At 43.8% G+C, this 121896-nt stretch overlaps 24 protein-coding genes and 1 long non-coding RNA gene across 55 annotated transcripts; 12 read left to right on the top strand and 13 right to left on the bottom strand.

The window, feature by feature from the left end:
* Nucleotides 1-5925: 5925 nt before the first annotated feature.
* On the top strand, nucleotides 5926-7304 carry LOC117194985 (golgin subfamily A member 6-like protein 10). 2 transcript variants are annotated; one of them, XM_033399467.1, is made up of 6 exons: nucleotides 5926-6101; nucleotides 6161-6240; nucleotides 6331-6448; nucleotides 6534-6736; nucleotides 6840-7062; nucleotides 7128-7304. In XM_033399467.1, the coding sequence occupies exons 1-4, from the start codon at nucleotides 6078-6080 to the stop codon at nucleotides 6720-6722; spliced, it is 411 nt and encodes a 136-aa protein (XP_033255358.1). In that variant the 5' UTR covers nucleotides 5926-6077; the 3' UTR covers nucleotides 6723-6736; nucleotides 6840-7062; nucleotides 7128-7304. The 2 variants fall into 2 exon arrangements, 1 of the variants encoding a protein (XP_033255358.1); XR_004474952.1 differs by lacking the exons at nucleotides 5926-6101; nucleotides 6161-6240; nucleotides 6331-6448; nucleotides 6534-6736 and adding an exon at nucleotides 6763-6787.
* Nucleotides 7305-7384: 80 nt separating this feature from the next.
* LOC117194971 lies at nucleotides 7385-9077 on the bottom strand. Of its 2 annotated transcripts, none has more exons than XM_033399447.1 (4): nucleotides 8437-9077; nucleotides 8217-8364; nucleotides 7937-8135; nucleotides 7385-7881 (listed from the first exon to the last, which is right to left on the bottom strand). In XM_033399447.1, the coding sequence occupies exons 1-4, from the start codon at nucleotides 8870-8872 to the stop codon at nucleotides 7669-7671; spliced, it is 996 nt and encodes a 331-aa protein (XP_033255338.1). In that variant the 5' UTR covers nucleotides 8873-9077; the 3' UTR covers nucleotides 7385-7668. The 2 variants fall into 2 exon arrangements, with proteins under 2 accessions (XP_033255338.1, XP_033255346.1); XM_033399455.1 differs by having other exon boundaries at nucleotides 7385-7878; nucleotides 8437-9067.
* Nucleotides 9078-13923: 4846 nt separating this feature from the next.
* Nucleotides 13924-15302, top strand: LOC117195060 (golgin subfamily A member 6-like protein 10). The gene is made up of 6 exons (XM_033399725.1): nucleotides 13924-14099; nucleotides 14159-14238; nucleotides 14329-14446; nucleotides 14532-14734; nucleotides 14838-15060; nucleotides 15126-15302. The coding sequence occupies exons 1-4, from the start codon at nucleotides 14076-14078 to the stop codon at nucleotides 14718-14720; spliced, it is 411 nt and encodes a 136-aa protein (XP_033255616.1). The 5' UTR covers nucleotides 13924-14075; the 3' UTR covers nucleotides 14721-14734; nucleotides 14838-15060; nucleotides 15126-15302.
* An 80-nt stretch (nucleotides 15303-15382) lies between these two features.
* LOC117195058 lies at nucleotides 15383-16799 on the bottom strand. Its single transcript, XM_033399713.1, has 4 exons — nucleotides 16435-16799; nucleotides 16215-16362; nucleotides 15935-16133; nucleotides 15383-15879 (listed from the first exon to the last, which is right to left on the bottom strand). Exons 1-4 carry the CDS (start codon nucleotides 16667-16669, stop codon nucleotides 15667-15669), a joined length of 795 nt encoding a protein of 264 aa, XP_033255604.1. The 5' UTR covers nucleotides 16670-16799; the 3' UTR covers nucleotides 15383-15666.
* A 5111-nt stretch (nucleotides 16800-21910) lies between these two features.
* Nucleotides 21911-23289, top strand: LOC108164986 (golgin subfamily A member 6-like protein 10). 2 transcript variants are annotated; one of them, XM_033398096.1, is made up of 6 exons: nucleotides 21911-22086; nucleotides 22146-22225; nucleotides 22316-22433; nucleotides 22519-22772; nucleotides 22825-23047; nucleotides 23113-23289. In XM_033398096.1, the coding sequence occupies exons 1-4, from the start codon at nucleotides 22063-22065 to the stop codon at nucleotides 22705-22707; spliced, it is 411 nt and encodes a 136-aa protein (XP_033253987.1). In that variant the 5' UTR covers nucleotides 21911-22062; the 3' UTR covers nucleotides 22708-22772; nucleotides 22825-23047; nucleotides 23113-23289. The 2 variants fall into 2 exon arrangements, with proteins under 2 accessions (XP_033253987.1, XP_017156501.2); XM_017301012.2 differs by having other exon boundaries at nucleotides 22519-22721.
* Nucleotides 23290-23369: 80 nt separating this feature from the next.
* On the bottom strand, nucleotides 23370-29180 carry LOC117193361. 3 transcript variants are annotated; one of them, XM_033398078.1, is made up of 5 exons: nucleotides 29078-29180; nucleotides 24422-24934; nucleotides 24202-24349; nucleotides 23922-24120; nucleotides 23370-23866 (listed from the first exon to the last, which is right to left on the bottom strand). In XM_033398078.1, the coding sequence occupies exons 2-5, from the start codon at nucleotides 24855-24857 to the stop codon at nucleotides 23654-23656; spliced, it is 996 nt and encodes a 331-aa protein (XP_033253969.1). In that variant the 5' UTR covers nucleotides 24858-24934; nucleotides 29078-29180; the 3' UTR covers nucleotides 23370-23653. The 3 variants fall into 3 exon arrangements, with proteins under 3 accessions (XP_033253969.1, XP_033253980.1, XP_033253975.1); XM_033398089.1 differs by having other exon boundaries at nucleotides 23370-23863; nucleotides 29078-29177; XM_033398084.1 differs by lacking the exon at nucleotides 29078-29180 and having other exon boundaries at nucleotides 24422-25050.
* Nucleotides 29181-31055: 1875 nt separating this feature from the next.
* Nucleotides 31056-31687, bottom strand: LOC108151272. Its single transcript, XM_017279801.2, has one exon. It carries the CDS (start codon nucleotides 31654-31656, stop codon nucleotides 31279-31281), a length of 378 nt encoding a protein of 125 aa, XP_017135290.1. The 5' UTR covers nucleotides 31657-31687; the 3' UTR covers nucleotides 31056-31278.
* A 13699-nt stretch (nucleotides 31688-45386) lies between these two features.
* On the top strand, nucleotides 45387-50428 carry LOC108154625 (chromatin modification-related protein eaf-1). Its single transcript, XM_033396310.1, has 5 exons — nucleotides 45387-45506; nucleotides 46489-46663; nucleotides 46872-47008; nucleotides 47095-48115; nucleotides 48964-50428. Exons 1-5 carry the CDS (start codon nucleotides 45492-45494, stop codon nucleotides 49794-49796), a joined length of 2181 nt encoding a protein of 726 aa, XP_033252201.1. The 5' UTR covers nucleotides 45387-45491; the 3' UTR covers nucleotides 49797-50428.
* Nucleotides 50429-52122: 1694 nt separating this feature from the next.
* LOC108154542 (putative odorant receptor 19b) lies at nucleotides 52123-53574 on the bottom strand. Its single transcript, XM_017284876.2, has 3 exons — nucleotides 52841-53574; nucleotides 52411-52771; nucleotides 52123-52325 (listed from the first exon to the last, which is right to left on the bottom strand). The coding sequence occupies exons 1-3, from the start codon at nucleotides 53572-53574 to the stop codon at nucleotides 52260-52262; spliced, it is 1161 nt and encodes a 386-aa protein (XP_017140365.1). The 3' UTR covers nucleotides 52123-52259.
* Nucleotides 53575-57340: 3766 nt separating this feature from the next.
* On the top strand, nucleotides 57341-63806 carry LOC108165010 (neurogenic locus notch homolog protein 3). Of its 3 annotated transcripts, none has more exons than XM_017301045.2 (6): nucleotides 57341-57454; nucleotides 59226-59412; nucleotides 59775-60010; nucleotides 60114-60195; nucleotides 62537-63150; nucleotides 63387-63806. In XM_017301045.2, the coding sequence occupies exons 1-6, from the start codon at nucleotides 57452-57454 to the stop codon at nucleotides 63594-63596; spliced, it is 1332 nt and encodes a 443-aa protein (XP_017156534.1). In that variant the 5' UTR covers nucleotides 57341-57451; the 3' UTR covers nucleotides 63597-63806. The 3 variants fall into 3 exon arrangements, with proteins under 3 accessions (XP_017156534.1, XP_017156535.1, XP_033247532.1); XM_017301046.2 differs by having other exon boundaries at nucleotides 59226-59301; XM_033391641.1 differs by lacking the exon at nucleotides 57341-57454 and adding an exon at nucleotides 57662-57751.
* A 1732-nt stretch (nucleotides 63807-65538) lies between these two features.
* LOC108164566 (ras-related protein Rab-35) lies at nucleotides 65539-68286 on the bottom strand. The gene is made up of 3 exons (XM_017300383.2): nucleotides 67250-68286; nucleotides 66225-66524; nucleotides 65539-66139 (listed from the first exon to the last, which is right to left on the bottom strand). Exons 1-3 carry the CDS (start codon nucleotides 67299-67301, stop codon nucleotides 65889-65891), a joined length of 603 nt encoding a protein of 200 aa, XP_017155872.1. The 5' UTR covers nucleotides 67302-68286; the 3' UTR covers nucleotides 65539-65888.
* Nucleotides 68287-68710: 424 nt separating this feature from the next.
* Nucleotides 68711-76663, bottom strand: LOC108155061 (PHD finger protein 7). 2 transcript variants are annotated; one of them, XM_033391626.1, is made up of 4 exons: nucleotides 76376-76663; nucleotides 75822-76318; nucleotides 75513-75745; nucleotides 68711-69520 (listed from the first exon to the last, which is right to left on the bottom strand). In XM_033391626.1, the coding sequence occupies exons 1-4, from the start codon at nucleotides 76472-76474 to the stop codon at nucleotides 68922-68924; spliced, it is 1428 nt and encodes a 475-aa protein (XP_033247517.1). In that variant the 5' UTR covers nucleotides 76475-76663; the 3' UTR covers nucleotides 68711-68921. The 2 variants fall into 2 exon arrangements, with proteins under 2 accessions (XP_033247517.1, XP_017141140.2); XM_017285651.2 differs by lacking the exons at nucleotides 75513-75745; nucleotides 75822-76318; nucleotides 76376-76663 and adding exons at nucleotides 69830-70326; nucleotides 70384-70671 and having other exon boundaries at nucleotides 68711-69753.
* LOC117188180 (delta(3,5)-Delta(2,4)-dienoyl-CoA isomerase, mitochondrial-like) lies at nucleotides 71368-72752 on the top strand. Its single transcript, XM_033391653.1, has 4 exons — nucleotides 71368-71478; nucleotides 71623-71806; nucleotides 71890-72514; nucleotides 72597-72752. Exons 1-4 carry the CDS (start codon nucleotides 71427-71429, stop codon nucleotides 72693-72695), a joined length of 960 nt encoding a protein of 319 aa, XP_033247544.1. The 5' UTR covers nucleotides 71368-71426; the 3' UTR covers nucleotides 72696-72752.
* LOC117188174 (xaa-Pro aminopeptidase 3-like) lies at nucleotides 72705-74634 on the bottom strand. Its single transcript, XM_033391620.1, has 2 exons — nucleotides 74232-74634; nucleotides 72705-74168 (listed from the first exon to the last, which is right to left on the bottom strand). Exons 1-2 carry the CDS (start codon nucleotides 74583-74585, stop codon nucleotides 72894-72896), a joined length of 1629 nt encoding a protein of 542 aa, XP_033247511.1. The 5' UTR covers nucleotides 74586-74634; the 3' UTR covers nucleotides 72705-72893.
* Nucleotides 76664-77338: 675 nt separating the features above from the next.
* Nucleotides 77339-78745, top strand: LOC108155039 (delta(3,5)-Delta(2,4)-dienoyl-CoA isomerase, mitochondrial). Its single transcript, XM_017285610.2, has 4 exons — nucleotides 77339-77470; nucleotides 77615-77798; nucleotides 77882-78506; nucleotides 78590-78745. The coding sequence occupies exons 1-4, from the start codon at nucleotides 77419-77421 to the stop codon at nucleotides 78686-78688; spliced, it is 960 nt and encodes a 319-aa protein (XP_017141099.1). The 5' UTR covers nucleotides 77339-77418; the 3' UTR covers nucleotides 78689-78745.
* Nucleotides 78698-80651, bottom strand: LOC108155019 (xaa-Pro aminopeptidase 3). Its single transcript, XM_017285575.2, has 2 exons — nucleotides 80225-80651; nucleotides 78698-80161 (listed from the first exon to the last, which is right to left on the bottom strand). Exons 1-2 carry the CDS (start codon nucleotides 80576-80578, stop codon nucleotides 78887-78889), a joined length of 1629 nt encoding a protein of 542 aa, XP_017141064.1. The 5' UTR covers nucleotides 80579-80651; the 3' UTR covers nucleotides 78698-78886.
* A 3617-nt stretch (nucleotides 80652-84268) lies between these two features.
* LOC108155046 (TIP41-like protein) lies at nucleotides 84269-85650 on the top strand. Of its 2 annotated transcripts, none has more exons than XM_017285631.2 (4): nucleotides 84269-84551; nucleotides 84616-84950; nucleotides 85037-85256; nucleotides 85325-85650. In XM_017285631.2, exons 1-4 carry the CDS (start codon nucleotides 84540-84542, stop codon nucleotides 85571-85573), a joined length of 816 nt encoding a protein of 271 aa, XP_017141120.1. In that variant the 5' UTR covers nucleotides 84269-84539; the 3' UTR covers nucleotides 85574-85650. The 2 variants fall into 2 exon arrangements, with proteins under 2 accessions (XP_017141120.1, XP_017141111.1); XM_017285622.2 differs by having other exon boundaries at nucleotides 84270-84551; nucleotides 84613-84950.
* A 437-nt stretch (nucleotides 85651-86087) lies between these two features.
* Nucleotides 86088-87684, bottom strand: LOC108155028 (annexin B10). Of its 2 annotated transcripts, XM_017285587.2 has the most exons (5): nucleotides 87507-87684; nucleotides 86682-87393; nucleotides 86434-86615; nucleotides 86312-86314; nucleotides 86088-86253 (listed from the first exon to the last, which is right to left on the bottom strand). In XM_017285587.2, exons 1-5 carry the CDS (start codon nucleotides 87516-87518, stop codon nucleotides 86197-86199), a joined length of 966 nt encoding a protein of 321 aa, XP_017141076.1. In that variant the 5' UTR covers nucleotides 87519-87684; the 3' UTR covers nucleotides 86088-86196. The 2 variants fall into 2 exon arrangements, with proteins under 2 accessions (XP_017141076.1, XP_017141086.1); XM_017285597.2 differs by lacking the exon at nucleotides 86312-86314.
* A 350-nt stretch (nucleotides 87685-88034) lies between these two features.
* On the bottom strand, nucleotides 88035-96254 carry LOC108154946 (cytoplasmic dynein 1 intermediate chain). 21 transcript variants are annotated; one of them, XM_033391570.1, is made up of 10 exons: nucleotides 96140-96254; nucleotides 95440-95714; nucleotides 95210-95356; nucleotides 94985-95112; nucleotides 94431-94463; nucleotides 93882-93902; nucleotides 92176-92223; nucleotides 90267-90443; nucleotides 89281-90203; nucleotides 88035-89188 (listed from the first exon to the last, which is right to left on the bottom strand). In XM_033391570.1, exons 2-10 carry the CDS (start codon nucleotides 95592-95594, stop codon nucleotides 88835-88837), a joined length of 1986 nt encoding a protein of 661 aa, XP_033247461.1. In that variant the 5' UTR covers nucleotides 95595-95714; nucleotides 96140-96254; the 3' UTR covers nucleotides 88035-88834. The 21 variants fall into 21 exon arrangements, with proteins under 21 accessions (XP_033247461.1, XP_033247458.1, XP_033247454.1 ...); XM_033391567.1 differs by having other exon boundaries at nucleotides 90267-90419; nucleotides 94431-94493; XM_033391563.1 differs by having other exon boundaries at nucleotides 90267-90422; nucleotides 94431-94493.
* Nucleotides 96255-98855: 2601 nt separating this feature from the next.
* LOC108165073 (protein obstructor-E) lies at nucleotides 98856-102143 on the top strand. Its single transcript, XM_017301123.2, has 4 exons — nucleotides 98856-99053; nucleotides 100052-100255; nucleotides 100314-100517; nucleotides 100611-102143. The coding sequence occupies exons 1-4, from the start codon at nucleotides 99002-99004 to the stop codon at nucleotides 100865-100867; spliced, it is 717 nt and encodes a 238-aa protein (XP_017156612.1). The 5' UTR covers nucleotides 98856-99001; the 3' UTR covers nucleotides 100868-102143.
* A 1111-nt stretch (nucleotides 102144-103254) lies between these two features.
* On the top strand, nucleotides 103255-106377 carry LOC108164528 (protein obstructor-E). The gene is made up of 4 exons (XM_017300320.2): nucleotides 103255-103539; nucleotides 105235-105450; nucleotides 105528-105722; nucleotides 105801-106377. The coding sequence occupies exons 1-4, from the start codon at nucleotides 103488-103490 to the stop codon at nucleotides 106028-106030; spliced, it is 693 nt and encodes a 230-aa protein (XP_017155809.1). The 5' UTR covers nucleotides 103255-103487; the 3' UTR covers nucleotides 106031-106377.
* Nucleotides 106378-106562: 185 nt separating this feature from the next.
* LOC108164527 lies at nucleotides 106563-109083 on the bottom strand. The gene is made up of 2 exons (XM_017300319.2): nucleotides 108959-109083; nucleotides 106563-108898 (listed from the first exon to the last, which is right to left on the bottom strand). The coding sequence occupies exon 2, from the start codon at nucleotides 108893-108895 to the stop codon at nucleotides 106730-106732; it is 2166 nt and encodes a 721-aa protein (XP_017155808.1). The 5' UTR covers nucleotides 108896-108898; nucleotides 108959-109083; the 3' UTR covers nucleotides 106563-106729.
* A 1221-nt stretch (nucleotides 109084-110304) lies between these two features.
* Nucleotides 110305-113099, top strand: LOC108164509 (ras-related protein Rab-10). Its single transcript, XM_017300292.2, has 4 exons — nucleotides 110305-110735; nucleotides 111377-111576; nucleotides 111680-111769; nucleotides 111983-113099. The coding sequence occupies exons 1-4, from the start codon at nucleotides 110609-110611 to the stop codon at nucleotides 112178-112180; spliced, it is 615 nt and encodes a 204-aa protein (XP_017155781.1). The 5' UTR covers nucleotides 110305-110608; the 3' UTR covers nucleotides 112181-113099.
* Nucleotides 113100-113696: 597 nt separating this feature from the next.
* On the bottom strand, nucleotides 113697-115950 carry LOC108164503 (N-acetylglucosamine-6-phosphate deacetylase). The gene is made up of 4 exons (XM_017300284.2): nucleotides 115611-115950; nucleotides 115012-115280; nucleotides 114422-114962; nucleotides 113697-114364 (listed from the first exon to the last, which is right to left on the bottom strand). The coding sequence occupies exons 1-4, from the start codon at nucleotides 115840-115842 to the stop codon at nucleotides 114183-114185; spliced, it is 1224 nt and encodes a 407-aa protein (XP_017155773.1). The 5' UTR covers nucleotides 115843-115950; the 3' UTR covers nucleotides 113697-114182.
* Nucleotides 115951-119901: 3951 nt separating this feature from the next.
* Nucleotides 119902-121293, top strand: LOC117193840. The gene is made up of 3 exons (XR_004474713.1): nucleotides 119902-120071; nucleotides 120151-120328; nucleotides 120400-121293. It is a non-coding gene; the product is annotated as an uncharacterized LOC117193840 (long non-coding RNA).
* Nucleotides 121294-121896: the final 603 nt, after the last annotated feature.

Raw genomic sequence — 121896 nt, forward strand, 5'->3', positions numbered from 1 at the left:
GTCATACGCAGGGTATCGCACGCGAAAAAAAATAATAATAAGATAAGGTATCGACGCGAGCACGTATAGGAAAGGACCAGTATAGGAACCCCCCCATACTACCGATCATACAGCCGGAGCCAGCGCGTGCATTAGTCCTGCCCGATACACCCCCGACCAGCTCGAGTGGCACCGCCACACACAACAATCGTTGTATGTGATATGCTACAGTGTATTGGAAAACGTAATTTTGTCGTAAATAATGCCGGAACGCGTTTACGAACACTAATTTTCTCTCTCTTGGCAGCAAATTAAGCGAAGCTTGAGCAAAGGTTGTACAACTAATAGAAAGATCATAAAACGAAGCGGCAAAAAGTCCGGGCTTAGGCATTCACATATTGCAGTAGGCTTACGGCAGGTATGTACCAATGGCTTGAGGCACCAGTAAAGGTGCGAGGGTATACATCATATACATGTAGGAAACGAAGGAAAGAGAGAGACACGAAGCGGTCGTGTTTTCGTCGTGTCGTCGGGATAGAGCAGTAATCGGCTCTGAGAGAGCCGATAGCAAGAGAGAGAGATTAGTCAGTTGTCAGTTCAGCCACGCATCAGACGTACACGCATATAATTAGTCACAAACATACTTGTAAAACTTGGAGCTGTTATAATTTTAAGTCCAACATACTTATCAAATAAATGTTACTCGTTGCCATCAAGCAACTTAAACTACTACAAATTGGGGGCTCGTCCGAAAATAAGCCCAAGACAACAACATTTGCAAGTGAGATTTGTGCGTGTATTTGGAAATTTTGGCGAACAAGAGGCTAGAGCTACAAGGAGACAAGCGGCACAGAGACGACAATCTGAGCGCGTTCGTTCCAAAGAGAGCAGAAGCGACAAAACGACGGCAGACGGCAGCAAACACAGCAAGAATCAAAACCTTCGTTGTTGTTGTTGTGCATTGCGTCTGAGAGGCTAGAGCTACAAGGAGACAAGCGGCACAGAGACGACAATCTGAGTGCGTTCGTTCCAAAGGAAGCAGAAGCGACAAAACGACGGCAGCAAACAGCAAGAATCAAAGAACATTGATTGTTGTTGTGTTGCACTGCGTCGGACGGAGACTACAACTACAAGAAAAGACAAGCAGCAGTTCATTTTGTAACAGCAGAAGCAGCGACGATTCGGGAAGCGACAACGAGTTATCGGCGAACGGCGAGAGCAAGGCAAGGCAACAAAGAGAGGACGGCAACAGCGACATCGACAGGCAAGCGAGATCTGGATGTGGTGGTGTGTGTGCGTCAAATTTGGAGTCTGGAAAGTTCTGCGCAGAAGCGAGAGTTAACAAGGGTAAACCCATAGTAAGGTGAGCGTTAACAGAGAAGCGATCGTTAACAGTGACGACTTTAAAGGCGTTTTCGAAATCGATGTTAACTGGAAAATTGTTAACAGGCCAGCAGTAATAAGGTTGTTTAAGTTGATTTAATTACATTTTCTTAGATATAAGCTAATATCAATTATTTTGTATTTAAATCGTCACGATGCAAGTTGAAGAGATAATGACACTGAGAGTCGCAGATTTGCGAGAGAAGTTAAGAGAGCTTGCGTTGCAGACGACGGGACGAAAGCGCGATTTGCAAGATAGACTATTAATACATCACGGCTTTCCAGTTGAGGATGAAGAAGAGTCAGAGGATGAGTCCGTAGTAACAGCAGTGGATGATACCGTAGCAGTTCAACCAGGTACGCGACAGGCAGAGTATAAATCTTGGTTTACGCTAAAAGACGTGGAAGGTAGTGTGTCACAATTTTCTGGTTCTAATAACCCCGACATCAATCAATGGATAGAGGAATTAGAAGAATGCGCAGCTACTGTTCAATGGAGTCAATTACAATTATTCATTTATGCCAAGCAGTTGTTAGTTGGTGCAGCAAAATCTTTCGTTCGTAGTTTGCGTGATATTCGTAACTGGAATTCGTTGAAGGCAGCTCTGTTGGATGAGTTTAGTGTTAAACTGTCGTCCGTAGAAGTACATAGAATGTTGCAAAAGCGCCAGCAGAAAAAAGGAGAGTCGTTGCATGAGTTTTTGTATGCGTTAATGGAGATAGCCAAGCCAATTAAACTAGATGATGACAGTTTAATCGAATATTTTGTGGATGGTATACCAGACGCTAGGGCAAGTAAGGCAATGCTGTACCAAGCTAGAAACTTAAAGGAGCTTAAATTTCAGATCGATGTTTACCAGAAAGCTAGAGGCGGATCCAAGCCGATGAGTAAGAATTGGCCGCTGAGTAATAAAAGTGAGAGTTCGGTGAAAGGGTCGATGGCAGAGAATTTTAGGAAATGTTTTAAGTGTGGAGACAAATCGCATTTGAGGAAAGATTGTCCCAAAAATGATTTTTGTTGTTTCAAATGTGGCCAACCAGGACACCGTGCTGCAAGCTGTAATGTCAAGGTCGAAACCAGACAAGAAAAGAGATCGAATACGAACATTATTCGAGATAAGGAAGTCGTCAATAAGCCGTCAGGTATTTTCACTCCATCAGGTTTGGAATTAAAGGATATTAAGTACGCGAATTTGGTATTCCAAGGTTTGATTGATACTGGAGCAGATTTGTGTTTAATTCGCAGGAGGGTATTTTTGAAATTTGGAAATCTTGAACTGATCGGCCAGGAGAAATGTTTAACAGGTATTGGAGATAGTCAAGTTGTAACTTTTGGTAGCTTTTCGATACCAGTGAAAATCGATGAGATTGGAATGGAGGTAGAATTTCATGTCATTCCAGACGAGGATATTGGTTTTGAAGCCATTTTAGGAAGGACTATTCTGGATCATGTGGACATGCAAGTTTCTAAGACAGGAACAAGATTTGTTCGTAGAGTTTGTGGCGAGGATAAAGATAAGAAACTTGATCAGGTAGCATCGTCCTCATGCGTGGAATTGTTTAATGAATATAAAGGCATTTGCATGTCAAGTATTGACGAAGTTGAGAAGGAGTTTTCAATTGATGTTGGTCATCTCAGTGAAGTACATGCTAGAGAGGTTAGGGGTATGGTAGGAAAGTACCAACCTCAGAGAAATGTAGATGCGCCGATAAAAATGAAAATTGTATTAGTGGATGAGATAGCAGTTTTCCAGCATCCGAGACGATTACCGTTGTGTGAACAGGAAATCGTGGACAAGCAAGTGGAAGAGTGGCTGGCTCAGAAGATTATAAAGCCAAGTACATCGGAGTATGCATCACCAGTAGTGTTGGTACCGAAAAAGAACGGTAGCAAGAGACTATGCTGTGATTACCGAAAGCTGAATGAGAAAATGGTTCGCGATAACTTTCCAATGTCACATATGGATACAGTGTTGGAGAAACTGCAGGGTGCAAAGTATTTCACCACGTTGGATTTAACGAATGGTTTTTTCCATGTGCCTGTAGAAGTCGAGTCTCAAAAATATACGTCTTTTGTGACTCAGAATGGTCAGTTCGAATTTTTATATGTACCATTTGGAATTTCAAATTCTCCAGCGGTGTTTACCAGATTTATAATGGCTGTGTTGAGAGATTTGGTAAAGAATAATGAAGCAGCAGTCTATATGGATGACGTTATTATTTGTAGTCAAGATATAGAAGAGGGTTTGTTAAAGTTGAGAAAAGTACTGAAGATAGCGGAAATGAATGGGCTACGTATAAATTGGAGAAAGTGTCAGCTGTTACGACAAAAGGTTAATTTTCTGGGGTATATAATAGAAAAGAACACGATAAGACCAAGTGATGAGAAGACGAGGGCAGTCGAAAAGTTCCCAGTGCCAGTTGATAAAAAAACAGTGCAGCGTTTCATAGGATTGACTTCTTATTTCCGAAAGTTTATTGAGGGTTATGCTGTTATTGCAAAACCATTGACAGATCTGCTGCGGAAGGATGTTAAATTTGAATTTAAGGAGATACATCAGGTTGCGTTTGAACAACTAAAGGTAGCATTGATTAGTAGACCTGTTTTAGAAATGTACAACCCGAAGTTGGAGACAGAAATCCATACTGATGCATCAAAATGGGGGTATGGAGCCGTGTTACTGCAAAAGAGTTTGGAAGACAGCCAATTCCATCCAGTTCAATATATGAGCCGTAGGACTAAGCCATGTGAAGAGAAATATCCTGCTTATGACCTTGAGGTTCTGGCAATTATCGAAGCTTTAGCGAAATGGCGTGTATACGTTTTGGGTATAAAGTTCAAAATTGTCACAGATTGTAATGCATTTACAATGACGATCAAAAAGAAAGACGTTCCTTTGAGAGTAGCACGTTGGGCCATGCACCTACAAGATTTTAATTATGTTATAGAACATCGCTCAGGAACGAAGATGAGGCACGTTGACGCGTTGAGTCGTGTATCTTGTTTTATGGTGACCGAAAGTATAGCTCATCGTTTGAAAGAAGCTCAGCTAACCGACGATTGGGTTAAGGCTGTTAAAAGTATTGTGGAGAACAAGGAATATGAGGATTATTATATTCAGAATCAGATTTTGTTTAAGGATCCGGATAAGGAGCTCATCGTAGTACCAGCTCAGTTGGAAAATGAGATTATATCAATAGCACATAAGCAAGGACATTTTTCAGTTAAAAAGACACAAGATATCATTGAAAAGTCGTATTATATTCCGAAGTTAAAAGACAAAGTATGGCGCGTAATAAATAGTTGTGTCGAGTGTATCATTGTCAATGAAAAGACAGGAAAACGTGAGGGTTATTTGCAACCAATAGACAAGGGTGATAGGCCGTTACAAACGTATCACATTGATCACGTTGGACCAATGGAAATGACTAAAAAACAGTACAATTATATACTGGTTGTCGTTGATGGATTTTCTAAGTTTGTTTGGTTATATTCTACACGTAGTACAGGTGTTGAAGAGGTCGTTAAGTGTTTGGAAATTCAGGGGACTAGTTTTGGTAATCCGAACAGAATAGTGACGGATAGGGGTGCAGCGTTTATGTCCAATTTGTTTCGTGAATATTGTGAGAGAGAGAAAATACAGCATTTAATGATTGCCACAGGCGTTCCACGTGGGAATGGTCAAGTCGAAAGGATGCACAAGATAGTGGTGCCTATGTTGTCGAAATTGTGTCAGGGTAATTCCGGTAGTTGGTATAAGCATCTAGGAAAAGTACAGCAAATGATCAACAGTGTTGAGCCGCGAAGTACCAAGGTAACACCTTTCAAGATATTGACTGGGCTAGACATGCGTATAGGAATGGATCCAAAAATAAAAGAAATATTGGAAGAATCACTTATCGAAGAGTTGAACAAGGACCGCGAAAAAATTAGAAAGGAAGTAGTTGAAAACATTGCACGGTTACAGCAGGAAAACAAGAAGAGTTTTGACTTAAAAAGGAAACTAGATAGACAGTATGAGGTTAATGAGCTAGTAGCTATCAAGCGTACTCAGTATGGTACTGGATTAAAGCTAAAAGGAAAGTATCTAGGGCCGTATAAGGTGGTTAGGGTAAAGAATCATGGAAGGTACGAAGTCGAGAAGATTGGGGATACTGAGGGTCCCTATAAGACCTCTACAGTTTCAGAATATATGAAACCTTGGCTAGACCCATCCGAGGCGAATGGTCCGTCAGGACAGCCGAATGTAGGAAACGAAGGAAAGAGAGAGACACGAAGCGGTCGTGTTTTCGTCGTGTCGTCGGGATAGAGCAGTAATCGGCTCTGAGAGAGCCGATAGCAAGAGAGAGAGATTAGTCAGTTGTCAGTTCAGCCACGCATCAGACGTACACGCATATAATTAGTCACAAACATACTTGTAAAACTTGGAGCTGTTATAAATTTAAGTCCAACATACTTATCAAATAAATGTTACTCGTTGCCATCAAGCAACTTAAACTACTACATACATATGTACATGTAATTTCAATATCACTAAGTTATCTTGACTTGTCCTTGAACAGCAATCAGGAGCTGAATCAGCTATTGAAGGAGTCGGATGGTGCGCTGGTCTGGACACGGAAGGAACTCGCGAAGAGCAGCGAGCATGTAGGTCACCTGGAGGCGGAGCTGCATAAGGGACGGGAGCTCATAAACCAGCAACAGAAGCGCCTAGATGTCTTGGACATCCAACACGCTGGTGTGTAGAAAGATCAGACGATAGGTGATTTGAGGCTTAAGGTACAGAATCTCCTGCAGCTTATTGACCTGCACCACGAGCAAGAGCAAAATTCTCTGAGGCTGCGTACGAGGAACAATGAGCTGGAAACGATGATCAGGTGAGGCCCCACCGAGCTTTGAAAATTTTAGTAACTTTTGCGCCAGAGTTAAGTGCCTGCATACGAGTATTTTCATTGCAAAATCCCCAGTGAGCTGCAGGAGAAGTTGAAGCTCACAGAAATCCAGCTGGACGCCAATGACCAAAGGGAGGAGCAGTTGCACTCGGATCTGGAAATCGTGAAGATGGAGCTGTTCCGGTCCGAGCAGGTCCGTTGTCGATACGTTGTGGACACGAAACGACACGATGTCTGATACGATACGCCGCCTACGGCAATAATCTTACTCGTTGCAGGTGACGAACCAGCTCTGCTCGAAGGAGGAGCATCTAGGCCGCGTTTTTGAAAAACTAAATCGCCAGGAGGAGAAGCTCAGGCGCCTGGAGGAGCTTACAGACGTGAGCTCAAATGACAATGCTCGCCTCTTAAAGTTGCGGGATAGGCAGCACGAGAAGAACATCCAAATGGACTGGGAGATTTCTTAACTAAAAGACACCATGTAGGTACCGGAGCAGTCAGACAGCCCACTATAAGTGGCTTCCTAGAGTTGGTAGGAAAGAAATTGTAATACTATTTCAAACGATTTCAAATTCCGATTTCAGTAAGGAACTGAGAGATTATATTTTCAACAATACACAGCCAGCGGCTGAAGTTCTTGGCTTCCAAGCTGGCGGCTACTCCATGCATCCAGAATATCTGAATTTACAGCCGCAGGCGGAGACGCAGGGAAATTTCGGAATCCACTGTTACATACCTCGAGCCGCTGAACGGTCATTTTGTCCATCAGCACGATTTGAGCAACCATCAGCCACAGCAGCGCCACCAGTAAGCAGACCACCGATAGCGATTCCTGCAGAAATCAGCGTCATATCAATCACATCTCCTTATAGTTTTTCCACCATCGGCTACCAGGACCACTGAGCACTGAGATCACCATTAGCATCACCAGCGTTATCCGCCACCGGAAGCAGACCAGACAATACGAAAAACACTCTGAACACTCATCGGCAAAATTTATTGTGAACTTTTTAGTCAATACTGTAGAATAAATTCGCGTTGTACTTATACTTTTACATTATACTTATTGGCTGAGAATGTGGGCCTGGTAATTGAATAATTGGCAGCTTGAGGGCCGAGTGGCAGTAATTACTGCTTGTTTGATGAATTAATGATACTCCCAAGAATGAATAGCTCTTCGAGAGCCTATGCATACTAAGGTTTTTCAAGGGTTTACTTCTTTTTTTTATGGTATTTGAATTTTCATACATTTCAATAGCCAAAACAAAAAAATACATGGTTCATTCACATTTCAAATTTTTAAAAATTACAGCAACAAAAATTCACTCCAAGTGCTAAATTTGCTCAATAGCAAAAAGAGAAAATTAATTTATATAAATTTGTAATTTGTTATTCCATATCGTAATGGACAATCTACAAATGATTGATAAAATCGATGAATTGCTGGTCGAAATTCCCTGGAGGCTCAATCGACGTAAGGCGATTTTCAAATAAAATCGAGTCTTTCCGCATATTGAATCTCAATTCCTGGTGAGGATTGTCCTTGTTGCCCATCTTAAGGCTGATCTCCTCGAGAATCTTATGCAGTTTCTGGAGGCGATCGTGTATGTTGAATTGGCTCTCCTGCTAGGAAAGGGAAAGACCATCACGGGCATGAATCTTCAATCGGCAGGCTACTCACACTCATCACTTTGGCACAGGACACCACTTCTATTGGTCGACACACGAGGCCACGCTCATTGGAGTTGGCGATGGCAAGCTGATCGATGCCTGCCAAATAGCTCTGCATGAGCCATAAGGGCGCAGAATTATTCCGGCGGCTCACTTTGTCAACCCTCAGCGAAGCCAGCTGGCATTTCTTTAGCACCTCCGGATCGTTTCTATGGAACACATACAAGCACGATATATGTAATTATGTATACACATACATATTTATGTATATGCAACAGAGGATGACGTACAGATCGCCAAGTGGTTCCTTGTTCGACACGCCACTAACTTCTGCCGAGTAGAGCAGGCGAAAGCTTCCCAGTTTGGCCGAGAACATTCCATACACTTGCTTCCGCTCATCCACTGGGGCATCGGTGTTCGGCAGCGCGCCCGGAGAACCTGGTCGGTCAATATTGTGACGGTTATTAGCGATTATCAACGATGATGCTGATGCTGGGTGCAGCTACTTACGGGTGAAAACGTACTGGCGTGCCTTTAAGGTATAGGTTTTAGCCAAGTATGGAACTGTGTACCGCTCATCGTGATCTTCCCATAATGACCGCACATAGATGCAGCCCTTGAAGCGACAGGCTGCAAAGTTCGTTTGTTTACCGTAAGTCCCATCGCCCATGAATTTCAGCATTGTTCCGCGATTGAGAAAGAAGTCCATCTGTTCGAGCACCTGGCGCGGCTTCGGCAGATGCATCACATGGTGCTGGACCAGGCCGAAGGCGCGTAGAAAGTTTCCATTTCGAGGGATGTACTGACTATAGCCCTTGTTTAGGTCCAGCGGATATTCACTAGGGCTCGGCTGGCGATAGTACAGAATCTGGGGGTTTCCCCTCAAACTCTTCGTATCAGGGTCGTACTCCAACAAATTCTCCAGTTTTAGGTCCACCAGATCCATTTTGTTCGTTTGCGGTTCGGTTTTAAGAAATAAGCTTTATCTTCTCGATATCAAAAACAAGCCGCGTCGAAATTATACTGAAAATAAAGCGTGTCTTGGCTAGAAACAGCTGACTGTGTGTATTCTCTTGGCAGCAAATGTTGCGAAGCTTGTACAGCTAATAGCAAAATCATAAAACAAAGCGGCAAAAAGTCCGAGTTTTGGCATTTACATATGCATATAAGTACTACAACTACAAGAAAAGACAAGCAGCAGTTCATTTTGTAACAGCAGAAGCAGCGACGATTCGGGAAGCGACAACGAGTTATCGGCGAACGGCGAGAGCAAGGCAAGGCAACAAAGAGAGGACGGCAACAGCGACATCGACAGGCAAGCGAGATCTGGATGTGGTGGTGTGTGTGCGTCAAATTTGGAGTCTGGAAAGTTCTGCGCAGAAGCGAGAGTTAACAAGGGTAAACCCATAGTAAGGTGAGCGTTAACAGAGAAGCGATCGTTAACAGTGACGACTTTAAAGGCGTTTTCGAAATCGATGTTAACTGGAAAATTGTTAACAGGCCAGCAGTAATAAGGTTGTTTAAGTTGATTTAATTACATTTTCTTAGATATAAGCTAATATCAATTATTTTGTATTTAAATCGTCACGATGCAAGTTGAAGAGATAATGACACTGAGAGTCGCAGATTTGCGAGAGAAGTTAAGAGAGCTTGCGTTGCAGACGACGGGACGAAAGCGCGATTTGCAAGATAGACTATTAATACATCACGGCTTTCCAGTTGAGGATGAAGAAGAGTCAGAGGATGAGTCCGTAGTAACAGCAGTGGATGATACCGTAGCAGTTCAACCAGGTACGCGACAGGCAGAGTATAAATCTTGGTTTACGCTAAAAGACGTGGAAGGTAGTGTGTCACAATTTTCTGGTTCTAATAACCCCGACATCAATCAATGGATAGAGGAATTAGAAGAATGCGCAGCTACTGTTCAATGGAGTCAATTACAATTATTCATTTATGCCAAGCAGTTGTTAGTTGGTGCAGCAAAATCTTTCGTTCGTAGTTTGCGTGATATTCGTAACTGGAATTCGTTGAAGGCAGCTCTGTTGGATGAGTTTAGTGTTAAACTGTCGTCCGTAGAAGTACATAGAATGTTGCAAAAGCGCCAGCAGAAAAAAGGAGAGTCGTTGCATGAGTTTTTGTATGCGTTAATGGAGATAGCCAAGCCAATTAAACTAGATGATGACAGTTTAATCGAATATTTTGTGGATGGTATACCAGACGCTAGGGCAAGTAAGGCAATGCTGTACCAAGCTAGAAACTTAAAGGAGCTTAAATTTCAGATCGATGTTTACCAGAAAGCTAGAGGCGGATCCAAGCCGATGAGTAAGAATTGGCCGCTGAGTAATAAAAGTGAGAGTTCGGTGAAAGGGTCGATGGCAGAGAATTTTAGGAAATGTTTTAAGTGTGGGGACAAATCGCATTTGAGGAAAGATTGTCCCAAAAATGATTTTTGTTGTTTCAAATGTGGCCAACCAGGACACCGTGCTGCAAGCTGTAATGTCAAGGTCGAAACCAGACAAGAAAAGAGATCGAATACGAACATTATTCGAGATAAGGAAGTCGTCAATAAGCCGTCAGGTATTTTCACTCCATCAGGTTTGGAATTAAAGGATATTAAGTACGCGAATTTGGTATTCCAAGGTTTGATTGATACTGGAGCAGATTTGTGTTTAATTCGCAGGAGGGTATTTTTGAAATTTGGAAATCTTGAACTGATCGGCCAGGAGAAATGTTTAACAGGTATTGGAGATAGTCAAGTTGTAACTTTTGGTAGCTTTTCGATACCAGTGAAAATCGATGAGATTGGAATGGAGGTAGAATTTCATGTCATTCCAGACGAGGATATTGGTTTTGAAGCCATTTTAGGAAGGACTATTCTGGATCATGTGGACATGCAAGTTTCTAAGACAGGAACAAGATTTGTTCGTAGAGTTTGTGGCGAGGATAAAGATAAGAAACTTGATCAGGTAGCATCGTCCTCATGCGTGGAATTGTTTAATGAATATAAAGGCATTTGCATGTCAAGTATTGACGAAGTTGAGAAGGAGTTTTCAATTGATGTTGGTCATCTCAGTGAAGTACATGCTAGAGAGGTTAGGGGTATGGTAGGAAAGTACCAACCTCAGAGAAATGTAGATGCGCCGATAAAAATGAAAATTGTATTAGTGGATGAGATAGCAGTTTTCCAGCATCCGAGACGATTACCGTTGTGTGAACAGGAAATCGTGGACAAGCAAGTGGAAGAGTGGCTGGCTCAGAAGATTATAAAGCCAAGTACATCGGAGTATGCATCACCAGTAGTGTTGGTACCGAAAAAGAACGGTAGCAAGAGACTATGCTGTGATTACCGAAAGCTGAATGAGAAAATGGTTCGCGATAACTTTCCAATGTCACATATGGATACAGTGTTGGAGAAACTGCAGGGTGCAAAGTATTTCACCACGTTGGATTTAACGAATGGTTTTTTCCATGTGCCTGTAGAAGTCGAGTCTCAAAAATATACGTCTTTTGTGACTCAGAATGGTCAGTTCGAATTTTTATATGTACCATTTGGAATTTCAAATTCTCCAGCGGTGTTTACCAGATTTATAATGGCTGTGTTGAGAGATTTGGTAAAGAATAATGAAGCAGCAGTCTATATGGATGACGTTATTATTTGTAGTCAAGATATAGAAGAGGGTTTGTTAAAGTTGAGAAAAGTACTGAAGATAGCGGAAATGAATGGGCTACGTATAAATTGGAGAAAGTGTCAGCTGTTACGACAAAAGGTTAATTTTCTGGGGTATATAATAGAAAAGAACACGATAAGACCAAGTGATGAGAAGACGAGGGCAGTCGAAAAGTTCCCAGTGCCAGTTGATAAAAAAACAGTGCAGCGTTTCATAGGATTGACTTCTTATTTCCGAAAGTTTATTGAGGGTTATGCTGTTATTGCAAAACCATTGACAGATCTGCTGCGGAAGGATGTTAAATTTGAATTTAAGGAGATACATCAGGTTGCGTTTGAACAACTAAAGGTAGCATTGATTAGTAGACCTGTTTTAGAAATGTACAACCCGAAGTTGGAGACAGAAATCCATACTGATGCATCAAAATGGGGGTATGGAGCCGTGTTACTGCAAAAGAGTTTGGAAGACAGCCAATTCCATCCAGTTCAATATATGAGCCGTAGGACTAAGCCATGTGAAGAGAAATATCCTGCTTATGACCTTGAGGTTCTGGCAATTATCGAAGCTTTAGCGAAATGGCGTGTATACGTTTTGGGTATAAAGTTCAAAATTGTCACAGATTGTAATGCATTTACAATGACGATCAAAAAGAAAGACGTTCCTTTGAGAGTAGCACGTTGGGCCATGCACCTACAAGATTTTAATTATGTTATAGAACATCGCTCAGGAACGAAGATGAGGCACGTTGACGCGTTGAGTCGTGTATCTTGTTTTATGGTGACCGAAAGTATAGCTCATCGTTTGAAAGAAGCTCAGCTAACCGACGATTGGGTTAAGGCTGTTAAAAGTATTGTGGAGAACAAGGAATATGAGGATTATTATATTCAGAATCAGATTTTGTTTAAGGATCCGGATAAGGAGCTCATCGTAGTACCAGCTCAGTTGGAAAATGAGATTATATCAATAGCACATAAGCAAGGACATTTTTCAGTTAAAAAGACACAAGATATCATTGAAAAGTCGTATTATATTCCGAAGTTAAAAGACAAAGTATGGCGCGTAATAAATAGTTGTGTCGAGTGTATCATTGTCAATGAAAAGACAGGAAAACGTGAGGGTTATTTGCAACCAATAGACAAGGGTGATAGGCCGTTACAAACGTATCACATTGATCACGTTGGACCAATGGAAATGACTAAAAAACAGTACAATTATATACTGGTTGTCGTTGATGGATTTTCTAAGTTTGTTTGGTTATATTCTACACGTAGTACAGGTGTTGAAGAGGTCGTTAAGTGTTTGGAAATTCAGGGGACTAGTTTTGGTAATCCGAACAGAATAGTGACGGATAGGGGTGCAGCGTTTATGTCCAATTTGTTTCGTGAATATTGTGAGAGAGAGAAAATACAGCATTTAATGATTGCCACAGGCGTTCCACGTGGGAATGGTCAAGTCGAAAGGATGCACAAGATAGTGGTGCCTATGTTGTCGAAATTGTGTCAGGGTAATTCCGGTAGTTGGTATAAGCATCTAGGAAAAGTACAGCAAATGATCAACAGTGTTGAGCCGCGAAGTACCAAGGTAACACCTTTCAAGATATTGACTGGGCTAGACATGCGTATAGGAATGGATCCAAAAATAAAAGAAATATTGGAAGAATCACTTATCGAAGAGTTGAACAAGGACCGCGAAAAAATTAGAAAGGAAGTAGTTGAAAACATTGCACGGTTACAGCAGGAAAACAAGAAGAGTTTTGACTTAAAAAGGAAACTAGATAGACAGTATGAGGTTAATGAGCTAGTAGCTATCAAGCGTACTCAGTATGGTACTGGATTAAAGCTAAAAGGAAAGTATCTAGGGCCGTATAAGGTGGTTAGGGTAAAGAATCATGGAAGGTACGAAGTCGAGAAGATTGGGGATACTGAGGGTCCCTATAAGACCTCTACAGTTTCAGAATATATGAAACCTTGGCTAGACCCATCCGAGGCGAATGGTCCGTCAGGACAGCCGAATGTAGGAAACGAAGGAAAGAGAGAGACACGAAGCGGTCGTGTTTTCGTCGTGTCGTCGGGATAGAGCAGTAATCGGCTCTGAGAGAGCCGATAGCAAGAGAGAGAGATTAGTCAGTTGTCAGTTCAGCCACGCATCAGACGTACACGCATATAATTAGTCACAAACATACTTGTAAAACTTGGAGCTGTTATAAATTTAAGTCCAACATACTTATCAAATAAATGTTACTCGTTGCCATCAAGCAACTTAAACTACTACATACATATGTACATGTAATTTCAATATCACTAAGTTATCTTGACTTGTCCTTGAACAGCAATCAGGAGCTGAATCAGCTATTGAAGGAGTCGGATGGTGCGCTGGTCTGGACACGGAAGGAACTCGCGAAGAGCAGCGAGCATGTAGGTCACCTGGAGGCGGAGCTGCATAAGGGACGGGAGCTCATAAACCAGCAACAGAAGCGCCTAGATGTCTTGGACATCCAACACGCTGGTGTGTAGAAAGATCAGACGATAGGTGATTTGAGGCTTAAGGTACAGAATCTCCTGCAGCTTATTGACCTGCACCACGAGCAAGAGCAAAATTCTCTGAGGCTGCGTACGAGGAACAATGAGCTGGAAACGATGATCAGGTGAGGCCCCACCGAGCTTTGAAAATTTTAGTAACTTTTGCGCCAGAGTTAAGTGCCTGCATACGAGTATTTTCATTGCAAAATCCCCAGTGAGCTGCAGGAGAAGTTGAAGCTCACAGAAATCCAGCTGGACGCCAATGACCAAAGGGAGGAGCAGTTGCACTCGGATCTGGAAATCGTGAAGATGGAGCTGTTCCGGTCCGAGCAGGTCCGTTGTCGATACGTTGTGGACACGAAACGACACGATGTCTGATACGATACGCCGCCTACGGCAATAATCTTACTCGTTGCAGGTGACGAACCAGCTCTGCTCGAAGGAGGAGCATCTAGGCCGCGTTTTTGAAAAACTAAATCGCCAGGAGGAGAAGCTCAGGCGCCTGGAGGAGCTTACAGACGTGAGCTCAAATGACAATGCTCGCCTCTTAAAGTTGCGGGATAGGCAGCACGAGAAGAACATCCAAATGGACTGGGAGATTTCTTAACTAAAAGACACCATGTAGGTACCGGAGCAGTCAGACAGCCCACTATAAGTGGCTTCCTAGAGTTGGTAGGAAAGAAATTGTAATACTATTTCAAACGATTTCAAATTCCGATTTCAGTAAGGAACTGAGAGATTATATTTTCAACAATACACAGCCAGCGGCTGAAGTTCTTGGCTTCCAAGCTGGCGGCTACTCCATGCATCCAGAATATCTGAATTTACAGCCGCAGGCGGAGACGCAGGGAAATTTCGGAATCCACTGTTACATACCTCGAGCCGCTGAACGGTCATTTTGTCCATCAGCACGATTTGAGCAACCATCAGCCACAGCAGCGCCACCAGTAAGCAGACCACCGATAGCGATTCCTGCAGAAATCAGCGTCATATCAATCACATCTCCTTATAGTTTTTCCACCATCGGCTACCAGGACCACTGAGCACTGAGATCACCATTAGCATCACCAGCGTTATCCGCCACCGGAAGCAGACCAGACAATACGAAAAACACTCTGAACACTCATCGGCAAAATTTATTGTGAACTTTTTAGTCAATACTGTAGAATAAATTCGCGTTGTACTTATACTTTTACATTATACTTATTGGCTGAGAATGTGGGCCTGGTAATTGAATAATTGGCAGCTTGAGGGCCGAGTGGCAGTAATTACTGCTTGTTTGATGAATTAATGATACTCCCAAGAATGAATAGCTCTTCGAGAGCCTATGCATACTAAGGTTTTTCAAGGGTTTACTTCTTTTTTTTATGGTATTTGAATTTTCATACATTTCAATAGCCAAAACAAAAAAATACATGGTTCATTCACATTTCAAATTTTTAAAAATTACAGCAACAAAAATTCACTCCAAGTGCTAAATTTGCTCAATAGCAAAAAGAGAAAATTAATTTATATAAATTTGTAATTTGTTATTCCATATCGTAATGGACAATCTACAAATGATTGATAAAATCGATGAATTGCTGGTCGAAATTCCCTGGAGGCTCAATCGACGTAAGGCGATTTTCAAATAAAATCGAGTCTTTCCGCATATTGAATCTCAATTCCTGGTGAGGATTGTCCTTGTTGCCCATCTTAAGGCTGATCTCCTCGAGAATCTTATGCAGTTTCTGGAGGCGATCGTGTATGTTGAATTGGCTCTCCTGCTAGGAAAGGGAAAGACCATCACGGGCATGAATCTTCAATCGGCAGGCTACTCACACTCATCACTTTGGCACAGGACACCACTTCTATTGGTCGACACACGAGGCCACGCTCATTGGAGTTGGCGATGGCAAGCTGATCGATGCCTGCCAAATAGCTCTGCATGAGCCATAAGGGCGCAGAATTATTCCGGCGGCTCACTTTGTCAACCCTCAGCGAAGCCAGCTGGCATTTCTTTAGCACCTCCGGATCGTTTCTATGGAACACATACAAGCACGATATATGTAATTATGTATACACATACATATTTATGTATATGCAACAGAGGATGACGTACAGATCGCCAAGTGGTTCCTTGTTCGACACGCCACTAACTTCTGCCGAGTAGAGCAGGCGAAAGCTTCCCAGTTTGGCCGAGAACATTCCATACACTTGCTTCCGCTCATCCACTGGGGCATCGGTGTTCGGCAGCGCGCCCGGAGAACCTGGTCGGTCAATATTGTGACGGTTATTAGCGATTATCAACGATGATGCTGATGCTGGGTGCAGCTACTTACGGGTGAAAACGTACTGGCGTGCCTTTAAGGTATAGGTTTTAGCCAAGTATGGAACTGTGTACCGCTCATCGTGATCTTCCCATAATGACCGCACATAGATGCAGCCCTTGAAGCGACAGGCTGCAAAGTTCGTTTGTTTACCGTAAGTCCCATCGCCCATGAATTTCAGCATTGTTCCGCGATTGAGAAAGAAGTCCATCTGTTCGAGCACCTGGCGCGGCTTCGGCAGATGCATCACATGGTGCTGGACCAGGCCGAAGGCGCGTAGAAAGTTTCCATTTCGAGGGATGTACTGACTATAGCCCTTGTTTAGGTCCAGCGGATATTCACTAGGGCTCGGCTGGCGATAGTACAGAATCTGGGGGTTTCCCTCAAACTCTTCGTATCAGGGTCGTACTCCAACAAATTCTCCAGTTTTAGGTCCACCAGATCCATTTTGTTCGTTTGCGGTTCGGTTTTAAGAAATAAGCTTTATCTTCTCGATATCAAAAACAAGCCGCGTCGAAATTATACTGAAAATAAAGCGTGTCTTGGCTAGAAACAGCTGACTGTGTGTATTCTCTTGGCAGCAAATGTTGCGAAGCTTGTACAGCTAATAGCAAAATCATAAAACAAAGCGGCAAAAAGTCCGAGTTTTGGCATTTACATATGCATATAAGTACTACAACTACAAGAAAAGACAAGCAGCAGTTCATTTTGTAACAGCAGAAGCAGCGACGATTCGGGAAGCGACAACGAGTTATCGGCGAACGGCGAGAGCAAGGCAAGGCAACAAAGAGAGGACGGCAACAGCGACATCGACAGGCAAGCGAGATCTGGATGTGGTGGTGTGTGTGCGTCAAATTTGGAGTCTGGAAAGTTCTGCGCAGAAGCGAGAGTTAACAAGGGTAAACCCATAGTAAGGTGAGCGTTAACAGAGAAGCGATCGTTAACAGTGACGACTTTAAAGGCGTTTTCGAAATCGATGTTAACTGGAAAATTGTTAACAGGCCAGCAGTAATAAGGTTGTTTAAGTTGATTTAATTACATTTTCTTAGATATAAGCTAATATCAATTATTTTGTATTTAAATCGTCACGATGCAAGTTGAAGAGATAATGACACTGAGAGTCGCAGATTTGCGAGAGAAGTTAAGAGAGCTTGCGTTGCAGACGACGGGACGAAAGCGCGATTTGCAAGATAGACTATTAATACATCACGGCTTTCCAGTTGAGGATGAAGAAGAGTCAGAGGATGAGTCCGTAGTAACAGCAGTGGATGATACCGTAGCAGTTCAACCAGGTACGCGACAGGCAGAGTATAAATCTTGGTTTACGCTAAAAGACGTGGAAGGTAGTGTGTCACAATTTTCTGGTTCTAATAACCCCGACATCAATCAATGGATAGAGGAATTAGAAGAATGCGCAGCTACTGTTCAATGGAGTCAATTACAATTATTCATTTATGCCAAGCAGTTGTTAGTTGGTGCAGCAAAATCTTTCGTTCGTAGTTTGCGTGATATTCGTAACTGGAATTCGTTGAAGGCAGCTCTGTTGGATGAGTTTAGTGTTAAACTGTCGTCCGTAGAAGTACATAGAATGTTGCAAAAGCGCCAGCAGAAAAAAGGAGAGTCGTTGCATGAGTTTTTGTATGCGTTAATGGAGATAGCCAAGCCAATTAAACTAGATGATGACAGTTTAATCGAATATTTTGTGGATGGTATACCAGACGCTAGGGCAAGTAAGGCAATGCTGTACCAAGCTAGAAACTTAAAGGAGCTTAAATTTCAGATCGATGTTTACCAGAAAGCTAGAGGCGGATCCAAGCCGATGAGTAAGAATTGGCCGCTGAGTAATAAAAGTGAGAGTTCGGTGAAAGGGTCGATGGCAGAGAATTTTAGGAAATGTTTTAAGTGTGGGGACAAATCGCATTTGAGGAAAGATTGTCCCAAAAATGATTTTTGTTGTTTCAAATGTGGCCAACCAGGACACCGTGCTGCAAGCTGTAATGTCAAGGTCGAAACCAGACAAGAAAAGAGATCGAATACGAACATTATTCGAGATAAGGAAGTCGTCAATAAGCCGTCAGGTATTTTCACTCCATCAGGTTTGGAATTAAAGGATATTAAGTACGCGAATTTGGTATTCCAAGGTTTGATTGATACTGGAGCAGATTTGTGTTTAATTCGCAGGAGGGTATTTTTGAAATTTGGAAATCTTGAACTGATCGGCCAGGAGAAATGTTTAACAGGTATTGGAGATAGTCAAGTTGTAACTTTTGGTAGCTTTTCGATACCAGTGAAAATCGATGAGATTGGAATGGAGGTAGAATTTCATGTCATTCCAGACGAGGATATTGGTTTTGAAGCCATTTTAGGAAGGACTATTCTGGATCATGTGGACATGCAAGTTTCTAAGACAGGAACAAGATTTGTTCGTAGAGTTTGTGGCGAGGATAAAGATAAGAAACTTGATCAGGTAGCATCGTCCTCATGCGTGGAATTGTTTAATGAATATAAAGGCATTTGCATGTCAAGTATTGACGAAGTTGAGAAGGAGTTTTCAATTGATGTTGGTCATCTCAGTGAAGTACATGCTAGAGAGGTTAGGGGTATGGTAGGAAAGTACCAACCTCAGAGAAATGTAGATGCGCCGATAAAAATGAAAATTGTATTAGTGGATGAGATAGCAGTTTTCCAGCATCCGAGACGATTACCGTTGTGTGAACAGGAAATCGTGGACAAGCAAGTGGAAGAGTGGCTGGCTCAGAAGATTATAAAGCCAAGTACATCGGAGTATGCATCACCAGTAGTGTTGGTACCGAAAAAGAACGGTAGCAAGAGACTATGCTGTGATTACCGAAAGCTGAATGAGAAAATGGTTCGCGATAACTTTCCAATGTCACATATGGATACAGTGTTGGAGAAACTGCAGGGTGCAAAGTATTTCACCACGTTGGATTTAACGAATGGTTTTTTCCATGTGCCTGTAGAAGTCGAGTCTCAAAAATATACGTCTTTTGTGACTCAGAATGGTCAGTTCGAATTTTTATATGTACCATTTGGAATTTCAAATTCTCCAGCGGTGTTTACCAGATTTATAATGGCTGTGTTGAGAGATTTGGTAAAGAATAATGAAGCAGCAGTCTATATGGATGACGTTATTATTTGTAGTCAAGATATAGAAGAGGGTTTGTTAAAGTTGAGAAAAGTACTGAAGATAGCGGAAATGAATGGGCTACGTATAAATTGGAGAAAGTGTCAGCTGTTACGACAAAAGGTTAATTTTCTGGGGTATATAATAGAAAAGAACACGATAAGACCAAGTGATGAGAAGACGAGGGCAGTCGAAAAGTTCCCAGTGCCAGTTGATAAAAAAACAGTGCAGCGTTTCATAGGATTGACTTCTTATTTCCGAAAGTTTATTGAGGGTTATGCTGTTATTGCAAAACCATTGACAGATCTGCTGCGGAAGGATGTTAAATTTGAATTTAAGGAGATACATCAGGTTGCGTTTGAACAACTAAAGGTAGCATTGATTAGTAGACCTGTTTTAGAAATGTACAACCCGAAGTTGGAGACAGAAATCCATACTGATGCATCAAAATGGGGGTATGGAGCCGTGTTACTGCAAAAGAGTTTGGAAGACAGCCAATTCCATCCAGTTCAATATATGAGCCGTAGGACTAAGCCATGTGAAGAGAAATATCCTGCTTATGACCTTGAGGTTCTGGCAATTATCGAAGCTTTAGCGAAATGGCGTGTATACGTTTTGGGTATAAAGTTCAAAATTGTCACAGATTGTAATGCATTTACAATGACGATCAAAAAGAAAGACGTTCCTTTGAGAGTAGCACGTTGGGCCATGTACCTACAAGATTTTAATTATGTTATAGAACATCGCTCAGGAACGAAGATGAGGCACGTTGACGCGTTGAGTCGTGTATCTTGTTTTATGGTGACCGAAAGTATAGCTCATCGTTTGAAAGAAGCTCAGCTAACCGACGATTGGGTTAAGGCTGTTAAAAGTATTGTGGAGGACAAGGAATATGAGGATTATTATATTCAGAATCAGATTTTGTTTAAGGATCCGGATAAGGAGCTCATCGTAGTACCAGCTCAGTTGGAAAATGAGATTATATCAATAGCACATAAGCAAGGACATTTTTCAGTTAAAAAGACACAAGATATCATTGAAAAGTCGTATTATATTCCGAAGTTAAAAGACAAAGTATGGCGCGTAATAAATAGTTGTGTCGAGTGTATCATTGTCAATGAAAAGACAGGAAAACGTGAGGGTTATTTGCAACCAATAGACAAGGGTGATAGGCCGTTACAAACGTATCACATTGATCACGTTGGACCAATGGAAATGACTAAAAAACAGTACAATTATATACTGGTTGTCGTTGATGGATTTTCTAAGTTTGTTTGGTTATATTCTACACGTAGTACAGGTGTTGAAGAGGTCGTTAAGTGTTTGGAAATTCAGGGGACTAGTTTTGGTAATCCGAACAGAATAGTGACGGATAGGGGTGCAGCGTTTATGTCCAATTTGTTTCGTGAATATTGTGAGAGAGAGAAAATACAGCATTTAATGATTGCCACAGGCGTTCCACGTGGGAATGGTCAAGTCGAAAGGATGCACAAGATAGTGGTGCCTATGTTGTCGAAATTGTGTCAGGGTAATTCCGGTAGTTGGTATAAGCATCTAGGAAAAGTACAGCAAATGATCAACAGTGTTGAGCCGCGAAGTACCAAGGTAACACCTTTCAAGATATTGACTGGGCTAGACATGCGTATAGGAATGGATCCAAAAATAAAAGAAATATTGGAAGAATCACTTATCGAAGAGTTGAACAAGGACCGCGAAAAAATTAGAAAGGAAGTAGTTGAAAACATTGCACGGTTACAGCAGGAAAACAAGAAGAGTTTTGACTTAAAAAGGAAACTAGATAGACAGTATGAGGTTAATGAGCTAGTAGCTATCAAGCGTACTCAGTATGGTACTGGATTAAAGCTAAAAGGAAAGTATCTAGGGCCGTATAAGGTGGTTAGGGTAAAGAATCATGGAAGGTACGAAGTCGAGAAGATTGGGGATACTGAGGGTCCCTATAAGACCTCTACAGTTTCAGAATATATGAAACCTTGGCTAGACCCATCCGAGGCGAATGGTCCGTCAGGACAGCCGAATGTAGGAAACGAAGGAAAGAGAGAGACACGAAGCGGTCGTGTTTTCGTCGTGTCGTCGGGATAGAGCAGTAATCGGCTCTGAGAGAGCCGATAGCAAGAGAGAGAGATTAGTCAGTTGTCAGTTCAGCCACGCATCAGACGTACACAAACACAAACATACTTGTAAAACTTGGAGCTGTTATAAATTTAAGTCCAACATACTTATCAAATAAATGTTACTCGTTGCCATCAAGCAACTTAAACTACTACATACATATGTACATGTAATTTCAATATCACTAAGTTATCTTGACTTGTCCTTGAACAGCAATCAGGAGCTGAATCAGCTATTGAAGGAGTCGGATGGTGCGCTGGTCTGGACACGGAAGGAACTCGCGAAGAGCAGCGAGCATGTAGGTCACCTGGAGGCGGAGCTGCATAAGGGACGGGAGCTCATAAACCAGCAACAGAAGCGCCTAGATGTCTTGGACATCCAACACGCTGGTGTGTAGAAAGATCAGACGATAGGTGATTTGAGGCTTAAGGTACAGAATCTCCTGCAGCTTATTGACCTGCACCACGAGCAAGAGCAAAATTCTCTGAGGCTGCGTACGAGGAACAATGAGCTGGAAACGATGATCAGGTGAGGCCCCACCGAGCTTTGAAAATTTTAGTAACTTTTGCGCCAGAGTTAAGTGCCTGCATACGAGTATTTTCATTGCAAAATCCCCAGTGAGCTGCAGGAGAAGTTGAAGCTCACAGAAATCCAGCTGGACGCCAATGACCAAAGGGAGGAGCAGTTGCACTCGGATCTGGAAATCGTGAAGATGGAGCTGTTCCGGTCCGAGCAGGTCCGTTGTCGATACGTTGTGGACACGAAACGACACGATGTCTGATACGATACGCCGCCTACGGCAATAATCTTACTCGTTGCAGGTGACGAACCAGCTCTGCTCGAAGGAGGAGCATCTAGGCCGCGTTTTTGAAAAACTAAATCGCCAGGAGGAGAAGCTCAGGCGCCTGGAGGAGCTTACAGACGTGAGCTCAAATGACAATGCTCGCCTCTTAAAGTTGCGGGATAGGCAGCACGAGAAGAACATCCAAATGGACTGGGAGATTTCTTAACTAAAAGACACCATGTAGGTACCGGAGCAGTCAGACAGCCTACTATAAGTGGCTTCCTAGAGTTGGTAGGAAAGAAATTGTAATACTATTTCAAACGATTTCAAATTCCGATTTCAGTAAGGAACTGAGAGATTATATTTTCAACAATACACAGCCAGCGGCTGAAGTTCTTGGCTTCCAAGCTGGCGGCTACTCCATGCATCCAGAATATCTGAATTTACAGCCGCAGGCGGAGACGCAGGGAAATTTCGGAATCCACTGTTACATACCTCGAGCCGCTGAACGGTCATTTTGTCCATCAGCACGATTTGAGCAACCATCAGCCACAGCAGCGCCACCAGTAAGCAGACCACCGATAGCGATTCCTGCAGAAATCAGCGTCATATCAATCACATCTCCTTATAGTTTTTCCACCATCGGCTACCAGGACCACTGAGCACTGAGATCACCATTAGCATCACCAGCGTTATCCGCCACCGGAAGCAGACCAGACAATACGAAAAACACTCTGAACACTCATCGGCAAAATTTATTGTGAACTTTTTAGTCAATACTGTAGAATAAATTCGCGTTGTACTTATACTTTTACATTATACTTATTGGCTGAGAATGTGGGCCTGGTAATTGAATAATTGGCAGCTTGAGGGCCGAGTGGCAGTAATTACTGCTTGTTTGATGAATTAATGATACTCCCAAGAATGAATAGCTCTTCGAGAGCCTATGCATACTAAGGTTTTTCAAGGGTTTACTTCTTTTTTTTATGGTATTTGAATTTTCATACATTTCAATAGCCAAAACAAAAAAATACATGGTTCATTCACATTTCAAATTTTTAAAAATTACAGCAACAAAAATTCACTCCAAGTGCTAAATTTGCTCAATAGCAAAAAGAGAAAATTAATTTATATAAATTTGTAATTTGTTATTCCATATCGTAATGGACAATCTACAAATGATTGATAAAATCGATGAATTGCTGGTCGAAATTCCCTGGAGGCTCAATCGACGTAAGGCGATTTTCAAATAAAATCGAGTCTTTCCGCATATTGAATCTCAATTCCTGGTGAGGATTGTCCTTGTTGCCCATCTTAAGGCTGATCTCCTCGAGAATCTTATGCAGTTTCTGGAGGCGATCGTGTATGTTGAATTGGCTCTCCTGCTAGGAAAGGGAAAGACCATCACGGGCATGAATCTTCAATCGGCAGGCTACTCACACTCATCACTTTGGCACAGGACACCACTTCTATTGGTCGACACACGAGGCCACGCTCATTGGAGTTGGCGATGGCAAGCTGATCGATGCCTGCCAAATAGCTCTGCATGAGCCATAAGGGCGCAGAATTATTCCGGCGGCCCACTTTGTCAACCCTCAGCGAAGCCAGCTGGCATTTCTTTAGCACCTCCGGATCGTTTCTATGGAACACATACAAGCACGATATATGTAATTATGTATACACATACATATTTATGTATATGCAACAGAGGATGACGTACAGATCGCCAAGTGGTTCCTTGTTCGACACGCCACTAACTTCTGCCGAGTAGAGCAGGCGAAAGCTTCCCAGTTTGGCCGAGAACATTCCATACACTTGCTTCCGCTCATCCACTGGGGCATCGGTGTTCGGCAGCGCGCCCGGAGAACCTGGTCGGTCAATATTGTGACGGTTATTAGCGATTATCAACGATGATGCTGATGCTGGGTGCAGCTACTTACGGGTGAAAACGTACTGGCGTGCCTTTAAGGTATAGGTTTTAGCCAAGTATGGAACTGTGTACCGCTCATCGTGATCTTCCCATAATGACCGCACATAGATGCAGCCCTTGAAGCGACAGGCTGCAAAGTTCGTTTGTTTACCGTAAGTCCCATCGCCCATGAATTTCAGCATTGTTCCGCGATTGAGAAAGAAGTCCATCTGTTCGAGCACCTGGCGCGGCTTCGGCAGATGCATCACATGGTGCTGGACCAGGCCGAAGGCGCGTAGAAAGTTTCCATTTCGAATGATGTACTGACTATAGCCCTTGTTTAGGTCCAGCGGATATTCACTAGGGCTCGGCTGGCGATAGTACAGAATCTGGGGGTTTCCCCTCAAACTCTTCGTATCAGGGTCGTACTCCAACAAATTCTCCAGTTTTAGGTCCACCAGATCCATTTTGTTCGTTTGCGGTTCGGTTTTAAGAAATAAGCTTTATCTTCTCGATATCAAAAACAAGCCGCGTCGAAATTATACTGAAAATAAAGCGTGTCTTGGCTAGAAACAGCTGACTGTGTGTATTCTCTTGGCAGCAAATGTTGCGAAGCTTGTACAGCTAATAGCAAAATCATAAAACAAAGCGGCAAAAAGTCCGAGTTTTGGCATTTACATATGCATATAAGTACGTTTCTATTTTCCACATTCAGGAGTAAAATGAATAAATAAACATACATTTCATCTTTATCGACCGTTATTGCTCTTCATTGCGCCTCGGGACTCAGGAACCACAAATTGAACTAGTGCCGAAAATCACTCGTGGAACCAGAAAAGTGTCGTTGCCAGATAGCAATAGGGTGGCAATGACACTGGCCTGCCATAGGATCATTTATCACATGATGCAATTATACAAGGTGGTCTCGTCGGGAGCCGAAGTTCGTTCGTGTTGTCCCTTATCGTCAGTGCATGCTTGCTTGTTGATGATGAAGGTTGTTCACGGACGAATTCTTTGATATATTCTTAACCCTTATGTCTCGACAACAACAAGATTATAAAAGGCATATAAAAAAAATACCACAGAATTAGAAGTAATCTTTATATATTATGTAAAAGAACATTTTAATATAACTAAAAATGTTGAAGAAAAATTATTAATGGCTGCATACAATTTAAATATTAATATATCAGTAAAATCATTTTATTTTAAACTTTTAAAACCCACGGGCCTGTTAAGGGTTAATCAACATCAACATATACCGTCTCACTCACACTCACTATACTATGTGCCCTTCACTCGCACTTATTGCTAGCATACGTTAAGGGACTAACTTTTGCCGACGAGACCACCTTGTATAATTCCATCATGATTTATCAGACTAGCAGAGAAGTCTGATAGTCTATGTAAATATTGGGTCTCGAATGAATGAGGCTCATTCTAATTTAATACTCAAAATTCGACGCAGGGCAGAATTCGCTTAGGTACTATTCGGCTCGGATTCGATTCAGATATGTGATCCTTCACAGGACGCCCTTTTCCCCCAGTCTGATGTGACAAATTGAATTTGAGAACTATTCAAATTGATGTTACAACTTGGGATTCACTTAGGCAATTTTTCACACTCATTTGCATAGTTAGCCAAGTGACTTCTGCCGCAACCCATCTGTAGGATCTGTTCCCCGCCCGTCCGCTCCTAGCAGGTGGCCTGGCTGACTGATTTATGTACGGAATGTCCTGGCTGGCTCTTGGCGGTTGGTTCGTGGAAACTTTCCGCTGGGGGTTGAGTAGCAGCAAAACGAAATTAAAAATTACAAGGAAAGGAAATCTTGAGTAACTTTTTTGATTTGTCCGCCTCACACCAAGCCCCGCCGCGGCGGACTGCTGTAGTTGTGCTTGGCCCTGCTCTCGCTGCTCATCCAAGCCGGCCGGTCTGTCTTAAGTTTTAATTACACGAAACGTGAGTAAAATTACAAAATGCGAGAACTTCTGAACTTCTCCAACCCACACAGCACTCGGCAGACAGCAGCACCGACCCAGACCTTCACTGGGAATGGTTTCACTTTCACTCGTACCGATTGACAATCGCAAGGCCACCAATTGGATATGTTCCACACGATTACATGCCTTATGTACTTAACCAAACGGAGCGGATCCATTGTTACGATATTGCCTTATCACGAGACGGATCGGATGTTGTATAGTTTTCAATTGGTTTTAATTCTAAGAAATGTGAGTGTTTCTAATCAATTACCTATTTGGAAATGCACCTGCATGACCACATACATGTATGTATGTATGTTGTAGTGGCCAGTGAAGCAAAACTAGATTCCGCAGATACCAATACAGATTCAAAACACGCGCCAACTTGTTTAGTTCGAACCCCAAGGCTTTAGCTACTACTAAAAAGCTACTTCGAATATGGAACTTTAATTGCTCGAATGTTCTCTTCGTCACTCGAGACCAAACATCCATGGCAGGGTCCCAGCGACGGTGGCCACTCGGATCAATTCCAATACGGATTCGGCAACGCATAGGAATTAAAATGGAATTAAATACTTAGCCAGCCGTGCCATTACATTATAATGTTTTGGCTTGTTGGGTGTTTTGAGTTTTTTGAAATGATTACATATGAGTAAAGCATATTCCTGATTGCGTTCCATTACTTGAACCAGAATTTCGCAAATAAATCGCAATGGAATCCATTATCTAAATGGTGCTGGGGAAAAGATATGCAAGGATATTGCGCAGGAGGGTTGAGCAGGGGACAGTGTCAAAAGGCACAACAAGATACAAGCTCATGTCAAAATACACACACACACACACACACATACAAACTTGATTGTCATTTGAATAGATTACAAGACGGCTGTGTGTCCATGTGCGTGCTGGGCATGTACGAGTATCTGTTCATATCGAAATGCCTATGGGCACACTTACCACTAACGTGTAATTGTAGTGGGCAAGTCAAAAGGATGTCCAGCTGCACACAGCCCGACAACATTCGCATATCCACGTACTCTAGGGGTATACTTCATTATCACATGGAACGGAATCAACAACCACCAGCTTGCAGTCTTAACCCTTCTAACGACCCTGTCGGACAGAAGTCAGAATAGAAATCAAACGAAACCGATCAACACCAAGGGGCTTAACTGGTCGAAGATCACGGCCATTGCTGATTTCTGATTTCTTTTCAGTCGATTACAAATTAATTATTGGATCGACTTTTTGCTAATCAATTTTTGAGGTGAAGATATACATACATACATACTCGACTAAAATACATATGTATCTATGTTGGGGTCACATGGGAGCCCATGTAATGGTTAACACTTTGAGAGATTATGCTTGTAATAAAGGGGCGCTGCGGAGGTTTTGAGCTGTTCTCATATTGTGTGGACAAATTAATTGCGAACTCATGTAATTGTTTGACAATCTTGTCCAAATTCATGTGTGGTCCCACTATGCGTGTCTGTGGGAAGAGCAAAAGCTTGAGAAGGCTGCTGAATGGGGAGCATTGGAGCACACCCTTAAGACGCCATAATCGCTGTGTTGACTCAAGTGTAACCCAATTAGTCGACAAGTGCTCGAATATGGCTGACAGCCCATCCCAAGCCAGAGAACTAGAATATTTTTGAGCAGCATGGTTGATATGTATGTCAGGATTATACATACAAATAAACATGTGTAGGTACTATATATGGTTTGTGCGGTTATATTCAGCAGTACTTTTGTGCGGGCATACAATCAGAGGTCAAAACGATTAATTATCAAACCGGCTATCGTCCTTCTATTCTGTATTTGTGTGTGTGTTGGCCGATAAGCTCTCAGGATAACGACATTATGCTGGCTGTCAGCTGCTGTAGCCACATAGCCAAATTTCCACAGATATACAGACGATTATACGAGTATATACTCGTATATATGTATATTCCATGTGCTTGCATGTGTGTTCTAGATTTTCTAGTTGTCAGTTCATTAAAAGATGGATTTCTCATTTAATGAGCAACTTTGAAACTGTATTTATTGCCCAGAAGTTCAAGTGAAACCTAATCAAATATCATTTACCAACGAACTGCACTGGCTTTTCGGGCCTCATGGGTGATGCTGATTCAAAAATGTTTCAAATGGTCTGCACTACAATTGTGAGGCATTATTAAGAATGTTTATGGGCAGAGGCGAAAGGGCTTTAAGGTGCTTTACTATCCATCCCAATATCAAATAGATGTCCCGCACTACCGGTGCACAGGTTATTGCCATCCCAGGTATCAAGCATGTGGTGCCAAAGCGACTAGTTTTTATCTTTAATCGGCAAACAATGATCCGATCCTTTAGCCCCATTTTTTCCAACATCAGCCATATCAGTACTTTTTACGAAGCTCCATTGTTAAATAGAAGCGCGCTGCTCATGATCTTAGACTAGTTAAGGCGGTCTTGATGTAGTTCCCAGCTGTGTACTCAGGTACTGGAGTACCCCTTATCTGGAACGAATCGGAAGGAGCGAAGAATTCCTCAAATTTGTTCACCTCTTTTATCATTATCACCGATTTCAGTAAAGCATTCGAATAGCTTCAAATACCTTCGTTATCCACGTATTGTACTTGTTTATCTACGACTATTTACATACATATGAAGAGCGAAGCTGCGATCTGAGTGGCACTAGAGGCACGTAAAGCAAACTTACACTTGCCTTTTGGATAGCCAATAATCTTGTTGTTCGAATTTGTTTACTCGCAAAGATTAAATATTTTTCCCAGACTTGGCTGTTGATGACTCTAAAACTTCCAGATCCGTTGAGCTTTTAAAGGCAACTGATGCTGGCTCAGCTTCATAGCTTACAATTTTCTCGATATGAGGCCAAAAACCCAGCTGTTTTTGTTTACATTATAGCCTTTTCCACATGCCAGTTCCTGGCATATTGATAGAGCTTTGCTACACACTGTACTACTCGTAAATTGGTAAATCTCAGAGTTAAATTGTGTAAAATATATTGTATTTTTACAGATCGTAATAGCTGCTCTAGGATAGATAAAAGATAAAGATAGCCACCAGGGAACACTCACATTTTTTCGTTTGCATATTCTTACATAAACTCATTAAAATTTCAAAATACCACATACATATATATACATATTATAAATAGGAATAAGAATGAAACATACCTATTATTTATTTAGATACCAAGTCTTAATCTCCGATTATAATTTTGTAGCATAATGTAAGCATCGTTCCCACTTGGACTCAACGAGAATTATCAGCAGATACATCACTTTCGGCCTGTGGATAATGAAATGCGCATTTTGCATCTGCAATTGATATTTTTATTTTTTAACATCGCATATCGCCCACCCATTCTGTTGCTCCGAAGTGAGTTTTGTATCGTATGTTTTGAGTAGAGAAGAGGGGTGCGATGGAAGGTTGAAATTAGTCTTCATATAAAATGTAATTAAATCAAGAGGTCGAAACATATTCATCTCTTTTTCCCCCAGTTCGTCTTGCTCTCTGCCAGTGCCTTTATCAGCTTGTGATTAACATATTTTACTGGCCCGATCCTGAGGGTGGCGATAAAAGTTTTGACAATGTGTTCCTCATGACGAATACAGGTGTAGGTGTTTAAGCTTAAGCTTTTTAATCAAAACGAAAAACCAAAAAAAGTTTCTGCTGGGCTTCAACACGTTGAGTGCCACAGAAATTGTATCTTTCTTTTCGTTTTCCCACCTGTTTTCTTGGAATGTCACTAGGGGCCCCCCACCACTAGGGGCCCTTTCCTTTTCCTGTTCTGTTAGCCTTTATTGGGGTTATTTTCGTAGAAACTACACCGCGTCGTAGATATACAATTTCTTCTGCTTCATTTTCTCCAAATATAGCGTTTAAATGGTAAATACCCCAGCAGAGAGTCTTTTCAATTTTCGCGGAATTCTTTTTAACAGGTAAGAGACTCGCTAAAGTTTCTTTTGAAGTTTTGTAATTTCATATACATATATGTAGATTTGGCTACGAGATCCGATATGTATCCAAGGGGGTATCCTTTAATTAACAACAGAATATGGCTGTTGCCGGTGTTCGGGTGTCTCCACCGCTTATTATTATTTGGTTTATTGTTGTGGTTGTTTTTGTTCTTTCCGATTTGAATTTTATACAAAATATTATATAAAATTAGCATATAAAAGAGTTGATAACACGGTCATACCAACCACACAGATACAGATACGGATACATATACGAGGGCGAAACAAAGGCATTCTTAGCATATATATATTTATATTGAGTACGTATACATATGTATGTATAAGATATTATTTTATTTATTTTCCGAATGCAATGTTTTTAATGTATATTTTCTTTATTATATTCAGTTTAATGAATTTCCCAATTACTTGAGAACAAATTGAATACAATTTCTGCAAGGCGACTTGTTTCAAAAGTTTCGCCTTCCGGGAAAAAATTCACCTTGCGAGGAGATCCCCGTCAGAGGAGAACGCAGGTGTATTCAGTTCTTTGATAGCCATCGAGGTCCAATACTAATTAGAAATGATTAAGTTCAGTTGCTTCCTTTAGTTGGCTAAACTTGATTAATTAGCAAAGCCAATCCGGAAATGAGGACGGAAACAAACTTTCAAGATAATTTCCAAATTTAAAAGAAAGCAAAACGAAAGCCCAGATATATTTTATACATATGTATATTAAACAAATATATTGACAGATCAATTTTACAGATACATCCACCGGTAGTCGTAAACTCGACAGGCTCCCATCTTAAGCTGTGTTGTATTTTCATCGATTGCATCTCTATCTAGTGGCACAACTATTGCATTTACAATTTCCAGATGTATCCCCAGAGACATCTGCGTTCGACAGTTACATACATATGTATGCCTGGACATCCTATGATATGCAGTGACAGCTCTCCCTCCAGCACTGGCCTATCCAGTGCTCCTGCCGCTTGCAGTACTCGTGGCACTTGGGATAGTGCGGATGGTATCGAGACAGCTGCTGGCACAGGGCCCGATCCTTGGCTATGACGCGGGCCTTGATTGACACGATGCCCAGCGGAACGGTGACCGCTTCCTCCGATTCCCCCGAGTCAATATTCAGATCGTTCTCGTTGGATCCGGCACCAGCCGCAACCTCGGCGGGAGGATCTGCGGCATCAGCGGCAGGCTCTGAGGCATCGCGGATCCCACGGAAAACGCTTGCCTGGCCAGGGGCGAGGAACAGGGCCAGCGACAGGAGGAGCAGGCAGACCACCAATAAACGCTTCATTGTGCACAACTAAAAGGCAACTGAGCAACTAAAATTGTTTTTCTTTTTCTAATTCTAATTCCGATTCCGATGCTCCCTCCCTTATCAGCCGTCTCAAGGTCACAGAACTCAGCATTCAGCACTCGGCGCTCTAATCGCTGAAACTTGAGCATTTATGCGGTTGCGTTCCGTTCCCGATTCGGTTTCAGTTTTGGTCTACACTCTTGTCGAGAGTATTATGATTCCTACCAGATGTTTGCAACGCAGAGAGTTTTCGTATTTCTTATTTCTGATCAGCAGTAACAGCGAAATCATAGCCGTATCACACTTCCTTACTGGAAAGTAAAACATGCCTTTGTCTTACTTTTGGCAGCCAGTACATATGCCGAGATCACTTATAGAGAAACTTGTTCTTTTACAAGTGTATTTGTACCTTCGACCACTAAGGTTAGTCTTCGCTTCTTGTTCAGCCAGGCCCAAGGCCCCCCCCAGTCACTTTGCATACGGGGTGCCTGCTCCCAAATGGTATTGCTCTGAACTCACTCATGCATCAGCAGACGCCGGCCGTGCCACCCTGTTAATTCACTTGGAAATTGAAATTCACAAAACATAAAGCACACAAACATATGAACATATCTTCGATTCCCACATCGACATCAGAGCAGCATCATCGGCAATTCTCCTCCTCGAAGAGGCAAACTCGTACTTTGTGGTGCGTTGTGTGTTCAAGATTCGTACGGGGTGATTCCGGGGAATCACCGCTAAATCGTCTCCCAGGCAATAATTACTCAATTTGCAACACACACACACACAAATAAAGCATACGTCTAAAAAAAACATCGCACATGAGTCATCTGTCCCAACCACATCATACCCTCTGCTGAAGAATTGGAAAAAGGTTAAGAACGAGGAGCAGATTTAATGCACAGTTTTATAGAGTAGACTATCGAATCGAAGAATATGGAAAAGAGGTAAAAAGGAAATATGAAATAGTATATAAAATTTAAGGCATCCCTTGTTATTGACCACATTACGAATATTGAAAACAAATATTGCACGAATCATATGTATGAGGTGTACTCTATACATACATATGTACATATGTACATATGTATATCGGGGATAGGCCTTCCGCCAGTAACATTCACATCCAAGAATATAATACACCCTGCTGCTCGTCGAGTGAGGTGCCCACTAAGAAGTATAAATGTTGAGCTAACAATTTATGCGGAAATTTGATTTTTATGTTTCTCGAGCTTGTCTTTCCCCCTCGCCCACTCACGCTCTCCCCCATCTGTGCTTCTGTATGTGTGTGTGTTGGCTGTCTTGAGAAGTTAGTAAAATTGATGGGCAACGGACAGACACGCGGACAGGCAGTTAAAGGAACATAAAATGTAACATTTCCGGGTAATTTTTGGCACACACACACACCACACAAACACATTTAGGTCTCATTTGTTTTAAAATGCAAAAAACATAACAATAATCATGAAAATATTACACAATAATAATAATAATAATAACAGCAGTCGAATGTACGAATGTAAAAAAGAGAAACATCTGCCAGGAAGAACGATAGTCGTTTGCCAATAAAAAAAAAAAACATGAAAAGAAGGCTGCTCGGACTCTGAAGCCCAGAGCTTTTGATATCCTTATACATAGATCAACCGATCCTCTGAAATTAATACTCGTGAATAAAGTCACTTTACCTAAAGCTAGATCTTTACCTAATTTAATTTTTTTGGCGGAAAATTGGGATAAAATGTGTGGAGGCAAAAACAGGAATATAATTTGAAAATTGTTTCCTTGTACGGTTCTGTTCGGATCGGTGGAAAATATACGTATATGTATTACGATACGATCACGAAAAAGTGAATTTCAACGGCGACCTGCAATGCGAAAGCGGAACGACATAGAAAAAAATATACGTACATCCCCATCAGCATCAGTATGTACCAGGTATAGACAGTTTTCCCAAAAAGTTTGGTCAACAATTTCAAATTAAATTCGAATTTGAGCTCGAAACAAACAGGAATGGATAATGGGTCCAATGGATGGGCCCCGAAGAACTATTCCAATGACTGTCAAACACTTTGGTTGGCATTTCCAAATGGCGCACGAGCCCCAAAAATTATTGACATTAGCTGACATTTGCACCGTAACGGGGGCAAATACCCGTTGGATAGATGCCAGAGGTCGCGGATATCTCGCATTATTAGCCAAGTTTGATTAATGCGATTGTGTTCGGAGTACGCGTACGAGTATGTGTGTTAATGGTGGATTTGGGGTTGATTCGAGTTTAATGAAAAACAGTGAACAATAGGCCCCCTCATCCAATCATTATCTGTGCCCCTTAGTCCCTCTTAGCCAGATGTGACAGGGAAAATGGGTCAATACGAAATAGATTTTTCGGCCATGTTTGTTCTGGCATTTGTTCTCGCTCTCTCAGGTTCCCAGTCCGCAGTCCCCACAATCTTGTAAACTGATTTTAGCTCGATATAATGTGACGTATCTCGTTTTTGATAAGGGTTTACAAACGCCTGCCGAGGGCTGTCAGATGATAAGCAGCAGACAAGCCGAGACCAAAAAGGATATGGGCAAAGATACAAAATTGTTATCATTGCAACACTTTTCCACGCCAGAGGCCTTCTTGAATGGAGGGGCAGTGGCAGGGGCACGCACGAGTACATGTCCAATTAAAAATTCAAAAGCTCTTCTTCTGCCACTCGCAAAGCGAATGAATTACGTGCCAAAGAACAAAAAATCCTTTCATATAAAAAAAAAACAAAACAAAAAAAAATATGTTTTATTAATAGATTTACGAAATTCTATTTATAGATAAAAGAAGGGTACAGATATTTTAATACATCCATGTAGGTAGGGATATGGAGATTGTGGCTATGAAGAAAGCAGTAGGATGTGGAATGCTCCAGTATTTCATCAAAAGTAAAGAGACTTTCGGTATGTGATAAATTTTCTAACTTCTAAGTTAAATATATTCACTGGAATGGGATCTTGTTTTCCTAACAGGTGCATAAAGCAATTAAATCGACTTTTTTATGGTATCATCTTCGAAAAGTTCTCTATGATAAGGCGCCCAAGTAATGACCAATCCATTTTATGGTTACAATTTTAACAATTAACTATAAACATATGTACAGATAGCATCATACTTAGTTATGGTTGTTTTTTTTTCGTAACTCAAACTTAAGAGACAGTCAAAATATAATTTACCATTTACTACATAATTATCTATAAATTGTTGTACAAATATTTGGACTTTATTCAACAAATTCGCACTCGAAATTATCTCAAGTCGATGGCGGAGCCCCCTTTGTTGTTTTTTTCGTTTTTATTTGCAAAGATGTAATCGCATATTACTCAGATGGGCTGAAGGGGCATCGTGCTAGACGGTAGAGGAAGGCAGAGAACGACAGAGGCGATGGCGATGGAGGCTTAACAAGCGCCATGGGACTAGGCTTCTGAATAAAGGTAAGGATATCGCATCTACATATCCTATTCTCCATATATATACATATATATGTATATGTATATGTATATCTTAATAATAATTTGTTTGGTAACAAAATTCTCCCTGGGGCGCATTCAACTAAACGCAGACAAGGACGGCAGTCAGGACTTTGGGGTGTACTACTGGCCAGGTCGACTGCTCGTGGCAATTATAAATTGTTGAAAATAATTTCATTAAATATGTAAAAAGGCGACGCCAAACAGAAAAGTGTATAGCGGGACAGGAGCAGGACAGCAGGAGCCGAAACAGAAGCAGCCCCAGGAACAGCAGGAGGATCCCTTTCAACCGAGTGTCCTGGACTACGTGCCTGCCATTAAACTTTCACTCCGGGCACCACGCTCTCTCTCTATCTATCTATCGTTCTGACCTTCTGCCTTGCTCCGCTCGAACTTTGACTTCCGGTGTGTCCTCGAAAAAGTTCCCCTCTTTCAGTCCATATTGGGAGTACTTTAGAGGGGTGTGGACATGGGAATGGGAATGGGTGGAGCCCAGGACCAGAACTAGGTAACTTAGGGGAACCTTCTCTTAGCCAAAAGGGAAGTCGGCTTTTTCGCACTTTCCATTTGCTTTGCAAATTTGATGATTTCCCAAACTGAATTTTCATTTTCGCTTTGCAATTGTTCATTTTATCTGACACACAGAGTGATTCGCATGAGAGGGGCAACAAGAGAAGGGGGGGCGAGAGAAAGTGGTGGAGCACTCTCCTGCTGTGGCTCTTCTTTCTGTGGAAGATGTACAGGAAATTAAGTTTGCAGTTCTGCATAACTCGTGGTGACATCCCTCCGGACATTAACTAGAACCATGGAACAGTAAAGTAACGATGGGCTAGGATACAGTACAGTGAAAGCTGGCTGGAATGTACCCATTTACATATTTACATAGGTACGATTCAGTCAAGATTTAGCATGTTCAATTTATCTTAATCTATTTCCCAAAACATACCCATATCTATGTACTTCCTAGATCAATTATCAATCCTTGATTCACATAGATGGACAAATATGCTTATCCATTTCGATTCATTTCCTTCATCTTCCTGCGGAACTTCTTCACACATTCTTAATGCTTCAAAAAGATGAGGGGACGACAGATTTACTTCCACACAACGCAGCCCAACTACACTGCTGCTTGATTGGAAATGGCTTCTAGAAGAAATTCGCCAAAAATATGCCAAAGAAAAATCAAAATCTTAAAAATGTATACACAAGAAATTTCAACAATAAAAATTTGATGTAAAATTTGAGTAGGCATCAACACCAGCACGCTGCTCCCTCCAGCCGAATGGAAATCAAATTAGAGTAGGCTGTAGGGGCAGGTGCGGGGACTCCACCGGAAGAGATTTCTGGCATATGTATCTGGCTTTGAAATTGTAAAATATTCCACAAATATCTCATATTTCTTGAACAATTGTTAGCAACTAATCTTTTGAGTATGCATTTCAATCGAAATTTTTGGGCAATTGAAGAATTTCCAATCGAGTAGAGTTTCTTCGTTTGCTCTTCGGGCGATGCCAAATGCGGTGTGGGATTTCCCTTAACACTTAGTCGCCTCGTCGCATTTCCTTCTCCGGGATGATGGAGGGAGATACGGCAAAGAGTCATTTATTTTGCGGCTTTGTCGCGTTTCGCTTAAAACTCATTACTCATACCACATGTTGGCCACTTGTTTATTTTTTGTTCATTTAAAGACCACACATGACCAACGTTGGCAGCAAAGGCCTTTAGTCTCAATTGAGATAAAGTATTAGATAACAACAGGTAACAGAGTATTTATAATATTGTTAAATTGATCTTCATTTCAATTGATACTCAGACATTCTATTTTTTAGGAGCTTCCAGTCGAAAACAGTGATATTTTCCAATCTCTCCGCTTTAATAATTTGAATAGTATTTTCTGTCTGTAGAAGTCCATTTCCTGTAGATAAAAGAAAGAGACTGCTGCCGATTTCTTTGTATTTCCTACATACATATGTATGAAGATTAATTAACAATCCTTGATTTATTTAGATGAACAAATATAATTATCCACTTCGATTCATTTCCTTCATCCTCTTGCGGAACTTCTTAGCACAAACTTGATGCTTCAGTTGCTTCATCGGATACTCCACTTGAAATACAAATTCGATCTTAGCAAGGAAAAACAGATAAAACATGAAAGGAAAAGCATTTTTTAGAGCAACAGAAACATTCACGGCGGCGGCATTCCAAAGGAAACGAAATCGGGCACTGAAAGATAGACACACAAAAATTATACGTACATCCGAGTATATATTTAATATGTATAAAATATGAAAAATGTGCAAATTAGCTGAAATTTGTTCACGCACGAGTGCAAGAGGCACTGGGCGAGGCAAGGCAAGGCAAGGCAGCTACTTGGCATTGGGGAAATGATATAATTGCTGGGGCAGGAAACTTAACTGACTGAGTGAGTGACTCGACTCAACTCGGCAGCCGGCAACCGGCGGCACACACACAAAAAATACACAAATTTTACAAAAAAAAACATGGAAAAGGAATAAAAGCAGGAAAGAGTAACAAGACGAGAAGACTTGCTTTGAAAGCCGAAGTTTAAGATACCCTTACAGATCGATCTAAGGTTTTGGGATTATCTGTATCTACGACTGGCAGCCCCTTCACAATTGAGGCAAGAAACAGATAAACATGGTTCTACTGATCAAAAAATACTTACATATATGCTCATACGAGCAGTACGCCTAGCATAGGGTATACGGTATACAAATGCAAAGTTGCCGCTGCGATTGCCCCCAAAGTGTTGCACACTTGACTGCGTCAAGCGATGGCAGCAGCGGGCGAGTTGAATGGGGATGCGATTGGGATGCAGATTGAGCTTGGGACTGGGTCCGGGAATGTCCATGGCCGGCAAGCCGCGTTCGGTTTACACGGTTTGCCAGAGCAGACACCCGATTGCCAGCAGCGTTTTCAGCGTTTTGTTCGCTCGCTCCCTTCTTTGTGGGCGTCAATTACAACCTGAGCACTGGGTGGGGTTCAGCTTGCTTTTTTTTCCCGACTCTGCTGCTGTTGCCAGTCGCAGATAAAAATCCATTTCACAAATGAGCTTTCGCTAAATTTCATCTGGCCCTGGCACTGGAACTCTGGTGGTTCTGGCTTAGGCCCTGGGGCATCTATGAGAGAGAGAAAGAGAGAGAGATTATCTGAGGCCTCAACTATTTTCTATGTAGTTCTCAAACAGTTCTAGGACTAGACATAAAGAATCTTAGCCTGGAGAGGAATTGCGAAAAGATTCTAAGGCAGGGAAAAACCCAGAATATTTGATGAAATTTTTCAATTGTTTTAAATCTTTGCATCTTTGTTCTTATTATATTATAATTCTTATTATATTATATGAGAGCGAAAAGGTACTGTAGTGCAATATTAAAGCCATTGAAAACGAGAGCCATCTACGAGAGCTGTGAAAAAAATGGATATTTGTTTTCCATTTTTCAAGTTTGCAAATAAACAAGTAAAGATTTTAGATACAAAAAAGAAACAGAAAATAGAAAAGCCTTTGAAATCTCTTATACGATTCTTATCCGCCTTACAGCTGAAAATAGTTGCATGTACGAGTACAATTTGATTGCCTATTGAGGAGAAATGTATGTGAATTTACTTGCAAATAGATCGGCATTGGAAGAATGGCTTGGTTTCCCTTCGTTGCTGGCTGAAAGGCAGCGTTCCTTAAAGTCCGTCCGCATCGAGGGGGGGAGCGGAGCTCTGCTCTCCAATAATAAGCTTTACGGCTTATAGTGCCATGGAATGGCCGGACCCGCAGACCAGATGCAACGATTACACTCCAATGGAACCAATTGCAGCCACTCAATGCCCCACTCGATTACTTATTCATAGTTCATGCTCATGGCCGCTTGGACTCGCACTCGCACTCGCACTGGATGCTGCTGCTGCTGCTTCTGCTGCCTGCTGCTAGCCAATTGCCATTATTTCAGTTTAAATGCTTACACCCGGTATTTCTTCCAACATCTTTGGGTATATTGTGTTCTGGTAGGTTTGTGAAACAACAGAGACAGATCTTTATGACAATCTGGACAATTATTTATTCATCAGCTTTTAGCTTTTCCAATTCCAATTTCAAGTTTCGTACATTACAATTGCATGAGAGCTTCCATTTCTAATACTCGTATTATGTTCTCTTAATAATACCCATTCAGGGGTATCTTGTGGCTGTAATACTCGTCTATCAAAATTTCTAGCTGGTTTTGTTTGGTTTTTAGCTTCAGCTGTTGTGTGGCATGCAACACAGAATGTCCTGCGCTGCTGGTTCTGCCAATGGTGCTGCCACTGCTGCTGCATTCCTTGTCCTTCCGGACACAGACGCTGATAGCGGAAATTATACTATCTGCTAACTGGTTTCGTAATGCTTACACCCTGCCTGCCCCCCACAGACCAACAGCCCCAACCGAAACCACCTAAACCACCTCCCCCGAGGGACCAGATACCAGCCACCAGGCACCAGGCAGCAGGCACCTCGGAATGCATTCACAAAATATTCAGTGAACAAATCGACGCTTGGCCAACAATTGCATTTAAATAGTTTTTCATTTGACTGAACAATTTTCGTTGTTTCTATTCGTACTGCTGCTGGTCGATGAATTTTCTTCTGTTTTTTTTGTTTTTCTGTGGCAGACAGAGAGGATTTTCCTGCGTGTTTATTAGGCAACCTTTTCTGTGCATTTGGCATTTTGTGAGTTTTCAGTGAATTCGTGCCCCCAAACCTGTCCCCATCCTTGGTCCCATCTTTCTAGTCTAATTCCAAAATATTCAAAATGTCAGTTACAGGTCCCTGTGATTTATGCTAAGATAAATGTCATGTCTGTGCATTTGTTTGTTGCTGTTCATTTTGTTAGGGGCCTTTTTTAATGGCTTAATTCGTTTCCAGTAGACTAAATTCCAACCAAAAAAGGGATCAAAGCGGGCCAGCCGAAGATCAGATATCAGAATCTGCCACTTGATTATACTTTTCAGAAACTACCGACCGCCTGGCTTTCTCTCCGTATCGAACTATTTCATAACAATCATTTAAGGGCATGCACCTTCATTTTTACTATGGCCATACGATTGGAAATACAAGCAGTGAAAGGAAAAACATCCCGCTCAAAGTCTAGTTTCCGAATGAAGCTTTAAAACTAAACACAACCAATTGAATGTTCACCTGAAATGCAGCTTTTTTTCCATCCACATTCATAACGGATATGGTTACCAAACACAAGTATAGGAAGACAGTTATCTATGCTATTTTTCTAAAAGTTATATCATTATCAATACCAGGCATTAGGAACAGTCGTACCAACTTCTCAAACCATGCCAACAAGAATCATTTATGTATATTCAAGAGCATAGCAAGTGATAAACTCAAAAAAGCAATTCTAAACGTAAGTAATATCTCTGGCCAAGGATAATCGTTACTGATAAGATTCATATGTATGTCTGTTCCAGCAGGCATCCCCTGAAAGAAGGAGAGTTCCTTCTGTCTATGAAGCTAAAGATGTTGGTCTTAAGCATTTGTCAGGAACAAACAGTCAAGATGGTGCCCATCAAGAGCTATAGAAGTAAATAGCTTATTAATAAAACATATTAAAATTAGAACGTGTTGTTCTAATTTCTGGACTCCCTGTTATTTCTCATTTCAAAGTCCTTGAAAGCGTCAATAATGCTCTAAAATGGTGCACACATGAGCTTATGCCGGCGGCCCAATAGCTCAATAGCCGAATATATATATACATTTATAGTATGTAGTAGCTGATAAAGGAACAATAGAAAACAATCGCACAATGGGGAACAATGCACCGGTGGTTTGCAGAACCTAACAAAATACTAGCCTTTATTCGGTTTGCTTAAAGCTTCTTAAGCTACAGATATGCATAAGTAGTGTCGATTTATTTCCGTTTCATTAAACTAGGAAACTGATTTCAGTATTGTGTGTTCCTTTGGATATTTGGGGACTACCTCCTCTCCAATTGTCACATCTTCCACTTAGTGGTTTCCTCCTTTTGCTGGTTCCCGCTGCTCCACATCTTATGTTTGATTAAATTAGTTGTCAGCTTGTATTCACTCTGTTTTCATTTTCATTCTTTATAAACATTTTCAGTTTCCTTTTGTTGCTGTTGTTGCTGTTGCTTTGGCTGTTTCTGCTGCTTCTGCTGCTGCTTGATTGTTTGTAGTGTGTATTCCCTTGTCCAATTAAACGCTTTTTTCCAGCCGCCCGCAAACGCAACAACCAGACCAGAACAGAACGGAACGGAGCTGAGAGCAACAACAAAAAGTTTTTTGATTAAAATTAAAGAAAGTTTCTCGACTCGGCTCAAGAGTCAAGTGGATCCAGGGGATGGGGAGGAGAGGGATATGGAGGTGGAGGTGGAGGTGGTGATGGAGACGGCAAACACCCAAGGGGAGTGCCAACAAGTGGCCAAAAGGACCGAATGAATGAATCCCCCAGAAATGCATGATACGAGAAAGCTGCGTAAGCCAAACCAGGAAAGAATTTACAAAATAAATTACAAATAACAATGAAAACAAGAAAACAAATGTATAACTGCGGAAACCAAAGGCGGTGATACTCTTTTACACATCGATTATTTCAATGACATTATTGGGTGAATTTTTTGATATCTTTAAAGACAAATCAAGTTTTGCTCATGAGAAATCCACTTGTGACCCAATTTAAATGCCATTTGGTTGAGGGTAACCGTTGTTTTCCTCTCAATGACTAGAATTCGGGAATGGTGTCGTATGAAAGAGATATAATTTCTCTGAATTGAGAAATTAGTAGTGCTGAATGACTCTTTTTAAGGGTATTAGTTTAACCAGACTCCAATGATGTGAGCCACTGTCACAGCCACAGTTGGCCAAGTTAGACAACAAGCCAACAACAGCAAAGAAATTGGCATCGTTTCAATGCAGCGAAAACTTATTCAAAGTCAATTGCCGAGAGCGGGCGCGTTTAAAACAGCGCCGAAAACGAGACATTTTCCACGCTACTCCACACCACCCCGCCACTCTTGCTCGCTCCCCCACCCACACTACCGCCCCCGTCAGACCGCAAGCAAAATTACTTGGCAGATTCAAATGAGCATTTGAAGCATTTCCATGGAAAACTTTTTCTCTGTCTCTGGCTCTGGTCTGGCTCTTATGTGCGCGCGTTTTTTCTCGCCAGCGCGGAAATTGTAATGAATAATTTTGCTTTTAACTGTTTTGGGGGGAAGCTGCAGAGTAGACAGCGTGATTGAGGGTGCCAGGGGGAGCGTGTGGATCAGGGAGACAGATTGGGACGGTAGCAGGGATGGTGGATGGTGGCACGCAACCTGCTTTGGATGGCCGATGTTGTTGGGTTTAGTTTTTGGCTTCGTTCGGCTGCGTTGACAAACCACTCTCTACGTCTTCCGCCAGAGGCGTTGTGCCCCCTCCCAAGTCGCTCCTTCAATTTTCCTCTAAATACAAACTTTTTAAGATGATGGAATTTCCCAAAATCCCTGCCACAAAAGGCGATCCGCTGTTGCAAACAATTGAGATTAGATCCACTTAGACTGTTATTTAAAGTTGTATATCCAGAGATACGAGCCACAAAAAATTCTTGTATGCTGCAGATTAATAGTTAACTCTCTTTAGAATTTAATTATATGTACATATGTTCAGTTCTCCAATCGACCCCCCCTTCAGCACACCTCTGTCAGGGGCAAGGAGACTCATATAGGAAGCGCCACAAATATTCGCCACTACATTTAGGTGGCTGTGGCTTCAATTAAGCTTGTATTTTCTTCTTACCTTTTCTTATTGCTAGAAAATAGTTGGAAAATGCTGGAAATAAAGAAATTTTAGATAGTTTTGCTTAAATTTAGTTGATTATTTTTCAATTTAGCTTAAAATGCAGTAAATTAATTGAAATATTTTAGAAATCTCTCTCTTTAATTAAGCAAAAATGCTTTAATCTGTAAATATTTGTTAGTTGTCACCTCTCCGCAGAGTATGGCTGGAGTCACCGATGGCCAGGCGGTGGACGGGAGATCCCAAGGCTAGTAGTGCACTCGCCAGAGAAAAATCCATTTAAACCAGTTCAGAGAAAAGAAAGAGAAAGAGACAGAGTGTATTCCCCATCTGGTTGGAGATCTGGTCTCCCTCCCTCTCTCTCGGATTGCAGCATTTCACCCAAAATGCGACAACCTGAGGCGCATTTCCGTGACAATAATTGGCGTTGGCCAAGAGATCTATACGTATACGTATACGCTTCCTCCAATCGCCCACCGAAAACCCGTTCCAATTGACTTGGTCGCACTGATTTAGTTTCGATTGTGGATTGCATAAGTTTTCATTCCGTTTGCAAACGCATCGCCGTTTCCTGGGCCCCCACCCAGACCTGGATTTGGATATGGACCAGTACCAGTACCAGTACCTGTAGCTGGACTCGCCCCCTGCAACCCTAATTAGTTTTCGGAACCAAATGTGCATAAATTATGCCGATTCAAATGACAGACTGCCATCTGACACACACACCCACCAGATACATACCTCGATATTGCGACAGTTCGGCAGTTCTGGTGGCATCTGATGACAGAACCGAACTCCATATGCCATGTCATAGACCATTTAAATTTTGGGGATATACTATGTACGGACTGGTCTGCAATTGGAAATTTTCATTTTAAAGCTGATGCAATTGCTGGTGTCTACAAATTGGTTTTGTCGCTATTCAATTCGATAATATTAGATGAAATTCGATGGCAGTTCACACTTTTCAAGCATACACTGGCAACACATTTTTCCACCATCCTCGCAATCCTAGCAATTATTTTACACAAGCCAGATGTTCCTGCCCATCGACATCATCGTTGGCACTACTAATTATAACACTTTCCTGTCCAACACTTTCCTTCCATCCGAAGAACAATTAAATGGATGTTAGCTGCAAAAGGGTAAAGCCGGTTCCGAGCCGGAGTGCTGTACGTACCCGTAAGTAAGCCTTTTAAGTACTTCCACGGCAGCTGCATATTCCACTGCCACTCGGCACTCGGCATATTCTTCATTTCCGGCCCGGGACGGAGACTAAAGACTGGTGATCGGGGGCGGGGGGAAGGGGTTTAGAGAGAGGACCTTAAACTTGCCGCACACTCACACACATTTTATGTTTGGCTGCAAATTGGGGTTTTTTATGCGACATGCCCCCATAGCATGGGCATTTGTTCGGATGCACAAGGTAAAGGGGAAAATGTGATGTGATGTTGTTGTGTTTTGTTGGTGTTGTTGCTGAAGTAACAGTTAACAGTTAAGTTTTACGGAAAGCCACTTGATTTTATTAGGAACACTCGTAAAATCATCGCCCGTTGTAAACGGTTCGTTCAGCAACGGAAATGGCCCTACCCTGGCCCTTTCCGCTTGCCGCTTGCCCTTGGCCTGGGGTATCTGTGGGTAATGCGAATACAAAACTCTTAATGAGTGGAAAGTTAATCCCAATAGGGCAAGGAGGTAACCGAAGAGCTCATCGTTTATTGTAATGTGAAGAATTAGTGGAAAATGTAATGAGCCATAGAGTTCTTTGTAGAGTTTAAATGCTACTCGTACGCGTATCGATTGTCTGGGAACAGACTGCGACTTAAACACACAAAATACAAAATCAAATCCGGTTGTGGCAGCCCACCTAAAAAGGATGATGCAAGCCATGACAATGACCAAGGCCTAGGCCTCTGCCTCTCTACGGGTATGCACATCTGTAATGGTAATGTTAATCGGTTAATGGCCATCGGATGGTGGCTGGTGGCTGCTCCACAAATGGGGGCTCAGCTGGATGGGACACCACCAGGTGCTTGCCCCCGTCTGTGGCAAGTGGCCGCCAGCTACCAGCTCCAAGTGGTGCAGCCACTTGCAGGCCCAGGTATAAAATGCCATAGAGCTGGCGAACCAATTTCACTCTCACTTTGTTAGCCAACACGCGAACCGCCAGCACCGCCTGCATCGAGACGGGCGCGACTTCAGTGCGACTGCGATGCAATTGCAATTTGGTTTCATTTTCGTTTTGTTTGCTTAAAGGCCACACAAATCTGGATATATACATATATATACACATTTATATATATCCTATATAATTACATATTTTATAACAGTGAAAAGTGCTTCATTTGTTGGTTTTTAGTTGGTGTTTTTTTTTTAACGTTTTTATTATATTGTTTGTTGTTTGTTGTTGTGCGTAAAGCGAATTTTAATTGAGTGACAGAAGGAAACAAATGTACATAGGAAAAAAGTGTGAATAAACATAAAACAGTACGAGTATTGCTTTTAAATAAACAAAGCCAACAACTGAAATAATGGCTCTCTTACGGGTGAATAATGCAAAATAGGATTAAAATTATAATAATTGCCATCGAGCTTACCGAAAGTTTGCCCAATCAAATATTCATGATAATACGAGTATGGGTCGCCGTTATTTTGATTTTGATTGCTTCCACACGACTGGAAGGCATTGAGTATATGTACTCACGGTTCAGATAAGCGGAAGATTAATTAACAATGATAGGTGCTTACTCAGTGTTTGGCTGAAGGGTATCCTTTAATGAATGTTGTCCTTTCTGTTGTGGGATTATGTCTTTAAACCAGATTCAGATAGGCAAATGCAAATAATCCTGTAAACAGACTATATCTGTATATCCCACTTATAGCCACTTATATCCCACTCATGCATTTGTAGTCGTTACATGAAGAGTCGTTCAATGAAGAAAATAATATTATATCATATTTGTAAGATAATAACTTCAATGAACTGAAAGATGGGTGTTTCTTTGAGACTTTGGCTACCTGGAGATTGTAACAAAAGAAAGTCCAACACTATCCGACAGCTATTGTTATAGGAACTTGATCTTACAGCTGAAATGAAAACTGAATGATAATTAAATACCTTTGGCGGCATGGTGTGGCATGTTCATTGTACGAGTACAACTGTAGGCCCCAGCATAATTATTAGTTGGTCATTAATCGTTTGTGCCGTGCTATAATAATAGCAATAATGGGCCACAAGAGCGGCAAACAATTGCAGCACGTTGCACAGTTCGACGGCATCGCGGGCTTGCAGAATGAAATTTGTATAATTGCATTTATAAATCAATTTAATTAAATTATTATTAAATTACTGAGCAAATATTTTTAATCAAGCTCCTTTTTCCGACATTTAATGCGGCAAATTAACGATAAATATTGAGATAGCGAAACCAACAGAAATGCAAAAATGTATTTAAGTTGATTTGTTGTTTGTTTTATATTTGATTAATTTAATACGATTTTGTTTGACTTTTGCATGGCCATGGCCAGGTGCTGGCTGTCATCGGCTTCTGCCTTGTAGCGGTCAGCGGCGGGGAGGAGATCGAGACTCTGGCGCCCAAGGCAGCAGACAAGGTCGAGGATTCAGTCACCACCAAACTGACGCCCAGCATCACAGAGGACCCCAAAAGTAAGACGGAGAAGCGGGATTCATCAGATCAGACAGGTAATCCCACTCCGAGTATCTCTCTTTAAATTAGTTGATCCCTTCGGGTAGCAATCATTGAAGAATGCCATTCATCAGCGGGAGAAGCTCCGCCTGGACATGGGCATTGCAATGAAATATTTTGCAATTTGTAATTTGCATTCTTAATTTGTTTCCCGTCTTGTCTGCCATCCATCCATCCATCCATCCATCGATTTATCCATCACAGGAGCCATCTTCCCGGGCAGGCCCACAAAGGATACACCATTCCGACCCATCTACCCTTCGTCCAACTTCTATGAGGCGCCAACGCAAATCTTTGGACCCACGACCGTTCGCTACACGGCAGCGGAGGCGGCACCGCAAGTATGCCCAAGCAGAAGCCACAGGCGAATGCATTTAATTAACGCAACAACACCACCCCACCCCACCCCACCCCACCCCCAATGTAGAACTACTACGATAAGCCGGAGAGCGGATCGGCAATTCGATATGGCCCCCCGCCATCAGGCCCGTCCGGTGCGGGGAGCGCAGGAGCGCATAAACCTCCGGTGCAGTACGCCCAGCAGGGGCCGACCACGGCGCATCGCTTCAGCTTTGCAGCTCCACCGCAAGTGGAGCTCTATCAGCGGCCAGCCGCCACTAAGTCGGTTTCATTGGGACCGGGAGGAACCCACCAGCAACAGCAGCAGCAGCATCAGCAGCATCAGCAGCATCAGCAACAGATTTTCAATTACGGCGAAGTGGAATCCGAGGGAGGACCCATTTATGAGCGTGCGGGACCGCAGCAATACCAATTAACTCTGCCCCACCACCACAGCCACCACAAGCTTCAGCAGCTAAGTGCACCGCGGCAGCAGCGCATTCAATACATCATTGCCATACCACTCTCCTACATGCGTCAGCTGCAGCAACAGCAGCAGCAGCAACAGCAACAACAGCTGCAACATCATCTGTTGGTGGCTCAACCAACACCATCCGCCAGTCCTACCAGCAGCACCTCCACCACCTCCAGCACATCCACTAGCTCTGCACCACCGTCAACGGCAACGCCGGGGCCTAGGCATCATTCCATCACGCAGCTGTTCGGACCGCTGGCTCGTGATCATCAGGGCTTGTATCGACCCTTCTATCAGTCGGATGCCGCCAATGCACCACTGACGGGGATAGGCACCCCGGCTGGGCCAAGCCCGCCCAGAAACCAGCAGCAGTATGTCCAGATACCAGCCAGTCTGCTCCTTGCCGCCGCCCAGCAGCTCCATCAACAGCATCAGCAGCACCAGCAGCAGTCCCAACAGCAGGCGGTCTATGCCAAGGCTGCACCACCACCCACCTATCAGCAGCTCATCTATCAGCCACAGCCACAGGCACCACAGCACCACCCCCAGCTGCAACTTCAGCGTATCTTCCTGCAACCGTCGCAGGCTCAAACATCAGCTATCTATGCCGAACAGCCGGGCGGCCCTTTGTATGGTAAGCACAACTGTACTTTGAGAGTTCAAATAACGATACTGTACTTATAAGCAAGGAGCTATAATCGCAAAAACCTATGCAGTGACAGACTTGAGAGTTGGCACCGAAATAACTTTTCAGTTTACCGCTGTTTTAAGAGCTTTTCCATGGCGATTTTAAAAGGAAAAATAATTGTGTACGATGAATTAATTAATTTTCTATAAGATTGGCTATTTTTTATAAGCGTCTAACAGGTCTAAAATTAGGCGAAAATTAGCAGTTCAAGGATTCACAAATAGTTCTAGTTCCACAGATAGTTCGTTCGTTCAACGGTTCAAGCTTCAAGTTTCATCAGATGAAACTCTCCAACAAACTCAGTGTCTTTACTGTATTGTAAATAGTTCAATAGAAACAGCTTAGAGACTGTTACTCTCGCTCTCATCGTGCAGGAAATTGTACCGCCTCATATACGAGTATGCAGGCACTGTAACTCTTTTTAAACCATCGGCAAGCCACTGAACATTTTTTGTGTGTGTGTGTCCTATCATTATTTCCCATCATGCAGCAACTGTACCTTCTTCCAGCCGTCATTAAGCAACTGCATCATTTCCTCCCAGCTGTTATTCCGTGGTGGTGCCGCTGTAGCAGCAGGCATTCTGATTAGTTTGCCTTGGGGGAAGGGGCAAACGGAACTGTACTTTGACCCAGACATCAGGACTTAGGGACATCGGAACATCGGGGCAATTAGTGACGCTAATTTAACAGACTGCAAAAACGCCTTGGGCATGGAAGAAGGGCAGCAGCAGCAGTAGCATTGAGAGATGATGGGAGCAGCGTGTAACAATCTGCTTTTTTGTTGTATCTTTCAGCATATCCGCTACATCAACAGCAGCGGATGAAACAGTCACAGCAGCAGGAGCAGCAACAACACAAATACACACCGGCATCGGGATCCTTGGCGGGGCCAACACCAGCAACAGCAACAGAAGCAGCAGGAGTAACAGGAGAAGTGGCAGCAACAGCACCGGCAGCAACAGAACCGGCAACAGCAACACGTCCAGCCGCCCAGCACTTACCCATCGTGCACTACAATCCAATTTACGTGCAGGCACCCGCCGAGCAGCAACAGCAGCTTCAGCAGCAGCAGCAACATCAATTTGCCATATTGCCACGTTTTAGCAATAATAACCCAAAGGCCGCTTACCATCTGGGGCATGAATCAACGCCACCGATTCATGTTGTCAGATTGTCAGCGGCTGGTGCCCCCGGCCCGCCCATCCACCATTTCCATCACTATCAGCCGGGTCCGGGCTCGGGCTCAGTGCCGGTTCTGCAACAACTTTATCATGCCCCGCAGCAGCAATACGTATCGCCATATGCCCATGCTCCCGAAGAAGTTCCTCTTCCTGGACCCGTCTCAATGCCCACTACGGTGCCTGGCATGACCCACGCCTCGCCAGCGATTATTCCATATTTCAGCCATCCGGGTGCCGTGCATTATGGCACGCATTTGTATCACCCGGCAGCGGCAGCCACGGTAACGGGCACGGGAACGGCAACGGGCTCAACAGCAGCCACAGCAACACTAAGAGGAGGAGTAGGTGCACCATTAAGCACCAAGCAGCAGTCAACGGTTGGTGCAGCCGCAACAAGTGGAGGACACTCACCAGGTGGCGGCAACAATATTGTGAAATATCCCTAAAGCATTCAACCTGATGACGATGCCACCGGCAGAAGACGCAGAAGCAGTAACAGGAACAATCGCTGGCCCATTTCCCATCCCTTAGTATGGGAGGGACACCCGTTTATTATACCCTTGCAGTGGGTATTTTTATATTGAACAGATGTTTGTAACGCAGAAAATTAAGTGTTTCCGAACCAATACAATTTTTTACGAGCATATAAATATTCTTGATCTACATCAACAGTGGAATATAGGGCCGTACCATTCGATAAGTCTGCAAATTAATGACTTTTTCGACGTTTCAGTATCAGAGCAGCAAAGATCAAATCACATTTTCATATAGCTTTCAATATATATCACTATTACCGTACATCTGGTAAAGTAAGGCATCTAAAGCCTCGATTCCGAATCATTCGTTGTCTCTTCTGTGTGTGGTTTCCATCACGATAATTATGTATTTTACACGATTTTTCCTGCTCCCTCTCTAACGCTGTGTATACGAGTAACACTCGGTTTGTTCTTGTTATCTGCCGTTGTTACCTAGAAGTTTGCTTTTCATCTTTTAATGAGTTTCGGCTCGGTTTTTTGTGTAAATATTTGATCAATTTTCCAATAGACTCGCCAAATAAACACTTACATATACGATTTCAATTTATTAGCAATTAAAACATGTTATTTGTATTATAATTTTATGATTTCTTTTATTGGTATGTTAAATAAAATTATTCTCATTTTATTTGAACGATACTCGGATTAGTGCCTCAAAGTCTTTCTTTTCAAAATTTGGCAAAAGTGCGGTATACACCATATTCATGACTCAATTATTAAATTCTCTGAATCTATATGAGCTTAAACATCAAACAGTTGAAGTCTTTTGTGGCTTCCAAAAGCGGATGCTCGTCAGGGAAACAATAAAGGAACGATTGTTGGAGAAACTTTGCTGAAAATTTAAATGGTTTTAACTTAAATTCTGCTGAAAACATATAAAAATGTTCAGGTGAATAATTCACCAATTAGGTATCGTATATAATAATTCAATCAGTTAAAGGTATGAAATTTCTGCTTGAATCAGATGCCATTTATTTCAACAGCTTAATACCAAAATCCATTTGCCATTCGACGGCTTCGCAGCGAGTATTTACAGGCATCAGATTGAAAGTATAACACGATTCGAACATCGGTTAAGCAGGTTAAAGCATTAATCGCATGCCCATTAAGTGACTTATGTGGGCTTTGACAGTCGAGCCCAGAAATAAAACCAAATTAAGCCCTCGCTGCCTTTTAATTGGGAAAATAGCACATGAATTTTTTCAAATATGATAAAGCGAATGGCATCCAACCGAATGGGTCCACGTCAACTTTCTCTCGGGTCAAGGGGTAAATGAAAATGTCTATTAAGGAGCCATGTACATTCATGGCATCTGTGTGCGTTTGTGGTTCAGGTGACAGACAGATTTTTTGTCCGTACAATTTATTGTTAATTCGAACGTTTAATAATGAGCCACTGGATTATGCAGCAATAATTATAAGCCATAGACCACGTTAAATGATTCCCAATGATTCGAATCTCGAATGAAATAAATGTCCTTGACGGAGTGTTGCGAGCGGAACGGCAACTCTGGCGAAAGATAAACAGCTTCCTGTGGCTGGCAGCGGGTGACATTTTCATAAAATGTACACTTCCGATACTGGCATGAATGGAAATCCGGGCAGGGATCACGCACGCCATATCCCCCTTCTTCAGCTGTTTTCCACGGACCGTTGACCAATCGGAAAGTAGATGGTGGTCCCTCAATATTGGTGGCCTTCCGTCGAAGATTGCAGTGCTTTCATTGTTGTTACCCTGTCATCGTACTGCCATTTGCGGGTGTAATAGGCACGTGGAACCAGTGAAAATGGAGACAATGGGGTGCATGTATTAATTTGGTAAAAGACTTAAGAACAGAGTTGATCAAATACAGTTCTATGGTTATAATGTGCCCTAATGGAACGCTATTGGATTCCCTATTGGCAAGCAAAATACCAATAAATACTACATTCTGCAACAGAATATGAAGAAAAAAGGAATATAATATAAAATATTTGATCCTTAATGTTCGTCTTTGAAGGATATGTGAGATATCCTATGGAAGGTATTGAACCATAGATCAAGCATACTTTTGGTAACTGGAAACTGCTCTTAAAAGATCTTCTGACCTTTTAATCTGATAATTTTGGATCTATATTTTGAATCTACATATTTAAAAAGAAATCTTCATTATCTCTTTTCATGTATCCAATATTCCAAAGTTTCTAAAATTTTATTGAACCTACTTATATTTGGTATGTTTCTGTATCGGTCTAGCCAAAAATAAAACTTCCAAGTGATAAAATTGTGTGCTCTCAAAGCAGGGTATTTCTATGTCCATCATGGAAGGGCGGTACTGGTCGGCCTTGGCGCGTCCGAGTGTGGACAAGCCTTTTCAATTTGATTGCAGAGCTTTATGCGTCTTCCGAGTTATCCACTTCCCTCAGCAGGGTGAGCATGGTGTAGGCGCCCTTGCACACCTGTCACGATATGTATGATAGATGGTGAATGATGAAGAACCACACACAAACAGAGACAAACAAAAGAATATCTCAGGATACTAACCACCATAAAGGTACTCATTTGAACGGGAATTATCAGTCCGGCTCTCATGATCATCGGCCTTTGGCTGCAGGCCAACAGAAGGAGGAGCATGCGACGAAACTCCACGGACTGATCGAGCCAATTGCAATCGTAGATGGCTTTAATGAGATTCTCGCCCTCGTGGCGCACCAGCTCGGCGCTGGAACAGAGCAGCAATGTCTGGGTGGTGAAGATAAGGAAAAGAAAGATCATGTTCACGGACTGCATTGTGCCATCCGATACAAAGATGACGAAAAAGCAAGTCGCACACTGGGCGATGGCTGTGCTGGCAAACTGCAGGAAACAGGACATGGACAGCGAGTGCTCCAACGACTTGAACAGACTGGTACCGAAAGTTAAGGATTTTTATTACCAAGAAAATATCGATATGGACATCTACAAAAATACCCACTTCATAATGATCTGATGTTCCTTTATGCAACCGCGCAGCCGATCGCAGGCCTGGGAGCGTGTCAGACGTGGATCATAGCCGAGGCTAGAGACGCGATGGGCCAGGGCCTGGGTGTGGGCGGCTAGCATAATGAGATAGGAGCCCGGATAGGTGTCCACGTTGCAAACCAACATGGCGTTCTCTATGATGCCGACGCAGTGCAGACTGGCCGTCATCACATAAACTGTAAGGGATGAGTCCTTGTAGTTCCAGGGCACCCAGGAGGGGTACAAAAGTGGCCGATCGTTTGACAAACAGAGAATCAGAATGCCGACGGCTAGAATGAAAATTATCGCACGGAGAAAGCTAATGAATGTAAAGTAAGCTCTGTCAATGCCTTCGAGTATGATTTGCTTCTCGGCCAGTGAACCAATTCGCCCATCCAGATGATGCAGAATGCGATGGGTTTGCAGGATCTGATGCCGCATTCGCCACAGAAAGAAAACCTTGAGATTTGCGACCGTATGAGGAACTGCCACAGACATGCTCTCGCAGAAGGACTCCAGGGACGTCGTCAGAAGAAAGTTCACCACCACCGAGAGCGCCATGCCCAGCCGAAAGAAGGCGTTCCACGCTATTCCATAGAGCGTGTAGTGGCGACCCCACAACGTCTGCGGGTCTGCCGGATGCATTCCCATCACTCGCCATATCTGCCAGTGGTATCTGAAGGCGCTCGTCGAGTCCACAGGCCGCATGTCGTCAAGTACTTTGGACTGGCCACAGCTTGGCCAGACCCTTTTATAGCCCATTTATCGATTCGGCCAAAATAGCTATCCATCTACATGCGTACGAGTACTCGTATCAATTCATTCCGTTAACCGCAAATTATGCAAATTGCTGCAAATGAGACCAAAAAAGTTTGTGCGCCTCTTCCTTCGTATATTTCACACCACACGGAACCCATTTAATCGATACGAATAGAAATTAGACCCACAAAAGGTGGCTCCAACCACGGTCAGAGGTGAGCCACCCTGAAAGCATATTGGCCGAATAGACCGGGTCTATTTGTCTATCTGTTTGACAATTAGGATATACCACAATTACTCCTTCTGGTTTAAAGAAATCAACGTTAAATTTAATTTCAGTACTCGTACAATCTTTGAGGAATGTTCTACCTTGACACAAAGACAATCTCTAGTACCAAGATTTCTTTATTCCAAATATAAACTTGTATAATTTTCTTCAAATTTCCCCCTATTTAAACAATTCAAGAGTATCAATAGCCTCGACTTTCTCCATTCCCCATTATGTTCCTTGCCGCTGGGGACTCTTGTGCGGAACCCGTTTCCACTGACCAGAGAGAAATCTGGACCCATAGAAGTGAATCTAGAATCCATTTCGGCGACGTGGCTCACAGGTGGCTTTTATTCAAATTAATAATGCCAAATTGATTATATAACATTTGTCAATGGCAATCTGTTGGGGAATGGAATGGCTGTGGGCAAGCTTAGATACACAGTAGAATTTGTAGTCTATACCCGCACCCGCACCACACAGCCCGTCATGATTGAATATGATTGATATTGGTCGGTATAAATTATGAACAGGAACGGTAACGGTAACAGGACACGACGCTGATGGAGTCCAGATCCATCAGGGCAACCTGTCGCGACCTTGAGCGTTTGACAAATGAGCTGCGTAAGCCAAAAGATTTGCCCGGCAAGACGGCATAATTAAATTGGCCAGCCTGCCATTTCGCATGGGTCTCGATGGGTCACCCACCAGGTGCCGACGACCAGCGAACGGACAAGTCAATTTTCATTCAATTATAGACAATTGCCCTTTGCCCAAGTCCGACCAACCTGTAATCTCCTGTAGTGTCCCCAATTCTACTCTGCACTTGGGGCAACTTTGCAATTGTCAGTTCAATTTATAATATCCCCATATCGATTCATTTCGGTTGACAAACGCATTTCAATTGCCAAATGGAAATCAATTGGATTGGGACGCGCTGCCATGATACCCAGCTCATTATATTTCAACTCAAGGCTGGACTTTCCTGTTGTCTTGAAATCCCATCACACACACGAGTACAAATGTCAAATGGCATTGTGTCTGTGGGTACCAATTTTGCTAGCAAAAGCAATATAGGGCCATGACAGGCAGAATATCAGAGACATTTCCGCAGATAGTCCAGCCATATCCCTGGGTATACTTGTTTATCAAAGTGGATCTTTTACTCTTTATTTTGGAGATTTCTGTTCTTTAATTTCCGCCCTAAAAATAAAAACAAAAAACCAACAATTTTAATGATTTTAGAATGCTCTTATTTGGAAAATATAATCTATGCATATTTTGCTATTAATTATTTACATTTCCCATCTGTTTACCTTAACATTCGATAAAAAAAACAAATATAATTATAGAGCTCGATATAAATCATTTTGACACATCACTCTTTTGAATTACTATTAACATTTTTTTTAGCCTGACATTTGAAACTGAAACTAAATATTTAAATTATTTTGTTTTGCCATTTGGTCTACAGTACCATTTTAAAAACAAATATATACATACATATACGAGTCACTGAGAGAAAAACTGGCATAGTAAAGAGAAACACACCAATAATTAAATGATATATTCGGCAAAGTGACATTAAATAGAATTCAACAGAAATTAAATATACTTTAACGTGTTAAAAAGTCTAAAATATGATATATATTTTATTTAAATAGGAAAATATTTAATTCATGTATTTATTATAATTATTAAATATATTTAGATAAAATATTTTTATATTAATGGCAAAATGTAAGTGAAAATACTGCCCTTTAAATATTTCCATAAATATTTAATACGGATGTAACTTCTTATTCGGTGCTCAGGGCTTTTTCTCTGTGTGTATTTGTATATTTTTTGTGTTTTATGCGACGACATTTGTTGGGCCTACGGAAATGAGCAATTCTATTTACTCGTATGGGCTCTCAAATACTCGTATGTATCAAATAACCGACAGTTTTCCATTTTAAGCACACGCCAGAGAGTTCACCAAAGTTAATTAAGTTGGGAATGTGGGCAAATAATTTGTTAACGGATCGAAACGTAGCGAAACTGACATGAAACCAGCAAACAATTTGTTTGCTTCGTGAGATTATATTTTATACGCTTCTGACTTATGAAAATTTCCATATTGAATATCTGTGCAATTAATAATGAGCATCTACAACAATTTAGACGCTCTAACTTTATTTGTAACGATCGGAGGGGCAGGCTATCAGACCGAACTATGGTTACTCTACCCCAAAATTTTCGGAAAATCGCAAAGGGAACTTCTCAGTAATTATTTCAATGTATTTCCCTAGAATGCTGATCATCTCCTACTCAAGGTATTCAAGTAAACATGAAAAGGAAATATTTGTACATAAAATAAGGCTCAAGCCGCAGCAAGGACCGTGTCTCTTTTTTTACAGCGGGTACTCAGAAAATTCTTTCCTGAAATTCAATTTTCTATATTTTTTATGGGACAGAAAGAAAAATGTAACTTGTTAAGGAATTAATAAGTAAAATAAGAAATCCCATAGCCATTGAATATTTTGAAAGCTTAAAATGGTTTTTGGAATATTTAAGCTTAACCATTTCCGAATTATAGATTTTGAGAATTATTAGATCTGAAACATCGTAGATCAGCTGCAAAGACTGTGAACACACAATTGTACGAGTATTAGCTTTGATATATCCCATGATAGGTTGTCCTGTAGTTAAGCCAGTAGGGGCCTGAAGGGGAAAGGAACAAATAGATTGAAATCGATAAGTACATATATCGTTTAAGTACTTTTTCCCTGAGTTAGTGTGGTTGTCAATTCATTTGGCGTTCCACCACCCTAGGGCCAACGAGAGGAAATGCTCTCTCCAAAGCTGGACTCATATCCGTCCAACTTTATCTCTTCCTCTCTCTGTGTATATTCTGTCAAAGTGCCGTGTACGTAGGACACTCGAACAGGTTCATCTTGCCCCGCGACCCACTGCTAAGAGACGCGATCTGGGAGATCGGAGGCAACGACGGCGGCCCACGCGCATGCACTCAGGTCGGTCTCATGGCTGGTATACGGGGTATATGGGGCGAGAAGTTGTCAAGTACGCGCTTAAAAATAGCCCGATGCCCAAACGAATGTATGAATGAGTGAGCGACTGAATGGCTGACTCAATCACTGAATGTATCTCAAAGATACAGCAAATGACTTTTAGCTGAAATCAAACAACAAAACGATCAACCAAAAGCAAAAAGTAGTTCCGACTCGGGCCAAGTTTGTCAACAACCCAAGCCCCAAGCCCAGGCCAGAATCGGATCGGCTCGGTGCGGTTCGGATCGAATCGGAGGGAGACTTGTACACCTGGAGCAGAGTGGAGCAGGGGAGGATGATGGTGATGACGCCAACGTTGCTCAGCTGTTTCTCGCCAGAGCCCAGAGTCATCGATGGGTCCTATAAATAGCCCCGGTACCCCTAGAAGTCGCTTCAGATCAAATCGAGCACTAACAAGTGGCAAATAAACTCATCTTCAGCTTATAATTTTTGTTTGTTTATATTTTTCTTTTTTTTATTGTGTGTGTTCACAACTTTGTCTAGAAAAATGGTGAGTCGCAGTGGACAAATATCAATCCATTTAAAAAAAAACCAATAAAAAAAAAACCAAATTTGCTTCATAAAATTACGCACAAAGACAAGGCATTCGATTGCGGGTACTCGTACTCGTACTCGTAAAGAGTGCATTCAGATGTGGATACGTGAATGGAATACTAAAGTATTGACAACGCACCTGAAACCAAAGTAAACATGATAAAATATACCAATAAAAACTACCTGGAGGAAGGTCCCTCATATAATTGTTGAGTACTTCAGCTTCTGGCTTAATGTTCCGGCTTCCGGCTCAGTGAGTGATCGATTCTTTTCCTACTAGATTCATAGATTCGTAGAGGATCAGAGAAAGAAGAACAGTCCAGCAATACCCATGTATTCCATTCAATAAATTGATTCAAAGCTAATTTGTATCATTGATTCGTATTATATCCCAATGCTTTAATTCTTTGGAACTTACAAAGCTTAAGTGATAAATTTTTCAAAATGCAAGAGACAGAACAAAAGGTAAAATCTTTAGAAGAAGAAAGAAATCACATTGGTTTGTTTTTTTCCGATCTTGTTAAGTCAATTTGTCTTCAGAAAACCATTTATAATATTGGACACACTGTCAAAGAAAATATTAGCTTGGCGGGCCAGTCTACAATCGTTTCTGTTTTTCTGCTTAAACATCAATCAAAATTAATTGAAGATCATTAATAATAAACCCAAAATTGAATCCAAGAAAGCACTCAACCTTTTTTCCTCATTCCATTCCTTTTGATTCCGCAATCTATGAATGTATAATGCCGTAGAAGAGAAGATCGATCATAAAACAACTTAGGAAATCCATCATAATAATAATCCCAAAGGGAACAAAGGGAACCATATCTGATTCTTAATTCGTTTGTGACTTTTATGGTGATGAAGAAACAGTCAGAACTTAAGTAAAGTAGGAAAACCCTCCATTGCCGATTCCCATAATTAAATAAAGATTCAAATAAAGAAATCTAATTTCCTATGACAATTTCCTCCCTCGGTGGAACCAGGTCGAACCTTATAAGAGTTTCTGGTAACCGAGTGATCGACAACTAAATTAATACGAATCGGGCATGCCATATCGGGCGCGTAAAGTAATTCAATAAGGCAACCGGACATTTGCATAATCTCATTGTATTTCGAATTGATTCATATTTAAGTGGAAATTGAACTTCCAAAGAAGCGGACAACGAGTTTATCTTCTATGTGTCATCCATCCACAAATCTAAACAAATGATCATCACCCTCTATCCTCACCTTGAGGCAGCAGCAGCAGCAGCGGCAGAGGCATGAAGCCATATCATCAGCTCATCAGCGATCGTTATCTCATTCCCCGGTTAAACCAAATTTGGTGTCAAGTTGCTTTCAACCAGCTGAAATTCCATTAAACAGTCCAAACTAATGTTTGCCATCGACCGGCTGACTGACTGACTGAGAACCCATCTATTTTTACTGGGATTTTTTCTGATTATTTTCTGGTTCGTTTTGTTTCTTGTTTGTTCTCGCTGATGACATGACACATGGCGGTGTGGTGTGCTGTGGTGTTGCTTCTCATTGATTGATTTGCTTACCAGTGCCGCCCCCGGGAATGGTATCCAATGTGTCCAGTCTGTTCCTAACCTAAACATTGGTATGGTTCATCTTTAAACGTTTTCATTAGGTGCAGTTTCAATTTTAAGTTGAGGCGAAATACGAAAGTATACGAGTATGAGTTCTATTGTAACATTCTGAGTTTTGTTTTTGTTTTATAGATGGAACAGCGGCATCAGCTACTGGGTCTGACGTTCATGGTACTGGCAATTGTTGCATTGCCCCAACTGGCAATAGGTAAAAAGATAGAGAAACGTTGTCTCAACTGTTCGTATCGTACGTATTACACGTACGGCGATGGTCGCGCCCTGCAGCGGGTTGTCTATAGAGATCCGGTCTACACTCGTGGTATTTACACAACTTCTTCTAGCATACTCGTATCTATTCCTGCACCAAAAGAAATAATAAAAAAAAACAAAAAGAGTTAATACAATATACATATGTAAGAGTGCACAGCCCCAGTCCCAGTCCCAGTCCCGGCCCCGAGCCACAACACCTCTTACAACGACCCCTCACACAAACACTCACATAGATCTCTGGATCATAGATCTCTCACCTGTATATACCTGACACCAAGTTTAGTTACCTTAGAAGTTAACACCTAACCCACCCGCAAGGAAATAGTGTAAACACCCCACAACACCCACACCCACACACACACCCGTGCACGTATGCATTACCACATGTACCTCCTCCATCTCGCCCTCCAGCAGCACAGTCCTACGGATGCAGCGGGAGTCCGTGCGGCGTGAATGCCGTGTGCCAGGAGGCAGCCGGCGGCCGTCCGGTCTGCTCCTGTCCGCCCGGCTACAGTGGTAATCCGCTCACGCACTGCAATCGCGGCGAGTGTCTGGACAACGTCGATTGTCGTGGCGACCTGCAGTGCAAGGACAATCGCTGCGTTAATCCCTGTGTGGGGGCCTGCGGCATTGGCTCCAATTGTGATGTAAGTGGATAACTCTCTCTCTCTCTCTGTCTCTCTCTCCACTCGGCCAGCCGTCCATCCTTTCTGACGGTTCTGTTCTGTTTACTCATTTTCCCCTTTGCAGGCCCGCAACCATGTGGCCGTTTGCAGTTGTCCAGCGGGCTACAATGGTGACCCCTACCATGCCTGCCATCTGAACGATCCAGGTGAGTGTCTGTCATCCGTATTATTCGCATTCGGCCAGCACATTTTGTCATGACAAGGAGAACCAGTTACCTTAAGCCTGGGGCTTAAAAAACCGGAACCTGTTGACCTATATACTCGTACTCGTACAATGAAAACCCTTTAAAGGGTCTGTCTTATGCTAAGAAGCTGCCGAAAGCTATCAATCTAAAGAAGGAAATCGTCAAGTCAGTCTGTGGGAATATACGCAAACTGGTTTCACAATTTAAAGGCCATTGAATGATAATTTTAAACAAAGATATGTATATATGTACATATGTGTGTATATCTGAAGTGAAGGATGAATGTAAGAAGATGAGAAGAGGGTATATAGCAGATGAGCACTAGGTCAAATCAGATACCTGCATATAACAGAAAAAAGATTCATAAAATATATTAATAGGCTTCTCGTAGGGAACTATCCTTAGAATAGAATGGGCAAGCCCCCAGATCACCATGAGCACATATTTATAGAAATCCTTATAATTAGAAATAATTCGTATGACTGTACTTCTAGTACAACCCACTTACGGGCCCCATTTAGCCCCATCGACTGGTTATTACTCGCATTTTGTGTTTATTAAAGCCGACGTTGCTCTGACTGGTTTTGACCAAAAGAAGGCAAACGTAACGACAAACAAACAAAACTTGGGGCTGGGCCCCCCCAGCCACACGGCCCCACACTTCCACAACTAGGGTATTCATGTGGGTTTGGCTTGCATAAAATTTCGCGCTCAATAATAATAACAATGATAATAATAATCCATAATATACCAAACAAAAAAACAACAAAAACCAAGGCAAGAGTGTCAGTGTCCGCCCCATGTCCGACCAGAAGCGCTCTCGGGGCCTTTGTAATGTTATGGTAATTAGCTAAGCATTTTGTTTCATAATTGTCAAGATCAAGGACAAGGGCGTGTGGGCGAGCAGACCCGAAGCCCCAACGGCGAAGGCGAGCTACTGACGGCAAACACCAGAGCCCAGACCCCGGGCCCCAGACCGTTTATGGTTATACAAATGTACATACATACGAGTAATGGTACATACAATATGTGTATAACGTGCAGGCACAGAGAAACGAACTCGTATTCAGGTAGCACATTACCGGAATACGGAAAGATGTAAAGAGGTTCAAGGGTATCCTAAATCTGGTGACCCCGAGGCCAGCTTTTCTTCACTGCGAAGAATAAATCCACGTAACAGAAATAGATATTCAAACACAACAGTTTGGCCCAATTAGAGCCCACTTGCCCTCATGGGTAAGTGTACCCCAGTCGTCGTCGTCTTGGGGGTAATTTCCATTCCATTCCCTATTCCGTCGACCCATTCGGCTCGTTGTCAACATCCGCAGCCCGCCCCAACGCCTGATTTATGCGGGGTCATGTGATTTATGTTCCGGTCATAGGTTGTCCACTAAAAAAACACCCTGCCCCGCACCCATGATAGCAAAAGGGGCGGGGCCAATAATTGGGGCCAGGCACTCAGCATTGAGCACTGTACGAATAGAAAATCAAATTCAAATCGGAAAAGACCATTTATGCGCATATATTTCGTTCTTACTTATAATTTTCTTTCACTTTTATGCCAATTGTTGTTCTTTGACTTTTCCGCCATTGACGGTGATGATAATGATGATGATGATGAGGAAAGAAGGCACTTCCCCTTGTTTTTCCATTTTCAATGGCCAAAGTTGCATCATTTCCTCTAATGGCCTTCCCTCTAACATTCTTCGGTGCTTTGCAAATTTTCCTTTCCTGCGATTTCGTGGTATCCTTTGAGTAGCAATCAGCTACTCTTGAGAACAAGAGTCAAGAGCCAAAACGAGCGGGAACCTTTGTGAGCGGCGGCAAGGGCAGCGGCTCTACTCTTATACCCGGTACTCAGTCAGTATATATCTACATATGGGGGTCATTGATTTACCCATTCTGCCGCATGCTCTCTATGTACCTCTGTACCTGGCTGCTCAAACTCTTCTAGTCTCGGAGATCTAGACGCTCGTTCAGACGGACGGACCGACAGGCGGACAGACCAGACATGGCTATATCGACTCGACTATAATTGCTGATCAGGAATATATATACTTTATGCGGTCGCAAACGCTTTCTTTTGGGCGTTACATACATCTACATCCACCATCCTCAAATCTACATTCTTAAATTTGTTTGCCTGCCAAGTGGGCATAGGACCATGCCACTATTAGGAATCAAAGAGTCTAAATAACCACAAGATCAAAGAGATATATATGTACATTTCAAGAAAACAGTACGAGTATTAGGTATTACCATTAAATCGGTCTAAATTTTAATTTCCATATCTTTATCGCAGAGGAACAGTGCCACCCGAGCCCCTGCGGCGTGAACACCAAGTGCGAGATCATTAACGGCGTCCCCACATGCTCCTGCCACCACGGCTATCTGGGCAATCCTCTGAGCGGATGCAGGCACGAGTGCGAGCATGACGGCGACTGCAGCAGCCGCGACATGTGCAGCAACTTCAAGTGCGTGCCATCCTGCGGTCAGTGCGGCTCGGGAGCTAGCTGCAAGACTGTGTCCAACCATCGGGCGGTGTGCGAGTGTCCCAAGGGCTACATCGGCAGTGCGTATACGGAATGCCGGCCGGAATGCTATGGCGATTCCGATTGTCCGGCCGGTCGGCCCGCGTGCTTCTACGGCATCTGCAAGAACACCTGCGACGGTGCCTGTGGCGTGGGGGCCGACTGCAATCTGCGTGGCCTAACGCCCGTGTGCAGCTGTCCGCGCGACATGACTGGCGATCCGTTTATACGGTGTCGCCCGTTCACCAAGGAGGATCTGTGCGACCCCAATCCTTGCGGCTCGAACGCCATCTGTGTGCCCGGACACGACAACACCGGACGCGAGCGTCCTGTCTGCAATTGCCTACCCGGCCACACGGGCAATCCTCTGACCCACTGCACTCGGGTAAGTCCCATCAATAGATCTACCCGAAATATACATGATATATATGATTTTGGGGATTATCTTCGATGATATTCTATGCAGAGGTTCATCTTCGATCATTGGTTATTTTCATTAACGATCTCCAGGGATCTTCATGATGATCGTTAATTTTCATAAAAAGAATTTCCTTGATTATGTTGGATTATCTCCATTTCACGAAATTAACCAATATAATATCTCCCCCTCTCTTGTACTAGGGTGAGTGCCTGAGCAACAATGAGTGCCCCGACCATAGGGCCTGCATCAATTATCAGTGCATTGATCCCTGCATTGGAAAGTGCGCAACCGGCGCCAGCTGTGAACCCAAGGCCCATTTGGCCGTCTGCCGCTGTCCACCCGGACAGTCGGGGGATGCCCTCGTCTCCTGCCGCCAGACGCGCACCTTTCCCGTGGCCAAGTATCACTGAATACCCGATAGAGTGAAGCTGCAGCCGCACTGCCTGCCAATACAGTCAATTCACCACCTGCTATTCCAGTCTATTCCAGTCTATCCCTCTCTCTCTATCCCCTATGTTTTTGTCTCTTTTCTCATACTAGTCGCTAATTCACCTTGATGTTCTACTCAGTTCAAACGAGCAGAAATATTTTGAAAACAATGAAAAAAAAAGTAATAAAAATAAATATTAATAAATTAAATGAAAGTTATTACCAAATGAAATAATGGATTGGATTTAAATATGGGCGGGATATTCGATAATTAGAGGGTATTATATTCAAAACATCTACTGCTTATTCGAAAATACATTTGTATGTTGATTCAATTATGGATTGATTGAATGATTCTTTCTATGTCTCCAAATGTGAACAAATGCCTTACAAAATTTAATTGTTTCTTTATTAAAGTCGATAAATATATACACATATATAAATATATAATTTTCATTCTGATCAGTAGATGTATGTATATGTATGTATGGATGCATGTGTATGTATAGGCTTTAACTATGGAACTGCCTCTCACTTTCTAAAAGTCTTTTGCAGCAAAAAGGAATAACTAAATAATTGTATTTTTGGCGTTCAAACACAATAGTTTAAATTTCTAATTGGAAATAAATACACCTGGGTACACCTGGGTCGTGCATACAGTACGTTATTGAACCATAGAACGGTTGGAATACCAATGATCGATGCATTTCTTTTCTATGAGATGTTAATACTTAAATTAGAACCCTCTATGAATCCCAACAGCTTGAAAAAGCCAAAAGTTTACTTGGCAAGGTATTATTTTTTGTAATTAAATGCACAGAATCAATGATAAAAATATTCTTTTGCTATGATTTGAATGGGTAAGGTAGCTATCTCGATGATGGAAGTAATCGGATTTCTTGTAGAACTGTGTCTATTGTTGGATATAATTCAAATACAGTCTTGCAAGTCATTATCCAACTGTCCTGTGGTGTTAGAACGTACTGTACATTCGGTATATATTTACCCATTTACAATAACAACTTTGTGTTGTATTCTGCTTTTTTTTAAGCAAATCGAACGAAAAAAAAATCAAAGTCTAGGCCCTTCATTTTCTTGTGCATCAAACAGTTGAAATACATAATTATATGGTTGCTGGATCTTCTATTTTCTATTCTCCTATTTAAATCCATTTATAAAGTTCTCCAAATTAATCTGTTGTATTATGCGAACACGTTGCAAATTTGAATTTCTTGTGCCATTTTTAAACATCAAACAAGTGGAATTACTAATTACATACATAACATATATGGCCTGGATACGTACAGGAATAGTATAGGGAACGCAAATCATTACTTTGCCTCGTTATCTCCTCTCGAAATGCATTCATACAAAATTAAACAAAAAGTGTTATCTGGTATATTTTTAAAGATTGAAAGTGGAAAGAGCAACCAGCATATACATATGTATATGCAAGCTCTTTCATGGTCTTGTGCTTTTCTGTAATATCCAACTGCCGATATACATATGTATCGGGTTTGGTGGCGATGCATCTTCTTTTTAAAAATAGACAATGAAAGTTTCCATAACGGAATTCCATTCTAGTACTCACAACCGGACAAAATGACCTTTTCATTTTTTTTGTTTTTCATACAAAAATAGTTTCCATAGCATGTGTTGGTGGGTCCGCCTATGAGAAACTTAAATGTCTATGCATACAAATTTATTGTTCTGATTTTTGCTTTCGTGAGACTTTGGAGACCTTTTCCAGTACTTGTTATTGGTTTTTGTTGGGGGTTGTGGGTTGGGGGATGTTGCCTTTGATGCAAATTGTAAATACAATTTTCGCGTTTTGAAGTAGATATAAATATATTCTTGTATATAAATATGCCCTCTGTTTCAGTTTCGTTTTTGTGTATGTATATATTAAATATTTTATGTATATAAATTTCTAAATACATTTAATTGCGCTTTTCATTTTTAAATTTTAATTTAACGGCTATCTGGCATTTTATTCCGAATAAAACAGGATGAAAAAGAAAACAGATCAAAAAAAAAAAAAAAAAACGTCTCCATGTGGGTGTGTTGGTGTCTTCGAGGTGTTGGTGCATTGGTTTTAGCTATGTCTATGTGTATGTGTGTGTGAATCTGTGTGTATCTGTGTATAGCATATTGTTCTATGCGCCCCCCACAGCGATTTTATCTGCTCCCGCAAGTGCGCGAGCTTTTGCCACCGATCCTGGTCCTGGTCCTGTTCCCGCTCTTGGTGTCCAGTTCCTGCTCTCACGCCGCCTTCAACTGCAGCATTTTCTACGCTTAGTTCCCGGATTATTCTTCAAGTGAATGGTGTCCTTCTGCTGCTCGTTGGTGGTGGTGCGCAGCTTGTGGTTGAGCACCTGCCGCGTTATCGACAGAAACATGTTGTCCACATTGATGTTGTCTTTGGCGGATGTCTCGTACAGCTCGATGTCCATTTGTTTCGCAAACCTTTGCGCATCTTCGGTGAGGACCACTTTACAATTGGGATCATCGTTCTTGTTACCCACTGTTCGGAAAAGGTACAGAAGGTAAATGGCAACTCTTTTGCTACTCCATTCGACACACGCCCTCGTACTCGTACACGTACTCACCTAATACTTTGTTGACCACATCGCAGTTGTTCTGGATCTCTTCCAGCCACCGTCGCACATTCGCAAAGGAGTCACCGCTCGTTACATCGTAAACGATGATGACGCCGTGGGTGCCCCGGTAGTAGGTGCTGGTTATGGTGCGGAACCGCTCCTGTCCGGCCGTGTCCCATATCTGCAGCTTCACGCGCAGCCCATCGATGTCCACCGTCCGAATCTTGAAGTCCACCCCAATGGTAGTTATATAACTACCCGAGAATGTGTCGTCTGAGAACCGAATCAGCAGGGAGGATTTCCCAACTCCTACAGGGGGGGTTAAGAAGGAAACAATCGTTATTTAACACTCTTGAACACACACAATTACAATGCGTCTCTTCCTAGGAAAATATAATAGAATATGAAATGTGTGGGACACCATTTGCTTATCCACAGCAATTGTTCTAATTACAAGCAGCTGGAAAAGTAAACAATTGACACCAAGACACCACAGCATTCCTGGGTATCAAGTGCAAATCCTGCCCTGCGATGCGTCACCATTAGTCACGGCCCAGCGCCAGCAACAGCCACAAAAGAATGTAATCCTATCTTCGGGGGCGAAAGTTTTGATACACTTGATATGGTAGAGTAAATCAAGAATACTATGATCTTAAATCTCTATCGAGCAAAACAAAAGAAAAAAGAAGGACCTGTGCATACAGACAGACGGACATATATGGCTATTGTGGGATTGTTTTTCAACAAAATATTATAATTTATGAACACGATGAAGTTCTTGCTTTACGTTTCAACCATTTGAATGAAAACCATATACCCTTTTGCACCGTACCGATCACACCATTGTTAAAACAGCTGATCACCCTCTAGCGGGGTGGAGGATGCTGGCAAACCGAGGGCAAGGGAAAAAATTAAATTCAAATTTACATCTATTTATAAACCCTTAGTACAGGAGAGAGAGATAGGGAGAGAGTACATTTTAATCGTATGATCATTACGCTCTCCCTTTTTCTCTCTTCCGTTTTTGCACTTACCGCTGTCGCCGATTATAAGCAGCTTGAACAGATGATCAAAGCCGCGTGCCATTTTCTTCTCTCTGCTGCTGTTTCTGGCTGCTATTTTTTCCGCTGCTTTTATTTACAGTTAAAGCCGCTTTGAACAATGCAAAAATAATTTTTTGCAAAAACAAATGCCTTGCATTTGCCTTGCTCTCACACACAGAAACGCAAACACGTACACAAACAAGAGAAGTATTGGGGCTGTATAGTTCTCGCTCGCACTTAGGCGGCACCCGGCTTGGTTTTTATGAATATTTGATATATATATATATATACGTATTTTTCTCTGCTGCTGATAGTGCTTTTCTGCCTCTGGTTCTGCTAAAACTTCTCTTCTGCTGTTGCTGTTGTTGCTTCTCCTCGGCTCCCCACTGCTGTTTCTAATTGTTTCTGCTTTTTTGTGATAAGCTAGCTATTGTTATTAGTGCTGATGTACTAAATTATAATTTATGTAAGTTTTGTGGTTGATGTTGCCATGCTATTTAATTTCCTTGGATTAAAATTATAATTTTTTTTGGCTCTGCTGCTGCGTTGCTCTTGCGCTCTGCTGCTGCTGCTACTGCTGGGTATCAGCAACGGTTTCATGTGTGTGTGAAAGACATATTGTTGTTGGTTTTGTTCGAATAATGAAGGAAGGAAGCACAGTGCAATTTTATGCACTAATTATTGTCGATCCACAAATAATTATTATAACACAGAAAATGGAAAAATTAGAAGGTTCGCCCGATTTCTGACACAGCCCGATTATAATTTATTTGACGGCTGACACGCACACACACACTAATAAACTCAATGACAGACTTGTTGTTTAATTTGTGTGTATTTTAGCTTCACTCTGTGCGTGTGACACCAGTTTTAATTTCGAATTTTATCCCTTTGAGGAGCTGCATTCGTTGCGGATCGTTGAACGGGCTTCGGGGGCGTCTGGCTCAGTCTTTAAATCATATTCTGGATAAACTATTACTAACGCACTAACACATATAAAAAATAAGAGCTGGAGGTCTGGCTCAGTGTGACCGCGGACCTATCGTTAAAACATACCGTCCGACTCTCAGAAATATACCGTCCAATTTAAAAAATATACCGTAAATATACTGACGAACTCAAGTTCTATTATACATATTCCTCAATTTTGATATTCCGTCGAATATTATTAGCTAGATTAATTAAACTATTATGAAACTATTAAACAATTAATAAAACTATTTTCTACTTTACTGGCATAATTTATAGCGAAATAAAGCACGTTGCCAGTGCACATTTTGGTCGCACACAAGCACTGGCCGACTGAGCGGGTTTTTAAATCATTTTGTGAAATGAACTCCCTCTTTTCCATGCAAAACATTCCCTCGTATATTTCTGACCGAAATTATGCAAAAGCTTCCCCTCGTCCCATCAATGACTCCAAAGAAAATTGTTTTTAATTATTTTTTGTTTTGCAAACTTAACTTAAGTTCCTTTCGTTTCATTTGTTTAGGGAGATCTTGAAATTAGGATAAATACTGCATTAAAAGTATTACAAGAAAATAGACAAAAATTAATTAAAAAAAAAAAAAATAATAATAATGATATGGCCTGGCCATCATAGATATTTTCTAAGAAAAAAAGCATTCAAAAATCAATCTGTATTGATTCGTACTTTCGCACATTACTTTTTTGGCTGGGCAGCCGTGCTCCTTCGTGTGCGACTGGCGACACATGACACGTTTGCCGGGCGACTTTCCGATGCGACATTTTCGCGAGGGCGAGTCGTACTCTGGCGGCGTCGACGCAATTCCCTGATAATCGGTGTAGCCTCCGTCTCCTCTTTGCGACCGACATTTGTCGTTCGACGCCGTTGTCCCATTTGTGGCATTCCAGCCTCACATTCGGCTGCTATTTGTCCTCTGCGCGATGTGTTGCTCTGACGCATTTCAGCAGCAGGAGCTGCAGCAGCAACAGGAGCTGCAGCAGCAACAGGAGCTGCAGTCGCCAGGCGGGTCAAGTTGGAGCGAGACCGAGTTCTCAAAGCAAGTCCATAAGGAGTCCGTGCTGGCGATTCGGTAGCAGCGGATGTAGCGTTGGCCAAGTGAGGGCGCACCGTGGGGTGGGGTGCTTTTGCCTGATCGGCAATAAACTCCCAATTATCTTCTTCATCGTCATCTTCGTCTTCAATGCTCGGAGCACGCAGCTTATCACGGTAGCTTTGGCGATTCTGGTCACGCCTGTCCCTGTCGAACTGTGTACCAGCAAAGACCTTGAATTCGTCTTCGGAATCATCAGAAGGCGGTGACACAGCACTGCAGGTCTCGCAGACGTACGTATCGGTCGCCGCGACACAGTAGCAGTGCACCGGTTTCGATCCGCACAGTTCGCAAGAAATGATATTGTCCATGTCCGAATCGGGCCCATCCAAAGCAATGCAATCGGGGACCGTGCAGGTCACGTCGCGGACAAGCTGATCCTGGAATGCATTCGGTTCGGTCTCCCACGAGGCATCACTAGCGAGGAAGATAGGAACGATTAAGTTTAAGTATTGATAATGGCGATCATCCCATCACATATTCAAAAACAAACCTGTTCGGCACCGAAATGCCCCAGAGGCAGAGATCCAGGAACCTTGACGAGCTGTTGCACAGCGGACACTTGAAAAAGTAGCCAGCATTGCTGGCGTATTTCTGAACGCAGCGCTTGTGAAACCAGCCATTGCGGCAGCACGGAGCCTCCAGCATCAATACCGGAGAAAATTTCTCCTCTTTAGGCATCAGAAGCTCCAGGCATATTACGCAGTTCTGATCGGCCTGTGGGCGAGCTCTGGTACGAGCGATATGTGAATGGCAGTAGGATTTATACGAGCCGGCAAATTGATAGCGCACCAGGTTCTCCAGGCCGCAGCTAAAGTGGAAACTTCGGCGACAGTTCTTCCCGCAGCAGCCAATTGAAGCACCGTTTCTGCCGCAGTAGAAGCACGTCAATTTACTGGCACGCTGGACCTCCGCCAAAATGTCCGTCTTCAGGAATCCTGAGATTCCATTTTTAACGCAGTCGCGTTGCACCAGATTAGAGCTCGTGTACTAAACAAACAAATTATTAATTGTGGCGTCACCACCGCCGGTGCATGTGGAACTTACCAGACAATTGCTGTGCACCTTCTTATTGCTGAAGTGAAAGGATGGCCCGTAGTCAAAGCTATCCTCCGTCGAGGAGCCACACAGCACGCAGTCCACCATTTTTCCGAGCACCAAATTGTTATTTAATTATTTGAAAACAGTCGCACAAATAACTTTTGCCGGGAAAACAGCGCGTCGCGGGGCCAAAAGTAAAATGCAAAACACTGCAGACGTATCGATATATATCACACGCCAGCGATGAGCAACTTCAGAGATTTGTATTTTGCACTGCCATTGCAAAAAGATGTGTATATTTTCAAACGTCTTTAATATTTTAACAAAAATTATATTAACAAAAATACGCTTATTTTCTTTTGTTTCAAATATTGTATATCCAACAAATATATTCCCAGAAAGTGGCAACTCTGGCTATTTGTATTTCTGCGAATTTTAGCCGCCAATCAAAAACAAAAACAAAAACAATATGGCGCCCTGAAACAATTATATTTCACTTGACGCCGCCTGTCCGTCACAGGTTTATATTTTCAAGTGTCCATCACGCACAAGAGTCCTATTAAATGTGTTTGTGTTTGATTTTTCTGAACATTATGAGACACTACACAAAAACACGTAGTGTACGAAATAGGCTGCGCCCACATAGCTGCAGATAGCACATGACTAGTCAACATTTTTTGAAATTCTAGAGCTTGATTTGCTGAGTTTCTGAAACATAATTCTATTCTCCTGATTTTTGCGATCTACCTCCACGAAAAAAACCCAAAAGCCGTATTAATAAACCCTTACCTGCGTTTATATTTATACACTTTTATACTAACCAATTTAAAGCCAGTGCCGGGAAAAAAACAAATGATGGAGCTCGGCTCGGCCGATGACCTTCTTCGGAAACGTCGATATGTATTTGTATTTTCGTGCTGCCAATAAAAACACTTCCGCTGGCAAAAAAAATACCAAAAAAAAAATCGACACTACAGAGTTGCCACCATGTCCGTTGATAGTTTTGTGGATATCGCGACAACAGAAAAATTTTAAAAGAAAAATACAACATGTCCTTCTATCGCCTGAACAAGCTGATCCGGCTGGCACCCAACATGACCGGTGTGTAATAGGATTAGCTTGGCTTGCCCTTAGGACTCTACCCTTGGCCACCGAGTCCAACTGGACTGCGACGGTTCAAAGTCCGAAGTGCCACTGAACACCTTTACCCGCGCTGATATCCGTTTAACATTTACCTTCTGGCAGCGGGCCGATCCACTGTTGCGATGCAGCCCCAACGCCACAACACATCCCACAGCGCCCAGGCGGCCGACACTCCTGGACACACGTCTTTCAAGACCTTGGCCATAACGACTCCCAAGCCATTTGTCTTCCATGTGGAACTGCATCGCCCCAACAAGTTGAATGCGATCAACAAGCAGATGTGGCTGTAAGTACCCAATGTCCTCCTTTTCCCCGCCAGTGGCCCATTCACTAAGTGTCCACCTTTCGGCCATCTCCCCATCTTCATAGGGAGATCAAGGACTGCTTTGAAGGATTGTCGACGAACCCCGATTGCCGTGCCATTGTACTGTCCGCCTCTGGCAAGCACTTCACGGCCGGCATCGATCTTAGCGACATGATGAACCTTGGCCAGCAGTTGTCCGACACCGATGACTGTGCCCGCAAGGGCTACATTCTGGAGCGTGTCATTAAGCTGTACCAGGACTCGATCAGTGCCCTCGAGCAGTGCCCCAAGCCCGTGATAACGGCCGTCCATCAGGCATGCATTGGCGCTGGCGTCGATCTGATAACTGCCTCTGACATCCGCTACTGCACCCAGGACGCATTCTTTCAGGTGAAAGAGGTCGAAATCGGCATGGCCGCAGATGTGGGAACCCTCCAGCGATTGCCCAAGGCCATCGGCAGCCAGTCCCTGGCCCGTGAGCTCTGCTTCACCGGACGCCGCTTCGAGGCGTCCGAGGCGCACTCCTGTGGCCTTGTTAGCCGTGTCTTTCCCGACAAGGAGTCGCTGGTGACCGGCGCACTGGCCCTGGCCGAGCAAATAGCCAACAAGAGCCCCATTGCGGTGCAGACGACAAAGGCGAACATGGTCTACTCGCTGGAGCATACCAACCAGGAGGGACTCGATCATATTGTATGTTCTCCTCCCCTTCCACCACATTGATTTATTGAATCTGATCCGTTTGACCCCCCGCAATCCTTATCAATCTTTGCAGCGCTGGTACAACAAGTTGAATCTGCAGTCAGAGGACTTTGCCCAGGCCGTGGCCGCCCAGCTGACGAAGGACGACAAGCCAATCTTTGCCAAGCTCTAAGCTGAGAGACATTTTTCATTTATACATTTTCCAATACATATATTTTCCATATTCACATTCATAAACCCAGTCTCATTTGCCTTTGGCGAGGAGTCGGCTGCGAATGACTTTAAAAGTGCATCAGATTGCATCAGGAAAGATTGTGACTAGGAATTTTGTATCTTCCCTGGAGAGAGAGAGAGAGAGAGACACTTGAAATCAGGCTGAATCGGAGGCAGAGGCGGATACACTGTCTGTTTCGACCGACACCTGCTGGCAGAGATGCTCCAATCGTTGGCGATCCTTGATGCACTCAGCCGTGAGCACCTCAACCACACCGTCCTGACTGATCAGTAGATCGTCCTCGATGCGTATGCCAATGCCCCGGAACTCGGCCGGGACGTCGGTGCACTCCTCCCCGATATAGACACCCGGCTCCACGGTGAAGACCATGCCAGGCTCCAGAGCTTTGCTCCGCGGTATATTCGGCGTGTCGTGCACATCCATGCCCAGATAGTGCGACACATGATGCGGACAGAATCTGTAGCCCTGGCTAACCACCGTCTTGTAGTCGTCCGAAGCCCTTGACACCAGCCCAATCTCTTGCAGATACTTGCCCAGCCTGTAGCAGGTGGACTGGAAGAGCTGGTCCAGCGTCTCGCCGCCTATGCTCCCGATCATCCCGACAATGTCCGACTGCAGTGTTGACACCATTTCGTAGAGGGTGCGCTGAGGATCCGTGAAGGTGCCGCTGGCGGGCCAGGTACGCGTGATATCGCTGGTGTATCCGCCGTACTCGCAGCCAGCGTCCATGAGGACCAGATCTTGCGGCTGCAACAGCTGGCTGTTGTCCACATAGTGGATGATGGTGGCATTGCGACCGGCGGCCACAACCGGGGGATAGGCCAGGAAGCTGGCGTTGCGCTGCCGACACTTAAAATCGACGGACGCGAATAGATGGTGCTCGGACTGGCCAGGCCGGGTCTCGGCCATGACCTCGTTGATGGACTGGGCGGCAATTTGGCAGGTGCGACGCATCAAATCCATCTCGGCGGGGGACTTCAGCAGGCGCATGGCCTCCAAAAAGGTGTGGACGGGCAGTAGTTGGATATTCTCTGTGCTGCCAGTCTTGATGACGCCCTCCTTGACGTGTTGCAGGTCGCAGGATTTCAGATCGAACCAGAAATGGGGCTTCAGGCCGGTGACCAGCTTGCCAAGGATCGTTTCGAACTGGCTGAGGGAATGTGCCTCGGTGACTCCAAAGAGTGGAACGGACAGCTCGGGGCCAGTACGTGGACCGTCCCACAGTTCGGCATGCGCATCCTTGGGGCGCAAGAACAACATGGACTCCACATTGGAGCCCTGGTCGATGGTCATCACGAGAACCGAGTCTGGCTCTAGGCAGCCAGTCAGGTAGTAAAAGTCTGAGTTCTGCCTAAACACATAAGGTATTTTACCGCTCATGTACTTCTTCGAGGCGGCCCCCACAATCAACTGAAAAGAAGGGCCCTGGCTATAGAAAATGTTGGGGTAAAAAGAGGGACAGGCTTCGCATACCATATGGTTCTTTGTGGAGCGGCCATTGTAGTTGTCGCCAAAGGTGCTCGCATAGGACTGTATTTTCTGCATCAGTGCGATGCGCCGCTGCTGGAACTCGGCCAGCGTCAGGCCCGGCACCAGCTCGTGGGGCAGGATGAGATGCGGATGGCTAACACAAGTGGGCTGACCAAGCCTGGGGCCGTCCAGTTTATTTAGCAGATTGACCAGCCCGCTGGTTCCGTTTGTCGTTGTGTTGTCCTTGGTGCTGCTGGCTTGGGAATTGCACCGCTGTGGTTGAAGAAATGTGGAAATCTCCGCCAGGCTGCGTCCCCGCATCGGAACGAAACGTGCTAAATTTTTCAGGGCAATCATCCTGGTTGACTCTGGACCGGGCTGTGAAGCAATTTCTGTTTGTTTATATTAATAAATTGTGATCATCGGCATCAAATATATCGAATATATAGTATCGATAAAAAATACCCGTCGGACCCGAAATATACCACAAATATACCGATGAATAAACAAACATACGCCACTTAAACCCACTTTATTTAAACAGTGTTACACTTGGCTTGTTTCCCAGAGGGCAATGCCGGCTAGCTGTCGACCCCAGGGCTGGGTAGTTCCCCTTGCCCGCCAAATGTAGACAAAAAAGGAGACATACTACTTCTCGGGACATCAAAACTAACAACAACCTAACAACAACAAAGAAAATCATAAACAGACGGCTATCAAGTGGGTGAAGCTTGGGTGTTATCACTTCGCGCGCCCGCCCTACCTGTGACCAAACACCACGTTCATTTTGGCCACCCTCTGCTGGCACGGTAACGGCTGGCCTAATCCATGGCTTACGCCACGCGTCCTCCCTCTATTTTAAATTTAATGCATCATGCTTCAATATATATCCAAGCTTTAATAATCGTAAATTGACAATTTCATCTTTCTCATTAATAAATAGCTATACTCAAAATTATCACTAACCACTAAGAAACACCAAAACGTTCGAGACAAAGGCAAACAAGGAAATAACTGCTGAAATTTCGTTCAACCAACAGGGATACCCTCACCCATACGTAATGGAATATGTGTAGTTGACTGGATCCAGTTTTACGGGAGTTAATTTAACTCGGGCCCCTACGGAGACTTAACCTACCAAGAGCTCTTGTTAAGGGTCCCCGGGACATAAACAATAAACAATATTTTTTTCACAAATCGCTCGACCAAATACGGTGGACTGATGGGACCCCCGCGTCACCCACTAAGGGTTAATCTTCTGGCACTGAACAGCTGATCGCTGATCTTCGGAATCATCAGAAGGCGGTGACACAGCACTGCAGGTCTCGCAGACGTACGTATCGGTCGCCGCGACACAGTAGCAGTGCACCGCATTCGATCCGCACAGTTCGCAAGAAATGATATTGTCCATGTCCGAATCGGGCCCATCCAAAGCAATGCAATCGGGGACCGTGCAGGTCACGTCGTGGACAAGCTGATCCTGGAATGCATTCGGTTCGGTCTCCCACGAGGCATCACTAGCGAGGAAGATAGGAACGATTAAGTTTAAGTATTGATAATGGCGATCATCCCATCACATATTCAAAAACAAACCTGTTCGGCACCGAAATGCCCCAGAGGCAGAGATCCAGGAACCTTGACGAGTTGTTGCACAGCGGACACTTGAAAAAGAAGCCAGCATTGCTGGCGTATTTCTGAACGCAGCGCTTGTGAAACCAGCCATTGCGGCAGCACGGAGCCTCCAGCATCAATACCGGAGAAAATTTCTCCTCTTTAGGCATCAGAAGCTCCAGGCATATTACGCAGTTCTGATCGGCCTGTGGGCGAGCTCTGGTACGAGCGATATGTGAATGGCAGTAGGATTTATACGAGCCGGCAAATTGATAGCGCACCAGGTTCTCCAGGCCGCAGCTAAAGTGGAAACTTCGGCGACAGTTCTTCCCGCAGCAGCCAATTGAAGCACCGTTTCTGCCGCAGTAGAAGCACGTCAATTTACTGGCACGCTGGACCTCCGCCAAAATGTCCGTCTTCAGGAATCCTGAGGTTCCATTTTGAACGTAGTCGCGTTGCACCAGATTAGAGCTCGTGTACTAAACAAACAAATTATTAATTGTGGCGTCACCACCGCCGGTGCATGTGGAACTTACCAGACAATTGCTGTGCACCTTCTTATTGCTGAAGTGAAAGGATGGCCCGTAGTCAAAGCTATCCTCCGTCGAGGAGCCACACAGCACGCAGTCCACCATTTTTCCGAGCACCAAATTGTTATTTAATTATTTGAAAACAGTCGCACAAATAACTTTTGCCGGGAAAACAGCGCGTCGCGGGGCCAAAAGTAAAATGCAAAACACTGCAGACGTATCGATATATATCACACGCCAGCGATGAGCAACTTCAGAGATTTGTATTTTGCACTGCCATTGCAAAAAGATGTGTATATTTTCAAACGTCTTTAATATTTTAACAAAAATTATATTAACAAAAATACGCTTATTTTCTTTTGTTTCAAATATTGTATATCCAACAAATATATTCCCAGAAAGTGGCAACTCTGGCTATTTGTATTTCTGCGAATTTTAGCCGCCAATCAAAAACAAAAACAAAAACAATATGGCGCCCTGAAACAATTATATTTCACTTGACGCCGCCTGTCCGTCACAGGTTTATATTTTCAAGTGTCCATCACGCACAAGAGTCCTATTAAATGTGTTTGTGTTTGATTTTTCTGAACATTATGAGACACTACACAAAAACACGTAGTGTACGAAATAGGCTGCGCCCACATAGCTGCAGATAGCACATGACTAGTCAACATTTTTTGAAATTCTAGAGCTTGATTTGCTGAGTTTCTGAAACATAATTCTATTCTCCTGATTTTTGCGATCTACCTCCACGAAAAAAACCCAAAAGCCGTATTAATAAACCCTTACCTGCGTTTATATTTATACACTTTTATACTAACCAATTTAAAGCCAGTGCCGGGAAAAAAACAAATGATGGAGCTCGGCTCGGCCGATGACCTTCTTCGGAAACGTCGATATGTATTTGTATTTTCGTGCTGCCAATAAAAACACTTCCGCTGGCAAAAAAAATACCAAAAAAAAAATCGACACTACAGAGTTGCCACCATGTCCGTTGATAGTTTTGTGGATATCGCGACAACAGAAAAATTTTAAAAGAAAAATACAACATGTCCTTCTATCGCCTGAACAAGCTGATCCGGCTGGCACCCAACATGACCGGTGTGTAATAGGATTAGCTTGGCTTGCCCTTAGGACTCTACCCTTGGCCACCGAGTCCAACTGGACTGCGACGGTTCAAAGTCCGAAGTGCCACTGAACACCTTTACCCGCGCTGATATCCGTTTAACATTTACCTTCTGGCAGCGGGCCGATCCACTGTTGCGATGCAGCCCCAACGCCACAACACATCCCACAGCGCCCAGGCGGCCGACACTCCTGGACACACGTCTTTCAAGACCTTGGCCATAACGACTCCCAAGCCATTTGTCTTCCATGTGGAACTGCATCGCCCCAACAAGTTGAATGCGATCAACAAGCAGATGTGGCTGTAAGTACCCAATGTCCTCCTTTTCCCCGCCAGTGGCCCATTCACTAAGTGTCCACCTTTCGGCCATCTCCCCATCTTCATAGGGAGATCAAGGACTGCTTTGAAGGATTGTCGACGAACCCCGATTGCCGTGCCATTGTACTGTCCGCCTCTGGCAAGCACTTCACGGCCGGCATCGATCTTAGCGACATGATGAACCTTGGCCAGCAGTTGTCCGACACCGATGACTGTGCCCGCAAGGGCTACATTCTGGAGCGTGTCATTAAGCTGTACCAGGACTCGATCAGTGCCCTCGAGCAGTGCCCCAAGCCCGTGATAACGGCCGTCCATCAGGCATGCATTGGCGCTGGCGTCGATCTGATAACTGCCTCTGACATCCGCTACTGCACCCAGGACGCATTCTTTCAGGTGAAAGAGGTCGAAATCGGCATGGCCGCAGATGTGGGAACCCTCCAGCGATTGCCCAAGGCCATCGGCAGCCAGTCCCTGGCCCGTGAGCTCTGCTTCACCGGACGCCGCTTCGAGGCGTCCGAGGCGCACTCCTGTGGCCTTGTTAGCCGTGTCTTTCCCGACAAGGAGTCGCTGGTGACCGGCGCACTGGCCCTGGCCGAGCAAATAGCCAACAAGAGCCCCATTGCGGTGCAGACGACAAAGGCGAACATGGTCTACTCGCTGGAGCATACCAACCAGGAGGGACTCGATCATATTGTATGTTCTCCTCCCCCTTCCACCACATTGATTTATTGAATCTGATCCGTTTGACCCCCCGCAATCCTTATCAATCTTTGCAGCGCTGGTACAACAAGTTGAATCTGCAGTCAGAGGACTTTGCCCAGGCCGTGGCCGCCCAGCTGACGAAGGACGACAAGCCAATCTTTGCCAAGCTCTAAGCTGAGAGACATTTTTCATTTATACATTTTCCAATACATATATTTTCCATATTCACATTCATAAACCCAGTCTCATTTGCCTTTGGCGAGGAGTCGGCTGCGAATGACTTTAAAAGTGCATCAGATTGCATCAGGAAAGATTGTGACTAGGAATTTTGTATCTTCCCTGGAGAGAGAGAGAGAGAGAGACACTTGAAATCAGGCTGAATCGGAGGCAGAGGCGGATACACTGTCTGTTTCGACCGACACCTGCTGGCAGAGATGCTCCAATCGTTGGCGATCCTTGATGCACTCAGCCGTGAGCACCTCAACCACACCGTCCTGACTGATCAGTAGATCGTCCTCGATGCGTATGCCAATGCCCCGGAACTCGGCCGGGACGTCGGTGCACTCCTCCCCGATATAGACACCCGGCTCCACGGTGAAGACCATGCCAGGCTCCAGAGCTTTGCTCCGCGGTATATTCGGCGTGTCGTGCACATCCATGCCCAGATAGTGCGACACATGATGCGGACAGAATCTGTAGCCCTGGCTAACCACCGTCTTGTAGTCGTCCGAAGCCCTTGACACCAGCCCAATCTCTTGCAGATACTTGCCCAGCCTGTAGCAGGTGGACTGGAAGAGCTGGTCCAGCGTCTCGCCGCCTATGCTCCCGATCATCCCGACAATGTCCGACTGCAGTGTTGACACCATTTCGTAGAGGGTGCGCTGAGGATCCGTGAAGGTGCCGCTGGCGGGCCAGGTACGCGTGATATCGCTGGTGTATCCGCCGTACTCGCAGCCAGCGTCCATGAGGACCAGATCTTGCGGCTGCAACAGCTGGCTGTTGTCCACATAGTGGATGATGGTGGCATTGCGACCGGCGGCCACAACCGGGGGATAGGCCAGGAAGCTGGCGTTGCGCTGCCGACACTTAAAATCGACGGACGCGAATAGATGGTGCTCGGACTGGCCAGGCCGGGTCTCGGCCATGACCTCGTTGATGGACTGGGCGGCAATTTGGCAGGTGCGACGCATCAAATCCATCTCGGCGGGGGACTTCAGCAGGCGCATGGCCTCCAAAAAGGTGTGGACGGGCAGTAGTTGGATATTCTCTGTGCTGCCAGTCTTGATGACGCCCTCCTTGACGTGTTGCAGGTCGCAGGATTTCAGATCGAACCAGAAATGGGGCTTCAGGCCGGTGACCAGCTTGCCAAGGATCGTTTCGAACTGGCTGAGGGAATGTGCCTCGGTGACTCCAAAGAGTGGAACGGACAGCTCGGGGCCAGTACGTGGACCGTCCCACAGTTCGGCATGCGCATCCTTGGGGCGCAAGAACAACATGGACTCCACATTGGAGCCCTGGTCGATGGTCATCACGAGAACCGAGTCTGGCTCTAGGCAGCCAGTCAGGTAGTAAAAGTCTGAGTTCTGCCTAAACACATAAGGTATTTTACCGCTCATGTACTTCTTCGAGGCGGCCCCCACAATCAACTGAAAAGAAGGGCCCTGGCTATAGAAAATGTTGGGGTAAAAAGAGGGACAGGCTTCGCATACCATATGGTTCTTTGTGGAGCGGCCATTGTAGTTGTCGCCAAAGGTGCTCGCATAGGACTGTATTTTCTGCATCAGTGCGATGCGCCGCTGCTGGAACTCGGCCAGCGTCAGGCCCGGCACCAGCTCGTGGGGCAGGATGAGATGCGGATGGCTAACACAAGTGGGCTGACCAAGCCTGGGGCCGTCCAGTTTATTTAGCAGATTGACCAGCCCGCTGGTTCCGTTTGTCGTTGTGTTGTCCTTGGTGCTGCTGGCTTGGGAATTGCACCGCTGTGGTTGAAGAAATGTGGAAATCTCCGCCAGGCTGCGTCCCCGCATCGGAACGAAACGTGCTAAATTTTTCAGGGCAATCATCCTGGTTGACTCTGGACCGGGCTGTGAAGCAATTTCTGTTTGTTTATATTAATAAATTGTGATCATCGGCATCAAATATATCGAATATATAGTATCGATAAAAAATACCCGTCGGACCCGAAATATACCACAAATATACCGATGAATAAACAAACATACGCCACTTAAACCCACTTTATTTAAACAGTGTTACACTTGGCTTGTTTCCCAGAGGGCAATGCCGGCTAGCTGTCGACCCCAGGGCTGGGTAGTTCCCCTTGCCCGCCAAATGTAGACAAAAAAGGAGACATACTACTTCTCGGGACATCAAAACTAACAACAACCTAACAACAACAAAGAAAATCATAAACAGACGGCTATCAAGTGGGTGAAGCTTGGGTGTTATCACTTCGCGCGCCCGCCCTACCTGTGACCAAACACCACGTTCATTTTGGCAACCCTCTGCTGGCACGGTAACGGCTGGCCTAATCCATGGCTTACGCCACGCGTCCTCCCTCTATTTTAAATTTAATGCATCATGCTTCAATATATATCCAAGCTTTAATAATCGTAAATTGACAATTTCATCTTTCTCATTAATAAATAGCTATACTCAAAATTATCACTAACCACTAAGAAACACCAAAACGTTCGAGACAAAGGCAAACAAGGAAATAACTGCTGAAATTTCGTTCAACCAACAGGGATACCCTCACCCATACGTAATGGAATATGTGTAGTTGACTGGATCCAGTTTTACGGGAGTTAATTTAACTCGGGCCCCTACGGAGACTTAACCTACCAAGAGCTCTTGTTAAGGGTCCCCGGGACATAAACAATAAACAATATTTTTTTCACAAATCGCTCGACCAAATACGGTGGACTGATGGGACCCCCGCGTCACCCACTAAGGGTTAATCTTCTGGCACTGAACAGCTGATCGCAGATTTAGGTTCGTGAAAGGTGTTGGTGTTTTTACATATTTTTTTTCAATGTACGTTAAACGGTTTAAGCTAATACTAATTACTAAATAAAGGACAACACACGGAACAAAATAACATTTAATGTGGAACGGTGTTTGGAGTGCGGATTATGTTTTTTTTCTTTAAATTCAAACGACGTGGGCGATCGCTGGCCGTGGCCGGTCAGCCCTAAATTTATATAGGTCCGAGTATACGTGTGCGCGTGTGTGTGTGTGTGAATAGGGTTTCGGGGTTGTTACCTGGTGAATGAGACCAAACGTGTGGCACGCACTGGAAGGCGATGCAACGATCGTGCGGTGTGGCTAGAATCGCCCTGGCAGCTAAATCGTTCTCTTTCACACTCCCCCTTCACACGTCCCGCGCTACTTGGCTCACACACGCGCAACTGGAACGAACTCACTCAGGTTCCGTTGGGCAGTCTTCTTCTCTGCAGTCGACTTTCTCGAACTCCAGTGTCCCTCTCCAGGAAACCTTCTGGCCCGGTTCTGGTGGCTATATTCCTTGCCGGTTCAAACTTTCTGTTTTAAGCACAAAATTTCCAATTTCGACGTTACTCCGTCCACGCTCCACGATTTCTATAATCCAATCCACCTTTTCTAATATTTTCACTCCTATTTATCCCTTTTTCCCTTACTAATACATATAACTAATCCTATTCTCTTCCTTATATCCCCAGTGACGGCTCCAGCTCCCCCCGATGTCCCCATACACCATCGAGCCTCCCTGGACTTCCGCTAGATGGCGCGTCGCCCTCAGCCCTGGCCACCTATCGTTCAGGTGGGACTGGAACAACAGGATAACAACTTGATTTAATAATAATTGTAGATCCATTTTATCCTTTATCTCAACTTAAAAATGAGTTTTAAAGCAAGAAAGTCATCGACTGTATACAAGAGCTCCGCGCCATAGTAATATGTACCATTATATACCGATATACCGTAAATATACATACCTTCAACCAAAGACTATACAATACCAAGATGTCGCATGAGGAACAAATGCTTTTTCAATTTTCGTTTGACGCTTCATGGTACGGGCGCGCGGGGCTATTACTTCAATTCTCTTTTACGCTACCTTCGCCTCCGAAGTGCTACTCGGCTTCGGTCAGCACGAGCTCGAGCCAACCCAGAAATATGCTTGTAGTTGTGTATATGTGTGTATGTCCGAGGTCGGCACGGCCATAAACCGGTTTCGCCCGCAGCATATACGGCTTTTAGCTTCACACACAAGCGCACTGAAAGCATGTCAGTGTCTGCGTGCCGAAACCGTAGGGCAGCGTGGTCGCTGATGTCTTTGGCGCGGCACAGTGGGGACTCAGCCGAAATAGTCAAAAAATTTTATGAGTGCTTTAGATAAATTTAATGTACGCATCTAATAGAGAATTTGCCAATCGAATTTTCAAGATAGTTTTAGTTTAGGAGATATAAGCACTCAAAGTTTAATATTTTTTCAGTGTGCAAATATTTATTGACTAACTAACTAATTTAGCAAGCTGAGACGGCCAAAGGTCCCACTGTGCCGCTCCAAAGACATCGGCGATCCGCGACCACCGCTTCGACGGTGTAGGCATTTCCGAACAGACGAAACCGAGGGGCAGCGGGGTCGCGGTAGAGACGAAGTACAGGCGAAAAGGGAATTGAAACCCCGCGCGCTCGCCATAGAACAGCTTTTTGGTCGCTCATGCAACATCTTGGTATTGTATAGTCTTTGCTTCAACTCAATTTTGGCGTCAAAATATACAGAGAAGCGTATAATATACCGTAAAATTCGAAAACTACGGTGGCTGAAGCTGTTGCTTGTAGCAGGGCTGCCACTCTATCGCAAAACCCCAGTTGCGTGTCGATAGATTGCCCAAAAAGGTACGAAGGTAGCGTAAAAGAGAATTGAAGTACTAGCCCCGCGCGCCCGTACCATGAAGCGTCAAACGAAAATTGAAAAAGCATTTGTTCCTCATGCAACATCTTGGTATTGTATAGTCTTTGCTTCAACTCAATTTTGGCGTCAAAATATACAGAGAAGCGTATAATATACCGTTAAATTCGAAAACTACGGTGGCTGAAACTGTTGCTTGTAGCAGGGCTGCCACTCTATCGCAAAACCCCAGTTGCGTGTCGATAGATTGCCCAAAAGGGTACGAAGGTAGCGTAAAAGAGAATTGAAGTACTAGCCCCGCGCGCCCGTACCATGAAGCGTCAAACGAAAATTGAAAAAGCATTTGTTCCTCATGCAACATCTTGGTATTGTATAGTCTTTGCTTCAACTCAATTTTGGCGTCAAAATATACAGAGAAGCGTATAATATACCGTAAAATTCGAAAACTACGGTGGCTGAAGCTGTTGCTTGTAGCAGGGCTGCCACTCTATCGCAAAACCCCAGTTGCGTGTCGATAGATTGCCCAAAAAGGTTCGAAGGTAGCGTAAAAGAGAATTGAAGTACTAGCCCCGCGCGCCCGTACCATGAAGCGTCAAACGAAAATTGAAAATGCATTTGTTCCTCATGCAACATCTTGGTATTGTATAGTCTTTGCTTCAACTCAATTTTGGCGTCAAAATATACAGAGAAGCGTATAATCTACCGTAAAATTCTAAAACTACGGTGGCTGAAGCTGTTGCTTGTAGCAGGGCTGCCACTCTATCGCAAAACCCCAGTTGCGTGTCGATAGATTGCCCAAAAACATTCGGGGTACGCCAAAAAGTAAAAAATCCTATATATGTTGAACTATTTATAATGAGAATATGTATTCAAAATGGAACAAACAAAGCCATACAAAATAATCAAAAATAACGACAAGAAAATCAGCCTTGACGTCGATTTGTATTTGGTTACGCATTATATATCGTACACTGCGCATTCGAGCACATTGTGCTGTGAGACTGTTCAAAATCAGTCTTATGAGTACCCAGATTATTTACTTTCCGCTGTTTTTCGGTGATATGAAAACATTTCAGATCGGATTTGGGCGAAAATAAAATTTACTTCCACATACACAGCTTGCGAAAATGGAAAACGAGGTAGCTATACGCAGGACCATAGTCGCCTAGACTACTCCTAATCTCATGTTGACCGTTCCAGCAGTGCGCAATTCCCCGGCTGCCGGTAGACGGCGAATCCATTCGGTTCAATGACTGGAACATTAGCTACGAAAAGTCGCACATATTAAAAAGTATCTGCAAGCAGGGCAGCACCAAGTGCTGCGACAAGGACGATGCCAATCGCTGTGAACTCTGCCACTATCAACACTCGCTGGACCTGCCTCACTTGCCCGACATGGTGTTCCACAAAAACAAACTGGTGCTGCAGCACAAGGACGGCGCTCTTATGGAGTTCAAGCCTATGGATGCCCTGGCCCTGATCGACAATGGCAAACAGCCTCTGGAGGTGGCCTGTGCCCAGGAATGGCGTCATACCCGGTCGGTATTTGAGCGGTTGAAGAGTTTTGACGTTGAAGTGCGAATTCCATACTCGTTTCTATACCTTTTCCCTATACCCTTTCCAGTCCGGAGCAGACCATGGAGAAGAAGTTCAAGCCGTTCGACTGGACATTCACGTCCACCTATCAGGGCACCATGAACGAAAAGATCCGCTCGGAGAGCTCAGATATGACCCTCAACAAATTCAAGTTAATGCAACGCGAGAATATCATCTTTTATACAGATCTCACCCTGTTCGAGGATGAGCTGCACGATCACGGCATTTCCGTGATGAGTGTGCGCATCGTAAGTATTCGCCAGGGCGGCGCTAATCTAATCATTTTTTGCATTACGTTGCTTAACCTTTGTTCCAGCGTGTGATGCCTTCGGGTTTCTTCATACTTCTTCGTCACTTCCTGCGCGTCGACGATGTTGTAATGCGCATGTACGATACGCGCTTCCATCATGAAGTAGAGAACGATTATATCCTCAAGGAGTACGTGCATCGGGAGGCTCCGTGCTCGAAGCTTCAGAGCTCGATGGCCTTCTGGACCAATCCGGATGAGATGCAAAACTACCTTCCCGTGCTCTCCAAGCAAATGCACAAGTTGTTCTTCAATTAGCAGACCATACCACCCGCACAGGCTTACAAATTCAAGTCAAATTTTTATTAAACATTGATGCATTCATAGCTCGCAAATAACTGTTGACACTTTCGGCGTGTCTGATAAAAACCTCTCATTGACGGACACATTGAGAAAATGGACTGAAAAGACCCGATCAAATCTGTTTTTGCTCAACTCGCTCTTCGCTCAAGCAAAGACCGATTTTTTCACTTCTCTTTTGTTCCTGTTTTTCTTGTCGCGAGTGAACGAACAAAGTGTCTTTTGCGTATGTATGCGTGCTTGTACGTGTGATGCTTATGGCAACTATCAATTTTTGTGAATTCTATACGGTTTGACTAATGGAGCTTGAAATGAATCGTGAAAAGCAAAACGAAAATGTTCGTTTGCCAATTTTGCAAATAAATATACATATTACAATACATTAGCCCAAAAGATGCGGAAAACATGAATAAATAAACTTATACACGAAAAAAAAACTAAAAACACTTTACTCAGACACTTTTTTGGTTCTGCTCATCTAAAGACACTTTTGCTGTGAGCGCTTGACCAAAGTGTCTTTCTAAGTTGTTCACCGTCGTTTGCGAGCTATGATTCTAATATGAACCGGACACCGTCCAGGCTTAGGCTCCGCCCAGCAGCGCTGTCAGGGCCCGCTTGTAGTCGCCCGAGGTCTCCGCCTGCAAGACAGACACGAGATTAGAGATTAGAGAAGGCAATGGGTCTACCAATACTTACATCCTAGGACAACACAAACACCGTAATGGAAATGGAAATGGAAAGGAAATTGCAAGACGTTAACATGGAACGAACTATTTGCCGGGGAGGGAATGGGAATCCATTCGGAATCATTGACTTACCACCACGGCACTGAGCAGAGTGCGATTGTAGATGCGCTCAAACTCCTGCTTAATCGTCTCCAGATCGATCTCGGAGCGGCAAACAATGATCCGTATGAGGGTGGAGTCATCCGTGCCAGCTCCATTCATGGCCTTGTACAAACGATTGGCGAAGAAGGCCGCCGGCGATTGGACGCATTCAACTGGAGGTGTGGATGATTTGATCATTTTATACAGGAAACAGAAATGGATTCAGGGACTGCGCATACCTATGGCCATCATGGCTTCGTGCAGCTCATCGGCCATCTCGTGCTTGATGGCCTGCTCGATGGTCTGACCGGAGAGCTCCTTGTACTCCTCAAAAACGAGCCGCAGCTGGGGGAAGCTGGCATGGGACATGATGCGGTTGAAAACCTCCTCGTCGGTGCCCAGCTTGGCCTCGCCAGCGGCATACAGCTGGCTAGCCTGCTCCTTGGCCTCGGCCGCATCCACGGGTGTGTTCAGTCCATCCCTCACACCAGTGACGATCAGGGTGAGCAGGCGGCGAAAGAACCCAGATGTCTCGCTGCACATCTGCTCGGCCAGCGGCCTCTGATACTTGTCCTCGTAGGCCTCCACAATTTGGTGCATTTCCTCGTTGCTCTTGGTGCACAGGATCTCCACAAGTGTGGACTCCTCGGTGCCCATGCCGGCCATGGCCGAGTGCAGCTGCTTGCACAGGTACTCCACGGGTGGCATCATCATTGCCACAATCACGTCCTCGAACTTGCCCCCCAGCTCGCTCTTCAGGTCATCCACCAGATCCCGCTCGAATTCTGTGTCGTAGACCGATCGAATCAACTGTCGCTGGCCGTTGCTTCTGCTGGCGAGGACATCGATGATTTCCTGCTCATCTGTGCCCAATCCCTTCATGGCGGCCCTCAGGGTCTGGGCATCGGCGGCCGCATCGAAGGGGGTGGCTCCCACAACCGTAGGCACGGGCTGGATGACGCATAGTTTTGTTATTTGGTTATGCCAGCGCCAATCGATATATGTACGATTGCAGAGGAGTGGAAACCCACTGCCACTGCAACTGCAACTGCCACTGCCCTTACCTTGTAATCCATTGATATTCTTGCAAATACTGTTTAATGGGGAAATATATGTCAAAATATTTGCAAACTTTCGCAACGTTTCTCTTTTGCTTCGCTGTTTTTCTGCTTCTGCTGGTGCTGCTTCCGATGTAGCCGCTCGTGTATTTAGTTGTGTTGTCTTCTCGTTTGCTCTTGGCTACTTATGGAGGAGACGACTTTCTCAGCTAAGTACTGAGTGCTGGTGCTGCGTGCTGTGCCTCTAGCAGAGAGCGCAAGCTATGGGAAAAGCTTTTGAGAGCGCGACTTGGCGAGCTTTCAATTCGGTTTCGGAATGGAATGTGCCGTTGCACTCTGGCATGCCAGGGCGGTGGAATCATCTGGATGGCATTGCCAGCGAATGCTTTTAATTAATCGCCAACACAGTGGAGACCCGACCCTAGAGCACAACCTGAAGATCAGCCGTTAGTTTTGTCGGATTGTTATCACACTGTGGACACTGTGCTAGTACTCATAAAATTATGTGGGACAGCGCGGTGCGCTGCGCTTGGGTCTGTTGTATATAGATATTATCTTTATTTAATCTCGTTAAATAGGCTTCGCTCTAATACATTTACATGCTGTGGCGCTCGCTCTCTGTCTTTCAATTGGGAGGAGCTACTGTGCTTGTTCGTTCTCCATTTCTCTACCGTCGGATTTAAGCTTAATTATTTGTATCGAATATATAATATAATAGTATTTAATTTATATGTTGCTTTCTATCTCTCTCTCGCTGTTTTTCTCAGCCTGCTGCCGATAATGCATCCTATCGAATTATAGATCTGATCTGATCCGATCTGCTTACTCTTGATTCTCATTAGTTCCACGAAAATAATAAGTGAAGAGTATATGAATCCAAATGTGGAGAATAAAACCAATATCTAATAATACAAAAAATAAATTACATTATCAATCAAGGATGGGGCTGAAGACTACCTTCGACTACACTATTCTTTCTTCTTTTACATAATTCATCTTTTTATATATATATAATTTTTTTGTTTTCTTTTTCGAATTTCATTCAATGACCTTTCTATTGCTGGTTGCTTGATAATGCATATGTTTTTGATGATTGGTTCTGGGCTATACACAACTATGGAGCAGGATCACACATAATAGATAATGGATAAAAACACACAATATATAAAATACAATCCACTTGGGCATGGGCTTGGGGGACTTGGGGGTCTTTCGTTTGTCGAGTCGCAGGGCCCAACGAAAGGAGGAGGTTACAGAAATCGCAGAAATCGTACCAGTATAAACAATCGACTATCAGCTATCGCCAATCGGCTACCATCGACTACGGCAACGCCTTAGACCTCGTCGCCCTGGTTCATCGTTAGCTCGCCGAGATGGGCATTGAATCGTGACCATTCATCCCGCGAAGGTTGCGCCAGATGCTCAGCCACGTCGTAGACATACAACTTGCCGGCCTCGTCACCAATGCAGACATGCAGTCCGGACGGGGTCCAGGAGACACGATTGAGCGCCGGCGCACCGCCAACGACAATCGATGCTGTTGGTACTTCAGTGTCCTGATTGAGATTCCACAAATCAAGACGACCGCTACCATCGACAGCAGCGAAAAGTGCGGGATGAATGGGCGACCAGGCGACGTCCATCACATAATCCGAGTTGTCCTCGAACGAGTACAACGGCTTTGTGTCCTGCAACCAGATAGAAAGATAGAGAGAGAGAACGGTGTAAATTAGAGAAATACTTTCGGTATACAACGTATATATAGAAATCAATTGCATACCTTTAGGGACCAGAGCTTGATGGTCCAGTCAATGGACGAGGTGAGAAACAGGTGGCCAAAGTCCGGGGACAACTGGTTGTAGTGCGTCGAGATGCCCGTGATGGGCCCCAAATGCCGTTCGTACACCTCGTTTACCCCCGAACGCAGGCCGTGCCGCGAGGCCGAATAGACATAGCCATCCTCGCTGCCCATCACCAGACTGTTGATCTCATTGGCCGGGAATGCCATCGATGTGATGGCAATGGCCTTCGACTGGCGCTGCTGCAGCTCTAGCGTATCTTGGGGCTGCGACAGCATGTCCAGCGACCACGAGCATAGCTTGCCGTCCGACGATATCGAGATGACGTTGTGCGCATTCTGGGTGCCAACCATCTGGAGACAGTAAACGGGATGTGTGTGCGCTGCCGCGCTCAGCGGCGTCCGCTGTATGGGGGTGCGCTTCTGGACACGATTATCCCAGAGGACAATTTGGCCCGAGTAGGTGCCGCCGAGTATCAGATTGGGATTGAACTTGGCAAAGCAGGTAGACATCACGGCGCTCTGGCAGTGGAAGACATCCTCGGGTGTGCGCTTCTTGAATTTGGTATTCCACACCATCACCACGCCGTCCGGCTCGTTGGGGCTCTCCTCGTTGTTGTGATACGAGGCCACCACCAGCTCTGGGAAGTGTGTGGACCAGTCCATGCTGGTAATGCACCGATTCTTCGACCAGCGCTCATCGTAGAATACCCGATTCAGTGAGAGACGGGCGTGTGAGCGCTCATCGTTGCTCTCCTCGCTGTCTCCACCGCCGATATAGTCCATGTAGATGTCCACGTTCTCCGACAGGGCCCGCTCAATAACACGTCCGGCTCGCACCACGAATCTCTGAAAGTCCTCCGATAGAATGATCATCTGTTTCTGCTCCTCAGACAGCTCGTTGACTGGAAAATAATGGGATACACATCCATAGTCATATTGAAACCTTATAGTCACGTTATACTCACCCTCCTTCTTGATCTCGTGCTCCTTTTTGATCTCCAGCGGTGTTATGGCCGGTGCCACATCCTTCACCGTGGGCAGGCCATGGGTGAGGAAACCGGGCGGCAGCTTCGATGAGAAGCCATTATCCAAATGGGGTAGGGAGCTCTCTTCGTCATCTCCTTGGGCATCAAATGCAAGCACTGTTTAAGGTATAAAACTAACACAGCTAGAGGAATATGACAATCGACAGAACAGGAACAATTCTACATCTTCATCGCTTCATTTTCTTCTTCTTATTCGTATTTATCTTCTTTTATTCATTCATTTGTCGTTTTTCTTTTGCTAGGAAACCGCATAAATTCATTGACTTTTGGCTTTGTCTTTTGGTTTTTGGCTGGGATTCGATACGGATCAGGTTGATCAGGTTATGGTTATGGTTAAGGCTATAGCTTGGTGTTAGCTTGGGTGCTTGGTTAGGACAGAGACAGAGAGAAAGAGAGATAGACATATGGGCGACACATACAGGAAAGAGAGAGATATAGAGGGAGTTAGTTCGCAGCACGTCTCTGGAGCTTTTCTCTGGAGCGGGATGATGGTGATGGGTGAAGTCTGTGGAGTGCAAACGTGAAGCTGCTGTGGTTATTTGGTTCTACTTGGAGGTGATTAGTGATGGGGTTGTGTGGGGTGGTAGCAATGCGTGTGAGATAGTACGCTCATTTTTTTAAGGACTCACGCACAAGATATAATATATACATACATATATATATATACATATATATATATATATTACAATTGTAATTTATGCTAGGACATGTATGTATGTGATTTGTTGTTCACCTAATTAATATACAAAGCCAATTATACAACTAAAAATATGACAATTTTCTCGCCTTTATGTTTCGATTAACTCTACATGTATGTGTTTATGTATATCGCACATCGTTAGCCGTCGTTATCGTTATCGTTATACGATTATATCACAAAATTGTTTGCATTTGTTCTCCACCCAGTTTATAATTTGCTTGCACTTAAAATTATTTAGTTTTATGCTAGCATATATATAATACACATATATTTAACATTTTAAGTTTAACGGCCGATTATTGATCGACAAGCGATCGATTATTCTGTGTTTCTGTGCTGTAAATTGAAGAGGGGGATCAGATCGTCCAGGAGAGCAGAGCTGAGAGAATGAGCGAATGAGGGAGTGTGTGTCTTTCTGCGGGTCTGTGTGTGTGCAGGCACTGGAGGGGAATAGAGAGTGCAGCTGGCAGCGGAAGAACTGGCTAAGCACTGGCTAAATGGGTCAGCGTCCGCAAATTCAGAAGCCCCGTTTGGCCAGTACTTCAAATAATTAACTTTCCTTCCTTCCTTCCCCCCTTCTTGTCTTGGTGACATATATCCCAAGGATACCCCTTTTGATGTTGCATTGGTGAGAGGCGTTAGTACATAGTTAGGAAAATTATGGGGAGTACGACGGGGCGGTTTGCAGGATGATTGACACACACACAAAGACACACCGAAGAAGATTCTAGAGATTTGGGATGTGGATCAGGAAGTGGGGGCAGGACATGCAAGCAGAGATGATTTCGATCGATTGCGGGGGTCTGACCGTTAGTGTGTTGTGCGTGTGCCTGTGTAATGTTTCATTTCGACTCTTTTTCAACACTGACTTTACGAAAACCACTACATATCTCCCAACACTGACAACCCGAACTCAAAGTACTGAATATTTTCAACGCGATACGATTTTGATCTCTCTTTACTTTACTTTTGGATTGTCTTTTGTTTTGTTTTGTTTTTTTTTTTTGGTTTTTTGTTTTTGGATAGAATTGGTACGTTCCTATTTTGCTTCATGTCGATTCCGTCACTGTTTCAATATGGGCAGAGGCCGCCGGCCCTGGGTGGGGGCCAGTGGAGGCCTGTACCTACCTGTGAATTCATCCTCCCACTCTAAACCCGGATTAAGATTGTATTCATCTTGAAGAAATATAAAGAAATAAATATATTGTACATACATTGCTGGTTGTTTGTTGATTTGTTTGATTTTGGGTTACTTTTGCTTATGATTTTTGTTGTTGTTGTGATTTTTTCAAAAACAAACGAAAGAGAGAAAAACAAAACAAAATATAGTTTTGGCTCTGCATACCGCCCATCAATTGATTAATAAGAGATCGATAGTCAATGTTTAAGCTAAATGCATAACGTATAAGAAGTGAGGAAATGTTTTTAGTGTGCTTGCTTAATATTTGCTTTGGATTGGATAAAATGAGATCACACATGGGCGGGCGGGCGGTTGGTTGGTCACATATAGAAAGATATAGTATAGGTAGTATATACGATAATATATGTATGTATGTTTATAGCACACAAGCCTGGCTTATGATGGGTACACAAAATAGGGTGGCGGAGGCAGGGCAGGGCAAAGGACTGGGCTTGGGACGGTTGAAAGATTATCATAGTTTATCATACAGTAATACATACATATATATTATGGTATAAGAGTGTTCAACTGATGGTTCAGATACTATAATTACTATAATTCATACGCATATTGGAGTCTCTTCATCTGTGCTTTCTTTCACATGCAGTTTTCGGTGTTTGTCATACATAAAATATCATAAACTTAGAATACTTGGGGAGGGTGGGGCTACGAAAATAATATAATCATCTAGTATGTATGGTATATGTATGATAGATCGTAAATGGGTATACAAAATACAAGTTGAAAGAGAACTTCTTCGAAAACTTAGGAGAGAATATGTGTAAAACGGTCTTATATGCAGAATATATATCTCTAAATATGTATACTGTCATAAAAACGATCATAATGCGCAGCCCTACGTAGAACTTTTATATATAAACTAAACGCAAAATAAAAAAAAAAAACTTAAAAATTCATACGAAATATACTTAAAAAACAAAAAAACTTATAAATTGGGTGGAGATTAACAATTTGTTGGCTTTTTTTTTCGTTTTTCGTTTAACAATTACGATTATATAATGGCTCTGATACAAACTGAATCTGTTGCGATGTGGTTCTAGAGCTAATTTAAAAAACAAATCAATTATAAATCATATATATATGTATATATAGATCAGATAGATCGGTTATGGAGAACAAATCAAACGACCGAATCGGAAACGAAGATCAAAGAAGCGTCTACGATAGTTTTAAAGCTAAAACATAAAACCATATACTACATATGCATTTACATATATACATATATGTGTATATATATATAAATATATATGTTTATAAGAAAGATAATACGTATCAGGCATAATTCTAGGCAGGACAATGCAAGGCGGGTGGGTGGCTGGGGTGGGTTTTGTCTACAAAAGTGTGTAAGAGTGGGAACGGATTGAAAAAGAGATTGAGAGAGAGATAGAGAGAGCAAAAACTACACGGAAAACACATACGTATACGTATACATGAGGGATATATAGATAGGTGTGGTAGGTGTACATATATGTATAGAGTAGGGTTTAGCAGGTATCAGGTATAGCTCTACATAAAGGCATACGGTTTACAGTTTACGTATTACGGTTTAGGATTTACGCTTTTACGCTTTACGGCTACAGAGTCTGAAAAGTTTTTAGGGTACAAAAATTACGGATAGAACGTAGCTACTCACCATAATAATCCGTAGCATGAGCTGCATTTTTTTTGCGTGCGTGCCAATAACAGATAAGGGGAGAGAGAGAGGGAGAGAGAGAGAAATAGAAATTAAATAGACAATTTATTAAATGCGCTACAAAATGTATGCTCTAACGATGCCAATTGGGGGTGTGGGGCCGGGGCCGGGGCCAGGGCCAATCCCGGGGGCGGTTGAGGGAATGGAGCGAAACCAAAAATGATAATGATAATGATGTTAGTGGAGTGGCGTGGAGTGGAGTGAGGGTAAGGTAACAAAAGAGAATGCAATGCCTTCATGATTGATCCAATCGAAGCCAAGCCACCAAAAGCGCGTTCGTCAGATGATAATAGCATATACGTTTATACGATCACTTCCAATGATCCTTCAACCAATCGTGATTTTCCGTTTCGTATAAACGTTGCATATGGGCTCTTTTCGTAGCGATATAACTAAGTATTTAACCATTACAAAATAATCGTGTGCTGATCTGATATATGTATGTAGATATAGTTGTTTGTGGAATTTGCTTATAATTAAGATTAGTACCTTTACGTGGACGCCACCAGTCCTCCATATATCCTGACAGAGGCGAGGAGTGGCAAGAAAGAACTGTATTTGTTATTTTTATTTGCACTATGAATTGCTCGTATGATTTATCTTTCAGGACAGGGTCGGGTCGGGGAAGGGGGTTTTTCTTCGTTTTTCTTGGGACTCTTTTACTTTGCAAGGAGACGAGATAAAGCGCAGAAGCCGTATGTGTCTGGGTAAAGGGTAAAGATAGCATGCAGCAGCCAGACTTTAAGCGATTGAGAAACTGTGTGAGTGTGTGGGTGTGTGTGTGTGTGCGAAAGAGATCCCATTTAACAAGAGCTTAGACTTAGACCATTAGTTAGGCAAACAGAAAGAGAGAGAGAGAGAGACAGAGAGCGTGAGCGAGAATATACAAAGACAGTCAACATTTAACAAAGAGACCAAGAACAATGTACATTTAATAATAACGATAGATGGAAACAAACTATGGATAGTATAGTGGTTACAGTAGTAGAGCTTCGTTTATGGCCATTTCTGCCTTTTGGCTTTTGCTTATCGAGAGTACGCACCATCACGCTCATGTCCCCCGGAGCTGGTCGTTTGTGTTTGTTTCGTATAGACCAGGGTCTCCTTTGGTGGAATGTTCGTAGCTTGCACATTGTAAACGCTCAGATTCAAGGGCTGTTTCTTGCCGCCACTGGTTCAGGTAGAAGGTAGTCATGGAAAACAATAAACAAAAATATATTTAATTAAAACGTGTTGCGAGCACAGGAGGGGGCACACAAAGAGCTCACTTTTGACCATTGACAGTGGCCTGGAGGCTGGCGTCGGGGGTCTGTGTATTGGAATTTTCCGACGTCATTGAGTTGACCGATGACAAAGACGACAGAACCTCGGAGACAGGTGCCACGCCCAGGGACGAAAGCATTTCATCCAGATCTCTGGAAGAGCGACGGAAGGGAGGGAAAACATTCAATGTGTATTTTGTTTGGGTTTGGGGTTTTTTTATGGAATCAAAACTCACTTTCGCTGATCTTTGTCTATGCCAGCGCCACCGCCAATGCGTCCGGCCGCTTCTTCCATATCTTTAATCTCCTTTTCCCTCCGCCGACGATCCTTCTCCTCGCGCAAGGCCGCCAATTTGGCCTTTTTTCGTTCCAGCTCAGCCTTACGATCCATTTTTTGTGTGCTTTCTCTCGAGGTCTCTCTGAGTGATTTTGGATGTAGATTGGTCTTGAATTGGGTGCTGCTTCCTGAGGGAGGGATGTCGTCGGCTAGAAGCTTATGAAGCGGGATATTCTGCAAGGGTTATACATGAGGATTAACGAGCCGATACAATCAATCAATGGCTATGACATCGCCTTAACCAATATTGGTGGCTTTGATGATGTCACCAGTTGGCCAAATGCTCAGAAAAACCCTCTTTCCATGTGTGTGCGTGTCCACTACCTTTGTGTGGGTTTTGGTGTCCGATTGCACATTTAAATAATCATTTAGTACGCCATTACACCTTTCATAATGGCCTTTGACTCGAAATCTAATCAGAACATCTGCCACCCACACGCGCACATTCCCTTTCTTTGATGCAAAAAAAATCAATAAATCTAATGCAGTCCACAAAATGAGAGTATCTGACGCACTTTCTTTCGCACTTCTTTTTCGGTGTCACAGACTTTGCTTCACTCCGATCACATTTGATTCGGTGAATATCTCCATGGACCCACCTCTTAACGTTGTTTAAACGTTCGAATTCGGCAATTTAAGTACTTAAATTAACATTTATCAACCATGTTTTTTGTTAATGTTTTGACTCAGCGCGTGTATCGATAAATTTACATTTTACTCAATTTATTACATGGCGACTACATGCTACAGGCAACACAGCCCAGAAAATGCAACGCATGAGAGGTAAAACCCACCCCTTTTGCCTGATATACTTTGAAGACAAGGTATATTGCTCGTCAAAAACGGCAAGGTGAGGTTTGTACGAGCCTTGCCATTTTCCTTGGTGGTTTTCTCCTGTTGTCCATTGTCACCCGACCCATTTATTCCTTTCATGAATGAACAGAAATATGCCGAAATACACCGTTTAATTATCAAAATATTCCGCATATATGCGCAAATAATTCTTCAATCTGGCAACCAATTTGGCGCTCAACAGCACACTTTGAAGCACATGTTACGCTGAACAGCTCCAAGCCTTACCATGAATGATTGCCGTTAGTTAATATATGCGCTGCGTGTTTCGGTGGCGGGGGCGGGCAAGTGAAACTAATCATAAGAACCTGCCACTGGAAATAGAAAGCTGAGAATGCACAAATGTACAATTGAATCATTGTCTTTAATTTATGCCATCAATGCCAAGCCGGCCCCACCCCCATCGCCTGTTGCCATGCTGCGGTGGGGCCCTACCTCCAAGTCGCAGCATACAAACTGCATACCTGTTTACCGTTAGTCTGCTGTGTATGTGTGTAGGTGTCGGTGCATGCGTGTGTAAATGGCGTATCAAAATGGCCTGTTAATTACCTGTCTCAACCAAACCCAAAATGCAACAGAATGCAGCGGAAACTTGTCTTCAGAGTGGGAGACTATTTTTGGCGCATTTCCATTTAAATGTCAACATTTGATGACCTATAAACTATATTACAATCCATTTGCCTTTGGTTTCTGTTGTTTTGTCTTTTCGTTAATTTCGTAATATTATTGGATAAACCGGACTGGAAGACCATCCCAACCATGCCATCCGAGCCGATGTTGCCAGTAAAAACCTTGAATTACCAAATCTTTTTTTCGCTCCAGGCTGATAAATCAGCGTCTCTGGGGTGGAAAGAGATGGGAAGGGGAAAGGAAACCAATGTGCCGGGTGGCTGTGGCTCCATCGGGATGGAAGAAGCGGAATTGTTGTTGTTGTAGGTTTTCGCTAATTACGTACGCAAACCAAAGCGGTTCGTTTAATACGATTTTTATTCGTGATTAGTTTACAAATTAATTTGCCAATTGAATTTTAGATTTTTGCTGGTTTCTTAGAATACCAACGGCATCGGGGACTGCTGGTCGAGAGTAAAAGTGTCTGGTTAATTAAGTTTGAACCTAAACTAGTTTCTATCTCATCGGGTTTTTGCCGCAGCCGCATTAACAGATGCCATCGGATTGGATCGTATCGGATCGCATCTCTCAAGGACAACTGGTTTTGGGACCATTGCGTGCCGTGTCGTATATTTAGCATATATATGTATATATTATGTATATTACGAACTATCGGACATTTCGTTTCGATTTCCCCTGTGACACAGTTTTTCCACCAGCCAAGGAACCCCCCTTCCCTTCCCAAAAAATAATAAAAAGCAGGTCCTCCTCAAGGCTGCGAATTTGCTGGAAAGGTTGCAGTGTGACTCTGTCCGGCATCTACTAATGGAAGGGCGTCACCGGCACAGGCACAGGCTCAGCCGGCACGGGAATGGAAAGGCTGCACCTTCAACAACTTCTTTTTTTTTGGTCAACGCGAGAGTTGTTATCGTATGCGTTGATTGTTCGTTTTGGCTTAATTCGTTTTGGTGGTTTTGTGATTTGGGTTTTTATTGCTGTAAACGACATTTGCATGCGGCCCATCAACCCGCTGGGAGCGTAGGCGCATATGAATGTGGCTTTTTTCGGCCACATCCACAGCATGTACTCCCTGGAACTGTTCATGCTTGGAATACCCTAACCCAAACCAAGAGTTGTGCTTGGCTTGCATATGATTGGAATGGAATTCCAGGCTCCCAGTCTACGTTCTTTCGCTCTCTCTCCTCTCCCTCGTTATGACTTCCTAGAGAATAGTCTAACTGTAACGGCTAGAGCTGCACTCAACTCACGTAGTGGAGAGAGGGCAAGGGTATGGCCGCTGTCTTGTTGCTATTTTATTTCATCTTTACGCTCTCGCCTCTCTTTGTTGCCCGCATGTACTGTGCTCTCGCAAATGATCACATATCAGCTGAATATATGCCCTAAGCCAGTGCAGCATTGACCACATGTACATATGTACGTGTATATGTGCATACTCGCAAGTCATGGGAACGTATGAGTGTGCCACTCTCCTACTCTTAGCTGATTTACTTCCTTGTGGAATACTCTACCCACCCAATCACTGTACTGACGCCTTGATCATAAATGTCGGCGGCCTGGCTCAACAGTGGAAGGGGAAGGGTATGCAAAGCTCGACCTGCTCCTCGCACCATTTGGTTTCATTACATCTTTGTCTCGCCTTTCTTTGCCACCTTCCCTTCCCAGCCCACCCCAGCCGTTTCCATCGGCCAGTTTAAGTGGCGGCACCTGCCCCTGCTCCACCTCAGAGCAGTGCTGGCGCTGCCATTGCTCTGCCGCGGCCGTCAACGGCGTCGGCGTCGTCGCAGCACCTCCGGGGCCGGTGAAAAAGTCTTGAAAAGTGCGCCTCTCTGCCGTTCCGTTGTTAGTTTAAGTTTAACCATCGCACCGCTTGAGTCGCGATTTAGTTGCTCAGCTGCTCCCCTCTTCCTGGAAGGACCCGCCGTCACAAAATCGTGTGCTGTTTTTGTTTCTCTACCCTGGAATCTGCATAAACTCACAAAATGAAATTATTTTTATGTGCCATTGCTGTAACGCTTTGTTTGGCAGGGACAAGTGAGTGTTGAACAGAATCCCTAATCGGTGATAGATGATCGATGATAAATGATCAATGATCGGTTTGGATCGGTGATCGTGTGGAGACTGAAGGAAGTTTCGGTGTCGGTGTCGCTTGAGTGGTATAGATATCCGATATCTGTCTGTTTATTTGCATAAAAACACCCGCAGAAATCGCAACTTGTTGCTAATTAGTTTGACATTGACACCAAATCAAGATTAGGCTTAGGCTCTTTTTTTAATTTCTGCCCAGACGAGCGATTGACATTTAAAGTGACTTGAAATGTGGCGACCCAACCTTTCGAGAAGTTCCCAGATACAGACGCAGACGCAGATCCATAAACGGTTTCGAGGCGGGGCATAACGAGATGAGGAGTGAAAACCGGCTGGTGGCTAGGACTGGGTCTGGTCTCCGGGGGTCTGGGCAAACTGGCTGCTGCGCGCTTGCCAAGCCTAAAAAGCGGTCGTTGTCTGGCTGAAATTGTGGATTATGCAACTCTTTGCACTCGTCATTGCATGGCGGGGCGATGCCATCGCGAACCACATAGGCCAGAGATGCACTCACGAGTGTGAATGTGATTGTGACTGTGACAGATACTCCAAATTAAGCTGTGACTTTAAGTGTTCTTATCGTGATTCGCTTTTGGGAGATCGCCTTTATATCGTACTGTCGGGTCTGGCATTCCTGCAAGAGCTTTTCTGAAGTCTGAGTCTAAATTTGCTCAAGTTCTGCTAAAAATTTCCCATACTTCTAGCACCTTCTGTTAAAACATATCCCCTGCTAACATTGCCACAACCGTTACTCTGTTAAAAGTCCCCCACGTCATCTCTATGGCAAGCAGGAAACCGCAATGCCAATGGCGGAATTGCCATCAAACCATCTACTCCTCGATCATCGGTCACGTTGTTACACTTTTCCGTGCTATGGAAAAAGTGAAAGTGTGAAAAACAAGTTGACTGAACTCTTCCCGTCTGTATATTTTTCTTCCACCATCCAGCTGTATCCGCCGCCGGCTTCGAGTGCCCCAAGCCCAATGGCCAGTTCGCCGATGAGATCCAGTGCGACAAGTTCCATGTGTGCGAGGATGGTGTGCCCAAGGCGAGATTGTGCCCAGACGGCTTGGTCTTCGATCCACTGAACCGCAAGTTCAATAAATGCGATCAGCCCTTCAATGTAGACTGCGAGGACCGTACAGAATTGCGTAAGCTAATGACATGGAGTGACGTCAAAGACTGGTTTTAATTGATTTCCATTTATAGAGGAGCCCAAGTCCAGCAAGTATTGTCCGCGTAAGAACGGGTTCTTTGCCCATCCCGATCCGGCTGTGTGCAATATCTTCTACAACTGCATCGAGGGCGATGCCCTGGAGACCAAGTGTACCGTGGGCCTGCACTTCGACGAATACTCGGGCACCTGTGTGTGGCCCGATACGGCCAAGCGTGAGGGCTGCAATCCCGAGCAGAGTAAGTCCTTTCAGCTGCCTTTCGAGATGGACTTTTGACTGATGGGTTCCCATTATTTGGTTTCTTTTCCTTCTCTCTTCACCATTCTTATAGGAATGTCTGAGACTGGCTTTGAGTGCCCCAAGGATCAGCCCAAGACCGATGATCGCGGTCAGGTTGTGACCCATCCCAAGTATCCTCATCCCACCGATTGCCAGAAGTTCTACGTGTGCCTGAACGGCGAGGATCCGCGCGATCTGGGCTGCCAGCTGGGCGAGGTCTACAACGATAACACAGAGATGTGCGACGCACCCGAAAATGTGCCCGGATGCGAGGACTGGTACAAGGATGTCGATGACAAGAAGGACTAAACCGGCTCTTGTCCAGCGCCGCCCGCCGATAAAAGCCCAATGCGCGTCTCCCACTTCCTCTCTCCTCTCCATCTACACATACACACTACACACTACACCCTACACCTAAACACCTATAGTCACACTCATGCACACTAAAAAAGGATTCGCGTCGTAGTCACTTAAAGTTAGTAGTTCTAGCCCACTTCCTATAGAACGTACATATGTATGTGTAGCAGTTAAACTCTAATCTATCCTCTGTCTACTCACCAACTGTCCGACTATCTGACTGTCTGACTGTCTCGGTCTTTCCGTTCTATCAATCTATACTATATTCTTCATTTTCTGTATCTACCTCCTCGCCTGTCTATCGCTGTGCCCAACTGACTCTTCTGACCAAATTGTTGTGTATATATTTCCCCCTCTTTCTGACTTTCATTTAATTATTATACAAGAAAATAAACTGATTTTTGTTTTATAAACTACACCGGCAACTTCTTCTATCTATCTTCTATGTATCTTTGCACTTCCTCTAACTATATCTGTTCTTTACCATTCTCTATTCTATCTTTCAGCTCTTCTTGCCTTCTTTCCCTTAAAAATCCTCCTAGGCTATGCGATCTATCTGATCATATCATATGACAATGGACTACTATTTGTATCTTCTTCTAACCATATTCTATAAGTTTTTACTTCTCCTAAGGATATACTCGCATTAAGTAACAATACCTGTACTGTTTCTATATCCTAACCAGCTTCTCTATTCGATTTCCTTACTCTAAGATCTACAACTTTATACGATATTTTCTGTTTTTTAACATCTCCAATTAAGTTGGATCTCTACTTTGTATCTATGAAATCTTCTTAACTGTTTTCTTTAACCTTTTCTTGGTCTATTGAAAAACTATTTCTTTGATTATGCTTACCTATAGGCATCTTTCAATATCTGAAAACTTGTCCTTCTTAAGAGTTTTTTTTACCATTTCGAAGACTTGGAACTCTTTTGTGCAGCTATAAAATCGTATCTTTTGGTATACCTTTTTAAATACCATTCTAAATACTCATCACCTTTCTTCTTCGCTATTTTAAGCACTCTCTATTCAATATCTAGATAATATTTATTTGGTTTCTGACTGTTTCTTTCTTTGACTGGAAAACTATTCTGGCTATAAAAATTTTTGATGTGTGTTTATCTAAAGCTTAAGACCCGACTGTTAGTATTCCATCTCATGTATGGATGGAAGACACACTTTTACTTCATTTTTAAATTAAAACATGATTTCAAAACTACAGGAAATCTTGTGTGTGTGTTTTGTGTTTATCTTGTTTGGAAATACATGTACATGTATATCGGAGATCATCTATTTCGAATAATCAATCAAACCTTTCACTCGGGACTTCGCAACACGCTGCAACACAGGCAACAACAGAAAGGGGTGGGGCGGGGGGGTCTGGGGTGATCTATTAACCCTTTGTTAGGACAGGGCACACAAAAGAGCCGTTAATTACCAAAGTGGCCAAAGCGGATTGCCGCAAGAGAAACAAATCACAAGAGCAGCAGAGCAAAAAAGTCAAAAGTAAATGAAAAAGGCTGCAGGCAGAGCAGAGCAGCAGATTTTTGGGTTATGCAATAACCGCAGCAGCCACAACAGCAGCACAACGGCGGCCAAAAGTTTTGCAATAGTTAACAATGTAACGGTAATCGGCAGCAACAACAAACGGGACAAGAGCCAATCATGAATGAAGCTTGCGCTCTGCTCGAGCTTTGCCTTTTACTTTCAATCACATACTCGTGCATGCCATGCCTTCTGGAAGCTTACCCCAAATCACGTTTTGCATGCAACAACAGCAGCATTACAACACCAACAACAGCGGCAGCATTCAAATAACAGGAATACCATCAGCATTAGCAGCCACAACAGGCACAGCAATAACATCTACAGAAAAAATAGCTTCAACAACAATAGGTTCAACAACAACAACTGCAACGAAAGTAACACCAACAGTACAGAGGAAAGAAGTTACAACAACACCAACAGCTACACCAATGATATTTATATCAGCACAGTTAACAGTTACAAGAACACCACTACCACAACAACAACAACAAATTCAACACAAATCCTAACAGATTCAACAACACCACAGCCGATAACAGTTGCAGTTACACCAACAGCAAGGCACCGCAGATCATTCAATAAAACTGTGACAACACACAGCAAAAAGCCTAACATCCCTACCACCCACCAAATCCCCCAACAACAACAACCCAAAGCTTTTGCAAAACTTTTTGTCGTTTGTTTGTATTTTTTTTTTTTTTCGTTTCTGTTTACTGTCGCCGTCGACGTCGCTGTCTGCCTCTGCCGCTACCGCAACTTGCTTCTTCTTCTTGGAGTCCGGTATAAATCTTTTCAGTTGAGTTTGGAACGCGTAACCGTTAAAACGTACAAGCCACTTGGAGCGAAAGTTTCAGTTTTTTTTCGACACCTATATTTTTTTTGCGCGTGTTGAATATTTGAAATTTTGTTGTTGTTGTTTTGTGATTTTCTCTGTGTGTGTGAGTGTGTGTGTGTGTGAATTTCCGTTTTTGAATTTCCGCTTTACCCAAATTCATAATAAAAGAAACCACAAAGTGTTAAATATGCAGAGAATGCTAGTATCCAGTATCCTGGCCCTGTCCTGTATAACAGTTGGTGAGTATTCCAAAAAGGGCCTTGGGGCACGGTGGTGTTCGTGTGTTTGCACCATTCCCAATTCGCAATTAGCGCAACCTTTCAATTACGAAGCATGTTGCTTGTTGCTTTTACTTTCAAAAATTCCAATTGCAATCGCGTGAAGTGGTCATAGACGGTCGCCAGACCCACCACACCACACACATGCCACCGTTAGCTCTTTTGTTCTCACCTCAGTAGCAAGCCGAAATACCGAAATCAAAATCAAAATCCAGTTTAATTACTGGTTTCAAGCGAAGGCTAGGCCAAAGATTAGTTACCTGACTGCTCCAATTGGTAGATTGGTGGATACTTAACCCTGAGACACCGCCATGGCGGGGAGGGACAGTGGCTTATTGCTGCTGATTTGGCATGCAGATCATGTGCGCTCGAACACTTTTGCTTTTCTGTTCAAGCTGACTCACAAGCGTAGAGCAGACGAGGGCCTGCCTGGGTTGGGCCTGGTGCACGATCATATGTAGATCTCCATTAGCCGAGATCCTCAATCTTAAATCTGATCATCGATTCGAAATCACTGATCATTTCAAGCCGTTTGGTGCTTGGCACCACAAGTATTCAATGAATACATAGTATAGCATACGAGTATCAGGAATCGCAACCTAAATCAAATGCCAAAGCCCGGTCGGTCAAAGTAGAACTTGGGGCCCGTCAAACCAGTTGACAATTATGGGTGGGAATAAATAAATAAAACAAAGACTTGCAAAACAATCACTTGATACGATCTAGATATTGCCCAACCGACACGACAAGTTTCAACCAACAAAAGGTTAGGTTGGGACCAATCGTTGCCATTTAATTGGTGAATGATCGAAGAACACTCTTCTTGATTGCCTTTCTTCAAACACCATTTAAGAGAACGAAGTAATAGCATGAGTTGTGCTACGATCTGGGAAGAGATCAGATCTGTTGGGATCATCTAACGATTGTTAGGCCATCGAAAGATTCGAGACGCCATCGATTAACTTTCGTTTCGGCATTTTCGCCCCGAGAGAGTTTTCCCAACACACATTTTGTCCCAGACAAATTACCGGAAATCTTCACAGATTTAAATATATATACTCACTCGCACACATTGTATGCGTGTGCGTCTGTGTTTGTTGTCGGCTTTGGGCTCTGAGCAAAGTGTTGGCAGACAGGTAGGCAATCAACCTGTTACCCGATCTCGATGGTGGCATCGGCATTCCAAGCGATATACCCAGCCGACGGTTACATCATGTTACGGAGCCGCACATTTGCCGCTAGACGCGCGTCGCACCGCGCCGCTCCATGCCGCTTCGCGAAGATGCGCGAAAGTGTCGAGACGAGCAGTGGCGTCACTTGCACTTGCACTCGCACTCGCACTCCCAAACCAGTTGCACGCCTCCGCCTCCTCATGGGAGGCAAGTCCGGAAGGAAGGCAGGGAGGCAGGAAGGAAGTGGTTAATGGTGGGTGCTGGTGACACTTTTCGCAACTGCAGCTGTCAAAATTCGATGATTCGATACAACAATCGAGATCGAACAATTACGATGATTTTTGACTATGTTTAATAATTTTTAAATCGATAATAGATATATCCATCGAAGATGGATAGAAGATAGATATTTAATCGAAGAGAAATGGAAAAATTAAAGGTAGTAGTAGATATTTTACATACGTTTCTTTTGATCCATTCCCAGGACATGCTCTGGCCGTGGGCTCACCGGAGTGCCCAGAGAAGTACGGTGAACAGGCCTATGCCCATACCGAGAACTGCGACCAGTTCTTCCTCTGCACCAATGGAACCCTGACCCTGGAGACCTGCGAGAATGGACTGCTCTTTGATGGCAAGGGCGCTGTCCACAATCACTGCAACTACAACTGGGCCGTCGACTGCAAGGGCCGTCAGTGGGATCGTGAGTAGATACGGATATATCCAACCGATTTGGATAAACTTTAAAATGAACTTCTTTTGGACCACCCCACCCCACAGCCACTCCGATCTCCTCGCCGGGCTGTGAGTATCAGTTCGGTTTGTATGCGGTGTCCAAGGACTGTGCCACCACGTACATCAAATGTGCCCACGGCGAGCCTCACGAGCAGGACTGCGACGCTGGCCTGGCCTACGATGAGCGCATCCATGGCTGCAACTGGCCCGACCAGCTACTCGACCACTGCAATCCCGAGGGTAAGATCCCCCACCGCCCAATCCCCACTCTATTTACGAACTACATAATAATGTTTGGCTCTTGTTGCACCCTAACAGCTGTCGTTGGCTTCAAGTGCCCCACCAAGGTGGATCCCAATTCGGTGGCCGCTCGCTTCTGGCCCTTCCCACGTTTCCCCGTTTCCGGGGACTGCCATCGCCTGATCACCTGTGTGGAGGGTTATCCCCGTCTCATCAGTTGCGGCGAGGACAAGGTCTTCGATGAGCACACGCTCACCTGCGAGGAGCCCGAGTACGCCAGCGGCGGTTGCGCCAACTACGGAAAGTAGAGATCCACGTCGTCTTCGTCCGATCTCGACTCGGATCGGATCGGATCGGATCGGCTCTGTATATAAATACGTACATATGAAAAGCTAAATAGCTCCGAATCGATCTATCCAAACCACTCCAATTCACTCAAATCTATCTATCCTAGCCCTGCACGCGCATGCCTTTCGCACTGTCCCGAATTTCCTAGCGAAAAGAAACCCAATCCCGATTAAAAAAAATATTGCATATAGTAATTTTGCCTGTTAACATTGTCGTCTTTCTATCTTTCTGTATTTTATTATCTTTTTGTTGTTCTGTGGGCTTCCTTTTTGTATATGAATCGCAATAAAGTTAATTTTATTTATTGTAACACTTTTTTGGAAACAAATCCATGCGAAAACTAGCCACAAACGTTGTTTGGGCGCTGTCAGAAGTGAACTAGTATGTGGTTTTAATCCAACGGGCTTTGAACTAGTTCGTGGAACGCGGTTTTGCCTGATGCAATTCAGGTGGGACAATGGTAGTATAATGAAAACATGGAATTAGGGAATATCGGATATTGGAATTGGATGATCAATTTTTATTCTAAAGATAAGAATATGGGAAAAGTAGTTTCCATCCGTGCGGAAATACTTAGCAGCCTAAAACTATCACATCAAAAATTCAAAATTAAACCTAAAGTGAAGCCAAATGTGGGCGACATCCGTTGAATACCTGGCTCAGTCGATCAGATGCCGTGAATGGTCCTGCGGAGTGAAGAATATGATCGCATAGATGAGGCCATCGCGCACCGACTCCGTGGGATTGCCCACGTTGAACATGAACTTGACGCGATGGCTGTTGGCGTCGGGCACGCACGAGTACATCGGATACCAGCCGGTCTTGTTGAACACCACGTAAATCTTGTAGATCTGGTTGCGGTAGATGTAGACGGGCCGGTCAAAGGTGATGTCCAGCAGCGAGTCATAGCGCACCCGGGCAGTGCAATGGGTGTAGGTGATGCGCGAGCCGTGCATATCCTGGATGTGGGCGTAGAGAACCTCGTTGTAGCGTTCGGTGAAGCCCGCAGAGGTCATCAGTTCGCCGCAGAGCACACGCGTGGGCACTTGGACGCCCAGTATCCAGATGTTTGTGTCTACCTGGAAGGTGACTCCCGCATCCGTGACGCTGGTATTGCGATAGTCGAACTGACGTGTCAGCGAGCGCGTGCAGTAGGCTCGGACCATGTCGTTGTGCTGGTTCCCACCGGATTCTCCTCCACCTCCATTTACACCACATACTCCACCACCACCTCCTGCAGCTGGTGGCTCGTTTTCATTGACGTTGTTTGGTCCAGCGGGGGCAGCTCCTCCGCCTTCATAGCCATCGCCAAAGCAACGCAATGTGGCATGGCTAGCGGGATTAGCGCAAGGATTGTCCGCCACACTCACCGTTTCCGGCGCACGCAAACCTATGGGCATTATACCCTCCTCGCCAAAGACGCCAGCGTTAATAGGGGGGGCGGGCGCGTCGGCGCGATTGTTCGTGCGATGTATTGTGGCCCCCAAGCGGGACAATAGCACCTCGCCCCCGTTGTTTCGGTTCCCAAAAACCTGAAAGAAGGTTGCCGACGATTCGGCAGCGGCTCCGGAATGACGATAGGAGGTGGACAACTCTCGCTGACGGTGTCCAGATTCGTAAAAGTTTCGAGTGCTGCGAGAGACACAGAAGCCCTCGGGCATGTTACAGTCGTTCAGGGTGGGACTGGAGATCTTGATGAGGATGGCGAGAGCCTCATGCTGCTGCAACAGCTTGGAACGGGCCGGGCCTTCAGCAAACTGCTGCGGTGTCATGGTAAGGAAACGTATCTTCTTGACGGCCTGCCGCAGCATCGCCCCGTCCATGATGGTGCGCTGGGCATCCATTATGTTAATCATGTTCACCTCATCGTCGAGGGCATTGCCCGAGGCATCGCTTTCGATGATGACCACATCGTCAGAGGCAGCGGCATCAGCATCGGCATCGGCATCGGCATTGGAATTCGCATCAGGCGAAGCGTTGGCCGCTGCCGCAGCAGCTGCGGAAGAGGTTGAGGCTCCATTCGGATCTGCCTCGAAGCTGTCCCCATCATCATCCTGATGCATGTGCTGGACCATGGCTGCCACATCGGGCTCCATCTTGATTTCCTCCACCATTATATCGCCGGTGGAGTGGTCTGGCGACTGTTTGGTCGTGATTTCTTTGTCGCCGGACATGTAGAGGCCATCGGGCTGGCCGGAGTCGTTGAGAATGCCCCTCTCATTGGCAAACTTCAACAGGCAGTTGAAGAGATCAAGCTCAGAGTCGATGTTTAGGCGGTTCTGATCCAGTATTGCCATCAATGTCGATACCTCAATGTCCATGAAGCTGGGATCCAACAGCACCTCCCTGGTGTTTGTCGCAATCAGGTCCATGCTGCTCTGCATAATGCGTGGCTCATCAAATAGCTTGGCAAACTCGTAGGCGCGACAGGCGTTCTTGGGACTGAGATCGGCCCACAGGAAGTGGGTGCAGCGGGTGACGACATGGGGCAGCATATATTTCTTGGCCACGTAGCACAGCTCGCAGGCCTTATCAAAGGAGCCAATGGTGATGCGGTCCGTGTAGATGTACTCCATCATGGCCTCAAAGGCCTCCGGCTGCACATCGGGTATAACAATGGGATCGGTCTTGTCCGGCAGATTGCCAAAGAACATGCGCTCAAACACCGGCGAGCCCATCGCCAGGAGTAGCTTATGACCGGCAATGATACGGTGATTGGGAGATGTGCCCACTAGGAAACGACAGTCGGCCCATTTTTCAGTCTGCAGCAGATATTGGCCGCGATCCTTAATGGCAGTCAGATTGTTTTGCCAGTCGACATCCATGACCTTTTTTGAGCAAAGGAATCGTTAAATATCAGCCGCTATGTTTAGATCGATGCTATTTACCGGTTTTTTGTTCAAGCTTCCACGCAAATTAGGAAATTTGTTGAATTTAAAAGTAGAAAATGGTTAAAAAACAAAGACAACTCGGAAATTGTTTAGGTTGCAGTGTTGAGTGTGCCCGCAGAATTATCGTGAAAATATACCGTCCGACCCTCAGAAATATACCTTCTCATTGTAAAAATATACCGTAAATATACTGACGAATTCAAGTTCTATTAAATATATTCCTCGATTTTGATATTCCGTGGAATCTTCCTAGCTAAATAGAATCCTCAGCCCTGCCCACATAATTTTATACGATTATTGAATCAATATTCTACTTGATTGCTTTATTTTAAATACTTGCTTTAATTGGATTTTGAATAGAAAAAGGTTGTAGCAAAAAGGTCAAACAAAAAAAAAAGGTAAGACAGTAATCGTTCCTATTGCTCAATTTTGATATTCCGTTGAATAAAGCTGGCTAGCTAAAACCTTCGGCCCTGCCCACATAGTTTTATCCTATTGATGAATAAATTTTTTACAAGATTAATTACTTTTGAGTACTCCCATTTACTGTATTTTGACTAAAAACAAGGTTAAACAAAAAAGTTCAATAAAAAAACAGTCGCCCTATCGACACTATAGCTAGGGCTTTATTACTGTATATTTTTAAAATAAGACGGTATATTTTTGTATATTTCTGAGGGTCAGACCGTATATTTCATCGCATTTTCAGATTTTAGTGCCTACATGTCTACCTCACACACCTTGCAAATGTGTATACTTTTCATAGTATTTTCCTGTACATTTTAAGACGCCTTATTGACTCACCCTCTTGTGGAATGCACCAAAGTAGAAAACGTGTAGAAATGCCATTTAGAGCCATGTTCCAGGCCACATCGAATACTAATTCGAGCCTAGCATCAAATTTTTGATCGTTTTCCTAAATTTTTTCAAAAATGTCGGAAGAAAAGCCATGTCAGAAAGTGAATAACGGAGGTTTTTCACACTGGCGCTTCAATGGGGCTTATATGAAGAAAACGGGAAAAATTTTTTGAAACGTAAGCCCTTCAGGTGTCGCCTTTAGTAATTACATCAAAATGTAGTTACTATGTAGCAAATGTGCAGTTAGCGCGTAGTTACCATGTAGAAACATTAATTTAGTGAACATTTTTTTTGTTTAAGTTTACGTTTGCTTAAGTTTAACCTGTCTTGTAGGAAATTGATTTAGTAATCGGATACAACTATAAGTTCAGAGCTGAGGGTCTTAGCTTGCTGGAAATATTCAACCGAATATCAAAAACGATGGAACATGATCGAACTTGAATACAAGTAATTCTTCAGTATATTTATAGTATATTTTGATATTTGTGACGCAGTTCGGTATATGTCTGAGGGTCAGAAAAAAGAGAAAAATATAAAGTCAAATCAAATGCGCATAGCTGAAATAAATCAACGTTTCTCATCAAATCAATCAGCACCTAAAGCCAAAAAACAACAAAACATATTTAAATAAAGCGAAGCATATACAAATTGCATTTAGAGCAAGAGCATTAATCGCTTGTCACCTGTGTGCTGTGGGTGTGTGTGTGTGTGTTTGTGTGGGTGCGTGCGTTGTGTGCTGCGCGTGTGTTTGTGTGTGCTTTGTTCTATAAGAGCCGCTGGTGTGTGGAAATGGCGAAGAAAACCTACGATTTGCTCTTTAAACTGTTGCTAATTGGCGATTCGGGTGTTGGCAAGACCTGCATATTATTCCGTTTCTCCGATGATGCCTTCACCTCGACCTTTATATCCACCATAGGTGAGTGACATGGGCCATGGCCTGTCCAAAAGGCAAACGGGATATTCGTACAAACATTTTGCCTACAATTTACTTATGTAGTACATGTGTATGCACATGTGTAGATGCCGAAGTTGTGTCAGCTGTGGCAGTGGGTAGGCGGCGGCGGCTGTGTCAAGGATATGCGTGTGTGTAATTGGGCGTGGCATTGTCTTATCGGTGGGATCAGAAACGGGAATATTCCCTGCAAAGGCATCTCGACATGTGCGCATATGTATGCTTATGTTTCTCAGTGTGAATGCATTCTACTGTTTCTCTCTGCATATGTAAATAAATATGTGTGAATGTAGAGATCGTTGCAGCCTTTGGACTCGGTCTGTGGAGAGCGGGTTACGGTAGCCCTGCCCCTAGTTAGGCAATAAAACTAGATTAATACACGTAACCGATACGTGCAAACATTTATTTATCTATCTGTCTCACTTCCATATCCGTGTCTGTCCCATGGGCTGTGTGTGTGTGTGCGTCGTGTGTGTGCTCTGGTGATTCATAATTTATGAGAGAGGACAACTGTTTTTTTTTTTTTTTTTTTTTTTGGTTTATGGCCAGTCGGCGTTCTAATGCATATTGTGACGTCATAACGTACGATTAAATTTTATTTTTAGGAATTGATTTCAAAATCAAAACCGTGGAACTGAGGGGCAAAAAGATCAAACTACAGATATGGGACACGGCCGGCCAGGAGAGATTCCACACAATAACCACCTCCTACTATCGCGGGGCGATGGGCATCATGCTAGTCTATGACATAACGAACGAAAAGAGTTTCGAGAATATCGTCAAATGGCTACGGAACATAGACGAGGTGAGTGCAAGAGTGAATAAGTGGTCCCGTTCGCTGATTGATTCATCATCATCACTCTCTCTCTTCCGCTCGCTCTCTCTCTGTCTTCTGTGGCTCTCTGCAGCATGCCAACGAGGATGTCGAGAAAATGATTCTGGGCAACAAATGCGATATGACGGACAAGCGTGTGGTGAACAAAGAGCGCGGCGAGGCGGTAAGCAAAACTCAACCATTATGGCTACAGCAGCGGTCAACAGAATAGTGTTTTTATGGCAATATCTAAATTATAAGTTCTATTTCACTTTCTGTGTTCCTGAGCTGAAAAGAAGAAATACTTCTCATTGCCACTATGATATTGATCGCAGCTGTAGGCAAGACATCTTTCCATTCGTATAAACTGACTGTTTCCGTAATACTCTCCACTTAGATTGCCCGCGAGCACGGCATAAGGTTCATGGAAACATCCGCCAAGTCGAACATCAACATTGAGCGTGCTTTTTGCGAGCTTGCCGAGGCCATATTGGATAAGACATCTGGAAAGGAGGCGGCCGAGAATCCTGAGCGCGTTGTCATCGATCGCCGGAATAATGACAAGGCCCCGGGCTACAGCAAATGCTGTGCGTAAAACGGGGACGAGTGGCCCTGAGGCCGGCCCGTTGGTCAAGGCTCTCTCTGCCGTGGCCGTGGCGGTGGCGTGTGTTTAGCTGTGCGACGCGAGACGAGATATTGGGGGTTTGCGGATCGGTTTTTGAAACTGCTCCACACGCAAATGAAGCAATAAACGTAAACACACACAGACCGGGGTAGATGGAGAGGAGAGAAATTACTTACTACAAGAAAATATGCAGAAGGAAAAGCAAGCAAACAAACAATAGAAACAGAAACAGTAACAGAAACAACCTACCTAAAGTTTAAACAATTTGTAACAACGAACATTTGGAAGAAACTTTACAATCCGTAGACGACAAAGATGTTTGTTATAAGGAAGCTTCAGATACAGAAACAGCTAGAGATACAGATACGTTAGTTAACGCACAACACATTTTGAACCAAGAACAATTCTCGACCAACAACAAAACAAAAAAAAAAAATTATAAACCGCGCGAGCGAGAGAAGCAGAAGAAGGAGAAACAGAACTGCATTTCATGTCTGTCTCAGGGCACTGCACTCCAGGACTGTTTAAGGCGTGTCAGGCTTCCCAGGAAAGCGGACATCTTGAGCGATTTCTAGTTAGCTAACGTGGGACAGATTTTTTACAATACGAGTAATACGAGTAGGGAGTACCACAGAAGAACAACACCCTTTTTTCCATAGACCATCTCTAGACGAGAAAACGCTAGAAAAACAAAGCAATTTTTTATAATGGAACATTTTTTGATATGCTATATACCATGATTCCTATTACATACTACACCAGCGCACCTTTACTGCTCCATCTTCCATTTCCACAGTCCGCAGTCCGCAGTCCGCAGTCCACAGTCCACAGTCCGTAGTCCTCTGGCAAAAGTGTGGGTGGGTTTTTCTTCATCGTACTATTTGTGTTTGCAGCCTAGATACCTACCAGTAATACATAGGTTTATATATATACTCGTGTGTATATGCTATGGTACTTATATATGTAGCTTCGTTTTCGTATCGTTTCGTTTTGTTTGTAAGCTGTCGCAGAGTGAGGAGGGGGTGGGGTTGGGGGTCTTCTGGGTCTGGAATCACTCATCATGCCAGAGGTTTCGCTGTGCCTGTTTCCACAATTGTTTTCTGATCAATGCATATATATAGTACACACCATACATAAGTGTGTGTGTGTGTGTGAGAGAGTGTGGGGGGAGGGGAGGGCGGGGTGTTATCGTTTTAATCGCGCCCAGCCTGAAACCTAAAACCTAAATATTATGATGTACGTTTGTGTACTTTTTCCTTCTTGTAATTTTATTGTAAACCTATTTTTTTTTGTGTAATACTTATTATTTGTAATTGTATATGGATTTAGTGTAGTTGTCCACACCAAATGATTTACCGATTAAAAAAAATATAATGAACAATCCAAGCCATATCCCAATACAGTGATGAAGGCTGCATGCGGAGTATTTTGTGGTGAACGGAAACCTTGGGGGCGATCCTACGATTTCACGTCTACTTTTTGTGCTTCAAAACGTCTGCCGACTCATCGACCAAATGAAATAGAAAATGATCTCACATCTCAGGCCTTAATCTCAAAATTTCAACCTAAGCACGATGTTTAAAGACCTCAAACTTGCAGTTTAAGGGTTGGGTATATCATCCAAAGGATAAGATGGTTCTTTCGGTGGAATGAACAGATCTGTCTAGTGCATATTTGGAATAATGCTTCATTTTGGAGGCATATTAACAGACTTATCACTTGAGGAGTCGTGTTTCAAACGATTTTTCTACAATGTTACAATTTGTATCCAGTGAAAAGATCTGAGCTGAGGGACATACAGGGACATCCTACAAATCACAGCTTGTACGTGTAATACAGAAGAACTACTCTGCAATTGGAACGTAGAGATTTCACAGTTTAATCAGAGAATCGTGCGTGTATAATACATGTGTGCATCCCAGTATCGCTTCTATATCCGTGTATATGTACATATAAATATGTATCGCAAGTTCTATTTGAAGCACTGATACACACAGGAGCCCGCTATCCAGGTGGACAGTACACGCAGCTCGTCATTCAGGAGTATGAAGTCGGCATCGGAGTCAAAGTCTAGGGTTCCCTTCTGGTGTTCGATATTGATGCAACGGGCAGGATGCAAGGTGGCCGCCTCAATGGCATACACAATAGAGCAATCTGTGGGATCAGGGACAACGATTACGATGTGAAGAGGAACAGAGCAGCACTACTCACTTGTGGCCTTTTGGAAGATGCGCACACACTCGTCCATGGGTGCGATGCTGCCGCAGAGGGTCTCGGTGCCGGCGATAAAGGCCTTGCCCCTTCTGACCTCCAGCGGCAGCTGACCGATGTGATGGATGCCGTCTTGCAGGCCCAAGGCCGAAATGGCATCGGTGACCAGGACGAGACCGTCGGGATGGGTGCGATAGGCGATCCTTAGCGCAGCGGGATGTGTGTGCACCCCATCCGAAATGATGCCGAAATAGACGGTCCGTCCCTGGGGCACGGCATCGGAGGAGAGCAGTCCCACCAGGCCGGGGTCGCGATGGTGGAACGGCAGCATGGCGTTGAACAGATGCGTGATCATGGTGGCGCCCTGTTGGACGGCACGCTCGCCGTCGCTCAGTGTGGCTGCAGAATGGCCCAGGGACACGGTTATGCCTTTGGCCACCAGCTGTCCAATAACCTCCGGATCGCTGACCTTCTCCGGCGCCAAAGTAATGATCTTAAGGCGCTCCAGCGATCCATATGTCGTCTCCAGTGTCTCCAGCCCCTGCAGATTGGATCATTAGAGAGGAATGGGACTTGAGAGATCCGCTTACCTTGTCAATTGTCTGAATGCAGTTCTCAGGATGGGCACCCTTCTTCTGGGGATTTATGAATGGCCCTTCGGCATGGATGCCCAGGATTCCAGCTCCCTCTGGCACTCTTTTGGGTATGCGCGGCAGTATCGAGTGGTAGCTGGCGTTTGGTGAGGTCACTAGCGTCGGGCAGAAGGAGGTAACGCCACACCGGACCAGTCCCTTGGCCACCTTGGTGACGCCCTCCTCAATGGTGTCCTTGTCGTGCGAGAAATCCACACCATAGCCACCTGATCGGGAGTTCAATGGGAAGTGCGGATTCAGTAAAGAGAAGGCATTAATGGGGTCATTCCCACGCACAAAGCGACCCCAAAACAAAGGCAAAGCTTATCACACAAGCTGGGTTAGCTCTATCGTGACGCCAGTGCGGTGCACCACTTGTGGGACCGCCAAAGGGGCGATAAGATTAACGAGCTGATTACGGGGACGGCCAGGCCATCATGTAATTGGGTGAATTGAGAAGACCCGCCCGACCTTGACGGACTGATTGAATTCGCAGCGAAAGTGAAATTTCCAAATGGGAGTGCGAGAATAGCGTTGATGGTGGAAGCGGGGCTTACCATTAATCTGCAGGTCAATGTAGCCGGGGGCGATTATGGCACCGTGGCAGTCGATGCGCCTGTGGGCCCTAGTCTGTTCATCAAAGAACACGGGCTCAGGATTGACGATCTTCCCATCGCGCACCCACAAATCGTCGCGGACCAACTGGTGGCCGCGCACCAGGCGGCAGTTGGTGAGCTGCAGCAGTCGCAGCGTGGGGCTATCACAGTCGCAGAGTCGTGGTGCGGCCATGGCGGGAGGCAGTCGTTAACTAAACTAAACTTATTTTAAACAGAAAACAAATTAAAGTCCAATAAAAAAAAACGTAAAACGCAAACGAAAACGAAATTAACGATAACAACCAATCAGTGTTGCATAGTGGTAAGCCGCAAGTGCTGGTAGGTGCGGAGTATAGAAATACCCTAAATATCGACCAGATTGGCAGTCCTTTGAGTGCCTCATCAGCCACCTTTAGGCAGTGTGCAGTCTATCGATACTTGTATATTGAGGTGGGAGATTTAAATCATGTAAATGCATTTTGTTCCATTCCTTAACTCAATTTTTGATTGCACTCTCAACTCTTGGGTTGACTATTTATACACTCTCTGTGGCCCATGTACAATTTGTTTTTATGGCACAAAATGCTTGGGGGAATTAGCCATTTCGCCACTTTGACACTCACATGCCAGTGCCTCTGCTGATGCTATCGCCGGACCATAGACGTACGCTGTGGACGCAGCATAAAATGCCAATATTTGCCAAACAACAGAGGCAAACAAGGGCACAGGGTGCTGAGCCACTGGCCGCCTGCCGAAAATGCAAATGCAAATGATAATGATGACACGGCAGCTCCAACAACAGCCCCAAACAGAAACAAACATAAAGCAGGCCCAGCCGAAGCCTTTGATACCCTCGCAGATCCATTGAGAACTAAATGTATGAAACGTTCAGCAACAAAAAAAAGACGCTATAGCAACTAAAAAACATCATATGTAACTGGAAACGCCTTCTTTAAGTCGCTGTACCCTTTTGTGAAGGGCATCGCAACTAAACCGTTAGCTGCAGGTGGAAGCACGACAGCCTCCCGTCCGTCGCCCCAACTGCACATACTCGTAGGCCGCCTGCGACAGACGGCGGCCGATGCTGCTGCTAATCCACAATGGCCGACATTTTACACAAATTGCAGCGCTGTTTCCCTCTCTTGATATTCACCTGACCCTCCCCCTCTCACCAACTTCCACTCTTTGCCCTGCTCTGCTCAAATGACTTGCAAAAAGGGGTGGCAGAGGGGAAGAGTGCACTCGAGGTGGGATGCATAGGTTCGTTCTTTTTTCTCTATTGGCAACTGATTAGCATTTAAATTAAAATGTCGCAAAGTGGCCTTAACAAAATGTTCCACTCTTTGTGTGCATCTCGGCCCGCCCCGTGTGCTCTCTCTGTCTCACTCTCTTCCTCCCTGCCTCATCGCTTTGCCTTGCGACACCCCACGATATATGCCATTGCAGTTTATTGTCTCTCGGTGTCACCTGTTTATGCCGAGATTGGCTCGCCCCGTTCCTTTGTGTCGTGCACATTAGGCGTGACGAGAGAGAGCGAGCGAGCCGGAGACAGTTTGAGAGCAGGAGCTATACACCATAATAGGCAAATATAGTTAAAGCGATCTCTGGCATTGCTTTGCCTTAAAAAGACGCACTTTGGACAGCTTTCGGAAGGGAACGCCAGACGTAAGATCATGAGATGGAGCAGCAGGAGCAATTGGCGGTCAAAAATGCCATCCCACGCTCCTTTATATACATACATATGTATGTACATATGTAAATTACTTTTTCAGCTGAAAAAGCTTTAACAGAGCAGCAGCGCTGTTAGCACCCCAGGTTAACAGCCTGTTATCGCTCTCTGACAGCTCTCTGAGAGTAGTCTCGCGCTCGCTCTCAAGATCCACACGCGACTTGAGCTTTCAACCTCGAACTTGCATTTATGTACATACATTTTAATTACGTTTCAACCACCGTTTCAACCAGCCGCGAATGTAAACTTGTTAAACCCAAATAAATGCATATTGTACATACATACATACATATGTATATGCATGCAGCGAGACGCGCTCGACTTTATTCTTCGCTTGCACTTCGAATACTTGCTTGCACGTGGACCTTCTTCGGTCAGAGCTTTGGATCCACTACCTCTGCGATCCGTTCACCCACCAACAACTTGTGATCGTCTTCTTTCAGGTTCTTAAGGTACCCAAATGGTTATACATATTAATATTCATATTAATTTATTTGAATATTTTTGAACAGGCGAGACCATTCAACAATGATGATGATTTTTGACATAAAATTAAAAAATACGAGTATGTACAAGTATGTATGGTTCTGATTATTTTATTGTACGCGATTCCGTTTATAATCATTTTCTTTACCATCAATATTGTGGTTGGCATCCATCATTTAGTTGGCACTTCAAAGAGCGCATTTCATAAGACTTAATTATGGGAATTAATTGTCTTTGAATGAATAATGTTAATTGATTTGTTCGCGTCCATTTACACACATATCCGATTGCTTTTATATATGGTACATACATACATACATATTTATAAGTATGTATGTACATATGTATACAAAATTGAAGTAATCAATGCTCCTTATGGAGTCCTTCAGACGTGCGTGTCTCTGACTGCAATTTACCAATTAATTAATCGAATGCCAATTCATTGCTGTTTATAAAAACAAAAAATACCACAAACGAAATAAAACAAGTGATAATGCCATTTGTCCGGGCCTATAAACCTTTTGAATACCCTCTAAATCGAGAAAATATCTAGGTATTCGGTATGATAGATAGGTGGGATTGTGGGTCCTTCCACATAGTCCCAATTCGTTGGGACAAAAAGGTATCTTTATAAAACCAGAATACCCTAGTAGTATAAGTGCCGAAAGACCCACCTTTTATACAAGTCGCTGCAGTAAAGGATGTGCAGGGATAGCATTGATCCTTCCTGGGCAAATACTCGTACAATATACCTTGGTCCTTTGCTGTGGCTGGGCATAGAGAATAAATGTATAAACGTTTTCGGTTATTGCAACCGCGATAATTTAACAACATGGCACGTATTTCATTTCGACGTGCTATTGGGTCTCGTTCTGTAATGAGCGATGGTTCAAGAGATTAAGATGGATGCTAATTGTGATCCACCTTTAACCGGACAAATTGTATCTCTCTTTCAATTTCTTTGAAATATTATACACGGCTAAAATATCTTTAGTTTGCTGGACACTGACACACTTTTTGATTTATGCGGGTAGTTTCTATTTCTATTCTTAAATAGGAATATGTACATTCCGACGTATTCCCAATAATAGAAAATGGTCATATTTTATATTTCTAGTGAAGACGTTGCTCAGTTATGATTTATTGCATCTATAAGTGTTTTGATTGTTCCATGTATTCCATTTGAAAGATCTGCAAATCCGTGACAGGATTATGCTCTGCGCTTGAAGTGTAATGATTCATTTAATGAGTAATTTGAGTAATTATTCAAGGTGGCTATTTATCGTGTATGTATGTATAAAATGTACGTTTACGTAACCGCACAATTATAAGTTAATTTAATTAATTAAAATGTTGGTATGTGTCAGAGAAATGTTTAATGTCATTTTCCTGCTGCTGACACAGACGGACGGACTAAATCGACTCGGCTCTGCATTTATTTAGAATTGAATTACTTTACCGTGAAATATGCCACGGTGCTGGGTTTTTTCTTCTCGGGTCTGTGGACCCCTTTTAGAGGCCCTCCCTCTGTCATTCCGTAGCCCCTTAAATGTCCTTCGAAATTGTGTCATTTAATATTCAATAATTTCCCCAAAAAGCTGATCAATCAGATCCAAACACTTTGTAGCTTCGGCTTACCGTCTGAGAAATATTAGGCTTTCAAATGCAAAGCTTATCCATTTTGGCGGTATTTATGAACAGGAAAACATTTTTTTTTTATGTTTTGAAAACTTTTATTGATTAGGCGTCGTTTAAGGTATCATATATGCTTTTTTTACCAGAAGAAACATATATTTATTTAATGTTTTTGCAATGTTAAAATTTAAAACAATTTCTTTAATGGTTTGAGTAAGTAAATATATCCGTTTAGTGGCTTTAGGTCTCAACAATATAAGCTACTAATCATGAAAACTGTTCAAGGAATTAAGAGTTTTGTGCAAATTGTATTTAAACAAATATCTGGCTTTGAAGGTAATTTTTTATTGCATTTTTATTTATTATTATTACTATTGTTTTTTTTTCTCACGCAGTGTTTTCACTGACGGCAGTTTTTGATGGTCGGCTAGTACATGCCCTTTGGCCCGAGCCTGCCGTCTGTTCCCTGTCCGGTGTCCAGTGTCCTTGCCCACAGGACTCCCCACGCCCCCGTATACAGACCCTATGCATATATATGCGCTACTTACAACTGTGTCTGTGGGAGTAGGAGTGTGAGTACGAGCATGTGTATGTCATCTATGCTCACGTATCAATAAGTGCTTGAGACGTGGACTGAATTTTGTATTACAGTTTGTATATGCACAATAGTGGATGTCCCTGCCCAGGAGTGGCAGGACCGGCACTAAGACGGAGGCTAGGAATTCAGAAACAGGAACAGGGGACGGGGACGGAGACCAGAACCAAGACGACAACGATGAGGACGAAGCTGTGTGTGAAGATGCGAAATTGCCTGTGAAATATTTTCGAGGTACATACATAGACGCATCAAAACGATTTGGATATACATACATATGTACATACATATACTCGTATATTTAGATATCCAGTCGAACGATGGGGAACGGGAAGGAGTGGTCCTTTTTTGCTGCCACTCTCGTTGCGGCAGAACGTTTAGCTGCAGGCGTGGCCGGCAAGGACAATTGGCCAAAATGGAATCAAATCAGTTGCAAACTTAACCAGCCATGGATAAGGATATGACCCACAAGTATAGCGATGGCGATGCCGATGGCCCTCCCAAACTCACGGACAATTGCCTCTAATCCAGGAGCCAGCGAAGGCCCGGAAAGGGATTAGCTTTGAACTCCATTCGTGGTGGGGGGGTGGGTGTAAGTGTATAAGTGTCATCCCTTCCGGGAACCATAATGCGACACTTAAGTGCGGTAAAGTTTTCATTCAACTAGGCCCGATATGGCCGAAATCGCTTTTGAGGTAATTTATCTTGATGGCTACTTGAGCCCGGCCCTACCCTGGGCCTGTCCTCTTCGTTAATTACGGACAGAGTCGAGGCCAGGGCTTTGGCCTGGCCCCAAAGGGAAAGAACTGATTTATAAATCAATAAAAACATGTGCATAAATATTTGCCAAGACAATCTAAATAAATTATACTGCCAGTGCAATGCTCTGTCTGTGGTTTTGGTACACTGTAAGAAATAATTCATGCCTGGATTCTTCACCCAATCTTAACATCTTTCATTTCATTATTATGAATTCATTGAGATCTTCATCACATTATAATATCCAACGTAAAGATCTTAGATCTGCCCGAATGCAGATGGATAGATATTTTCCTCAGTTTTGAGTGCACAAAAATCTCATGCAAAATGCATGCGAAAGACAAACGAAGCCAGTCACTGGATGCATAGACAGCCAGACCAAAGAACGGACAGGACAGCAAGACGAATCCTGCAGCTTACTTATTAACTGGCCTTAGGACTCCAACTCCAACTCCAACTCCACCTCCACCTCCAGGTCCACCTCCATTTTTATGCCCATCTCCACATCTGAGTCTGCCTGTCAGATTTACTTTACTTTGGTTCATAATTTGATGTATTGTGCTTTATGGAACGCAATTTAAATATGTGCGCAATTACGTAAAATGTTTGCCAGTCTCCTCTTCTCTTCTCGTCGCCTCTTGGCCAGAACACCCATTGCAGGCCCGCACCAGCAGCAGGGCAGCCACATACCGACCGGAATCCAACATACGTTGCTCTGGATGGTTGACCAAAACGATTCCCAACCATTTGGACGTTGCTGATGACTGGGGCAGGTGCCAACTAATCAAAAATGCTAGCAATTATAATTGATTAAAACGGCACGGCCCGGCACGGCACGGCACGGCATGGATGATGACGACGACGATGGTGATGGTGATGGGGATGATAGCGCTCTGTCCGGACTACGGACTACGGACTACGGGGCGAAGGCGAGGGCGAGGGCGATGACGAGGGCGAGGACAGCCATGGACAGTAATGGGAAAAGGCAGAACTGAATGTGTACGGCCGTAGGGGATGATATTGAATCAACGCCTTTGCTGGCA

This window comes from Drosophila miranda, chromosome XL (genome assembly GCF_003369915.1).
Source record: "Drosophila miranda strain MSH22 chromosome XL, D.miranda_PacBio2.1, whole genome shotgun sequence".
Lineage (NCBI taxonomy): Eukaryota > Metazoa > Arthropoda > Insecta > Diptera > Drosophilidae > Drosophila > Drosophila miranda.

Coding starts and splice junctions, on each gene's coding strand:
- LOC117194985 (XM_033399467.1), top strand. CDS start 6,078: ATGTCTTGGACATCCAACACGCTG. Junction 6,241..6,330: donor GAGCTGGAAACGATGATCAG/GTGAGGCCCCAC, acceptor CAAAATCCCCAG/TGAGCTGCAGGAGAAGTTGA. Junction 6,449..6,533: donor AGCTGTTCCGGTCCGAGCAG/GTCCGTTGTCGA, acceptor TACTCGTTGCAG/GTGACGAACCAGCTCTGCTC.
- LOC117194971 (XM_033399447.1), bottom strand. CDS start 8,872: ATGGATCTGGTGGACCTAAAACTGGAGAATTTGTTGGAGTACGACCCT. Junction 8,365..8,436: donor ACGCCAGTACGTTTTCACCC/GTAAGTAGCTGC, acceptor TTGACCGACCAG/GTTCTCCGGGCGCGCTGCCG. Junction 7,882..7,936: donor CCTGTGCCAAAGTGATGAGT/GTGAGTAGCCTG, acceptor TCCCTTTCCTAG/CAGGAGAGCCAATTCAACAT.
- LOC117195060 (XM_033399725.1), top strand. CDS start 14,076: ATGTCTTGGACATCCAACACGCTG. Junction 14,100..14,158: donor CTTGGACATCCAACACGCTG/GTGTGTAGAAAG, acceptor AATCTCCTGCAG/CTTATTGACCTGCACCACGA. Junction 14,239..14,328: donor GAGCTGGAAACGATGATCAG/GTGAGGCCCCAC, acceptor CAAAATCCCCAG/TGAGCTGCAGGAGAAGTTGA.
- LOC117195058 (XM_033399713.1), bottom strand. CDS start 16,669: ATGCATCTGCCGAAGCCGCGCCAGGTGCTCGAACAGATGGACTTCTTT. Junction 16,134..16,214: donor AAGGAACCACTTGGCGATCT/GTACGTCATCCT, acceptor TGTGTTCCATAG/AAACGATCCGGAGGTGCTAA. Junction 15,880..15,934: donor CCTGTGCCAAAGTGATGAGT/GTGAGTAGCCTG, acceptor TCCCTTTCCTAG/CAGGAGAGCCAATTCAACAT.
- LOC108164986 (XM_033398096.1), top strand. CDS start 22,063: ATGTCTTGGACATCCAACACGCTG. Junction 22,087..22,145: donor CTTGGACATCCAACACGCTG/GTGTGTAGAAAG, acceptor AATCTCCTGCAG/CTTATTGACCTGCACCACGA. Junction 22,434..22,518: donor AGCTGTTCCGGTCCGAGCAG/GTCCGTTGTCGA, acceptor TACTCGTTGCAG/GTGACGAACCAGCTCTGCTC.
- LOC117193361 (XM_033398078.1), bottom strand. CDS start 24,857: ATGGATCTGGTGGACCTAAAACTGGAGAATTTGTTGGAGTACGACCCT. Junction 24,121..24,201: donor AAGGAACCACTTGGCGATCT/GTACGTCATCCT, acceptor TGTGTTCCATAG/AAACGATCCGGAGGTGCTAA. Junction 23,867..23,921: donor CCTGTGCCAAAGTGATGAGT/GTGAGTAGCCTG, acceptor TCCCTTTCCTAG/CAGGAGAGCCAATTCAACAT.
- LOC108151272 (XM_017279801.2), bottom strand. CDS start 31,656: ATGAAGCGTTTATTGGTGGTCTGCCTGCTCCTCCTGTCGCTGGCCCTG.
- LOC108154625 (XM_033396310.1), top strand. Junction 47,009..47,094: donor CAGCGGAGGCGGCACCGCAA/GTATGCCCAAGC, acceptor CCCCCAATGTAG/AACTACTACGATAAGCCGGA. Junction 48,116..48,963: donor GCCGGGCGGCCCTTTGTATG/GTAAGCACAACT, acceptor TGTATCTTTCAG/CATATCCGCTACATCAACAG.
- LOC108154542 (XM_017284876.2), bottom strand. CDS start 53,574: ATGCGGCCTGTGGACTCGACGAGCGCCTTCAGATACCACTGGCAGATA. Junction 52,772..52,840: donor GAACATCAGATCATTATGAA/GTGGGTATTTTT, acceptor TTTCGGTACCAG/TCTGTTCAAGTCGTTGGAGC. Junction 52,326..52,410: donor AAATGAGTACCTTTATGGTG/GTTAGTATCCTG, acceptor ATATCGTGACAG/GTGTGCAAGGGCGCCTACAC.
- LOC108165010 (XM_017301045.2), top strand. Junction 60,011..60,113: donor GCATTGGCTCCAATTGTGAT/GTAAGTGGATAA, acceptor TCCCCTTTGCAG/GCCCGCAACCATGTGGCCGT. Junction 63,151..63,386: donor CTCTGACCCACTGCACTCGG/GTAAGTCCCATC, acceptor CTCTTGTACTAG/GGTGAGTGCCTGAGCAACAA.
- LOC108164566 (XM_017300383.2), bottom strand. CDS start 67,301: ATGGCACGCGGCTTTGATCATCTGTTCAAGCTGCTTATAATCGGCGAC. Junction 66,525..67,249: donor GCTTATAATCGGCGACAGCG/GTAAGTGCAAAA, acceptor CCCCCCCTGTAG/GAGTTGGGAAATCCTCCCTG. Junction 66,140..66,224: donor TGTGGTCAACAAAGTATTAG/GTGAGTACGTGT, acceptor TTTTCCGAACAG/TGGGTAACAAGAACGATGAT.
- LOC117188180 (XM_033391653.1), top strand. CDS start 71,427: ATGTCCTTCTATCGCCTGAACAAGCTGATCCGGCTGGCACCCAACATG. Junction 71,479..71,622: donor GCTGGCACCCAACATGACCG/GTGTGTAATAGG, acceptor ACCTTCTGGCAG/CGGGCCGATCCACTGTTGCG. Junction 71,807..71,889: donor ATCAACAAGCAGATGTGGCT/GTAAGTACCCAA, acceptor CCATCTTCATAG/GGAGATCAAGGACTGCTTTG.
- LOC117188174 (XM_033391620.1), bottom strand. CDS start 74,585: ATGATTGCCCTGAAAAATTTAGCACGTTTCGTTCCGATGCGGGGACGC. Junction 74,169..74,231: donor GCTCCACAAAGAACCATATG/GTATGCGAAGCC, acceptor CCTTCTTTTCAG/TTGATTGTGGGGGCCGCCTC.
- LOC108155061 (XM_033391626.1), bottom strand. CDS start 76,474: ATGGTGGACTGCGTGCTGTGTGGCTCCTCGACGGAGGATAGCTTTGAC. Junction 76,319..76,375: donor AGGTGCACAGCAATTGTCTG/GTAAGTTCCACA, acceptor TTGTTTGTTTAG/TACACGAGCTCTAATCTGGT. Junction 69,521..75,512: donor GCCTTCTGATGATTCCGAAG/ATCAGCGATCAG, acceptor ATGATTCCGAAG/ACGAATTCAAGGTCTTTGCT.
- LOC108155039 (XM_017285610.2), top strand. CDS start 77,419: ATGTCCTTCTATCGCCTGAACAAGCTGATCCGGCTGGCACCCAACATG. Junction 77,799..77,881: donor ATCAACAAGCAGATGTGGCT/GTAAGTACCCAA, acceptor CCATCTTCATAG/GGAGATCAAGGACTGCTTTG. Junction 78,507..78,589: donor AGGAGGGACTCGATCATATT/GTATGTTCTCCT, acceptor CAATCTTTGCAG/CGCTGGTACAACAAGTTGAA.
- LOC108155019 (XM_017285575.2), bottom strand. CDS start 80,578: ATGATTGCCCTGAAAAATTTAGCACGTTTCGTTCCGATGCGGGGACGC. Junction 80,162..80,224: donor GCTCCACAAAGAACCATATG/GTATGCGAAGCC, acceptor CCTTCTTTTCAG/TTGATTGTGGGGGCCGCCTC.
- LOC108155046 (XM_017285622.2), top strand. Junction 84,951..85,036: donor CAGGAATGGCGTCATACCCG/GTCGGTATTTGA, acceptor TACCCTTTCCAG/TCCGGAGCAGACCATGGAGA. Junction 85,257..85,324: donor CCGTGATGAGTGTGCGCATC/GTAAGTATTCGC, acceptor CCTTTGTTCCAG/CGTGTGATGCCTTCGGGTTT.
- LOC108155028 (XM_017285587.2), bottom strand. Junction 86,616..86,681: donor CGAAGCCATGATGGCCATAG/GTATGCGCAGTC, acceptor CCACACCTCCAG/TTGAATGCGTCCAATCGCCG.
- LOC108154946 (XM_033391549.1), bottom strand. CDS start 95,594: ATGGATCGTAAGGCTGAGCTGGAACGAAAAAAGGCCAAATTGGCGGCC. Junction 95,113..95,209: donor GCCACTGTCAATGGTCAAAA/GTGAGCTCTTTG, acceptor TACCTGAACCAG/TGGCGGCAAGAAACAGCCCT. Junction 90,204..90,266: donor GCACGAGATCAAGAAGGAGG/GTGAGTATAACG, acceptor ATTATTTTCCAG/TCAACGAGCTGTCTGAGGAG.
- LOC108165073 (XM_017301123.2), top strand. CDS start 99,002: ATGAAATTATTTTTATGTGCCATTGCTGTAACGCTTTGTTTGGCAGGG. Junction 100,256..100,313: donor CGAGGACCGTACAGAATTGC/GTAAGCTAATGA, acceptor TTCCATTTATAG/AGGAGCCCAAGTCCAGCAAG. Junction 100,518..100,610: donor GGGCTGCAATCCCGAGCAGA/GTAAGTCCTTTC, acceptor CCATTCTTATAG/GAATGTCTGAGACTGGCTTT.
- LOC108164528 (XM_017300320.2), top strand. CDS start 103,488: ATGCAGAGAATGCTAGTATCCAGTATCCTGGCCCTGTCCTGTATAACA. Junction 103,540..105,234: donor CCTGTCCTGTATAACAGTTG/GTGAGTATTCCA, acceptor ATCCATTCCCAG/GACATGCTCTGGCCGTGGGC. Junction 105,723..105,800: donor CGACCACTGCAATCCCGAGG/GTAAGATCCCCC, acceptor GCACCCTAACAG/CTGTCGTTGGCTTCAAGTGC.
- LOC108164527 (XM_017300319.2), bottom strand. CDS start 108,895: ATGGATGTCGACTGGCAAAACAATCTGACTGCCATTAAGGATCGCGGC.
- LOC108164509 (XM_017300292.2), top strand. CDS start 110,609: ATGGCGAAGAAAACCTACGATTTGCTCTTTAAACTGTTGCTAATTGGC. Junction 110,736..111,376: donor GACCTTTATATCCACCATAG/GTGAGTGACATG, acceptor TTTTATTTTTAG/GAATTGATTTCAAAATCAAA. Junction 111,577..111,679: donor GGCTACGGAACATAGACGAG/GTGAGTGCAAGA, acceptor GGCTCTCTGCAG/CATGCCAACGAGGATGTCGA.
- LOC108164503 (XM_017300284.2), bottom strand. CDS start 115,842: ATGGCCGCACCACGACTCTGCGACTGTGATAGCCCCACGCTGCGACTG. Junction 115,281..115,610: donor CATTGACCTGCAGATTAATG/GTAAGCCCCGCT, acceptor ACTCCCGATCAG/GTGGCTATGGTGTGGATTTC. Junction 114,365..114,421: donor CATCTTCCAAAAGGCCACAA/GTGAGTAGTGCT, acceptor CTGATCCCACAG/ATTGCTCTATTGTGTATGCC.